Consider the following 121,896-nt stretch of genomic DNA (forward strand, 5'->3'; position numbering starts at 1 on the left):
ACCAGACAATCGTGTGATTGACATCATGAGCATCGATCTACGCAAATGGGATACGATGACATACATCAACCAAGTCGACGACCCTGACCACCCGATCCCGTTAGTCGACTCTTACGACAAGCATGGGTTGCAGAAGACCTATTCTAACCCGGATCTTCACGGGTCCACGGCTGCCGCAACAACAACTTCTACATCGCCGATGAAGAAGTCACACATCTATACCCTTTTGACCGTTATTCACCATCAACAATTAAACCCGCTGCTGTCGTCAATAACTCCACCTGTGCGTTTTGTCTCCCATCGGCCGAGCTTCCAGCCGAGGCACACGCATATCCTTGGATACCACTAACGCATGTATACACATTAAACATTTCTATACTCAAGCTCCTAACCACAATATTTTAGAGTTCATAAAGAAGTGAACCATTATTCCAAACAAAGCTTTTTGTGAAATAGGCAACTTTTCCTGTTTCTCTGTGTTTGTGACTCATTGTTTATGTGATATGAGAGAGAGAGAGAGAAATAGTTTATTTATGTGTCACGCGTTACATAGGCTGTGTATATACAATAAAATGGACATATAATTAAAAGTAACGCCCAACCACAAGGCTTATAGAGACACAATGTAACACTAAATACATGTGCGTATTAAACAGAAGAATGATACTGTTCGCATCCTGTACAAAACATTATACATGGTAATATTCATAATGTTCATGAATGAAATAATTGTTTACGTTTATACAATTTCTAAAGTGTGCTTGCTTATAGGAATTGTACATTTTCTGACTTTAAAATAAATATAAATATTTTTAAATCAGTCAGATTTGTAAAGTTAGGATTTAAAAACATGCAATATTTAATATGGACATGTTCTTAAGAAATGCAATCATCTTCAATAATTCTCTTATTAAACTGTTTAAAACATTGTGGACAAATGCTATCTATGCACCGTGAAATGCACCGTCATGCCTTTAAGATGCGATGCAGATAATTACAATTTATGATCTTGGTCTCGCTGTGAATGATCCCACCTGCTTGTACCATGCCTGTAAAACAATGGAGCCTGGGGCATTGTGGGAGTTTTTTAGTTCAGCTGTTGTCCTGATTTTCCTGTGACGTCACAGTTCGTAGTATTGTGTAAGTGAAAATATATCGCATCGCCGATGTCACATACATATATCATCTTCGTACATCCGCATGTTTTGGCAGTAACATTATGAACATGACACCGTTACTGTACAAACTGTTCTCCTAATGACGTCACGAACATTCCTTCCGTGTAAGTGTTATTTAGAACCATATACATTTTATTTTATTTATTTTTTTACATCATTTATTCATGTTAATTGTCCACGATTTTACATGGCCCTGTACATTGCCACGTTTACTGGCATACCAGGGTTTATATTTGGGTTTGAGTTGCTTAAAGCAATAATACTCATTTAATTATTCAGTACACATTTAATTTTTTCTGCAAGATTAACATTGTTATACTGTAGTACTTTGTATTGTATTTCTAGTTCTCTTTTAAATATTCTAAAAAGGCAGTCGGTTTCAGTTACTTTACAAGCAAGTATAAGCAACTGCATTTCAAAATTCTACACCCAATCATTCCTTGTAATCAGTTTTTAAATAGAATTAACATTAAAGAAAGTAATGTATGTGAACATTGTGGTAGTATAGATACTGTTAGACATGACATGTTTTACTGTTCAAATGTATTACCCCTTTTGGATAGAATTCTTTCAGTGGGTGAAGGGTAATGTACATAATCAGATTTATGATAATTACAGAGATATTGTATTGTATGGTATAGAAGGAGGCACAGAGGAGTGTACTTTTACTACTGCTAGCAAAGTATATTGTGTACAGAACCATATACATTGTGTATGCCTTCCATGGCAGTAGAGATCCTCGTCACCTAAAAACAAGAGTCAGTGGCAGTGCCTAAAGTTTGTTTTAGAATGAATAAGTGAATGTGTTTTCACGGTGTTTTTAACAATATTCCAGCAATGTCATGGCAGGGGCCCACCAGAAATGGACTTCACACATTGTATAGTACCTATGTGGGGAATCGAAGTCGGACCATGGGTGTGACGAGCGAACACTGCAACCTCTATAGGATAACCCACCGTCTCTCTTTACAATGAAATGAAATCAGTTCGATTTTAGTGATGGATCTTCACTTGTAATCCTCAGTCTATTGTGAAAGTGGAATAAATATTACAAATTCGATTTATTGATATAAAAAATAATAATAAGTGATATAAAAATTCAAGTGTAAGATATAAAAAAATAGTTATTGATATGAAACAATAATTCAGATTTTAAATATCACAAGTTCATTTCTCGATTTCATAATACATTATAATATAACTCAAAATATATTTCATTTATTGATGTCATAAATACAAATTTGTGATGTGAATAAGTGAATTATTGCTTTTATTAATTAACTGGAGTTTAATCAGGTCGGTACAGGTCGATCCAATTTCTAATACTTGTATACTTTTTTATTCCGATTCCCCCAAATTCGTTGTGTTTAGAAGTTTTTTAAGGCAACACTTTCAACAGCTTTTAATTATAGTACAATATATCATATATTTATAATAATAGCGACAGCAGAACTGAACACACACACACACACACACACACACACACACACACACACGATTGGTTTCCAGACACCGTACATCTAGTGCATTCTTGCGCCTCTGATTAGTGAATTCATTGACTGAGAAATCTACCTATCTCACTTTCAAGTATGCAGCAAAACCGTACCGTATGGCCAAATCAAAGTCGCCCGAAACTTACATTAGCTACAACTTCCAAGCTCTTTTAAGTCCCCTACACCAAGCACAAGCATGGTTTGTCAACACAGCCAGTTGAGCACATGCCACCCATTTACAAAACCAGGAACAATAAGCATGTCTTTAATGCCCTCCGATATAAGCCATACCAAGCCAGAGATCATAATACAGATATATGGCCTCTGACACAAATCAACATCCGAGGCCAGCTTCGTAGGAAATATTATGTAAGAATCGCCTGAAACAATGGGAGGATGGAGGGAACGCAGCATCACTCCCCTTCCCCTAACCGAGTCCCCAGTGTTGGTAGATGTAACAAGAGACGCTGGCTCTCTCTGTCCGGCATCAATTTCAACATGGAAATGGGGCGTTACCAGGTCATTGCTTGCATCGTTATTTCTCTGAGTCTACATTCTCAGTCGTTTATTCATTATAAGGATCTATTTGCCAAACCGCCGGATAAAGGGAAAGAAGCAGGTATGATTTTTAATTAATAATTAATAACTATACCAACAATATTTTGTGTGTTAAAACGTATTTACGATGTACCTTTTTCACAATACACATGTATGCGATAACGTAAGGTATCAGCTTGTATGAAATGATCTCCAGATTGACGGTTGCAGGATTCGAGGTTAAATCATTTTTTTTTAAACGAAATCCGTTATTGGTATCGTTTTAAATGTTGAACAGCGCGATTTTAGGGTGGGAATGATGGTGTATCCTTTAAATGGTCTGTTCTTCACTTATCTAACGAAAGCAATGAATCGTATTTCAGTGCATACGTGCCCCGTAATATCCTGTTCGCATGTGTTCACAACCGTCCACGTGGAGTTTTCTCATCAGGTCACGCTGACCTCATTCAGTTCAGTTTAACGGGACTTTAAGGAACTGATTTGTAAAGAGTAAGAAAAAGCACCGGGAACATTGTTCATAAACTAGAAACTGATGATAGAACTACACTTACGAATAATTTGATATCAATACATTACGTGATATTAGAAAAAAGAATCAAGTGGTTGACAACTGCCACAATGTTTCTGCTTAAAGCAGTCGTAAAATATCCACATACTGATGTATCACAGTGCCTGTTGCAGTCTTCATTGGTTGTGCGTGGTTGTTGGACGCCACATTCAACGACTGTCCAGATACATAAATCGGCCTATAAATTACTGAGTCAAATAAACAAACCAGTGATTGATAAAATCAGGAACGTCCAATGTTGATGCCACTATCAAAGCACTAAAGTGGCCTCCCGGTCCATTTTGTCGCCACTCTCAAGCATATGACAAGCCACGGAGCTAGTCTAACCCGGAATCCCATCGAGGAAGATCAGATTAAACCAGTAATACAAGTATTAAATAAATTCGGGTAATTTATGTAAAGATCGTAAAAACAACATGTCATTGAAGTTTCAAATCAAAGTTACCAGTACTCTCTCTCTCTCTCTCTCTCTCTCTCTCACTAACCCCCCTCCCTCCCATCTTGCCACCACCAACACTAGATCCACTTGAGTCGATGCTAGTATTTGATTCACCTTGATCTCCATTCTTTGAAAGACTATCTGCTCATGTTTCTCTGCAACAGAGATACATACCGGCTTTGCAGGGAACCTTACCCGGAATCACAACACACGCTTCAACGGAAATATGTCTATATAAGCTACGTATACGAAACAAAAAACATATTCTTACATAAGCTATGTAAGTGCGAACTTCTCCGAATCCCGAACCTTATCACCGTGACTCGACAAGACTATAATGTGTATCCGGGTGTGTTCGTAACGCTTTTCGATAGTCAATGGCAACTTAAAGTGATTGAATTTTGAAAACTTAACGCCACACTGAACAATAGTTACATAACGGCTTATCAGCGAGATATTCAGGTCTTATTTTTTTTCGTATTATTTGCTATTTTAATGAAACCCCGACCTTGGGACAAACTATAAGATCTATAATAATCTGGGATTCGAACCCACAACAAGAGGATCCTCGTATGACCAAGGGACGTAACTCCGCACAGGTACAATAGTAAGGGGGATACAGGTTTCGTTGAAGATTTTAAAAATTATAATATACTTTATTGTTCAACATTATTGTTTAGAAATGAATGAATAAATTTCTAGAGCAAGTGCACACTTTCTATAAATCCTCTACCCTACGCCGATTTCTTCAAAATGTTTTCGCTGTGAAACATCTTCCCGGGGCAAGAGAGTTAACTGACTTTTAAAGTCCAGTTTCCATCCTTGCCGAACTAGGCTGGAATTCCTTGGCTCGATCGTAGCGCCACCAGTGGATATTACGAGTTATGTCCCTACTAAGCTTCTCCGATTCCACCTCTCGTATCACTTGCATTTGTTTCAAACAAATTGGCGGCGCCGAGTCAGGACGATCTGATCGATAATCAGGATCTAGATTGTGATAAAACGGGTCTTACATCATTATACATATAACTTAGTTTATATTTTACCAATCTCGCTTACAGCAGATTCGTTCATCTGATTCCCATAAAAGTGACCAGTTCTCTTAACAAAAAAAATAACAATGCATGGTTGCTTCCCTTGGTCGTACAAGGATCCCCTGATCGAGGATTCGCTACCCAGATTCGTTCCTATGGTAATCCTGGTCAGTACGGAACCTAAGTATCGTATGCTTGTTGTAAACAGTAGTGAGGGTATGATTGTTACAATAACCTTCCCGGTGGGGATGAATGTTGTTCATGCTAACAACCACTGGATTGTCTGACCATGACTTGTTTGAGTGATTTTACAGGCCGTCATAGTGGTACACATCAACGACCTGAATCACTCACATATTAAGCTGACACGCCGTGATATAACTGAAATACTGTACAGTCACACTGAAACACAACTTTTGGGCCATTATGCGGCAATATATCATATATAGTTATATTTGAGTGAGTGAGTACGGTTTTATGCCACTTTTAGCAATATTCCAGCAATATCACGGTAGGGGAGACCGGTGTAACCATGTGAGGAATCGAACTCGGGTCTTCGGCGTGAGGAGCGAACGCTGTAACCACTAGGCTACCCCACGGCCCCTTTATTTGAGACGGCGTGCAATACGTCGAATCGAGCATACGCGCACAAAGAGGGGTCTGCTGCAATCGTTTTCATCCTGATATTCAGTTTCCTTGAGAAAAGTATTAAAACCTATTCACAATTTAACAATGTTATCGGTCCGGTCGGACCACATTAGGTGTCGAGGCCTCGGTTCCATGTTTTCGTATATTGACCTCGTCAAAAGTAATTATTTGTATAATATCACATGACAATTAGGACACCACATCTCACTCTTTCTTACTATCCGCGTCATACCAAAAGGCGTTTAAAGATGGTACTTGTTGTTACCCTGCCTAAGCATTAAGGGGATAAAACAAGGACTGGTCGACTTCAAGTATAGTGTGTATGGGTGGAGTATCCATCTTAAAAACTGCGGCATGTTTTCTCAGTAGGGTTAGCACTATAAACCCGAGGCACCTTTTCCATTGAGTAGTCTGGTCTATTTAACCTAGCTATGGATTAGGGGCGGTCGGGTAGCCTAGTAGTTAAAGCGTTCGCTCGCCACGCCGAAGACCCGGGTTCGATTCCCGACATGGGTACAATGTGTGAATCCCATTTCTGGTGTTTCCCGCCGTGATATTGCTGGAATATTGGTAAAAGTGGCTTAAAACCATACTCAATCACTCACTAGCTATGAGTTAACTTTTAACAGTATTTCAGTTAAATCACGCCTATTGTGTGAAGAACGATCCAAGTGACCCACGATAAGAGGATCCTCACACGGCTATGGGACGTAACTCGTGTGTACATATGAACTGGTAAAGTTGGTGCCATGCTACCAAGAACTTGATGACGATGATGATAATGAAGATGGTTTTTATTTATTATTATTAATTTGTTTTATACTTAGTCACCTAAAACATGCCAGGCGAGAGGGGAAGGGGCAGGGTTGCCTCATCTTTTCGCGAAAACCTGTTTCATCACTATTTGATAGTGTTTATGATATAGTCGGAATCGTACAGTGGGCTCACCTTAAGAGATTTCTCATGTATATGAAACGAGTTTTGTAGAAGCATGAGAGACCGGACCTCATGTTGTGTTGTCAATTGGGGGACAACAAGCGGAACCTCGTCCTGCTAGATTCCGATGCGTTCTAGCTGTCATGGCCTGCGGGCCAGTCGGTGGCCCGGATGGGGTGGGGGGTGATGTGTGTGTGTGTGTGTGTGGGGGGGGGGGGGGGTTGGTTGTTGTTGTTGTAATAACGTTTATGTACTCTTATGTTTATGTATGTCACTTATGTCAACAAGCCACTCCTCCCGACCCTAATCCGGATATCTAGTCTTTAAATAGAGATTTGCCACATATTGGGGACATTCAGAGCATACTTGATAGTTTATAAATACTAGGGAACGCCATAATACTATGATCGTGGGTTCGAATCTAGGTTGATCCCGATAATGTTTCCAGGTCTGTCGGGGAGTGGGGTAGCCTTGAGGTTCTATCCCCCACTTGGGTACAATGTAATGTGTGAAGCCCGTTTCTGGTGTTCCTCACTGTGATATTGCTGGAACATTGCTAAATGCGGCGCAAATCCTCACTCACTCACTCACTCACGCACCCAACCTCAAACCCACCCACTCGCTCACTTTCCACTTCGGGGTTTCCATCCACATTAGTCTGACACGCCGTGATATAACTGAAATACGGTTTAATGTGGCGTTAAACCAGTATACATATAATTACAGCCATATGATATATAACACGCCATTACAGACCAATAAATAACACGTCATTAAAGAACGTCTTTACAGATCTATAGTTTTTCAATGTGAAGATTACAAATTAACACGATATACCGCTTTTCCATCCGACGAGAGGTCGGTCACATGACCGCGAACCTGAAGTTCATAAGCGTATGAACGAAACATTTTAACTGTAATATTCTTGAAATGATGTAAATATTGACGGACAACTTCCACATTCCTGGGGAAACCCTGGGAATTCCTTTGCACAAAGACATACAGAAGCGTTTTTTCTGATCACTTGGACCCCTGAATCTCGAAGATTTGGGAAAAGGTCAGAGAGTCTGAATGCATGCCCTTTTAAGAAAAACTCGCAACGACCCATCCTAATGAATTAAACGAAGACATGCACATCCAAACTATCGAATCGACCCGTGTCTAGACACACAGTCACAGTCTACAGCAATCAATGCATTTACCTCAGAATCTATTTGACACCCTTCAGTGAATGATCAATTGATCAATGATGGCGGAACATTTGCAATTGCCACGGGTTCGTAACATTACTGAACACCAGCTAGCAATAGACCTTTTAAAGGTTCTTTCTTGAGTTATGAAGCATATCCTCGCCCTTATCATACACGAATGCACTAACGTTAAACTACACTCGTACCATTTTTTTTATCCTACTTCGCATGCCCACAGAGAAGAGATGGAAGAAGTGCGAACCACCAGGCCAGATCCGGAACGGACAAGTCGTGGTGTGGGGGGACGGGCTGCTCCTGGAATACATCTGTGACAAGAACTTCTTCGCTTACGGCCTCACCCACGGCGGGTGTGACCCAACAACAGGAAAATGGACGATTTTACCACCAGTTTGTGTCGGTAAGTCAGTATCGGGCTCTTAAACTAAGACTATAAATATAATGCTCTATGATGATGCCATGTTCTTTCTAGTTCTGGAGTTATAAGTTATTCCACACGTTTAAATGAGAAATTGTATCTCAGTAATTATTATAGTCATTAAACTATTAAAAATATATATGACATTTAAAAAAAGACGAGAAAGTGTTGTCTGAATGAGTGTATTTTCCCTTTGAAGAGTGTGAGTGACTTTGGTTTAACGCCACCTTGAACAGTATTTCTGTTATATCACAGCTGTCAGTTTTATGTGAGAGAAAGCTCGAAGTGATGAAGGCCTTAGGCGCTTACCACTTTGGTGAAAGCCACGAGCACGACACGGTACTACCAAACCTAGAAACGTAATCATGGCGAACCGGGATTCGAAACAAGATCATAGGTTTCTGATACGCTTAAGGGATGCAACTCTGCACAGTGAATTACTGAGCCTGGGGCGACTTGGCTACTCTGTCCGATCCCGTCCTAGAATGACGCTTACGTTTGGAACATGTGAGCTTGTCTCAATCTTATTCTCTACATACTCGTTGTTCACCGGTTCCACGGGTAACATGGGTGAAGTAGCTTCTATGTTAAACTGATATGAAGGGTGCACCAACCCGTGCACCCCTCCATGACGTATCTAGGTAAGGAAATAAGAATAAAGAATGTTTTTGGATTGATCCATTCCTTTATTAGGTGTGACCAGCATGCACAATGCAATTGAAATCACTCTCCGAAGTGCGTTTTGGGGAGTTCTGCGTTTAGAGGGGGTCTACGTTTAGGGAGGACTTAGATCCGGGTCTCGCTTTAGCATAGCAGTTAGTGTGAAACCAAGCGTCTCCAAGCGGAAGAACATTTCCTGTCTTACCAGTCATGAGTGAAGGTCAAGGTCACCATATAGTTGGACGAGAAAATATTGTGAATACGCAATGCCATTTAGAAAATGGTCAAATGCAACAAATGTTATATTTTGGGATAACACTTTCTTTGTACTTTACTAAGAAAGTGTTATCCCAAATAAAACATTTGTTACGGGAAAGTATTGTTCGACATCTTAGCCAAACAGACAGTTCTCTCTGAGGGTAGTTGAGGATAACGACAGTATACTGTGTCTGACTGGAATATTCATGTTGAATAGCGGCATTGTATCTTAAAGGGCTAGCACAAATATAATCGGCATTAGTCCGGACTAGTACATGCAGCCACGCACACACACATGGATGCACGTCGCTATAGAAGCGCAATAATTGTGGACGCGACACTAAACCCAATTTCACCTCACCTTCAAGTCGAATTTCGTATAATCCTCTGATAGAAGGTAAAACCGCTTACTAATGACATAGAGGCTGTGTAGGCAGCAGAAGATGGCCGACAAACCACGTGACATACCACGTGAAAGGTCATGGTATGTATACTAGGCACCAAAAGAAAGTAGGCATATGATAAAATCTTTTGGTGCCTAGTATGCTCTAACACATCAGTGGATCATTAACTGCGTACGACAATTTAAAGATTACTCACCATGCTGAAGTAAGGCATCACAAGTTTCGCCTAATTTAACACTGACATAGAGAACATGCATTAATGAGGAAATGGCTCAGGTCATATGAAAGTCGAAGTTTGTCCTTGGAAACCCACTTTGTAAAAGCCTGCTGAATTAAAGTTTATAAGGTTTGGATAATGTCTCATTTTTTCACATGGCTGTCATGATATTATCAGGGAGCCGTTGTACAAAACAACCTTAGCGATACGACTGTCGTAAGTCTATGTTAAGGTATGGGAGCTAGGATCACCTCAGAGCTAAGATCACTTTGTATAACGGCAGCCTGATGAGCTCCCCTTTAAGATCGCTGTGTGGGAAGGGGTTATTTCACTTACAGGTTCTTTATTGAGAGTATTGGTAATAGCAAAGACGTAGATATACGTCTTTGGTAATAGTCGGTATGGACACAATACGTCAACTGACAATTTGCCTTGCATTCCAGCCAGCGGTTGCCCAGATTTGCTCCCACCCCGTCACGGCGTGGTAAACATCGACAACAATGGCGGTGTCGCCACTTTTACATGCGAGGCCGGCTACTACGTCCTCGGGTCTGCCAAACTCTTCTGCGAAGAAGGACGCTGGAGGGGCAGGTTCCCCTTCTGTGCGGGTATGTTGGGGACAGGTCCTGTTCCGGTTACCTATGTGTGCCAAGGCTGCAAAAACACACACAAATGGCCAATCATGTCCATGCTACACCGCCAGGGGGAAGATCACCCACGCCACAAAGTTCGATCTGCCCCAAACAAAACTGCACACTCATTGTTGCCTTTGTTATTTTCCAATGCAATATTTTACGAGCCAGTTTCACTGTACAATTCCCAAACAAGTGAAAAGAAAATGTAATAATAATCAAATTCTGATGTATGTTAGTTAAACCATCAACGCGTGGTATACATTTCTTATTATTATTACTACCATAAAGTAGGATCTCAATCGTGGATCATCTTATTATACCAATCATCAGCATTTGAGTCACCCAGCATGGTTTGGGAATGTTGAATGGTTTGGAGACATGTTGAAGGGCATTGTTTTTAATACTATTTCCGTTCTGCAGTGAGCGCCAAATCGCGGCCCACCAGTGCGCCCCCTACCGGAGTACCCAACGCTGCCCTGCGTCACGCGGACGAGTCATGTTTCCAGTACCAGATCGACCCCCCGACGGTGGAGAAGGCCGTGTTCACTACGTCGTACGTCTTCAGCAAGTTCCGGGGTCGTTACATCATGATCGCCACGTACAGCTGTGTGGGTGGGTACAAGCTGTCCGACCCAAGCTCCACCAACCTCTACTGTCACAATTCACAGTGGGGTGCAAGAATCAGGCCCAAGTGTGTGCTAGGTAAGACAGCTTGCACAGTGAACTATATAAGTATATCATATACCGCACTGTGGACTATATAAGTATATCATTTACTGCACAGTGAACTATATAAGCACAGCATATGCTGCACAGTGAACTATATAAGCACAGCATATACTGCACAGTGAACTATGTAAGTATATCATATACCGCACTGTGGACTATATAAGTATATCATATACTGCACAGTGAACTATATAAGTATATCATATACTGCACAGTGAACTATATAAGTATATCATATACCGCACAGTGGACTATATAGGTATATCATATACCGCACAGTGGACTATATAAGTATATCATATACTGCACAGATGAACTATATAAGCATATAATATACTGTTAAATGAACTATATACGCATAGCATATACTGCACAGTGAACCAAATAAGCATATAATATACTGCACAGATGAACTATATAAGCATATAATATACTGTTAAATGAACTATATACGCATAGCATATACTGCACAGTGAACCAAATAAGCATATAATATACTGCACAGTGAACTATTTAAGCATTTAATATACTGCACAGTGAACTATATAAGCATAGCATTTACTGCACAGTGAACTATATAAGCACAGCATATGCTGCACAGTGAACTATATAAGCATAGCATTTGCTGCACAGTGAACTATGTAAGTATATCATATACCGCACAGTGGACTATATAAGTAAATCACATGCACTGTGATCTACATAAGCATAGCATATACTGCATAGTCCAATGCTACGTTGGTGACAAGGGAGATGTCATTTCCGAGACAAAGCTTTGGTGGCGAATGGGTTTGCATGTTTGTTTCTTGTTCAACGCCGCACTCAGCAATATTTCAGCTATTTGACTGCGGTCTGTAAATAATCGAGTCTGGACCAGACAATCCAGTGATTGACATCATGAGCATCGATCCGCGCAATTGGGATACGATGACATGCGCCAACTAAGTCAGCGAGCCTTACCACCCGATCTCGTTAGTCGCCATTTACGACAAACATAGTCGCCTTATATGGCAAGCATGGGTTGCTGAGGACCTATTCTACCCCGGATGTTAACGGGTCGGGTCAAGGGTAGTTATATTGTAATGAAGATATGATACACCGGATATTCTCTACATAACACGCAGTGTCAAGTATCATCGCCGGTGGCCCAGTCGTCTAAGGAATGCTCGTGGGTTTCACCGAAGTGGTAAACGTCTAAGATCTGCATCAATTCGGGCTTTCATCCCACGTTAAGCTGACACGCCGGAATACTGTTAAAAGCGGCTTTAAACCCAACTCACTCACTCATAAGTTCAACAGTTTGGTGCTTTATAAATGTAGGGACGCCATCTGTTTCCATGACAACAAACCCTCAAATTTGTTACAATAGTTTAACTTTATAATATGTTTTTGTCATTTCGATCTACTTATATATTGACATCTTTGAATTGTGTAGAAAATAATTTTTAAATATCTCCCAACAGAGGATGATCCGTGCCAAAACGGCAATGGAGGGTGCGCGCACATGTGCGTGTCTCGGGTTGGTCGATATTCCTGCACGTGCAGAGATGGGTATACCCTCGGATCTGATTTCCGGTCCTGTTTTGGTGAGTAGATTGCTTAAACAACTGAAAGCATGACGAAACAACCGTCATCATTCGGGTACATTCTGCATATTCCGGCAGTTCTCAGATCACGCCACACAAAGTTCTTACAAGGCGACAACCGAGTTTGACAAACGCATTTTTTATGTTCAATACAAATGTTACATAAAATCATATATTGGTTCGTTGGTTTGTTGTTTTACGCCGCACTCAGTAATATTCCAGCTATATGACGGCGGTCTGTAAATAATTGAGTCTGGACCAGACAATCCAGTGATTGCACACGCACACACACGGGCACAGGCAGACAGACAGATACACACACAGAGGCATACACACACACACACACACACACACACACACACACACACACACACACAGGTGGCCCAGTCGTCTAAGGCGCCGCAATATTCTGTGCAGAGTTGCGTCCCTTGGGCACGCCGGAAACCTTTGATTGCGGGTTCGAATCACGGTTCTCCCCGGTTATGTTTCTAGGTTTGTCAGCACCATACCCTTGCTCGTTGTTTTCACCAACGTGGTAAACGTCTAAGGCCTGCATCACTTCGGGCTTTCCTTCCACATCAAGCTGATACGCCGTGATAAAACTGGAACACTGTTATAAGCGGCGTTATATCAAGCCCACTCACTCACAGTCATTCTCATCAAGATGCTTTAGCATTTCAGAAAACTTATATGGATTTGTAAAAGTAGAGCTGTATATCGTCTTATAAAGTATGTTTGGTAATCTGACGTCTATGTATTCATTGGACTGTGCTCGCGGTATTTAATCAATTTTGTTCCATACGATCTTGAATAGATTTTGGAATTCAGCGGGATTCAAATCTGCATGTTAACGAGAGTTTGACAGGTCTGATTGGTAAGCTATGTAACGTAATTCGTGCCAAACATGTTACCTCATGAGTGGACCCTAGGTCATCAGCAAACATAGATAAATCGAAGACCAAGGGTACCCGGATGGTGTAGGAGGTGGCGCATACCTATTTATTCCAGTGTAACACCTGTGGCTTTTGGCCTTGGCAAATGTAAATAACGATATATATAGTACGACATATCAAGATTATGCAGCCTCTTAAGGATGTCAATAAGATGTGCAAGCTTGGGAAATATTTATCTGTAGTTAAATAATGATGACTCCCTAAATACAATCCGACCTCGGCAATGTCGGACAAGTCCATTTTGTGAACAGAGGGGTTAAGTTTTGCATTTTCCGAATATTGTCAAAACTTTTCTCGTCGATTACATGTACCTTTTCTCCCAAACCGATTGTTATATATGTCCCACTTCTGGACGCGATCGTTCGGCCACTGCCGAACTCACTAGACAATTCCCTCTCAAACATAACTTCGTCCAATTTCCAACCGCATCAATTTGCGAGCAATTTAGGCAATTGGGATACGATTGCATGCATCAACAAAGTCAGCGGCCCTGACCACCCGATCCCGTTCGTCGCCTCTTACGACGAATGTAGTCGCCTTTTACGGCAAACGTAGGTTTGTTGAAAATTTATTCTAATCCGGATCATCACGAGTAGTAATATACATATATATGTTCTACTGGTGCATTTGTGTAGAATATTAGACACATGGTCCTGTGATTAGCAGTAAGCGTGTGTAATAACTTTCCGATATGTGCCCATGTGCATGCATTTTAGCGATTCTCAATGCTGATTCGTCAATTGAATTACGTCATTCATTGCGTCATCTGAACACTAGGTTGCCGTCAGTGAAGTTACTCTCTAGGGTTGATATTTCATACGGTTTTTTTCATTATTTACTCTCTCAAAAATGTCAACAAGTAATACAAAATAATAACCTACTTGAAACTCGGTATTACGGATAATTTGTCCGTCGTGAATGAATGCTGTTAGTAATTCATGAAAAGCTCGGGATTGCCCACAAATGATGACGTTATCTTCAAAAAAAATTATTATTTAAAGTTTACCCGATATACGGCTTCTCCATTGGACGAGAGGTCGATCACGTGACCACGAAATTGACGTTCATATGTGTACGAACGACACAATTTTCACGAGACCATGTTCTTTTAATGACGTAAACACTGATGGACATTCCACATTGCTAGAACGAATAAATACAGAAGCGTTGTTTCTCATCACTTAGGCACTTTAATCTTGAACTTAGCGTTTTAGCATACATTGGGAAAGTTTGATTGCATGTCCGTTCAAGGATATCCTCGCTACCACCCATCCTAGAGAACAAAACGAAGAAAAACACATCCAAACTACCATATTATCAACGCATTGTGACTGACTTACTGAGTTTGTTCTTAACAAATCTTTCTCATCTAATGAAGATATTATTTGAGAACATTTGAGAACTGCAAAAGTTGTTCCTGTTGAGCATACATTAGCTCACGGCACCTCTCATTTTGAGGAACTATTTTATTCCGCGATACAGCTGGTTGTTGTATGGCTGTCAGTGTAAACATGAAGTCACACGTACTAAATATAATTGTGTATAGATCAAGGTCTACGTCCTTTCAGGTAAAGGTAGTGATATAACAAACTATACACAAAGTAAAAGTCAAATCTTCATCAGTTTGCGACAATGCTTCGATATGATGTCACGTGGCTTGTGGCCGCTTCTCAAACAATGAAAACGATGGAACGATTGTCGTGAACAACAACCAGACAACATTTTTTTTAAATGGATGAAAATAAAATATTTATATAATATTTTATACTTTACTATTCTCGTCAAATGATTTATTAAACTCATCGAGGGATATCATGAGGTGCCTAGTTTCATGAGTGGCACAGGAGTGAATATGCCAACTTTGTCAGGTCACTTGATGTCCGGTCAGGTCAAATCACGAGATCTCAGGTCAGGACAAGAGATAATAATCCTTTGACAAGAAAAGTTAATTTTATATTTATCATGTACTTTCTTATTTATGTATTTACTCATTTAGCTGGAATAATGCTGAGTGCGGCGTTAAACAACAAACAAACAAACAAACAACCAGAGTTAAGCAAACATTAAGTAGTACCGACATAATGTTACTTGCGTGAAATAGCGATTTCATAATTTCAGATAAATATAGCATTTTATCATGAAATACATATACTTTTATTATATAGTTCAGTGTGAAAGACTGAGTTTCCTGAAGTTGAGAAAAGTGATATTTTCATTGCAGTGAACATAACACGTTGACGGAACTATGTTGGCCTACACGAGACAACTCGTACACAAACTGTTGATTTACGTCAGTTCAACGTTGACAAGTCATATAATGACAGATGGTCATTTATGTAGTTCATACCGATTCTTACCGTTTGTTATTTTGTTGAAAATGATTTGTATTAAACTGTGAATTTCCCTTCTGATTTGTCACCCGATGTGACGTTAAATATTAACTCACTCACTCACTCACTCACTCACTCAGCGTGAAAGACTGAGTTTCTTGAAGGTGATATTTTCATTGCGGCAAACATAACACCTGATATTTCAACACACACTGTTGACGTCCTTTTTACGTTAATTCCACATTGTGAAGGCCAAATAATAGATGGCCATTAATGGAGTTAATATCACTATCGCTATAATCCCCCGTTACTCTAATGACATATGAAATATCTTCTATATACTCATTAATTGGTACTAGTATTACTTAAAGGGGCACGGGTATCGAGGCAGTGTGTTTGGTTAGCCAAGCTTGGAAATAAAATATATATCTGCCTATATGTCGAAAGTCACTCGCACAATTTTTTGGAACTTCGATCGGGACGTACAGTTCTCGTAACTCGAAAGTAAATTTCTCATATCATAAATTTTAAAATCACGGACCGTTTAACAACTTGTGCAGGTGTAACATACCCGGATGTACTAAGCTCCGTGTCTCCTGGACACGGATCTGCACGACCTCTGACCTCTCGACACGATATCTGTCTCGTGCTTCCTGTTCCTGTTCCAAGTCGCGTACAAATGCATGTCTTATTCTAGATCTGAGGACTGAAACATGACCGTTTACATGTACACCTGCCACCCTCATTAACAAAACCCACGCAGGGTCATTTAATTTAATCCCTTTTCTGGACCGGACACACATTCTCATGCATAAACAGTATGGCCGCCATTACCTCAAACATAAAGTTTACCTCTTTTATCCGGACGGTAATGTTCCGGTTGATCGTCCGGATTAGCAATGTTTCACTGAATATCATGTCAATGTCTGTTTCAGATTTGAATGAGTGTATTCTCAAGAATGGCGGATGTGCCCATGACTGCCACAACACGATCGGGTCGTTCTTCTGTTCGTGCGGTCCGGGGTTTCTTGTGAATGGAAAAGGCTGTGTAGGTAAGCATGGGTTGTTATAACTACACACTGTCAGTACCGGCTCTATCCATTTGTCACTGTCTACTCGCGGCCATATTATACCCTAGAAGTATTTTAAATATTCCCCCAAGGTGTTACGCAAGTAAATCAGATATTATATGCGCAATAAATCGTTCGTTCGTCTCCATATTTTCAGTTATGAAATGTACGGTTGAAAAAGCCCACAACAGAATTGTGTAAACGATACCAAAGTTAAACTTTAAAAAAAAACACTACGCGGTGCATCCGGAGCGAATATCCCCTCCCCCCTACTTTAAATTTACTACTCTAAGGCCAGATTTCTTAAAAACTTGGTTTACGAAACCGTTGAAATGTAAAAAAAAAGTGTTTTTTTATTCCGCCGACCGGAAATAAGCAAAACGTTAACAAAACAAAACTCATTACCATCAATTAAATAAACTATTTAAAATGCCATACTTAATATTGCATTAAACAGCCAAGCACGGCTATACATGTGTTGGTATATCTTTCCGTGTTCCTCCCACCAGACCCTTTTTCTCGACGTGATTTTTTTCTGAATAAAAACAATATATGTGAAATTGGAATTTTGTAAATTAAATTTTCTCAACCCACTGTCCAAAATTCCCTGACCAAAAAGAAAAATGTATTGCCTACGAGGATGTGTTCCATGACACCTCCTTACTTCTAACCACAGCAAATATATATTAAATTTGATTAAGCTTGTTGTGGTACTTGTAGTCCTATTTGCTTATATGTAGTATATTTGGAGGAATCGACTTAATGGTAGGTCTCGTATCTGTTGAACGTGACATGGATTTGAGTTTTACATTATATTTGGTAGGGAAACATCAATATATGGGGAAATAGGAATTCTGATAGTATAATGGAATGTTATGGAGTGTCTTACAATCAAGTGAGTGAGGTTTTACGCCCCTTTTAGCAATATTCCAGCAATATCACGGCGGGGGACACCACAAATGGGCTTCACACCCATTGTACCCCTGTCGGGAATCGAACCCGGGTCTTCGGCGTGACAGGCGAACGCTTTAACCACTAGGCTACCCGACCGCCCCTCTTACAATCAAACAGCTGCTAAAACACACCAGGAATGAAATGTGATCAACTAAAGTATGAACTCTACTCGCGTTTTATGTGTCCTGTTTTAGTGCGAAAAAATCAACAAGAAAAAACAAAAAACCCAACTCATTTGGAAATTACAGAGGGTACCAACCCCACGTCCAAAAATGAGGTTGGCAGCCTCATTATACAGTGATATGGATTCAGGCTTAGAAATCAACATTCCAATGACTTTTTTCAAATTTCACGGAAGGTAACAAATTGGGAGTTACCTCCCTTTTGTAATGATTGTTATATCTTTTGGCAAATAATTAGGCGATTAAAGTGTGTGTTGGCTGGGGGAGGGGGGCGGCTGCAGAGAAAGGTGTAGGAGAGGACACTACTGAATGGGGTTTCCTGACGATTGATGACTAAATATTGTACCCTTTGCGGCACATATGAAGGAACCTAACCTTGTTCATAAACACAAACACGTATTGGGGTGACACGGGTTACCTAGTGGTATGTAGCGCCGTTGCTCAGAGTTGTGTCCCTTTTCCATGCCATGTTCCGCTGGGTTCGAATCCTACATTTGCTTTCCTTATGATTATTGGTTTATAAGCAATAAGCAACATGCCCGTGCTCCTATGTTCCATTTAACAGAACATACAATTATTATTGATTTATTATTATATAATATTTAAATCAGGACTTCGGATCCCCATTACCGTCGTCGCTTCTTGTTTTCCTCTCACATTAAGCTCGCCTCTCCATAACGTAAACACTGGTCACAACTAACTGACCTTGTTTCTATAACCCAGAGTTTAGCGTCGGTGAAATGTATGGCCATAATGTGTGCACAATGTTTTAAAACAACGCATGACATGGAAGTTGAGCTTTTACTCATATAAATTTGGTGAAGTCATGATTATTGCACTTATAGATCGACGTGCGTGCGTGCGTGCGTGTGCGTTTGCGTTTGCGTGTACTAGTCCGAACTAATGTTGATTTTATAGTGATGGTCCTGCACCGTGACTGTGGAATTTATATTTTTAAGGTATTTTCTTTTCCTAAAAGCCTAGGCAAGTCTAGATCAAACTAACCACGTCTAGTTTGCTTGATTCCACAAAACAGCAGAAGAGGAAAGAATCTCAAGGTGGACACAATTTTATGGATAACGACTTCTTTAATGCTGTAAAAAGCGACGTTCCGGTATAGATCCTTATACCGTTGTCAAGCTATAAGGATCCTATAAGGATCTATACCGAAACGTCGCTTTTTACAGCATTAAAGAAGTTGTAATCCATAAAACTGTGTCCATCTTGTCATCCGTCAACTTCTAATTTATGCCTATCAAACAAGGAAAGGATCATTCGAGGAAAAATAAAAAATATATATTTTAAAGACATGATTTTATTGACTAAGTGTTCTCTATTATAGTGCTAGCCCACTGAGATACCATGCCGCAGTTTAACATAGATACACCACTCAGACGACCATTTCTAGTTTAATCCCCTCAATGTCGAGCGCATTTTAAGTGCCTCCTGGAACGGATAAATGTTCACATGAAGATTGTCTTAATTACCTCTTTAAATGACAGCCTCCGTGTTCTAGTGGTAGAGCGTCTGCCTTAGGTTCGGAAGGTCCGGGGTTCGATCCCCGGCCGCGTCAAACCAAAAGACGTTAAGAGACGGTACTTGTTGTTACCCTGCCTGACGCTCGGCATTAAGGTGATAAAACAAGGACTGGTCGGCTTTGAGTCAGTGTGCTGTGTCTGAGTTTGGTATTCATGTTATACTGCGGCATGTTATCTCAGTGGACAAGCAACAGAAAATCGGCATTAGTCCGGACTAGTACAAGAGGCCACACACACACGTGCATGCACGTCGCTATATAAACTATATAATCTTGAACGCGACGTTAAATCCCATTTCAACTCACAACCTTTTTAAAGTCAACGAAAATCCGGATCAGGCGCTTACAATATTAGACCCGAGTCCCGATTCACAAAACGTTCGTGGCGTTAAGAGACTTGTAACTATATATAGTTCATCATAGAATTACGAACATCGTAGTGCTACGAACGCTTTGTGAATCGGACCCTGGCTGGTTATGACGTCATTCCCCGACGGCGTGAATCGTTTCCCAAGCATCGATTCCTTACAGGCCGTTGAGTGACACAGGTGTGGGTGGGGGATTACGGTAGAGAATAGTAGGTCTTATGTGTCAATGAGTTTCTACTGAGTCAGCACCGAGAAACTGGCCTTGCGGCGTCAAATAACATTCATGCAATCGCTTCCTCGTAGTAAATAGGCTGTACGTTACCTGTATGTTCTGAGGAATTGATCTCTCTGTCAATTCGCACGAATCATTTACTTCACTTCCTTATTGCTGAGTAGGAGGTACTGCAATTCCCAGAACAAGATTTCCCGCGCTTCCCTAGACTTTATGTCATTACTTTTTTTCTTTATTCCTTTATATATTTTTTTTCATTTAACTGATAGATGCATCACTAAGTATGTTAAACGTTTAAATTTACGAAATGATACGTGCAGATTTTTTAAAATACGTGGAACAGTTTCACGCAAAGGAGCATTCAAAACATAAAATTGATTTTATGATTTTGAAAAATAATTCGAAATGGAGCCTGACAACATGCTATCAGACCACGTGAAATAGTTGCGCCGCACGTGCTCGTTAAGATTCACGTGAAGTTAGATTCTCAGAACAAACCTGTGGTATTCAAGTGACAATAATGAGGTATGCTTGTGTCATCAACGAGCATGGCTGTGTACTCCGGCGGTAGTTGAGAAGTCAGCATGCGTTCACTCTATCCGTTGATCCGTTGACCGGCAAAATAATATGTCTTGAGTGAAATCTGGCTTCTATGTAAGTCGGCTATATGTTAGTCATTATTATAATACCATGGTAGTGTAATTATTGTTTATTAAGCATAATCGTTATGTCAACAGTCGACACTTTATTATTTTGAAACCGCATTTGAACAGGCAGTGTGTGAAAACCCTATGTGAGAGAGAGTTTTGAACAGTATTCCTGTTATATCCCGGCGTGACAGCTTAGTGTGGGAGGAAAGCCCGAAAGGAAAGCACTTTCGTGAAACCCACGACAACGTTGAAAACATAACTGGGGCGAACCGGGATTCGAACCCACGATATGAAGTTTCTGATGCCAATGGGACGTAATCTGCACAGCACATCGCGGCGGCTTAGACGACTGGGCCACCCGTGCCCCCAAACCCTAAGTGACGTAAGTTGGGCATGGGTTTGGTGCCGGGACTCCAAGACTCATAATCACGGATAATTTAGGGCCCTGAACACCGAAGACGGGGTGAGAAATGGAAGCGTACAGCTGCCTTATCACTGATGCTGCGCTTTTCATTAAGAACTGACAAAATCTAGGCTACACAAACTAGTGGGTGACAGCATGAGCAATGACCCTCTTACATTGAGACAATCAACCAGTTCACACACTGTGGCCATTCAATCCCTATGAGGGTGGTGGGGTACCCTTGCGGTTACAGCGTTCGCTCGTCACGCCGAAGGTCCGAGTTCGATTCCCCCATATGGGTACAATGTGTGAAGCCCATTTCTGGTGTACCCAGGGGCACAGGTGGCCCAGTCGTCATAAGCGCCGCAATTCGCTGTGCAGAGTTGCGTCCCTTGGGCACGCCAGAAACCTATGATTGTGGGTTCGAATCCCGGTTCGCCCCGATTATGTTTCTAGGTTTGAAAGCACCATACCCGTGCTCGTAGGTTTCACCGAAGTAGTAAACGTCTGAGACCTCATCACTTCGGGCCTTCCTCCCACATTAAGCTGACACGCCGTGATATAACTGAATAATGTTAAAAGCAGCGTTAAACCCAACTCGCTCACTCTGTTGTACCCCGCCGTGATATTCCTGGAATATTGCTAAATGCGGCGTAAAACCATACTCACTCACTGCAATCCTTATGTCAGTCGGTTATCATTCCATAGTCGAGGCCTGTATACAGGGTTCAGTTTCATAAAGCGATCGTAGCGCTGGGATGAAGGTAATTCCCATACTTGACGTAGATTTACGACAGCCGTAGCGCTAGTATCGCTGTATCTGGGTTTGGATCCGGAATCCTCAGGGGGTCATTAGAGGGGCTCAACCCCGGGTAAATGAGTGAGTCAGTTGGGGTTAACGCCGCTTTAAACAGAATTTCAGTTACATAACGGCGTGTCAGCCTAATATGGGAGGAAGGTCCAAACAAGGAAACGGAACGCAGGCTCTGAAGATGCATCTTCCCGGGGCAAGGGAGTTAATTGACTGTTTCCACTACACTTTTAGAGTCAGTTAACTCCCTTGCAATAATTGTAACACCAACAACCAGGTGTATGGCAACGACAAACCGAAGGTCATAATCGAATCATAAACAATAGGTTATAAATAATAGACTTGAACACCTTAGCTACAAGGAAGAGAATAGTATTTGCTCAAGCGTTAGAGTTCCCGGTATTCTAATTGAACGTAATAGTGTTTGGATATTTTTCTTCCTTGTCAATATTACACAATTAGAGAGCTAATTAAAATCAAATTGTAAAAATAGTTGTCCTTTTTGGAATCAGAGACAGATGGGAGCAAGAACAAAATACTTCTAGTTAAAAAATCCCTCATATATTATCTTATAAACATCATGAAATATACATTATAACAAAATATCACTACACGACTCCAGAAGTACAAATGACAAATTTACACTTTAAGTGATCACTTTTCCTTATTACTTTAAATGAGTTTTCCTTCCTCAAACTACGTTGGTATTTCGTGAGTGACATGAAGAAAGTCGGAAATTGATTTAAAGCACACATATTTTTGTGTAATGCTTGATAAATTTCACTGTTAACATTTGTTTACCTTTACTACTTCCAATGGGAGTTTGTTTGACAGTTTTATTATCGTTTCAAGGTATATATAACTCGGGCAAAATGTTGATCGCCAACGAGAAGCTATCCTCTAAGGTATATCAATCGATTGTCACCTGTTGTCAAAAGCGGCGTTATTGATTTCGTCTCCAGTTGGACAACCTCAGTCGTTTGGAAATCTCACGGAATATCCCGAGCAATTCCGAAAAGCCTACACTGGGGTCCCTGTGAGCTTTAGATAAGCATACCACAGCCCGAGACATGAGCGCGTTCCGTTCGGCTATCAGTCGAGTCCGGAAATAACGGTCGCGTTCAAGAGGTCGACGGGTCCTCCTTTCCCGCTTTTCAATAGGCTTTTCCCGGATATAAAATCTAGCAGGCGAACCCACAGCTCATTCGACTGAAGGCAGCTGACGAAACAGTGACGGTAAGTAACGCTCCCTTCTTCTATATTTCCCACAACATTCTTGCTCAGGAATGCGTCCCAGCCTCACCACGTTCACGGATAAGCTATGATCCGTGGATCTCTCGTGCGTCTTACAGCGCCACAGGAGACCGCGTTTTATCCGAATTGTCAAACCCTCGCTGTAACGCATTCTGTTCAAATCGTGCTTGAATCTCCATTTTATGTACGTATGGCTTGTTTTTAGGATTTGTAAGTTTTTCACTGCACTTTTAGTTTTGGATATCGATGCATGTGTCGTTTCGCAGGGCGATTCACCTTTGTTGTTATCCCCAATCTCACCGCGTGCACACACAACTCTCACGGGTTGAAGTGAGGGCAGGAAACACAGGGTCACGTGACCTCATCAATTTCCAGGGCCGTGCAGATTAGAATTTCCGCTGGTCATGACAATTTTGTGTGCTATAGGAAAGGGTGGGTTTGCACAAGGCACTTACACACACATGTAGCGAAATGTCGCTGGAAAATTAATGTGGTATGAAACTGCAGTCTTTAACATGGATGTATAAAATATTTACACACGGATATGAAAATACCTGTTGATCAATCTGTTGCAATAAACTCGACACGGACGGGTTGTTTACAACTGTGTATCTGTTGTTGAGAGGCCAAGCGTGCAGCTGGGCCCTATTGCAAAGTTTCCGACAAATGATTTACAATTCCTTGAAATCTGTATAGTCTCAATATATATATATATATCCTCAGGTGGGGGGTGTTTTGCAATACGTGTTTGTTTAGGCAACCCTGATGTATGGGCGATACTATTTAAACTTCTTACTCAATTTTATTTTTTGATAATGGTATTTCCGAAATATTAAAACATGGTAGTGTAGGGGAAATGGAGATGGAGCGGGATTTTAGATGTGGAATTTGGGATGCATTGGGCAGTGACTCGAGGTTTCTCTCCGCACTTAATTCTGCTGTATAGCTGATGCGACTGTGTTACGCGAAACGTGCAACAGGCGTATATTATCGCCTGGTAGATTGATGCTGACCAAGCTGGTACTTCTGATATATTGACCACATCGCCAGCAGTCGTATGTCACTCATATTCCACGTGAAGAGGAAATGTATTAGCATTGAAATATGACTGTACCGCCACACTTCCTTCCCCAGTACGTCGGGCATATTGGCGGTTCACCCTCGACAGGAACTATATATAGTGTCGCAGAATTGTCGGCCTCTGGACTAAGTTAATGTGCAAATACACGAGTGAGTGAGTGATTTAGTTTTACGTTGCATTGCAATGTTGAAGTTGTGTTTCGAGACAGTTTGATATGACAAAGAATTGCTCCTATGGACCGTATATGCATCAATGTTATATCACATTAAAACATAAAATAGCCCGATCAATATTGACAGAGTAAACTCACTATACATGCAAAAATATAATCCAATTTCTAACGGTTATAGTATCTACACATTTACTTAATCACTTATGTTTGTTTGTTTGTTGTGTAACCGTACTCAAGTTTATGACAGCGGTCTGTAAATAATCGAGTCTGGACCAGACAATCCAGTGATTAATGTTGTAAGCAACAATCCACGTCGTCGGGGTTCCATGGGGAAATATTCTAACCAGGAATCCCCACGAGAGCAATCACTCATCTTACATCTGGTCCAGACCCGATTATTTACAGACCTCCGTCATATAGCTGGAATATTGCTCAGTGCGGCTTTACAAACCAAACAAACATATATCGCCTTGTGTGGATTCTGGGTTAGAATTGAGGCCCAACGACGCTGGTCGTAAGATTTGGTTGGTTGGTTTGTTGTTTAACGCCGCACTCAGCAATATTTCAGCTATATGACGGCGGACTGTAAATAATGGAGTCTGGACCAGACAATCCAGTGACTGATATCGATCCACGCAATTAAGATCGATGACATGCATCAACCAAGTCAGCGAGCCTGACCACCCGATCCCTTTAGTCGCCTCTTACGACAAGCTTAGTCGCCTTTTACGGCAAGCATGGTTTGCTGAAGACCTATTCTACCCCGGGTCTTCACGAGTCTGGTCGTGAGAGGCGAGCAAAGGTATCTGATAGTCTGGTTCGACGACTTGGTTGATTGCATGTCATCGAACCCGGCGGCGTGGATCGTTGCACAAAATATCAATCACCGGATTGTCTGGTCCAGACTGGATTATTTACAGACCAACGTCAAATAGCTGGAATATTGCTGAGTGCGGCGTTATAACAACAAACAAAAAGTACTACAAATCCACAAAACATCGAAGTAAGTGTATCAATGTTGAGTATCATTTCACGGTATCATTAACGTATTTCATTAATAACAATGTCAGCACAAGATTATATTATCACGTTTTTCTCGTGATATAAAGGTATGCTCTTGCATTTTTAAAACTTTAAATCTGTTATCAACCTTCGTGGATTTATCCTCACAACAAAGGAATCAATCTGTTGGCACGGAGCTCTCACGAAATCCTGGTGCCAAAGTGGTTGAACATCTATACTTGGAAACTAAATCTGCTGTTATCAGCGAGGGTATTTTCGCTCTAAGGCTTGACTTTCTAAACTCAGACAGTCGCATGTAGAGAAGGGAATGCATGTCGATTTACGCCGCAGTTACCAATATTCTAGCTGTATCACAGTTAAGGTACGATTTGGGGGTTTTCAGTGTGTGCTCACTCATTGCTGTTGGATGTGGGAGTCTGTGAATGTGCTAGTGGATGTTGTTTTAAGACGCAATATTATCACGTCAGAGTATACATAATCAGTCTGGACCACAAAACCCAGTGGTTGATAGCATGAGTATATGCATTTCTTATCGGGCTGTACCGACACAAATTCGCCCAGATCATGAGGTTGGTTTGTTTGTTGTTTAACGCCGTTATCTGCAATATTCCAGCTATGTGACGGCGGCCTGTAAATAATCGAGTCTGGACCAGACAATACAGTGATTGACATCATGAGCATCGATCCTCGCAACTAGGATACAATGACATACATCAAGCAAGTCAGCGAGCCTGACCTCCCGATCCCTTTAGTCGCCTTCGAAGTATACTACTCACATCATCAAATGCTATGTTGACCATTATTTTGTCATATAATTTTTGTGTAAAGTCTCAAGTGTAATAGTGATACCACAAGGACTTGTATCACAGGGGTTGGTAAGCAGTTCATAAACACTCATTTTAAGCATCAGACATAAATTGCAGGTGATTCCGTGGCATTTGATTGGCCAGTTAAGTAATGTTTCTGCGTTTTTGACGGGTGCCGCCGGCAGGACAGGATACGATGATCTTTTCGCGAACACCTGGTATCATCACTATTTGATATTGATTCATAAACACATGCTCCTGATATTCGAAATCGTACAATCGGCTCTGCTTTTAGCAGTTACTTCTTGTGGCTATGGAAACGGTTTTGTCGCTTTTAGTTATTTTTCCATTAACCGAAAAAAGCCACGCCCACTTACAGACTACTGTTTCTTGATTGGCTGATAATAGTCTGGGCGGGGCCTGTGTTGCGTTGGTAGGCTGAATGATGTCACCGATATCATACTGTAGTCATAATCATAGGTTTCTGGCGTGCCCAAGGGACGCAACTCTGCACAGTGAATCGCGGCGCCTTAGACGACTCAGCCACATGTGCCCCCCATATATTTTAAGAACTTATTTAAATACGTTTTGTGTTTATGGTGGTATAAACGAGATAAAACGTCGTGCACAATGGCGGATTTACACCGCATGCACTAAAAACGCGTAAACGCAAAAGTATTTCAAAAGTATTGAAGTCACTTCTTAAATTGAAGGGGCGGTCGGGTAGCCTAGTGGTTAAAGCGTTCGCTCGTCACGCCGAAGACCCGGGTTCGATTCCCGACATGGGTACAATGTTTGAAGCCCATTTTTGGTGTCCCCCGCCGTGATATTGCTGGAATATTGCTAAAAGCGGCGTAAAACCATACCAACTCACTTTTAAATTCAATATTCTAAAACGTGGAAGCACTGGGGCTAATAATGTTCCCAATGGGAAGCTGGATGCTTTAGACACTCAGAATTTAGTCTGATTTGTTACCATTATTAGCCAATAATGTTGACATCGCACTCATTGTGTTCAGAGAAACGGAAAGGGCGTATAGAAACATTACTTCCGGAATCCCTAAAATCACACCCGTATCTGGAAATACCACAATTACAAAGTAATATAAATACCTATGAAAATGAAATCAGGTTTTCCTACAGACTCCATGATTAGGCCTCATAATGTTTTGTTTTCTGGTTTACAGGGTTTTGCGATCCAATTAGCTTGAGTAGATCAATATTTTTGTTAATTGACATGGTAGGAAGTGGATTGGGTTTGTCGGTTTAGTGGGAATAGAATGCTTATGCTGTTTTATGCGCGGGCTGTTTACTATTTTCACATAATGTACATGCATTTACTTCTTGGGAGGCTTCTCATTGTGAGGTGTCTGCGTGCCCCGCAATATATATAATATACATTTAATCTATTGGTATTTATTTATTTTTAATACGGTGCTTTGTGAGATTTTGTTGTTGTTGTAGATTTTAAGTTTTCTTATCCATCAAAAATGTGGTCGGGCAAAAAAAGATATAGTATTTTTATGATATTGTTTATTACTTTTGGCTCTTGTCGGTCGGATCTGTTATCCGCAAAGAGTGGAATCTTACTTAATGTGAAACGATTAATTACGTTTCTTAATCTTGTGAAAGACATGTTTCCTCACGCTTTTCAGCTTAAGTGCTCATTCAAAAAGGATATATGGTTTTATCATAAACCGAAAATGACAGTAATGACTCTTGTTGCTTGACTCCTATAATAGAAAGTCCTGATCCTATAGAAAGTGAGAGCATTATATCAGGGCTATTGTCGTATAGAACAACAACAGCAACAGAAATTCATTTCCTGGCGACGGAAAATTTGTTACTGTGCTTTGTTGTTTTAAGTTGTATATTTTGGATTTGAATGTCTTCCTTCCCGTCGGGAGGATTTGTGAAGTTTTATTCCAGATTTTGGTGGTTATTACAGATTTTGATAAAAAGCCTATACATGTGCTTTGATATTTGTAGGAAAACTAAAATATTCATAAATCAAAAGGCATTACTGTTCTAAAATTATTATGGCGCCGTAATCTAAGGGAGATAACTATGCTACACACAGTTAAGGGGAGATAAATGCACTACATACTCTATCTAAGGGAGATATACTGTGCATCGTAGTTTGAAGGAGATAAGTATACGTCACTGCGAAATCTTAGGGAGATAACTATCCACCACGACGTAATCTAATGGCGACAACTACTTCTCATTGTAGTCTAAAGGACACTTGACCATTTCCTAAAAGGGATTACTATTCAAGTATTACCGTTCACATTTCCTTATGATTATGACAATGACATGATATCCGTGACAATTTATCAAAAACGTACTGGTTGATCTGGTGAGCGTGATTACGGGACCAGTGTTAATGTCTTTCGAAACCCGACACGACATCGTTTCGTAATCCGATACACGGACGTCTTGTAGGCCATCAGTTGCAAGCACAAACAGACTCATAGAATGTGTTCGTACATTTTCTACTGGCCCAGTCCATATGATCCACGGTCCTCTTATATTCTACCCAAATTTTGATTGGGACACTGGGACGTTGGTCAGGCTCGTTGACCTGGCTGATGCATGTCATCGTAACACAATTGCGTGGATCGATGTTCATAATGTCAATCACTGGATTGCCTGGTCCAGACTAGATTATGTACAGACCGCTGGCATATATCTGTAACAGTACGACGTAAAAAACAAACTGATTTATTTCGAGTGAGTGAGTATGGTTTTACGCCGTTTTTACCAGGGCGGGGGACACCAGAAATGGGCTTCACATATTGTACCCACGCGGGGAATCCAACCCAGGTCTTCGGCGTGACGAGCGAGCGAGCACGTAAACCGCTTGGCTTCCCCACCGCCCGGTATATTTCGAACTCAGATAACAAGATTGTATGGGTACAAAGAGAGCGGTAGTATAGTCAGGTGGAAACAAACCCGTGTTCGATTCCCAACGTAGACACATTGTGTGATTGGTGTACACGACAGCCGTTGTAATATGGCAAGAACACTTCAATAAGCCCGGATAAAAATGCGTCACTTTATTGATGCGAGCAAGGGACACTCGCATTTTGGCATTGCATTCTCGAATGTATTTCGTGATTGACAGTAATAGTTAAAGCGGCCTAAAACTCAGTTCACTAACCGTATATCCCTATCAAACGTTGAGTAGTGAGTAACCAATGGCAAAATCAGTTATATCGGCTTAGAGAGCAAGCTTTGACCACTGGACCATGAACAAGAATAATGCCTTGATCTGATATCGTTCAATAATGGTCGAATAGCCAATTCCCTTCCACTGATTTACCCACCTAAACTAGAAATGAAAGATGTCAACGAGACCGCTTCATCTGTATCATATTTAGATCTATGCATAAAGATTCAGAGTGACAAAAAGCACATTTACAAGACTGTATTGTCAAGAGGGGTAGCTTCAGCCTTCAACGGCCAACTATATCTTTGTGGCGAGCAATATTCCTACAAGCTCCAGCCTTTGATTTCTACATTGATGTTTTGAAGTGCAATGCTTTTTCTATGAAGACTTCTAAGAGCGTCATACGACTCTTGCTCAAACGTTGTTTGATCAGGATTACAACATTCAGGGCCTTTTTGAAGATTTTCATATGGCTGTATGGTAGACGTGTGGAGGACATTTCCAAATTTGACGCATCAATGACCAACCTGATGTCCGATGTAATTCCTTATTTTGACTGACACCTTATGTTTCTGTGCTTGTTCGGGTGAACAATTGTACTTGACTTGCCTTTTCATGTGTTTGTGACGGGTGCCACCGCCCACCTTTTCACAAACTCCTGCATGGTGTGTCATCGCTATTAAATAGTGATTCACAACCACATACTTATATTATTGTCGGAATCGTACTAAGGAAGGGTTGAGTCAAGTCATCGAAAGGAGTGCTTACAGAATTGCGTCCCTTGGGCACGCCAGAAACCTAAGATTGAGGGTTCGAATCGCGGTTTGCCTCGATTATGTTTAACCCGTGAAGGTCCGGGGTAGAATAGATCTATGCTTGTCGTAAGAGGCGACTAACGGGATCGGATGGTCAGGCTCGCCGACTTGGTTGAAGCATGTCAACGTATCCCAATTGCGTGGATCGATGCTCATGGTGTCAATCACTGGATTGTCTAGTCCAGGCTCGATTATCTTCAGACCACCGTCACATAGCTTGAATATTGCTGAGTGCGGCGTAAAACAACAAACCAACCAACCAACTGGTTAACAAAGTCGGCACTTTGACATGACTTACATGAGACTGAATAAGTATGGTTTTACGCCGCTGTTTACAATATTCAAACCATCCTACCTCGGGCGTCCAAGAATGGTCTCAACACACAGCATAGATACTCATTCTGGAAATAGATCCCTGTTCAAGGGCACATAGAGCATGTGAACGCTTTAACCAGTAGTCTAACATACGGGGTGGGCTCCAGCGATAAGTTTTAAGATCTCTTTGTAGCGTTTTGTTTGTTTGGGCTACGTAAAAATGTTGACTTGATTTGTATTTTTTAAACTTGGTTTACGAATCCGTCGACTCCCAGAAATTGAAATGTGAAAAATAAAAATAAATGAAAAGCAGTATTTTTGACCATGCATAATATTTGATTTAAACAGCTGGGAAACTGCATGGCCCGTTTCAATATACAGTAAACTACGGTTATAACGAACACGCTTATAACGAACTAACGGATATAACGAACTAACTTTTTAGCCCCGACTATATGCTTTAGTTATGCTGTATATATGCTTATAACGAATTACGGTTATAACGAACTAAAATTAGTAGTGCCTTTGAGTTCGTTATAACCGAAGTTTTCTGTACACACGTTTCACTGCACGACATGAAATGTGGGTGGTGTTGGTAAGAACGAATGCATTTGTTGGTAGCCTGAAGGGGAAGTTATAAACGAGGAAGCCATAGATATCCTGATCTAATTCGTGGTGAATCGTATACCTACAGTAACGTGTTCTACTTCAATATATATGCGGACGTATATTGCTTAATCATCACGGTGATGGGTTAGCATATTATATTATTGCTGACTATTACTCACGGGGCTGCTTCATACTTGGATGACAGTTTTAGTATTGTCACGTTTTGAGGGGCTTGCAAACAGGAATTCATGAGAGTATACTGGGATTTCCGAAACTCTCGCCTACACTGCTGGGACTATACTGAACAAAATAAGTTGGGGATCATGATATTTTGGGGATATTTTGTTATGATGAAAACTGAGCCCCAGTTTTATAACAGTATTCGGGGCGGTCGGGTAGCCAAGTGGTTAAAGCGTTCGCTCGTCACGCCGAAGACCCGGGTTCGAATCCCGACATGGGTACAATGTGTGAAGCCTATTTTTGGTGTCCCCCGCTGTGATATTGCTGGAATATTGCTAAAAGCGGCGTAAAACCAAACTCACTCACTATAACAGTATTCATGATCCCTCACTTTTTTGTTTAGTATATGTAAGAGATTACATGGACTATCCCGTCTTGAGAATCAACCACGTTCGAGCGAACACTGTTACCACTAGGCTACCCTGGCACCAGACACAGGTGGATCTTTGTTTGTTTGTTTGATGTTTAACTCCTCACTCTACAATACTATATATATATATGGCACCGGTCTGTAAATAATCGAGTCTGGACCAGACAACCCAGTGATTGACGTCATGAGTATTGATCAACGCAGATAGGATACAATGACATGCATCAACCAAATGAAGACCACCCGATCCCGTCAGGCATCGTCTTCGACAAGCATAGGTGGCTGAAGACCAATTCTTACCCGGATCTTCACGGGTACATTGGCGGATCTAGAGGTGCGAGCTAGGGGGTTGAGTGGGTGGCAGCGCTATAACCCACCCCCTGTCAGACACTGTGCATATCAACCAGTCATTCCCCTCATTCTTTACCTTCCGTTCATTTCGGGGCATGTACTCATCGACAAAAGAAACGCGAATATCATACATGTTAGGTTAATATGTGAAGAATTACTCATAATCAAGAGATATTTGATTGTTAGAAGCACAAACGAACACACTGGTATGTTGTGTGAATCGACGTACATGAACGCATCACATGTGACGTCATAAATTCCTGATTTGAGATGCACCATTTGTCTCGAGCAGGATTAACGCGTCAAGTTGGAAATCACGTGCAGTATATCGTGATAAGAGTTGACAATTGTTTTTTGGTCTCCCTGTTCGCGCTAAGACGGAACCCGGTCGCAAAAATGGCCACGAGATGGGCACGAGTCGCTATACGGCTTGTCCCGGAATAACACGGCTTGTCCCGGAGTTGGTCACGAATGCATTATCCAATGAAGTTAACATCATTTATCTGTATTAAAACATTTTGATTCGCCATCGATCGTTACTGAAATCGTTCAACAACAGATTCGGAGTCTATTTAAATTATTCGGGTTTCAGGAGTGTGATAGACAGGATGCAAATAAAATCGTATTTGGTAATCAGAATCAACATTAAAGTATGAATATTGATTCCGTAAAATGTCCTTTCATAAACTTTATTATTTCGATATTTTCCAAGTAATTCAACTTGAAATCGCACCCTTTTATGACCTAGGGACATGTTCTATAAGGTTCCGTCTATGGTCGATATTCTTCCATTTTAGAGTAAATTCTGACATGTGTTATTGAGATTTTTGTTAATTAGTATTCGGGATTTAGGGATGAACAAATGACCCTCAAGTGACCCCAATATATGGTATTCTGGATACAACAACTATTGGAAACAAATCGGCCTGACCCACAGACAAACTAGGGAGCGGTGTGCTCACACTTTCCGAAACATGACGAGGAAATCGATTTGTTTTCGCCCCTCCTGCCCAAAGTTGACCTGTCTCCCTCTGCGCGGAATGCTGGGATACACAAACACAGACTCCTAATTCATCCCGCTAAACTGGTTCGTTCGCACAGCCAAATTCGCGCTTTTCAGCCGAAAGGCGGTGGTCCAGATCTTTATAGTCAAGTATGGGAGTTAAGATAGGTGAGGTGAAATGGGGTTTAACGTCGCGTCCAAGATTATTGCACTTATATAGCGACGTGCATGTACGTGTGTGTGTTTGTGTGGCTGATTGTACTAGTCCGATTTATATTGCTAGCTCACTGAGATACCATGCCGCAGTTTAACATGAATACCCCACTCAGACACAGTATACTGACTCCGAGCCGACGAGTCCTTTTTTTAGCCCCTTAATGCCGAGCGCCAGACAGGGTAACAACAAGTACAATCTTTTAACGTCTTTTGGCATGACGCGGCCGGGGATCGAACCCCGGACCTCCCGGTCTCCGGGCGGACGCTCTACCACTAGACCACGGAGGCGGCCGGGAGTTAAGATAACACAATGATCGTGTTGTTGTGAACGAACGAGAATCAATCATTATCTGTACCTTATCGAGGAATAGTGGAGCGGCTGGGTGGCAAGAAAAGACCGCATTGTGCACTTTGAGTTAAAGTTGAGGTTAAATTGGGTTTAACGTCGCGTCCAAAATTATTGCACTTATATAGCGTCGCGTGCGTGCGTGCCACTCCTTGTTTTACCCCCTTAATGCCGAGCGCCAGACAGGGTAACAGCAAGTACCATCTTTGACGTCTTTTGGTATGACGCAGCCGGGGATCAAACCCCGACCTTCCGCTCTCCAGGCGGACGCTCTACCACTAGACCACGGAGGCGATCACTTTGACTTAAATGTATGAAACTTGAAACAATGAAAGTTTTAACCATGGTGATTAATTTTGGCTGTTTTAATGGCCGCCATTTTCGGCCTGAAATTTTGCCTGCTTCTTGGTCCTATAGCCATAAATGTTTGCACGGGGATGAAGAACCTTTGTATCACATGTCATGGTTTTAAGTGCACAATTTAGTCAATAAGCCGCTTCACTAGAAGGGCTGTCAGCATCATATCAGTGATATTTCCGGGTTCGATTCCCCACAAGGGCACAATGTGTGAAGCCCATTTCTTGAGTCCCCCACCGTGGTATTGCTGTAATATTGCAAAACGCGGCGTTAAACAATACTCACACTCCTTCCACATCCAGCTGACACCCACGCCCACATACAGACATTACATCACTTCCGTGTTCATACCATTGACCACTGGTTCTACTCATTTACAAGCTCTTCTGGTAAACCTGAAATGTACCTCAAATTCATAAAAAAAAAAAAATCACTCAAATCCTAATATACGATTTAAGCATATAAGAGGTATGTATCCTGTCTGTTTAGGAAAGTTACTTATTTTCGGATGACGTGCATGTAAAGTGTTGTAATGGGTTAATTCTTAGTAACATGTTTCGCAATGAACTGAAAGGCGTTAGTTGTATATGTTGAAATATCAAACAACCCCGGTTCCGGCTGTGGCGAGAGACGTCGCCCATATTTGATATGAATTGATAAAATACGGATGGATAAAATATATCCACATTAAGAGATAATTTAATACAACCCTTTGATATCAACACACGGATAATCGGACCCGTGATGATCCGGGTTAGAATACGTCTGCAGCAACCCATGCTTGTCGTAAAAGGCGACTATGCTTGTCGTAAGAGGCGACTGACGGGATCGGGTGGTCAGGCTCGCTGACTTGGTAAAGAAAAAACACCTTGCAACAATGCATTTTTTGTGGCTCGATATTTCTTTTGTAACAGTCTGAAGCATAATATGAAATCGTCAGTGCCTTGTGGCGTTACATCCTCTTATTCTGTGGTAGTGCAATACTGCCCAAATCCAACTCATCCTCTAGCTCAGGTCTTGTCGACCACAGCTTCCTATACAAGACACCCGTGAAGATCCGGGTTAGAATAGGTCTTCAGTAAACCAAGAGGCGACTAAGCTTGTAAGAGGCGACTAGCGGGATCGGGTGTCAGACTCGCTGATTTGGTTGATTGATGCATGTCATCGTATCCCAATTGCGTAGATCGATGCTCATGATATCATTAATTCAAAACAATTCTATACAAGTGTGATAGGATGAGTGTTTCTCCGCCGTTCGGTCTGCAATATCATGTACAGTAACGTTATGGGCCACTTTTAGCAATATTCCAGCAATATCATGTCGGGGGACACCTGAAATGGGCTTCACACATTGTACCCATGTGGGGAACCGAACCCGGGTTCTCGGGGTGACGAGCATATACTTCAACCACTCGGCTACCCCATGCCCCTTGGACCATACAAACCAGTTGTTGACAACCTGTGTAATGACCCACGCCTTCTGATTCCAATACACTCAGCACCGACCATACATATAAAACATCTTAATATATTGTTTTGGTCTTTGGATTATTATTTACGAAACTGTGGTAGGTTAATGTGGTATCTAAAAAATATTGTCACCTGAATAAAATATATAAAAAAAACAGAAAGAAAATAATTGGGAATGTCAGGTTAAACAAATTAAAGGGTTAATTCCATTCCCCTCTGTTGAATTTTTTTTGATTACTGAAATTGGATAACAGAATAAGCGGAAAAAAGAATGCCCTTCAAAAAGAAATTTCCACATTGGTGACACTGTGGGTCGGCAGATCCGTGAACTACGTTAACGGTAATACAAAAAAAACCGCCATAATCGATTTCTAGGAAACGTTTGTTTTATATGATGGTTGGCTTATGCAATTATAGGGGCGGTTGTTTTTGTTGTGGCAAATATGTTACTTTCTAATATAACCAACCCTTTCAGGTAAGTGAAACGAGATGTTCCAGTTTATTTTAACCACTGTCGTCATGGGGGGCAGCGGGGTAACCTAGTGGTCAAAGCGTTCGCTCGTCACGCCGACGGTCATGGTTCGACTCCCCATCTGGGAACAACGTGTGGATATTTACTGGTGTATCCCATCGTGATGTTGCTGGAATGTTGCTAAAAACGGGGTAAAACCAGATCCACTCAATCACCTAAACTTTCGTCATGTCGAAGACCTGGGTTCGATTCCTGACATCTGTCCACTTTGTGAAGCTAATTGGTTGTGCCCTCCGCATCGATATTTCTGCGGGTTGTTTTTAATAAAGCGGTGTTAAACCTAACTCACTCACTCTTCTTGTCGAAGGAATCAAGTTATCTGAGGAGCAAGTGAGTGAGTGAGTTTGGATTTACGCCACTTTTAGCAATATTCCCGCAGTATCACGGCGGGGGACACCAGGAATGGCCTAAGGAGCAAGATTCCAGAATACCCACGGTATTATATCTCCATCATGTCATGGTAAATATAAGGCTAAAACATCGAGCATCGGTGCGTCAGACATCTAATTGCCAATACATTTAAGATATTTTTCAAATTGACAGCGCCATATGAAGCGTACTCTCATGTCAATAACAAAATGCTTGACAACTGAGATTGTATTGAAGGGCCAAGTTCAGTGTGTGCCGAGATGTGCTGGTTGGTATTATTGGTGGGGGAAAATGTTTATAACAATGTTCCTCCCGTGTCACTTTTGTTTTCGATATAATTATATTTTTTTTAAATCCGACCACCCTCCTCACTTTTGTAGAAAAAATGTTCGAGAAACATTTATTTTTTATGCAGACTAATAGAATGCAGAAAAAATATTTTGGATAATTAAGGATGAGGTATGCGCGCGTGCTGTATGTGCGTGAGTACTGTGTGAGTGCGCGTTCTGTGTGTGTGTGTGTGTGTGTGTGTGTGTGTGCGTGCGCGCGCGTGCTTGCTTTCTTTTGCGCAGTTGCTACATTTTTGTTAAATAGCTGTTATATTTTGCTAAGAAGTTGCTACATTTTGCACATACAGCACGCACGCACACACACACCCAATGAGGACGCTCGCGCACATAGCCTGCACACACGAACGCACACACCCCATCACATACAGCACGCGGACACACAGAGAACAGGGGAGACAACAAGCACTGGAAGGAGATTAAGAATAAATTGATACCTCGATATAGGTTGGCATCTTGATAAATATTGACGTCATACATGACGATCCAGTGATAACATAATTGATAAAACTTAAGACCATGAAAGTATTTTCATGGCCAGGGCGTGGTCCGCGGCGGGGTGATGTCGTACCCCAAGTGTCTATATACTCCATCAACCGACCCGTGAAGATCCGGGTAGATGTTCAGCAACCCATGCTTGCCGTAAAAAGCGTCTATGCTTGTCGTAAAAGGCGACCAACGGGATCGGGTGTTTAGGCTCGCTGACTTGGTTGATGCATGTCATCGATCCCAATTGCGTTGATCGATGCTCATGATATCAATCATTGGATTGTCTGGTCCAGACTCGATTATTTTTCAGACCTCCGTCATATAGCTGGAATATTGCTGAGTGCGGCGTTAATCAACAAACCAACAAACTAACTCCATCAACCCGCTGATTACCTGGACCGACTCTCAACCCACCCGTGTGGTCGGGTAGCTTAGTGGTTAAAGCGTTCGCTCGTCAAGCCGAAGACCCGGGTTCGATTCCCGACATCGGTTCAATGTGTGAAGCCCATTAGTGGTGTCCCCCGCCGTGATATTGCTGGAATATTGCTAAAAGCGGCGTAAAATCATTCTCACTCACTCACTCAACCCACCCACTAATCCACTGCTAACTACTTCCATGACCACATGTACATATTCCCGCACGATACGTATATCATCTGTCAGACTGTGTATATCACGTCTGGAGGCGGGATAGGGTTCCTGGTTGAGTGGTCTGCCTGGTCACTATATGCCCGGTAATCACTGGGGCCAGGAAAACTTGCCTCACAGGAAAATGTAACCGAACTGTATGATTCGAATATCCTTCCGCGTGTGACACAGCCCAGCTATAATATACCACACCGACTGTTGCCCCAGTTTCGCAAATTTAAATATAGTGCCATGGTATTGTATTACATTTCTATCATTATAAATTGGAATCGTAGTGGAAGTTTATCATACGTTAATTTTCCGTGTTAGCGTCAGCTCGGACAACTGAAAACTATTGAATTGACAAGGCTATAGTCGATATCGTTGTTGAAAATCTGAAATGAACACCACATAGAGGAGCCACAGACTGCCATTTAGTCCCAGAAATTTATAAAAATATATAGTAATATATATCTACAAAATAAAAAATAAAATCCAAATGGAGCCCAGAACAATGCTTAATTAAACAGGAAATCTAGACTTGCCCAATAACTTAGATAGACTTGAGTTGGGCTCCTTTATTTATTTATTCTCTTGGATCTGGGCGACAGACTAGGGTGGGCTTGTGAATGTGGATACCCATTGTATCAGCATTTGTGCACTACAGTAAACTACGGTTATAACGAACACGCTTATAACGAACTGACGGATATAACGAACTTACTTTTTTGTCCCGACTATTTGCTGTATACATGCATATTACGAACCACGGTTACAACGAACTAAAATTAGTGGTCCCTTTGAGTTCGTTAAAACCGTAGTTTACCGTATCACCAAAGAGATTTAGGACATTTCGGGTAGTGGAGGGCGGGGATAAATTGGCCAGAGAGAAGTCAAGTAAGTGAGTGAGCTAACCAGTGATTAAGTCGAATAGTGGATGAGGTGAAAGGTGAATGAGTGTTGATTTGACCAGTGATTTTGTTGACAATTATAATGAGTATATATAGTGCGTTAGATTCCATACAGAGTGCAGAGTGCACTAAACCGCTACAACCCATGAAGAATTGGTCTTCAGAAACCCATGTCGTAACTTGGTTGATGCGTGTCATCGTATCCCAATTGCGTAGATCGATGCCCATGATCTCAGTCATGGGATTGTCTGGTCCGGACTCGATTATGTACAGACTGCCGTCATATAGCTCGATTATTGCTGAGTGCGGCGTTAAACAACGCTTAAAGTGCAACACCATTATAACCCCGATCAACGGATCAATGTGTTATCGAATGTCAATTTCAGTTCCCTGGGAATCATAGACAATACAGTGAAAGAGAGGAGACTAGTGACTGAGTTGACCAGTGAGTTGATTAGTAAACATGTAACTGGTAAGTGATTGAGATTGACTAGTGAGCGGGCGTACCAGTTGACTAGTGGATTGACAAGTAAGTCAGTGAGTTGACCAGTGAGTTGATTAGTAAACCTGTAACTGGTAAGTGATTGAGATGACTAGTGAGCGGGCTGACCAGTTGACTAGTGTATGGACAAGTAAGTCAGTGAGTTGACCAGTGAGTTGATTAGTAAACCTGTAACTGGTAAGTGATTGAGATGACTAGTGAGCGGGCTGACCAGTTGACTAGTGGATTGACAAGTAAGTCAGTGAGTTGACCAGTGAGTTGATTAGTAAACCTGTAACTGGTAAGTGATTGAGACGACTAGTGAGCGGGCTGACCAGTTGACTAGTGTATTGACAAGTAAGTCAGTGAGTTGACCAGTGAGTTGATTAGTAAACCTGTAACTGGTTAGTGATTGAGATGACTAGTGAGTGGGCGTACCAGTTGACTAGTGTATTGACAAGTAAGTCAGTGAGTTGACCAGTGAGTTGATTAGTAAACCTGTAACTGGTAAGTGATTGAGATTGACTAGTGAGTGGGCGTATCAGTTGACTAGTGGATTGACAAGTAAGTCAGTGAGTTGATTAGTAAACCTGTAACTGGTAAGTGATTGAGATGACTAGTGAGCGGGCTGACCAGTTGACTAGTGGATTGACAAGTAAGTAAGTGAGTTGACCAGTGAATGTGTTGGCAAGTTAATGAGTTGCCGAGAGAGAGGGAGATTTGTGCTTTGCGAGGGAGTTAACCGGCCAGATGAAGAGTGAATTGACTAGTGAGGCGACTTGTGAATGCGTTAGTTGACTAGTGAGTCAGTAAGTTGACAAGTGAATTGACAAGTTAGTGAGTTGACCTGTGCGTTGATTAGTATACCTGCGAATTGACTAATGAGTGAGTTTACTGGTTAGATGTCAAGTGAGTGAGTTAATTAATACGTTGGCCTGTAAGTCGACATTGCTAGCTGTAACATGAGTGTGTGGGTTACCGGTGAGTTGGCTAGAGAGTGAATGAGTACGTTAACTGGTTGGTGAGTTGAATAGCTCAGTGTGTGACTAGTGAGTAAGTGAGTTAACTAGTTTGTAACTTGACTGGTGAGTGAATTGACCAGTGTGTGACTTGACTAGTGAGTGTGTGACTTGGCTAGTGAGTGTGACTTGACTAGTGAGTGTGTGACTTGACTAGTGAGTGAGTGACTTGGCTAGTGAGTGTGACTTGACAAGTGAGTGTGTGACTTGACTAGTGAATGTGACTTGACTAGTGAGTGTGTGACTTGACTAGTGAATGTGACTTGGCTAGTGAATGTGACTTGGCTAGTGAGTGTGTGACTTGACTAGTGAATGTGACTTGACTAGTGAGTGTGTGACTTGACTAGTGAATGTGACTTGACTAGTGAGTGTGTGACTTGACTAGTGAATGTGACTTGACAAGTGAATGTAACTTGACTAGTGAGTGAGTGACTTGACTAGTGAATGTGACTTGACTAGTGAGTGTGTGACTTGACTAGTGAATGTGACTTGACTAGTGAGTGTGTGACTTGACTAGTGAATGTGACTTGACTAGTGAATGTGACTTGGCTAGTGAATGTGACTTGGCTAGTGAGTGTGTGACTTGACTAGTGAATGTGACTTGACTAGTGAGTGTGTGACTTGACTAGTGAATGTGACTTGACTAGTGAATGTGACTTGGCTAGTGAATGTGACTTGGCTAGTGAGTGTGTGACTTGACTAGTGAATGTGACTTGACTAGTGAGTGTGTGACTTGACTAGTGAATGTGACTTGACTAGTGAGTGTGTGACTTGACTAGTGAATGTGACTTGACAAGTGAATGTAACTTGACTAGTGAGTGAGTGACTTGACTAGTGAATGTGACTTGACTAGTGAGTGTGTGACTTGACTAGTGAATGTGACTTGACTAGTGAATGTGACTTGGCTAGTGAATGTGACTTGACTAGTGAATGCGACTTGACTAGTGAGTGTGACTTGGCTAGTGAATGTGACTTGGCTAGTGAATGTGACTTGACTAGTGAATGTGACTTGGCTAGTGAGTGTGTGACTTGACTAGTGAATGTGACTTGACTAGTGAGTGTGTGACTTGACTAGTGAATGTGACTTGACTAGTGAGTGTGTGACTTGACTAGTGAATGTGACTTGACAAGTGAATGTAACTTGACTAGTGAGTGAGTGACTTGACTAGTGAATGTGACTTGACTAGTGAGTGTGACTTGACTAGTGAGTGTGTGATTTGACTAGTGAATGTGACTTGACTAGTGAATGTGACTTGACTAGTGAGTGAGTGACTTGGCTAGTGAGTGTGACTTGACTAGTGAGTGTGTGACTTGACTAGTGAATGTGACTTGACTAGTGAGTGAGTGACTTGGCTAGTGAGTGTGACTTGGCTAGTGAGTGTGACTTGACTAGTGAGTGTGTGACTTGACTAGTGAGTGAGTGACTTGGCTAGTGAATGTGACTTGACTAGTGAGTGAGTGACTTGACTAGTGAATGTGACTTGACTAGTGAGTGTGTGACTTGGCTAGTGAATGTGACTTGACTAGTGAGTGAGTGACTTGGCTAGTGAGTGTGACTTGACTAGTGAGTGTGTGACTTGACTAGTGAGTGAGTGACTTGACTAGTGAATGTGACTTGACTAGTGAGTGAGTGACTTGGCTAGTGAGTGTGACTTGACTAGTGAGTGTTTGACTTGACTAGTGAGTGAGTGACTTGACTAGTGAGTGAGTGACTTGACTAGTGAGTGAGTGACTTGGCTAGTGAGTATGACTTGACTAGTGAGTGTGTGACTTGACTAGTGAGTGAGTGACTTGACTAGTGAATGTGACTTGACTAGTGAGTGTGTGACTTGGCTAGTGAATGTGACTTGACTAGTGAGTGTGTGACTTGACTAGTGAGTGAGTGATTTGGCTAGTGAGTGTGACTTGACTAGTGAGTGTGTGACTTGACTAGTGAATGTGACTTGACTAGTGAATGTGACTTGGCTAGTGAATGTGACTTGGCTAGTGAGTGAGTGACTTGGCTAGTGAGTGTGACTTGACAAGTGAGTGTGTGACTTGGCTAGTGAGTGAGTGACTTGACTAGTGAGTGTGACTTGGCTAGTGAGTGAGTGACTTCACTTGTGAGTGAGTGACTTGGCTAGTGAGTGTGACTTGACTAGTGAGTGTGTGACTTGGCTAGTGAGTGAGTGACTTGGCTAGTGAGTGTGACTTGACTAGTGAGTGTGTGACTTGACTAGTGAATGTGACTTGACTAGTGAGTGTGTGACTTGGCTAGTGAGTGTGACTTGACTAGTCTGCGCGTAACTTGACTAGTGAGTGTGTGACTTGGCTAGTGAGTGTGACTTGACTAGTCTGCGTGTAACTTGACTAGTGAGTGTGTGACTTGACTAGTGAGCGTGTAACTTGACTAGTGAGTGTGTGACTTGACTAGTGAGTGTGTGACTTGACTAGTGAGTGTGTGACTTGACTAGTGAGTGTGTGAGAGAGTTGCCCAGTGAGTGAGAGACTTGACAAGTGAGTGTGTGACTTGACTAGTGAGTGAGAGAGTTGCCCAGTGAGTGAGAGACTTGACTAGTGAGTGTGTGACTTGACTAGTGAGTGAGAGAGTTGCCCAGTGAGTAAGTTGCCTGAAGAGTCGACAAGTAAGTAAGTGATTTCCAGTGACAGCCATAAGGCGAGTATGTGGGGTGTTTCAGGATGAGTGTAATATGACGATTGCCGGATTTCGATATAACGTCATCGTATGGCTTCAGTTGCCTTGTTTGGGGATTTTATGTGTAATATTCTTAAAACCTAAATATATATCCTCAAATTGTTTTACAACGTCCGCATTTGTCATGTCACGCAGCGATAGTGTGTGGAATATTTTTTTTATAACGTACGGGAAAGTTCAATGATTCATGTCCTATACATAGTCCGAGTGAGGGGAGTTGTTTCCGCGTACGGCTTCTAACCCGGATGAGCGTAAAGAAAGCGGGAGGGCAAGTGCGCGTCTAGTAACTTGACTAGACTTGATTTTGTCGGCCTTGTGCTCATAGTCAGTGCTCCTCATCACACGCAGCGACATGCACGGGATGCGATGAAAACGATGCTGCTGGTGGTTTAAAGCATGTCTATGTACGGGGTACAATGATTGACAACCGACATCTTGTACACGAGGTATGTTTATGTCACCTGCATGGGCCCTGGCTTGGTAATGAATTGGACAGTCATTTGCTTAGTAAACTGGTCAGTCAACTGGTCAGTCAGCTGGTCAGTCAACTGGTCAGTCAACTGGTTAGTCAGCTAGTCAGTCATATGGAGCTAGTCAGTCAACGGTAGTATCACAATACTAAGTTTAGATCCGTTGTGTCGGTTTGTCGACTTGACCAAAACACGAATTGATTTCTTAAAAATTTGTCGACAACTAAATATTAATGTATCAAACTAATTATTTAAGAATTATACGTGTCCGCTTGGTCTGTTCGGCTTTGTGGTGAGTCATAGGAAATTACGACTTCGGAAAGTCATTAAGCTGTCCAGTCGCAAAGTCGCACAGGGTTAAATAACGGATATCCGACATGTTTCTACTGATTCCCGCCCAGCAGCACGAATACAGGATACACAGTGTATTACATATTGCACTAGTGCTTGTGCATGGTGTTAGCTGTGATGGCGCCTATGGTTTGTACGAAGTGGCATTCCGGGACAGGTTAGGTCGCACACCACACTAGTCTTCGGAATGATTTGTGCTTAATGTGTGGCATCGTGTCCTACGTGGATCTTTGATCATACTGTCGACCACTGCTTTCAATGCCAGTCAAATATTGGATCATATAGCGCCGCTGCGATGTCATGTAAATTTTAGTCACTGTTTCGTAAAAAAACACACGGTCACACTCACTCACTCACCTCACCTCACCTCACCTCACCTCACCTCGCCTCGCCTCGCCTCACCTCACCTCACCTCACCTCACCACGCCTCGCCTCACCTCACCTCACCTCGCCTCACCTCACCTCACCACACCTTGCCTCACCTCACCTCACCTCACTCACTCACGCACTGTTTATTGTCTTCTAAACACGAGAGAAAAATACGTATTTTCCTGTGTTAGAAGCATTTGACACCGTTGAGATTCAGGGTTAGAAAATGTCCCCTGTAACGTAATGTAATATGACGGCGCCTTGTTGGAGGAGGAAAGTATTGCAGGTCTTACACGTTTTCCACTCTGGTGAAACCGACGAGCAGGGGTATGACGCTGACAAACTTAGAAACATGTCATGGCAAACTGGTATTCAAACCCAGGATCACAGTTTCTGCCACGCCTAATGGTCGCAACTCTGCTCCACAAATTGTGGTCTGACCACCGGGCCAACTGTGTCCCCAGCGAGGTTGTAGGCAGATACCCCACAGTAGTGAGACGTGCTAATGTCAGAGTGTTTCACCTACCTAGCAAGGGAAACGTGGAACGAGACTGTTTCGCGAATTGTGTCCCTTTATATTTCCTGCATGATACCACAGAGGAACTATATCATAACCCTGCATAACGAACGAGATGTGAATATATGTTTAGTCAGTATTACCTATTTAAACAACTTCTTATATATGTTTTACTGATCCAGTGATTCATTACCTAATATTTCTTTTTTTCCTGTTTCAGCTTTCATTATGTAGTAACAAGAGTTACCCCCCTTACCTCAGTGCCTTGACGATGTCAGCCCAAGAGAGGGAGCTCCTCGTGAGGCTCTTGAAACAGTCAGTCCTCACGCTGTGCCGCGAGACAATCTCCTTCCAGGCCAAACTGGAAATAGACGGATTAATATGCATCACGGTAGAGGATAATGCACAGCCAATGGTCGTCAAAATACATGAATATGTACAGAAAAACTTACGTTCCTTTTCTTATGGCGACACCACTCTGGGAATGGAATTCCCGCCGTCGAAGAAGAGCAGACGAGATCTGTTTCATGATGCCCTTGTTGTGAATAGTCCCGCTGACTCGTCTGAGGGTCTGAACATGTCGGATGTGTCTGTGGACGAGTCTGGAGAGACGTCAGCGACCCCAGACGCTGCTGCGGGTGTTCAGTCTGGATCACGACCTTCCTCAGCCCCGTCCCCCGAGGAGAACCATAAATCGAATGAAGGTAAAAATACTCCTCGACTATCAAACAGCTTTGGTAGAGGGAAAGAGGATGGACGAGAAGAAAGCGAGAAGCACGACGACGACCCAAGAAGCGATAGTGCGGAAACAGACTCCAAAATGAGTTTATCGTCTGCCCCGAACACCAGTCTCATCCCAGCAAATATCCATGCTCACAGTTCGGCTATGTCCCACCCTCAGGGGCTTTTGTGTAAGCGTTGTTTCACCATTGTCCCTGATGCAACATCATTCGACAGCCACAACCTCCGAGAACACTCCCTCTTCACCTGTCGGATCTGCTTCAAAGGATTCACAGCCAGGAATAACCTGAAACGTCACTTCCGGCTGCACACCGGTGTACGGCCGTACAAGTGTACGATGTGTTCGCAGGGATTTACGAGGAAGGACGACCTGAAGGCCCATGTACTCCGCCATTCATACAACAAGCCATTCCGATGTGGACTCTGCGGAAAAGGCTACACAGATAGGTCCTGTGTGCGGAACCACATGGCCAAGGAGCACCACACCAGGCTGCTCCATGTCTGTCCACAGTGTGGCGAAGGCTTTAACGACACAGTGTTGTTCTCTAGACATAAAAAAGCTCATCCGGAGTTTCAGAACTTTCAATGCGACGGTTGCTCCTTCATTGGGATCAACTCGTTGGACCTAATGAAACATACCCTGACCCATTCTACCAAGTCGTACACGTGCAAGCCGTGCAAGCAACAGTTCCAAGATCCTTTTGACTACAGCTCGCATTTGAAGAAACACAAAACGGATGAGTCCTTCGCGAGTTATTGCTGTTGCTTCTGTAATACTGAGCTCAATACGTACGAACAATTTGTAAGACACGAGTACTCCCATGCTCAAAGTAGAACCCACTCGTGTCATTTCTGTTCCAAACAGTTCCGTTATCCCTCTGATCTGAAAGCCCACGTGGCTACTCACACGGAACCGGTGAACCTTGCTACTGCAGCTTCTCGAGATAAAAGCCCTGAACCAGAGCCTGAAGATAACAGCACGTCGTCTAGTCAATATTGGTGTACGGAGTGTCAAATAGGCTTCCCTTCCGAGGAAAGCCTCCATGGACATATATATGAGGCGCACGAGTCACAGAGACTCAGCAGGGAATCGGAACGACAGCCGGAGTCACCGACTACACCAGCAATGATTGAACTTCGCAAAGAAAACATTGATTTTCCTAATGATGTTGCTGCTATGAAAATGACACCCGATTCTGTGGAATCAAGATCTGAGGCTGGCGGTTCGGAGAAGCATACTCCTTCTGTCACAGACAACATCCCCATGGTCGATCTGTCGAAAACCAAGCTGCCTCATCTGTCGGCCTTTGACAGAGAACCGTCTTCAGAAGCCAGGACCAGATTGTTCATGGATCCGAGAGACATTGCTAATTCAGCAGAGACTGTGATACTGAATGGGGAACCCGTATCTATAAAAAGAGAGATTCCAAACCATGACGACGAATTAAGAGCTCTCCAAGACGACTTCATGCCCTCGAGCAGTGACTACCCCGGATCTCCTGGGAATGACTCAATCGCAAATTCATCGTTTGACGGAGAACAGCCAACAGGCGCAGGAGTAAAGGAAATTGTTTTGGAACGAATTCACATCCGGTCACCGGGGTTTGAAAGAGTTGTCACCCCTGAAGTGCTCTTCCGTTCCCAGTCGGCGTTCCAATGCCTAGTCTGCAAGGAGAACTTTGTGGACTTCTCCAACTTTGAATTTCACAGCAGCAACCTACACAGACGTTTTGTGTGTGAATATTGCGGGAAAGTGTTCACGGCGAAGCCTAACAGAGAACGCCACGTTCGTTACCACACCGGAGAGAGGCCTTACAAGTGCGACCTTTGCGATCAGACATTTTTCAGGGGAGACGACTTGAAGTATCACCGCACCACTCGGCATTCCGGCGTCAAGCCTTTTCGATGTAACGCTTGCGGGATGTCATTTGCATGGGCAAAGGACCTTGAGAGACATATGAAGCACTACTGTCATTGACGTGGGATGAATCTTAGTCGGCTCACGGGTGTCGGTCATTAGCTACGATTGAGCACAGGGTATGATTGTGTAATGAAGGTATTGGGGTTAAAACTGGTCGTGTGATTCACAGATGTGTAATTATTTGTGTAAGTTAGGTGAGTGAACATTAGTTTTCTTCTAACCTGAGCTAATTATATTTCACTGTTGCACGGGTTGCAGGTCCTGCAGTTTAACAAGGGTCTTATCTGCTGGTCGTTTTGAAAGATTGTTTCTATTTGTTGTGAAGTATTTCTTGTCCGAAGGTATCGAATGATCCAATGATTTCATATAGTAATGTATACTTTTCTTCTGAAAGTGGGGAAAAATGTTTTTAAAGAATAACGTAATTTTACTTTTATTCTCAGGCCCCCTTGTGGGGAAAGGGGTGTGGGGGGGGGGGGGGGGGGGGGGGGGAGGGAACTTCAACCGTTATCATGTTATGTGGGTTTTTTTAACAAAGGGTACTTTTTCCCCTGAAGGACACAGTATCATGCATGGATACAGAATATGTGACTATAATTTGATTGTTCGAACACTGTGGAACATCATACTGCCGTCTATTGCTGTGGACCCGTTACGGATATGGTCACTGATAAACCGTTGAAGTTCCTCGTGGAACCTGTGATGACGTCCAAGCTTTCATGTGCATTTGTGTTGGTGCTACTTGCTCAAACTAGATATGACTGTATTTTGAAGTTTTATATACTGCAAGGTGCGCGGATTATGCCAGTATTCCTTAAATATTGTGTTAACTGTTCATTGATATATTTAAGCTGTGTACTGTCAAAATTAGTTTTGAAAATTGCCAAAGCAAGCGGAGTGTCGACATATGTTGACTGTTTACTCTTAAAAATTCAATGCAGTGCAATTGTAAGGCAGGCTCACAATCAATGGGTGATACTTTTAACAAATCAATAGACCCGTGAAAGTCCGGGATAGAATAGGTTTTCGGCAACACATGCTTGCCGTAAAAGGCGACGATGCATGTCGTAAGCGGCTTACGGCTCGCGGATCGATGCTCATGATGTCAATCACTGGATTGTCTGGTCCAGATTCGATTATTTACAGACCGCCGTCATATAGCTGGAATATTGCTGAGTGTGGCGTATAACAACAAACAAATCAATAATGTTAAATTTAAACATGGTGTCGCAGCAAATGCTAAATTTGATTCTGAATTTTATATTTAATCAATTTGATTTCTGTTGAACGTTCTTTTCTATTTCAAACGAACAGATTAACGATCCTTAATTTTGTATTTAAACATGGTGTTGCATCAAATGTGCAGTTTCATTCAGAATTTGAAATGTAGGTTTAAATATAGATTTTAATGTATTTTTTATAATTTGAAATAGATTTTGAATACAGACGTTCTTTTTCTATTTCGAAGGAACAAACAACTGAACTTTATTTATTTTTCAAATGTCTATTACATGTTTCTCCCATGTGTTAAACTCGGGTATTTCAGAGATTGTGAATATAAAGAAATGTAATGAGTAGAAAGTGGGTGATTGTACTTTATTTTCATAGATTATTAAAAAATTTTTAAAATAAGCAACCACAATGATGTTTTTTCAGATACTTTTCCAAACAGTAATTCCAGGCCATGTAACTTTACCATGACAAAAGACGTTGGAATACCTTGTGTTCAGACATTTTCTCTATAAAATATGATAAACGTTGTTTGCTTTATTTATCAACAAATTGATAACATTTGAGTTAGCACACAGGCAAACACGATGCTTGGATGACTAAAACCAGGCTTGCTGGGACTGCCAGTTATCTAAAGCAAAGTCCCCTTGTAAGTCGCCGTGATATAGCTGAAGTTCTTTCAAAGCTGCGTTAAACCAAACTCACACACATTCCTACAACTGAGAAAAGTAGATGCTATACATTATAATACCTTATCCTTTGGAGGCAGTTATACAATCAACGACGTATTGCACCCTTTATCATATTCAGTGCAATGCAGAGTTGCGTCGCTATGGCGTGCTAGAATCTTATCATCGTGGGTTTGAATCCAAATTCGACCTGATTATTGATTGTCGGCACCATACCGTCTAAAACTAGCATCCTTCGGCCTATCATCATCCCATGCGGCGGTGGGTAGATTAGTAGTTAAAGCGTTCGCTCGTCACGCCGTGGGTCCGGGGTCGTTTTACCGCATGGGTACAATGAGAAGCGCAATCGTACTGTTGCTGGAATATTAGTAAAGGCGTAACACGATACTCATTCACTTCCAGGTAGTGCATGTTTTCAACTGTCAAATAAGTATTTAAATAACCCCTTTTATATTTACACACAGACTTATAGTTTTATGCTCTTAAGGTATGAAACACATAGTGTTATCGGAGAATCAATTGCCAAGTTTCTTACAATATTTTTATAAAAAAAAATCGTTTGATACATTTTACAGTTCACTGAAACAAGTGCCTATTGCAGATTGATATTTACATGCGACAAAACTGTGCCGTCAAGAGTGAATGTTTATTGACAAAGCTTGGTATTCGAGATACCCTATTAACGTGAGTATGGTAAATACCACTGCACTTGATTAAAAAGGGCTTCGTTTTAGCTGGCATTTCTTCTCTGTTATACGATATTGAATGTACATATGAGAATTCTTGTATGACGTAGTCCATGGCGTTCTGCTGTACCTGTTTTAATGTTTTGTGCTTATTCAGTGGTCAGCCCACGTTTAATGTCTTGTTTCCTGTTGATTTCCTTATGAAAGGAGTAAGGATGGGCGGTTACATTTAAGAAGCTATCTGTCGGATTCGGAGAAGAAAACGAAATCTGAGTAAAAAGGACGGGTTGGAAGGCTGGGGAAATATTTCGGAAACAAGCATTTTAACTGAATTGGCCTCATCTCCAGCTCATGTGTTATTTGTTAATATATGGTCAGGAAGGACATGGATTTGTAAAGGACGCGCGGTATTTTTACGTGGTGTTGACGTGTATATGGGTAAATACGGTTATTTTAGAGAAAGGATTATTGTTCGCATTGTATAGACCTGTTGGTTTCATTATCCATGAGGTAATGTGATTGGAAAAAAGAAACCACTGCACTATTTTGTGTTTTTAATATTCACGATTAAAGCTGAAAACACGTTTGTTCATGTAGTGATTCTTCTTTCGAGTTCAAGGGGCAGAGTTGCGTCCCTTGGGCCGCCGGAAACCTATGATCGAGTGTTTCGAATCCCGGTTCGACCCGATAATGTTTGTCAGTACCGTGCTCGTGGGTTTCACCAAAGTGGTAGACGTCTGAGATTTGCATCACTTCCTTCTTTCCTCCAAAGTTAAGCTGACACGCCGTGTGATAACTGCAATGCTGTCCAAAGCGGTGTTAAACCCATCGCTCTCACTCACTCTTTCGAGTTAACGAACTGTGTTTTTCTGTTCTGACAACATGCCCCCAGATATTCCGGAAATTAAAGGCCCACAGTACTACATGCGTGTCATGCCTGGGTTCGAATCCCTGTTCGCCCAGATTATGTCTTTTAGTTAACAGCACCATACCGTGCTCGTGGGTTTCGCACAAGTAGTAAACGTCTTAAGCCTGCGTCACATCGGGCGTTCCTCCTACATCCAGCTGACACGCCGTGACATAACTGAAATGAGTTATGAATCAGAGCAGGGTTAAACTTAGTCTGTCATACAAACCCTAAACAAATATATTAATACAGCTCTTGCACGTCTACACTCTTTGGCAAGTCTAGATTACTGCAGTATCAGGGTGAGTACAAATCTGCTGTTTAGAGGGGACGATTCCTAAAAGTTTTGCATTTCCGGGTTAAAATGAATAGGAACAATGATGAACTAATGTCTTCATCACTGATGAAACTATGGATACAGAGCATTAGTCTGAAAATGAAGAAAGTCTCTGGGCGCCTTTTTCTTATATACTGAACCGCAAAAGAAACGTCAACATGGATAGATATGTGAGAAACCAAACACTGTAAACATACTTTGAGACATATTAAAAAGTTGAAACTTGTCAAAACTGATCATCAAGGTTGAAATTAAAGTGTCAAATGTTCTTAAAGTGAAATTGTGCATTGATGACTGCCGTGCAACGTCGATACATTGAATAAATGAGGCGGTTGATGAAGGCCATAGGCACTTGAGCCCACACACTGAGGAACGCCTGACGCAGTTCAGCTGCAGTTGTCGGACGTCATTCAGCCGTCCCACAGGTGCTCAATGGGATTTAAATCGGGACTGAGGGCAGGCCACTGCATGGTTCTGATGCCATTCTGCTGGAGGAAGCCTTTTGTAGCTCTCACAGTGTGGGCACGGACGTCATCATGCTGGAACTCGTGGTTGCGGCGACGTGCCAAATGAGGTATGGCGTGTGGTATCAAGACTTGATCAATGTACCGAGCTGCTGTGACACTATTGCCTATCCCTGGACCGATGTTCTGGAAGACCACAGGGCCGACCCTCGTGCAAGACCAATTCCACCTCACACCATGATGCTCGGACCACCCCACGAGTCTCTCAACAACACAAGCATCCGAATAAGGTTCCTCAATGCGTCGCCAGACTCTCTCTCTGCCATCTGCTGCATGTTGAGATACAGTAACGGCTCTCGTCTGAGAAGAGGACTCATCTCCACTGCTGATGGCGCCAATACTGGGGCTGTGTTGCCCACTGAAGACGGTCCCGGCGATGACGTGGTGTCAGAATGGGTCCTCGGTGTGGCCTGTGACACTGGAGGTGTCTGCTCGTCAGTTCTCGACGCACGGTGTCCGCACTAATGTGTAGCTGGTTTGTCCCCATGGGCTGTCGAGAAGTTTCCGCAGCAGTAACAAAGTGATCTTGAAGATGCTGTCGCACATATGACGATCCTCACGTCGGGTGGCGACCCTTGGTCTTCCACTACGTGGTCGGTCATCTGTAGTGTCGGTGGTCTGGTACCGTTGCTGGAGCCTGTATATGGTCCTTACGTGGATTTGAAATGCATTGGCTACTTGCCGGGCGGTTTGTCCAGCTTGCAATCGTCCATGGGCTTGGTGTTGCTGATCTTGACACGGGTAGCAATTCAATAACGAATGAATGTTATCCGATCTGGGTGGACTTTTGTAGGGCAAGAAATAGGGGAACGCATGTGCATTTCAATTTGCATGGAACTCACATGCATCGGGATACCATGGCCGTTGTCGTGATGCGTTTGGGCGATCGGTTTTATTGTCATCTGCTTTGTTTTTTTATCATGAAATTTCATTTTTCCGGACAAGGTAATGTTAAACTTAAGAAACTTTGACAAAAATTACCCGGATATTTAAATGACAACTTTTCATGCAATATTACTTGGGGTGACGTTTCTTTTGCGGGTCGGTATATTTTACAACTATAATTTAACAACTGTTTTTTTTAGTCTAGGTTAAACTCAACTCACTCACTTCCTGCTTGTTACCCAAAAATCTTATCTATGTTTTTCTTCCACCAAATAACCACACTGGAAACACTGTCTTTCTTGATGTCCATACTGAAGGGGTAAGTTCCTTAGGTGTCTTTCATCACGTTTAATTGATACAGTTCATTCGTCCCGTAAACTTGTCCCGGAACGACACGAGTTGGTCCCGAATGAACTCGCGTTGACCCTGATGAAAACATGTACTACTCTCGACTTATTGGAGACATTTATGGCCGATGTTAGATACAAATATTCATTTCCGTTTTGTGATAAATGACAAAGTAATTAGAAACTGAAAACACAATATAAAGTAAATGTGATAATTGTTCTTTCTCGGTGTGTTCAGTTCGGTTTCGCAATCTTTGATGCGATGAACTTCCCACAGTTGAGAATAGCGACCAGTACATGACCGCAAGCACAAGGAAGTTTGTATTAACTACAAAACCCGCAACTACCTAGCATTAGGATTAAAACGAGGATGCGCTGATTCAAACATGTCCAATAGGTGAACTGTCGGAGTTTTCATGTTCATTTCGATTCTTTTCCAAATTTGTTGTTGTTTTTGTATCATGGAAGACACATTTGACAGTATTGTGTTTCCCCTATTCTGGAGAATGCATCGTCTCTAAAGGATAGGGAAACATTCATTTAGTCATGGTGTTTGGTTACCGTTGCTTTTATTTTTACCGTAAGTATACATTACAACACGCATGATATCGCTGTTTTAACAGTGATTCAGGCATATGGCGTATTAGCGGAGAGAAGAGCCGCGAGTGGGGCAGATCGTAGTCACGCTAAGGATCATATTCGGAGATTTGAACCAACAATTAGCGGATCTTTGTCGCAAAGGGACGCAACTCTGCACGGCATTTTGAGGCGCTCGTGATCACTGCATCACCACCACTTCTCTTCTGAACTATCTTAATGTCTGCGATCTATGAACTATCTGGACCTTCGTCACATTTGCGTGTGTTTTCCATGGATCATATGCTTTATACATATTCTAACAGAGAAGCAATTCATTTGCGCAAAATTTTTATTGTACAACTGCAAAATCTGTTAATTTGATTGCCAAGAACGCGAAGATTATTGCGAGGAAACGCTTAAATATATAATTTAGACAGAGACAATGTACCTGTGCAGTATCGTTAATTTATTACATTTATCTTACATCCCTTGGGAGTACATTCACTGTTTTATGTACTTAGATTCTGCCCTCAGATGTATACAGCGGTTTTTCTACTGAAGATTTTTTTGTATCGAGATTGAATATTTTTTCAGCTACAGCTAGAAAAACAAATACTTTTTTATCTAAACCTACGAGCCTGATTTTCTTTTAAGAAAAACTACCTTGCAACAATGTGATTTGTGGCAGGTAATTTCTTTCGTTTTTCAACAGTCTGAAGCATAATTATTTGTTTCAAGAATTTTCGGGGACAAGGTATTTTTTTAATATAATCCCAGTTACATGGCAATCTCAATTAGAAAATTCTGAGCATTACTCAAGTAGATATCAATCAAGGTGACTCAGTTCATTTGAACGCCAATGACATACATGTTTGTTTGTTTGTTGTTTAACGCCGCACTCAGCAATGTTCCAGCTATATGACGGCGGTCTGTAAATAATCGAGTCTGGACCAGACAATCCAGTGATTGACATCATGAGCATCAATCTTCGCAATTGGGATACGATGACATGCATCAACCATGTCAGCGAGCCTGACCACCCGATTCCGTTAGTCGCTTTTTACGGCAAACATCGTCCCCTCTTACGGGACATACATGTACGTAGTTTAGTCCTGAGGGCATCAGACTGACACCCAGAGGAATTAGAGCTGTATGTTTCCGTGCATATTCAACATTAGCCTTGTTCCAAGGCTGAACTGAATGATAAGTCTGAATATATAGCAATTCTAGCCTTGTAATATAGGCAAGTCGTGATATTGCTGGAATATTGCTAAAAGCGGCGTAAAACCTCACTCACTCACTCACTCACTCACTGATAAGCTAACAGTACAATGTGTTCACGTTATGTATATAACCTAGGAGTGAGTGAGTGAGTATGGTTTTAAGCCGTTTTTTTAGCAATATTCCAGCAATATCACGGCGGGGGACACGAGAAATAGACTTCACACATTGTACCCATGTCGGGAATCGAACCCGGGTCTTCGGCGTGACGAGCGAACGCTTCAACCACTAGGCTACCCGACCGCCCCTATATATAATCTAGGAACGAGGAACTAATAATTTATCATTTCCTTTGAGACATCGGAAGTTCAATATTTCTAACAGCTATAGGTCGGAAACTCGGCCAGATTTTGTTTGTTTGTTTATTGTTTAACACCGCAAAACTATATGACGGCGGTCTGTATATAATCGAGTCAGGGCCAGACAATCCACTAATTGGCGTCATGAGCATCGACCCACGTAATTGGGATACGATGGCATGCATCAACCAAGTCAGAGAGCCTGCCCACCCAATCTCGTTAGTCGCCTCTGAGGACAATCATACCTTGCTGAAGACCCATTCTAACTCGGGCCTGACCCGCAAAGATCCGGGGTAGAATATGTCTCCAGCAACCCATGCTTGCCGACTGGCGACTGTGCTTGTCGTAAGAGGCGACTAACGGGATCGGGTGGTTTGCCTCGCTGAAATGGTTGATGTAGGTCATCGTATCCCAATTGCGAAGATTGATGCTCATGATGTCAATCACTGGGTTGTCTGTCCCTGATTCGAGTATTTACAGGCCGCCGTCGTATAGGTTGAATATTGCTGAGTGCGGCGTTAAACAACAAACAAACACACTAACCTGGATCTTCACAGGATCTCAGAAGACTACACGTGGGGAGCATGACAAATGAGGTAGAGCCAGCATTGAGGATGAATCTTGTAGGCAACAAACGCTCAAAGACATTTGGAAAGAAGAATGGCCAGGGTGTTATATTGCTTGGTTTACGGATATATTGTAAATGGTTCAAAATCATGGTCGATAGGTGGGGACAAAATCAAAGACTTTTCAAAGTTCTTGTTTGTTGCTCTTCTGAGTACCGGGTTCAGGAAGCCACTAACTGGACCTGCAGTTTGAGATTTTCTGTGCACATTTGCACACCTAAAGTACACTCTATAATTACGTCATAATGGTCTAACGTCACGACGCTGTTCAATCAAAAAAAGGTAACCATTTAAAAATATATAAAAATATATAATTTGTCAATGGAAAGTATCGAACGTTTCGTGTGGAGTCGATATCAAATATTGATATTTTTACTTGAATTCGATTAATGAATTCGGAATATGAACGATTGCAATACGTCGATAGGTTGCTCAATGCTACACCCCTAACAATCTTCAATCGCGACCGCCCTCTTGGTCTAGTGGATATAGCGCTCTGCCCGGGGAGCGGAAGGTCGGTGGTTCGATGCCCTTTTGCGTCAAAAAAAAGAAGAAGAAAAAAAGTTGATACTTGTTAAGCAGTTTCCTGGCGATCGGCATTAAGGGGATAAAACAAGAATAGGTCGGCGACAGACAAAGATTTGACTGACTTAAACCAAACATGCCATGACTGATAATAAAAGTTCAACATATGTAGCCGCAGAGGTATTATGGGCTTCGGTATGCAATTAATACAGTAACTTAATAGTACCATAGCAATAACTCAAATCAGAGGTTTCAAATCGCAACAACAACCTCTGATTGAAACAGACAGCTGCGCGTTCGGTTCCAAAGTCAATTAACGTGTTAACAGGTAGCCTCGCTCTTCATGGAAGATTTATTACGTTTATTTTGCGATTAATGAGCCGAGTACAGAGTTTGACAGTTTGGTTTACACCTCTGTTCAGTATGACAGCCAGATCTCCTTGACTTGACATGCTGCGGCAACCGTGTCTCTGTGATGTATGTCCGCGGCTAGTCAATATCAAATCGTTCATAGGGACCAGCACACAGCTCCGGCTAGACCAAAGTAGTTCACCTTCATCCTGTTTCGGGGGGTGATTGTCCTCTTCTGAAAAAGACGGTTATGGATTAATATACAATGCGCGACACTTAAAAATATAAATCTTCATCACCTTCAACGTCTCACTTCAGTTCGCCTGCCTGTTTCAAAGGAAGGGGTCTTTGTCTGCATTGTCGACGCTATGTATGAGTGGTGTCGCTTTGTTTGAATTGTTTGTGCACAGATTCACCAGATGATATCTTCTGTTACAGCAGACATGTTATTCGATGCATGCATGTATTTTGAAATTTCAAATTTGAGGAATGGCATGCATATGTCTTTTAAAGTTATCGATGGTGAATGGGGCTGAGCATTCTTTAGCGCACGCTAAAGAGTCAGTGAGTGAGTGAGGTTTTACGCCGCTTTTATCAATATTCCAGCAATATCACTGCGGGGGATACCAGAAATGGGCTTCACACATTGTACCCATGTCGGGAATCGAACCCGGGTCTTCGACGTGACAAGCGAACGCTTTAACCTCTAGGCTACCCGACCGACCCCGCAGGCTAAAGAAAGAACGTGTCCTGTGCATATTGCAAAACTTTCAAAAAGCAGATTAAAATGCTGTATTTGATTTACAATATGGACTTTGTTATATTTTCTTTTATAGCTTTTTTAGCAATTGAAGATTTAATCATGCCTGAGATTATACATTACACAACATTCGATGGGCCGAAGTAGTCATCTTTCATGAAAGGCATGGTTCGGATTAAAATATGTTGAGTAGTATAAAAAATGATTTAGAACCTGCATCTGGTAAATTTCGCCAGGAAAAAGAAAGTAGTCTGCTCTAACTGTTTGTTGTTTAACACGACACTCAGCAATATTCCAGGTGTATGTACGGCGTCCTGTAAATAATCGAGTCTGGACCTGACAATCCAGTGATTAACATCATGAGTATTGATCTACCCAACTGGGATACAATGACATGCATGGACCAAATCAGCTAGTCTGACCACCCGATCCCGTCAGTCGCCTCTTAGGACAAGCATACGTTGCTGAAGACCAATTTTTTACCCGGGACTGACCTGCAAAGACCCTGGTCAGACTAGGTCGACCAGTACAGAAGGGTGCTGAAGACCTCTTCAAACCCGGATATTCGCGATGACGTGTAGTGTCTGGCCTAACTACGGGTGGAAAATATATACATATAGCTAGCTATATGTATATTTTAAGACATATTAAGATAATAATAATAATAATGATAGCGCATATTTCCACACAACTCAGGGGCATGCTCAAAGCGCTATTATTACCCCCGTCATTGTGCACTCAAGAATCATTCTCAGCTCCCTGGAGTGTATACAACCCAAGCTCCTGTTAGCTTTAGAAGGTTAACAACCAAATTGCCATCTCATCCTACCAATATGTGGTGCTGAAATGCTAAGTTGGATTTTTTGGTAATCTGAATTGGTCCCCTCGTTGAAGAACCGCCACATGAGAGTTCGAATCCCATATTCGCTCGATAATGATTCTTGGTTTGTCTGCACCATAAGTCTACATTTATGTTTTTACAATTACAATTAGTTCAAACTAATAATGTACACGCTATAGTCATGGTAGAATGTTTTTCCTGGTAGGCCATTGTCCCATGGACACGGTTGTTATATAACATTATATTGCAACTAGCCGGTAGATGATAATTAAGATACTAGCTGTCTAAAGTAAATTTACATATCAGAGATTCTTTAGTAAAATTTGCCTATGACACATCATTAGAAGTCAGTAGTTTATTTAATTTAAAATATATTTGATGAAACATCCGAATTTGGTATATACCTATTTCCTATACACGCTTACATATATAAACCATGCATAATACATGCACGCACGCACGCACGCACGCACGCACGCACGCACACATCCAAAACCGCTCTTATACAGGTTTACATCCGTTTAGACTTGAGACTATGCATGTACATCGTACTTGTGCAACATTAATAAAATAATGTGATACCATCTGTACTCAAAATGTTTTATTTCAGATATAGACGAATGTGCAGGGGCCATGCACACCTGTCCTGGCCCGTGCGTCAACCTACCCGGATCCTACAAGTGTGATTGTTCCATACCCGGATACCAGCCAAGCTCGGCTGACCACTTTTGTGAGGGTATGTGATTCTCATTCACTATAGTGACGTTTCATCTGGGAAGGCCAAAGATAACACATCCATAAATTGCTTTAGTATTTTTTTTTTATAAGATCGTGTTTACAAACCATCCCGTCGGATGCAAGTGGATAGGGAAAAAAGTCAGGAAAAGGTTCCGTTTCACAAGCTCTCCTTCAACACCCGGACGCCGATGTGGGGTAGCAAAAGCCCGTTGCTGTGTACAAAGACGTATCGAGTTTGTTTGGGCGGGGTTGTTTTTATCAAGAAATGCCTACTCGGACAATGCTCATTGAGGGTTTAGTTTGTTTGACGAGGCCCAGGATCCCAAACCACATGTCAGGGTATTCCATCGCGTTATAAATAAATCACTTTAACATTTTATTAAAATACACTTCAGAGCGGATTTAATTTCCATCTCGACAAAATCGAAATAGAACCAAGTTGCATTTGAAAAGTTACAATATCATAATTGATAGACATTTTTGCTTCAAATTTGAGTGAGTTTGGTTTAATGCTGATTTTAACACTATACCAGTTATATCACGGCGTATCAGCTTATAATGTGGGAGGAAATCCCGAAGTGATGTAGGTCTCGGGGGATTACAGCTTTGGTGAAACCTATGAGAACGGGTATGGTGCTGACAAACGTCGAGACATAATCGGTCCCGCTGAACAATCTTACAAAGAATCACCACCTGACAATTGAACCTATGGAAGTTTTACATATCAGGGGTCTATTTGGCGCATTTGACACTGACATAGCTCATACACTCCACGTGCACAGCACCATACTATGCTGCAGACCCCTTTTCAAAGGAAATGGATTCTTCCGTTCCACGTGGAACGCCTGTTGTCGCAGGATTCGCACCGAAGTTTCTTAAATTTGTGCAGCAGTGCCTTATTATTGCGATAATGTTCTGTAATTTGACCTCAAATATCATGAACAGGTAGAAGAAAACAATAAATGAAAATGTGTATCGGAGTAGAAATTCACAAATCAATGATATAAACATTGCTTATTAGAAATTAATAATATAAACACAAAGTTACAAAAACGTTCCTGTCCAACGCGTGGCTGCTCTGAGATCCAAGGCATTATATCAGCAACATTTATACCTTGCAGAGAACAACCGACCAGGCGATTGTTTTACCTCTTTGTGTTTCAGATTTTGACGAATGTTCATTCAATAATGGCGAGTGTGACGACATCTGCATCAACCGTCGCGGATCGTACGAGTGCCGCTGTGATCAGAAGGGTCTGAAATTGGCCGATGACCTACATTCGTGTGTGGGTGCGTACCAAACATACCATGTTTCTTTTCCGGTTCGTTTCAGCTCCACTGGTCGAAGACCATTTAAGTTAAGGGTGTCGTCCGTGAATTATGAGGGAGCAACTATTATATTCACAGGGGGTGGGAGGACTTTTGTTTGAGATCAGCATATTTATTTTTTATCTTAAGAAGCCCAAATATTTGTTCCAACTTAAACAGGGGCTCAGTTTTATATTTCTAAATATACAAAAAATAAATAAATGTATTCTTTTGATACTTGTCTGCCGGAATTGGGCAATTTGCTTCCTACAAAGACGACCCCGACAATCAAATGACCGTTTTGACCGGTCTCCTGACCGTTTTAATTAATTTTATTGAATGGTTCATAGAGAAATTCTTTATGCACGGCACGTCGGCTGTGTATGTTGAAAAGACTGTCCTATGTTTCCAAAGCAGAAGTATTGCTTTAAAATGCCGAACTAAAATCTGTTCCGATCAGTGTACTTCATACTTTCTGACTATGCAAACCCGACAGTTTTTGAGTGAGTGAGTTAGGTTTAACGCCGCCTTGAACAGTATTCCAGTCATGTTAGCTTAATGTGTGAGGAAAGCCCGAAGTAATGCAGGTCTCAGACGTTTATCACTTGGTGAAACCCACGAGCACGGGTATTGTGCTGACAAACCTAGAAACATAATCGGGGCGAATTGGGATTCGAACCCACGACCATAGGTTTCTGGCGTGCGCAAGGGGCGCAACTTTGTACAGTGAATTGCCGTGCCTTAAACGACTGGACCACCCGTCCCCCCTCTATAATTAGATAGTTCGTAAACATAAGAAGTTAAGGTGGATAACAAACTTGATAAGTGCAACAATATTTCAAAGTTGGCGGTGACCTGACAATAATATAAAGACCTGATGTTTCCAGAGTACATTTTGGGCTGATATCGGTGGATTTGTACATTTGGTGAATGAGTTGTCCCTCAATAAAAGTCACAATTCAGTTCTCCATAACCAGCCCAAACGGTCACTGATAATGAAAACTTGATATTACTTGGCTCCCAGTGAAAATTAAATTAATCTATCGATTTAACTAAAATTAAATACACGAAAACTCGTATGTCATGAGGTCACAGTTGATTATCAGGCCAATCAAACACAATAAGGTGAACGTTACCTGATGCTGACATAAAATATTGTTTAACAGTAAAGTCAATTTTAACTCTAAACTGACAGGACCCCCAACATAAACATGCCCCTCAGTCAAACCAATTTTTTAATTTGGACACTGCCATTTCATATTTACGAGGGTGGGGTAGTCTAGCGGTCACAGCGTTAGATCGTTACCTTGAAGACCGTTTTCGATCTCCACATGGGTACAATGTCTGAAGTCCATTTTTGGTGTCCCCCGCCGAGATATTACTGGAATATTGTCAAAGGCGGTGTGGGGCGGTCGGGTAGCCTAGTGGTTAAAGCGTTCGCTCGTCACGCCGAAGACTCGGGTTCGATTCCCGACATGGGTACAATGTGTGAAGCCCATTTCTGGTGTCCCCAGCCGTGATATTGCTGGAATATCGCTAAAAGCGGCGTAAAACAATAGTCACTCACTCACTGTCACCCATTCGTCACCACTCGCCCCTTTCCGTAACCTGCTATTCGGCTTGTCCCGGAATAACACGAGTTGGTCACGAATGACTGTCACCATGTTTCAGTATTAGTCATATCAACACGGTGCTGTTACGCCAGTTACAAAAATAGTTTTTTCTCTGCCAGCACTGTTGAGTTATTGGCGGAAAACAAATGAAGGAAATGTCGAGATAAATACGTCGCACACTTGACATTTAATTTCCCAGAAGTATCCACTATAACAATGACGAATTTCGAATGACTCTTTAACCCAACTGACAATGGTGTAATATGTCCGACGTCGCGGAAGTATAACCATCCCATCAGGAGACAGGATTCAGATACTGAAATTAATAAGGAAGTAGTGATTGTTCGTAGTATTTGTGGAGAGAACAGACGCAACCACGTGGAGTAGCGATCGTGATTAGCACTAGGAAAATTAACACTGATCGTGACTGTGTAAACAAGGACAAAGTAGACGCATCACGAGATTAGATGGGATTTTATCTTGTCAAGTGAGTGGGAGATGCAGGCCGTGTTTTACACATTCGAACCTACGATCATATCATAGTTTTCTGAAAAACATAGGGCGGTCGGGTAGCCTACTGGTTAAAGCGTTCGCTCGTCACCCGGGTTCGATTCCCGACATGGGTACAATATTTGAAGCCCATTTCTGGTGTCCACCGCCATAATATTACTGGGATATTGCTAAAAGCGGCGTAAAACCATACCCACACATCACACTCACTCTGATACGCCGACGGACCCAACTCTGTACAGCAAATTGCAGCGCCCGAGACCACTTAGTCCTGCACCATGACCGTGGAATATATTTATTTTATGAAAAAATAATAATCTAGAAATGCATACAAAAGCAAGTCTAGCCAGCTCAAGCTAGCTCTATTCAGCATAGTCCATGTTTAGACTCAAGAAGGATATTGTGTAATATAAGATTTCAGAGACTAAATGTTAGTCTAGAGACCACTGGGCCTTCCACCCTATAGATTGAATAAGTTTCGTGATCATATCTGTAGATAGACCGTTTATAACAGAAGCTTCTGGTTGTTTTGTAATACACGTTATTTCTGAAGATGATTTCCCCTTCTCAAGATGCGATTATCGTTACACCGATAAAATAGTTGAGCAAGACTGAGTAAGGTTTTACGCCGCTTTTACCAATATTCCAGCAATGTCGCGGCGAGGACACCGGGAATAGGCTTTACACATTGTACCCATGTCGGGAATCGAACCCGAGTCTTCGGCGTGACGAGCGAACACTTTAACCACTAGGCTACCTGGCCGCCCCTGGTTTTAGTGAACAAGTGTTGCTAGAATATAGTGAGTAAGTTCCAATGTAATGGTCAATCAGAAGGTTCAAATCACAATAACAATCACGGTAACCACCTGTGACCAAACAAGCTGATTTGACGGCCGCATCACCGCGGAAGCTTATGGTTTTAGAAATATACTTCTTTCTCAATCATTGTAGGTAGGCATTTCAAATAAGGGTTAGATCTGGGATAGAACCGGTCTTCAGCAACCCATGCTTGCCGTAAAAGGCGACTATGCTTGTCGTAAGATGCGACTAACCGGACCGGGTGGTCAGGCTCGCTGACTTGGATAATGCATGTCATCGATCCCAATTGCGTGGATCGATGCTCATGAGGTCAATCACTGGATAGTCTGGTCCAGACTCGATTATTTACAGACCGCGGTCATATAGCTGGAATATTGCCGAGAGCAACGTTAATCAACAACAACAACAACAAAATACTACAACAGATCCCGTCATCATTTTCTATCCTCGATGCGGGCCAGAGATGCGACGACACTTGAGTGGCATGTTGTGTCGCTATATACAACGTTCTCTTTATCCTGTATTGATGAATAGCCTTTGATCTCACCGTCGAGCAGACGATACAGGATGTATCATGATTTAGCCTCATATGTCGCCCTGAGTTAACAATATGGCTGAATAGCATGGTGCTGTGCCAGAGTTTGTTTGTTTTTCTGTTAAACACCGCACACTATTCCAGCTATATGACGGCGGTCTGTAAATAATCGAGTCTGGACCGGACAATCCAGTGATTGACATGAGCATCTATCCACGCAATTGGTATACGATGAAATGCATCAACCAAATCAGCGAGTCTGACCAGCCAATCCCGTTAGTCGCCCCTTACACCAAGCATAGTCGCCTTTTACGGCATGCATGGGTTGCGGAAGACCTATTCTACCCCTCTGTGCCATTGAGTGAGTGAGTCTGTGTTTGCGTGATGGGTGGGCGAATACGTGGGCAGGTTGGTGATGGGTGGGTGGGTAGACCGGTTGGTGACTGGGTGTTTAAGTGAGTGAGTTGTTGTCGGTTGAGTGAGTCGGTAGGTGTTTTATGAGTGAGTGAGCGAGGAAAAAGGTTAGTGAGAGGATATGTTTTATTTGTTTGTTGTCGCCTCACTCAGCAATATTGCAGCTATATCACAGCGGTCTATAAATAATCCATTGATTAATAATATGAGCGTCGATGCACGCAATTTGTCAGCGACCCTGACCACCGGACTCCCTTAGTCGGCTATTACGACAAGCACAATCGCCTTTTACGGCTAGCATGGGTTGCTGAAGACATATCTACCCCGTATCTTCACGGGTAAGTGGACATGTGAGTGAGTGAGTGAGTGAGTGAGTGGCTATGTGGATGTGTGAGTGAGTGAATGAGTGGATGTGTGAGTGAGTGAGTGAGTATGTTGAAGTCGTAGCTTATGTAGTTTCACACACATTGCAACAACTAAACGGAATTGTTTTTTTCTCGGGTTTTTTTTTTCGTTCGTCAAGTTAGATTTCAACGAGTGTGAGCGTTATGGCGAGAAGCTCTGTCGGCACGGGTACTGCGTCAACCTCGACGGTTCCTACCGCTGTGAATGCGAGAGCGGCTTTGAACCTGGCCAAGACGGAACCTACTGTGAAGGTAAGAAAATACAGAAAATAATCTGTCATCAATACTGCTCCTGCTATGCCGTATTTCCTCAATTATCACGTTCAGTTTACTTATAGATTCGGCCCTCATTACATTGTTAACCTTTCGTATCTGTGACGAGAGGGGACAGTTTCGAAAACTTGGTATTACAATGTTAATTTTGAAACTGCACTCTGAAGAGCTGAAACACGTACGTGAATTCGTAGCTGTACAAAAATAATAAATATGTATTTGGACCTAAATATTTAGGTCCGTGTTTGTATTTGCAACTTATCTCGAAGGATTAAAATATATAAAATATATAGGTAGGACAGATGGGTTATTATGTTTTATTTGTGTACAGCAACGAATTCCTGAGGTTGAAAAGGGGCAAAGAATGTCAATAGATGTAATATGACAACGAAGTATATGTGCGCTACCGACAATCCAAAGTGGGTCACCACAAATCTGATAGAGTGCTCTCCCTTGTTACACAGAGGTGAAATGCTTCGATTAAATTTCATTGCCAAGTTCATGAATGGGTGGTTTTGTGTTTTGCGCGTTCAGTTCCAGGTACAAATGATTGTAATATTTCTTTTTATTAGTTACTGTATTTTTTTAAATCCTTGTCTATTTACCAGTGTTGCCAATATGCCATATCTACATATCATGATCTAGGCCTAGTACTGACACTGGCAGTAGAAGAACTTCAAGAAGGCAGAATGTCAGTGAATCATATATCCAGAAAGGATGTTTAACAGTTTATGAAAATATTTTGTTTTAGTATGTTAAGTATTTTGCCAGAATATATTATCAAAGTCAAAATACTCATACTGATAAATGAAACCGGTGTTGTACTAAGAGCTTATTGTTTATCCACTTATGGCGCTATGAGACTTGCTGTCAGGCTGTGACTTGGCTGATTATGTGGTATATTGATGGATTGTGCTTCCATGCAGTCACTGGTTTGTCTGGTCCAGATTTGATTTTTATAGATACAGTCTCGTTAATCCGACAATCGGCTTTATCTGACACTATAATGATTGGGACCGATTAAATCAGTGCTATTTTGACCCATTAATGTGACAGTCTCGCATTCCGACTCCGACACACCTAATTTTCTTCGAATTACCAAAATCACTCATTAATCAGTCTCGTTAATCCGACACAGTGATCAGCATACGTCATCTGCCCGCGAGTACACAGCCTGTGTTTTGATGCGAGACGAGTCTTTAAGCTTTGCGGTACCAGTTTCAAACTTGCGACTTCCATTCAATACTATGCTTTTTAAAGTATTTTGAATAAGTCATACAGTCCATAATAGTTGTTTTGTGTTGAGCTTTAGAGGTTGCATGATTAGAAAACATATTCCGCTAACAATGTAACATAACAATATGTGTTTGTATTGTTATCTATCGTGTCCGATCACGAACATTGATACTGCTAAATTTCGTTAATCCGACATTCTCGTTAATCCGACATAATCATAGGCAACGAACCATGTTGGATTAACGGGACTTGACTGTAGTTGTGATAAAGCGGTAACATTGCTGAGTACACAGTTCAACAACAGTCATTCATTAATCCATGTCGTTACTTGTGTGCAATGTTTCTATTTCTTCAGATACAGACGAGTGTCTTAATAACAATGGCGGTTGCAATGATCGCTGCGAGAATCAGTTCGGCTACTTCAACTGCTACTGCGACATGGATGGGTTCCTCCTGGGGGAGGACGGCTTCACCTGTGCCGGTGCGTGCATTGTCATTGTAACATACAGACACCTACCACCACCCCCCCATTTTGTTTTTGGGTGACAATTTGTTTTTCTGTTTATAGATTTGACAGAACCAGAGGCAAAAAAAACACAATCAGAAACTGAATTAAAAAAGTTTAAATATGTTTTTTATTCGTCCGTTCACAGGAACCTGGGTGACGTTGTACAAAACAACCTTAGCGCTACGATTGTTGTAAGTCTGTGTTAGATATGGGAGTTGCTCCCGCCAACGCTATTTTCTAATATTTCTTATTTTTTCAAAATTGTCTGCAAAGAGCATTTAATTTGGAATCCTAGATAAATGCCTGCTTTTACAAGCAAGCACCAGGAGTTCGTGGTTATAGAGAAGGTGTTTGATAGTATAAGAAGTCATACAATTTTATTGAATCTTCAGATTCCTGTGGTCTGACTGCATGTGCTATCTTTGATGGATTAATATAGTTGAAAGCTAAATAAAGAAAACAAAGCCTTTTTTGACAGAAGTAAATGTGCGTACATGTTTCTGTAAAAATAGTACTAATTGGATTTTATTTTCCCCCACTAAACCAACTGACTTTTAACATATTAGCTAACACTAGTCTTGGGGGGGAGGCAGAAAATGTCATCAATACTAGTTCTTACGCTTCTGAATTCAAATGAAATTCATATTATGTTCTTGTCCTTATATACATATTACCATGACCTGTAAAGATCAGGGGTAGACTAGATTTTCAGGAATCCATGCTTGCCGTAAAAGGCGACTATGCTTGTTGTAAGAGGCAACTAACGGGATCGGGTGGTCAGGCTCGCTGACTTGGTTGATGCATGTCATCATATCCCAACTGTGTGGATCGATGCTCATGATGTCAATCACTGGATTGTCTGGTCCAGACTTGATTATTTACAGACCACTGTGATATGGTGGGAATATTGCTGAGTGCGGCGTTAAACAACAAACAAACAAACATGTTTCTTAGGAGTGACTTTTATTCAAACTTTACTCACTCAGCATGCTCAGAGAATAATGTGATCAGACAGTTACATTGTTGATGCATATCTATCAATATATTTAATCTTGTTGCGGAACTGTTCCTTTACTTAAAAACACGAGGAAGTTCTTGACAATAGTTCTATTCATTAATGCACTTCCTCATGGAATCATATTAGTTGATTATGGAGATGACAAATATTGACATATACCGATTGACTGGTACACTCTATCATGCAATAAGTAGAAGATATGATGATGACAGATACTGACAAGTGTCACATCCAGTAATTAATAGATATGGTGATGACAGATATTGACGAGTGTTGCATCCGGTAATTAATAGATACGATGATGACAGATATTGACGAGTGTTGCATCCAGTAATTAATAGATATGGTGATGACAGATATTGACGAGTGTTGCATCCAGTAATTAATAGATACGATGATGACAGATATTGACGAGTGTTGCATCCAGTAATTAATAGATATGGTGATGACAGATATTGACGAGTGTTGCATCCAGTAATTAATAGATATGGTGATGACAGATATTGACGAGTGTTGCATCCAGTAATTAATAGATATGGTGATGACAGATATTGACGAGTGTTGCATCCAGTAATTAATAGATACGGTGATGACAGATATTGACGAGTATTGCATCCAGTAATTAATAGATATGGTGATGACAGATATTGACGAGTGTTGCATCCAGTAATTAATAGATACGATGATGACAGATATTGATGAGTATTGCATCCAGTAATTAATAGATATGGTGATGACAGATATTGACGAGTGTCGCATCCAGTAATTAATAGATATGGTGATGACAGATATTGACGAGTGTTGCATCCAGTAATTAATAGATATGGTGATGACAGATATTGACGAGTGTCGCATCCAGTAATTAATAGATATGGTGATGACAGATATTGACGAGTGTTGCATCCAGTAATTAATAGATATGGTGATGACAGATATTGAGGAGTGTCGCATCCAGTAATTAATAGATATGGTGATGACAGATATTGACGAGTGTTGCATCCAGTAATTAATAGATATGGTGATGACAGATATTGAGGAGTGTCGCATCCAGTAATTAATAGATATGGTGATGACAGATATTGACGAGTGTTGCATCCAGTAATTAATAGATATGGTGATGACAGATATTGACGAGTGTCGCATCCAGTAATTAATAGATATGGTGATGACAGATATTGACGAGTGTTGCATCCAGTAATTAATAGATATGGTGATGACAGATATTGACGAGTGTTGCATCCAGTAATTAATAGATATGGTGATGACAGATATTGACGAGAGTCGCATCCAGTAATTAATAGATACGGTGATGACAGATATTGACGAGTGTTGCATCCAGTAATTAATAGATATGGTGATGACAGATATTGAGGAGCGTCGCATGCAGTAATTAATAGATACGGTGATGACAGATATTGACGAGTGTCGCATCCAGTAATTAATAGATACGGTGATGACAGATATTGATGAGTATCGCATCCAGTAATTAATAGATACGGTGATGACAGATATTGAGGAGTGTCGCATCCAGTAATTAATAGATACGGTGATGACAGATATTGACGAGTGTTGCATCCAGTAATTAATAGATACGGTGATGACACATATTGACGAGTGTCGCATCCAGTAATTAATAGATACGGTGATGACAAGTATTGACGAGTGTCGCATCCAGTAATTAATAGATACGATGATGACAGATATTGACGAGTATGGCATCCAGTAATTAATAGATACGGTGATGACAGATATTGACGAGTGTTGCATCCAGTAATTAATAGATATAGATACGGTGATGACAGATATTGACGAGTATCGCATCCAGTAATTAATAGATACGGTGATGACAGATATTGACGAGTATCGCATCCAGTAATTAATAGATACGGTGATGACAAGTATTGACGAGTGTCGCATGCAGTAATTAATAGATACGGTGATGACAAGTATTGAGGAGTGTCGCATGCAGTAATTAATAGATACGTGATGACAGATATTGACGAGTGTGCGATCGAGGCCGACCAATGTGAGGACCAGTGTGTCAACGTACCAGGATACTACAGTTGTGAATGCCTGCAGGATGGCTTTGTGGTTGCCAAGGACAACATAACCTGCACAGGTAAAACCCACTTGTTATTTACTCTCAACGAAATTTTCGTTCATATTCATAATAATTCTGGGGCGGTCGGGTAGCCTAGTGGTTAAAGCGTTCGCTCGTCATGCTGAAGACCCGGGTCCGATTCCCGACATGGGTACAATATGTGAAGCCCATTTCTGGTGTCCCCCGCGATGATATTGCTGGAATATTGCTAAGAGCGGCGTAAAACCATACTCACTCACTCATGATAATTCTATAGTTTTATATATCCAATTTCTTTGTAGCAAGTACAATTGAAAGATCTATTACCAACAGGCATTTGAATCAAATCTTGAAATTCGTACACCCTTATGCCAGTGGGCATTCCAATTTAGAGTTGCTCCTCAGGATCCTATGCAGGCCGTAGGAGGAAACTGACTGGAGTGGGCAGTCAGACTCAAGCTCTTGTCACTAATGTTTGAGTTTTTTCCCTTGTCCAAGATAAACACTGTATATTTGTTTTCACCTCCTAAATCTTGGCATGGCATATTAAGAAAGTGCACAGAACAAGAATTCAGTTCATGAACCATGTATCCTCAATGTAACAATGAGTTGTAAAGACTGATCAACCTATCAATGCATTGCAATTGTCAAAGGCCCCAAGGCAATATATCAATGACATATTCAAATAATTATACTGACATGGGTAGAACATTTTCTGTCCACTGGTCCTTACAATGATGACATAAAGCAAAACTCTTAAAAATGGCAAAGTTCAGCTAAAGTGCCCTTATGATGCCCTAACTGTTGGGCAGACTGGCAAGGACTACAGGACTAAAGTACTCACAGAAATGAAAAAAAACTGTTTTTTGACCTCAGATCTTAAATAAATGCAGTTAATATACAAAATATGTAAATATTCAAACAACTCAATTAGTACTAATTGGGCCTTGGCACAAATACAGCGTATCAAAGGTTTTTATGCCTTTTTACAAGTAAAAGTGTGTAAAAATGTGAATAAAACAGAGTATTGTGAAACAGGGCATAACCAGGTGTAAGTAGATCAAGGTGAATGTCCATGACCTATGACACCTTGACGACAGGTGAGAACAGGTGCATAATGCCTATAGTCTGTTTCTGCTATGTCAATTTGGACTTAGTTTTATTTTTGAATGTTGAAAGTGACGACAAATTACCTCCTGTAAAGTACATTTTGTATTGTTCACTGAGATCAAACTAGCAAATCCAGACTAGTACTTTTCGAGTTGTTTTGTTATTTCGTATTAACAGCGACGTAACACTTTGTGTCAATTTTTAAATTGAGAAAAACAGTTTTTTTCCAATTCCTTGAGTACTTTAGTGCCAATTTCTGATGCTGATATGAGTGGTATCAATAGTTGTAATAAAATGGAAAAAGAAATCATATACTCATAAGACCTCTAGCTGAAGGGCCACATTGGTATCCATTCTCATAGTTTTATATCATCTAATTTCACATTACTATAGAATTGTTGTACGTGTAACAGTGTTGATGTAGCGATCAACATGTGCACCTGTCCATCTGTTCTCCTCTGTCGGTGCCTTTTGATGATTTGGGATTTTTTTTTTATGTTTTCATGACTACTAGTTGGTCTTTACCAAACAAGGGGGTAGTGCTCTTAAGACCAGAGCTCCCAAACCGTTGAATATTTCTAGATGAAACATGCTGTACAGATCGGTCGAGCGGTGAGCAGTTGTGGAGAGTAAAAATGCCTTCAAGAGTTCTTGTCAAGGGAAGGTAACTCTTCACTTGCATGCATTCCTGAATGACGGTGTAGGAGTCTTACTCAAAGGCTACCATGAGAAAATTGCTTGTCCACTGTGAAGATCCAGGTTAGAATTGGTCTCCAGCAACCCATGCTTGTCCCCTGTGAAGATCCATGTTAGAATTGGTCTCCAGCAACCCATGCTTGTCCCCTGTGAAGATCCATGTTAGAATTGGTCTCCAGCAACCCATGCTTGTCCCCTGTGAAGATCCATGTTAGAATTGGTCTCCAGCAACCTATGCTTGTCCCCTGTGAAGATCCATGTTAGAATTGGTCACCAGCAACCCATGCTTGTCCCCTGTGAAGATCCATGTTAGAATTGGTCACCAGCAACCCATGCTTGTCCCCTGTGAAGATCCAGGTTAGAATTGGTCTCCAGCAACCCATGCTTGTCCCCTGTGAAGATCCAGGTTAGAATTGGTCACCAGCAACCCATGCTTGTCCCCTGTGAAGATCCAGGTTAGAATTGGTCTCCAGCAACCCATGCTTGTCCCCTGTGAAGAACCATGTTAGAATTGGTGTCCAGCAACCCATGCATGTCCCCTGTGAAGATCCATGTTAGAATTGGTCTCCAGCAACCTATGCTTGTCCCCTGTGAAGATCCATGTTAGAATTGGTCACCAGCAACCCATGCTTGTCCCCTGTGAAGATCCATGTTAGAATTGGTCTCCAGCAACCCATGCTTGTCCCCTGTGAAGATCCATGTTAGAATTGGTCTCCAGCAACCCATGCTTGTCCCCTGTGAAGATCCATGTTAGAATTGGTCTCCAGCAACCCATGCTTGTCCCCTGTGAAGATCCATGTTAGAATTGGTCACCAGCAACCTATGCTTGTCCCCTGTGAAGATCCATGTTAGAATTGGTCTCCAGCAACCCATGCTTGTCCCCTGTGAAGATCCATGTTAGAATTGGTCTCCAGCAACCCATGCTTGTTGTAAGAGGCGACTATACTTGTGGTAAGAGATGACTAACAGGATCTGGTGGTCAGGTTTGCCGACTTGGTTGATGCATGTCATCATATCTCAATTACATAGATCAATGCTCATGAAGTACATCACTGGATTGTCTGGTCCATACAGGTGCCATCATATTAGCTGGAATATTGGTGAGTGCGGCCTTAAACAACAGACAAACAAACCTTACTCAAAAGAGGTTCTGGAAGCAAGCGGCACCTGCATGAGATTTACTCACAATTTGAAACGATGTTATGTGTCCTTGTTTCATGTTTGCGTGTGTGTGAGTAACCTGAGTTGTTGCTTGTGTCAGAGTGTGAGCAGGATGAGTACTACAGCCGGGCTGATGGAGCATGTCACCCTTGCCCAGCCAACTCCATCGTCTCGTCGCAACTCCGCTCACGCTTCGCCCAGTCTCACGCTGACTGCGCGTGTCGGCCGGGGTTTGAAGGAGACCCCCCATACAACATACCCTGTATAGGTACGTCACAAACAACACATTTCACTTGTAAGAGCTTGGATTGATAATATGGAAATTTTGATATTTCGATACTGATGTTGTACCAGTAAACAAAGAGAATATCAATACAAATATTGTTATTACACTACAGAAGGACATGCCTATACTGCATCATGTGACATCGCAGTGCCCCACTAATATTTCATAATTGGGGAATTGGGGGACGGTGAGATTGGAGATGGTTATGAAAACGTGATGCAGGAGAAAGAGGGGGGCATTAAAATTTATCACCAATGGTGAGGGGAGGGACCATAAAAAATGTCACAGTTCTATATTTTCAAATAACTAAGGTTTAAATTTGAACATTGGGGACTTGGGGGGGTAATGAAAAAAATTAGGAGAGTTATGAAAATATGATACATCAAATGGATAGGGTTGGGAGCAGATAAATATGATACATTCCTAGGACCAATCTCACTGCTCTTCCTATAAATGAGATGACCCTTATGTGGTATTCCGAGAGGCAGCTGGTAGAAACTGTTTCACTGTAACCCATGCTGTGTTGCAGATCGTGATGAGTGTTCTCTGGGGGAGATCTACTGTGAGTATGGCTGTATCAATCAGCCAGGCAGCGCCCAGTGCGACTGCCCGCCGGGATACACATCAGAAGCAGACAAAGTCAACTGTGTTGGTATGTGCTCGATTCAGGAGATATGTACACCAGGGCTTTAGTTTTTCACAGATCTGCCCTAAGTTTCATAAATGTGGAAAAAGTTGAAGATTTAAGATTTGTTAAGTCATTTCTTATTCCTGTTGAGTCAAATAACCAAAAATAATATTGTCTCTCAGGCCTAAATCCATCTCAGCCCATCTCCGAGAACTACCCATCTCCGAGAACTACCCATCTCTGAGAAATACCCATCTCTAAGTACTACCCATCTCTAAGTACTGTCTATCTCTGAGTACTACCCATCTCTAAGTACTACCCATCTCTAAGTACTGTCTATCTCTGAGTACTACCCATCTCTAAGTACTGTCTATCTCTGAATACTGTCTATCTCTAAGTACTGTCTATCTCTGAGTACTACCCATCTCTAAGTACTGTCTATCTCTGAGTACTACCCATCTCTAAGTACTGTCTATCTCTGAGTACTGTCTATCTCTAAGTACTGTCTATCTCTGAGTACTACCCATCTCTAAGTACTGTCTATCTCTGAGTACTACCCATCTCTAAGTACTGTCTATCTCTGAGTACTACCCATCTCTAAGTACTACCCATCTCTAAGTACTACCCATCTCTAGGTACTGTCTATCTCTGAGTACTACCCATCTCCGAGAAGTACCCATCTCCGAGTACTGCCCATCTCTGAGTACACATGCTGGATTTGAAAACTCCAGCTGACCAATCAGTATTGTCCAAAGTCATGATAGAATATCATATACAGTCAAACACCATTGTGTCAAAGTTTGATGTGTCAAACTTTGTCTCAAAGTAAAAGCTTTTATCTTGCATGTTCCTTCTTTATTTATCATTTTCAGCTGTGTCAAACCTCGGGAAACTCGAAGTATTTACGTAGGTCCCTTCAACTTCAACACATCGGTGTTTGACTGTGTACTACTCACAATAAGTTAAAGAAGACCAACTTTTTCATATGGCTATTGTTAATCTGTCATGGCCACAAAAAATTTACTATAGTCATATGAAAAAAAGAGATGTTCTTAAACTTCTTCTGATTAGTATATATATATTGTGGACCCGTGAAGATCCGGGGTAGAATAGGTCTTCAGCAACCCATGCTTGCCGTAAAAGGCGACTATGCTTGTCGTAAAAGGCGACTAAGGGGATCGGGTTGTCAGGCTCGCTGACTTGGTTGATGCATGTCATCGATCCCAATTGCGTGTGTAGCCGGGTGGTGGTACTAACTCTGAATGAGTTATAGCCACATAAGTACCACCCACTTATAACCCCCTGTAGCTAGTATTCATTATATACATATATACATTTTCATCTATCACTTCATTCAGTGTTCATTATATGTTGTCCTTGTCTGTAGTTGAATGTCAGCCAACTAACATCAACCTTGATACCCTTTTGCAGCCTCTGTAATTTCTCCAGCTGGACTTCCCCCAAACTATTTTCAGATATGTCCACCACTTCATGTGATTGTGATGCATCTTGACTTCCTTTAATACCTGTCAGATGCTACCTTTCTTCTGATTGGCCCTTTGTCCACTTCTTTAAACTTCCTTTCTCACCTGCCCTCCTCATGCATTCTGCATGAACTCTTTATGGAGGGAGGGCTCTTCTTTCCAGGTGAGAAACATTTCAATATTCTTATCTCTTTCCATCCTGCTTTGGAAACAAATATTTTCATAGAAAGGGTATCACAGCTTTTCATTAAAGTAAAATATATTTAATTGCATTATTATTTAATTTGTCTAAATATTTGCCAGTTCACACATTTTGTGTTACATTAATTAAGCACATGGTCTTCAACCATGTGCTTGAACCATTTGCTACCCCACTTATCCATATAAATTAATCTTTTTCCTTTTTGGCTTAAGTTAAATTATAACAATTCTGCATGAACTCTTTATGGAGGGAGGACTCTTCTTTACAGCTTCCCTCCCACCATCTGCTACACAGAAATAAATATCATCATCATCCAAGAACTGCCTCATGTTTTGACTAGCAGTCCAGTGGCTGGACAACAAAATACCACGTTCGGCTACACGTGGATTGATGTTCATGATGTAAATCACTGGATTGTCTGGTCCAGATTCGATTATTTACAGACCGCCGTCATATAGCTGGAATATTGCTGAGTGCAGCATTAAACAACAAACCAAAACATATATATTGTGCCTGTAGATATTGATGAATGTGCGGTGAACCAAGGTGGCTGCAACCACATCTGCATCAACACCGACAGCTCCTACAACTGCGAATGTGATGGAGATGGCTACATCATGATGGAGGACCAGCACACTTGTCAAGGTAAGACTAGCTACAGGTGTGACGAAAGAGGCTGTATCAGTTTGTCAAGGTACATCTTAAGTCATACATGAAATTGAAGTGTTTTGAGACAACTTTTTACCATTAGTTGACCAGAACTATTGGCGCCTACAGCTTGCCTGGCATGTTCCAGACATCAACGAGTGTGAGGACCCCCGGTACTGCTCCCATGGGTGCGAGAACGTTGAGGGAAGTGTTGTGTGTCTGTGTCCTCAAGGCTACCAGCTTGACCTTGACCTCAGGACGTGTGTAGGTAAGCGGTGACAGACACAGTAAAGGTACCTCCGCATAATACAAATATTATAATGACAAAACCCCATAGGGACAGACTAGTTTTATGTTTTGTTTTATTCATTCAATGAAATAGAAAAATGGTGATTTTAGGTTCAATTTCTATATGAATAAAGATCAAACAATATTACATGCAAAAAGATGTTAAAAATAAGAATACTTTTAATCAAACACAGCATTTAACCTTTACTGAAGTATATTTTGGGTACCCCCACAAGAAGAAGTTGATAGCTATTTCCCCATTGTAAACAATCTGATAATCACAATGTCATGCCCAAAACATGACAAAATATTTGCAGTTTACTACCACTACCACTACCACTACCAATACTTACTACCGACCCATGAAGATACGGGTTGGAATAAGTCTTCAGCAACCCATGCTTGTCGTAAAAGGCGACTATGCTTGACGTAAGAGGCGACTAAGGGGATCGGGTGGTCAGGCTCGCTGACTTGGTTGATGCATGTCATCGTATCCCAACTGCGTGGATCGATGCTCCTGATGTCAATCATGGATTGTCTTGTCCAGACTTGATTATTTACAGACCGCTGTCACATAGCTGGAATATTGTGGCGTTAAACAACAAACAAACGAACAAACAAACAAACAAAACTACTAACTACCACTACCACTACCACTACCACTACCACTACCACTGCTGCTACTACAACTACTACTACTCTAATTTCATTATCAGCTCCCTGGGGAGTATGCAACCCAAGCTGCTTCAGGAGGTGCTAGTTTAACAGTGAGATACACACCACACCATAAACACCATCTCCCATCCAATCCTTCATTGCTGGGTGAACAGGGGCATGCTTCAAGCTCTTTCCAAATGAGACACAACATGTGTTACATGTGTTTCCGTGTTGGGAAGGCTCTTAGCTCGAGAAACTCTCAGGGAGTCCAGCTGCCAAATATGGTAACCCATCCAACTGATGTCATAGCGTAACTTTGCCTGTGGTGTGTGCACTGTCCACAGACCACAGGCCACCACAGCTGAACATGACAAAACTAATTATAAATAAACAAGTCGGGGTTTTTCATATGAGATATCAACATTACGTACAGCCTCTTGAAGGATATTGATGTAATGTACAAGCTTTAAAAATATTTACACAAATTTGATTAATGATGACTCATTGAATGGAACCCGACCTCGAAAATGCCGGAAAAGTTCATTTTACGAACAGGTGGGTTAAGTTTGTAATATTCTCACAATCCTCATGTCGATCATCTATACTCTTTCTCCTAATACCAATTGTCATATCTCTCCCACTTTTGGATGCGATCGTTCGTCAATCGTGTTTTTTTGTCCAGCCCAGCTACATCTATGGGGAACAACTCACTGGACACTTCCCTCTGAAAAGTAACGTCGTTCAATATATGACGTCATCAGGTTGAGAGCGCATGTTTGAATCTCCAGAAACGACGTCATGTTAGAACAATGTTTTATTGTAATATAAACCAAGCTTCGTTCTTCATTGTTTTTTGCGATTTATCGCGTAGCTATCTTACATTCAGTAATAAATGTGTTACCATATTTGACGTAATAAGCGCCCCTCTCTAATAAGCGCCCAAGGCGACATTTGCTAATATATTGGTTAGTGAAAATCCCAATTAGCACCCTTCGTGTGTTATATGCACCCTTAATTACGGGAAATTAAATTCTGGAAAAATATATCTGGCGTGTCTAATACGCACACTTTTCTTTTGTATCATTTCAGGCTGTCAGCCTAAACCACAAATTTACGATCTATCAACGCTTTCAACAAAATTATATTCTAATAAGAACCCTCTCTATCTAATTTTGAGAGCACCCTTGGTGCTTATTACGTCGAATACAGTAATGTGTTTATAGCTTTTGTCATGACTTTATCATCTTTTTGTGTGTCAGATTTTGATGAATGCTCAGCCTTTGATCCGCCGTGTGACCAGATCTGCATCAACTCACTCGCATCCTTTGAGTGTGGATGCCGGTATGGATATAAACTGTCCTGGAACAAGACCTCCTGCATAGGTGAGTTGGAAAATGTCATGCTTGTTCAGGGGCAGCTACCGTAGATCATGAAATTCGGGTAAGGATGAAATAAATGAGAAAAATGAAGGTCTCTCGTAAATAAAGTGACACATTTTTTTTGACAGATTGGAGTATATTGTCATGTCAGGTTCACTGCGCGTGGCAGAAACAATGAGGTGAGGTGAAATGGCGACGTACATGTACGTGTGTGTGTTTGTGTGGCTGCACATACTAGTTGGGACTGATGCCGATTTATAGTGCTAGCTCACTGAGATTGGCGCAGTTTAACATGAATACCCCACTCAGACACAGTATACTGACTCCGAGCTGACCAGTCCTTTTAGCCCCTTAATGCCGAGCGCCAGACAGGGTAACAACAAGAACCATCTTTAAATGTCTTTTGGTATGACGCGGCCGGGGATCGAACCCCGGACCTTCCGCTCTCTGGTCGGACGCTCTACCACTAGACCACGGGGGCGGTCGGCAGAAACAATGACATGCGTAACAAACTCCAATATGTTATCACTGCTAAAAGGAATGCAAACCACGGAAACATATAGAGACGTATGTACGGTAAGAAGAGATGTTACCAATGTGTACCAGTTAATGACAAAGCTAACAATCAGTCAAGTGTTACCACAGTGTCTTTATTCTTATCAGGATATGTTGCACCTGATTTCCAAACTATACATGCTTATCTTGCACAAGACAAATAGTGAATCTCGAATCGTGGATCTGTGACATCACATGTGATGCGTTCATGAGCGTCCGTTCACACATCATACCATTATGTTTGTTTGCGATAAGAACCAATCTAAAATCTCTAGAATATGAGTAAGTCTTCACATATTAACCAACATGTATGGGTAATTTCGTTTCTTTTGGAAGTGAGTATATAGGCTGAGGGCAAGATGTAGTGTTTCTCACAAAATACCATATCAAGTGTGGTCAGTTTGTTGACACAAATTGCATATGAATGGTATATTCAAGTTGTGTACGAATTAGATTAAGTTAAGAATTTGTATAGCACATTTTCCAATTAACAACTGCTCAAATGCGCTAAGACCATGATTGATCTAGTCAAAGGCTTTCTAGAAGAAACAGGTTTTCAGTGTCTTATTTAAGTTTGTAAGTTTTTCTGTTTCTCGGATTTCTTGTAACGGATTGTTCCATAGCAACGGGCCAGCATGTTGAAATGACCTACCGCCATGTGTTTTGCTGTGTGACTTTGGCACAACCTGTAGATGTTGATCTTTTGATCTGAGAGAACGTGCAGGCAACTTTGTTCTATTATATGGTCTCTGGTTCTTGGCAGTCGTATAATTAGAAGCAAAACATAACAGCAGTCATTGGGAATACACAGCAGGAAACATATTACGGTGGGGCAATTCATTCATATCATGATTTACAGTATTAAGGATACAGATAAACTAGCAACATGTCTTCTGATAGGAAAACACTTTTCTTAGTTTTATTGGATTTAAGATTCCTGTATATTCCTCATTCTAGAAAATTGTGACTCTTCCTACCACTCTCAATTGTCTGGATTAAAAAAATAAATCTGGATCAACCTAACATTGACACTGAGTAATATCTCAATAAATAAATTGTTTCTATTATGTGACCCTCTTGCACAATACAAAATGTTATATTTAAAGGTGAGGTGAGGTGAAATTGGGTTTAGCATCGCGTCCAAGATTATTGCACTTATATAGCGACGTGCATGCACGTGTATGTATGTGTGTAGCTGCTTGTTATAGTCTGGACTGATGCCGATTTATAGTGCTAGCACACTGAGATACCATGCCGCAGTTTAACATGAATACCCCACTCAGACACAGTATACTGACTCCGAGCCGACCAGTCCTTGTTTTAGCCTCTTAATGCCGAGCGCCAGACAGGGTAACAACAAGTACAATCTTTTAACGTCTTTTGGTATGACGCGGCCGGGGATTGAACCCCGGACCTTCCACTCTCCGAGCGGACGCTCTACCACAAGACCACGGAGGCGGTCCGTTATATTTAAATTCTATGTTCACATCACTATCAGTGAATTAAGAGGCCACCTGCAGTTTTAACTCTATAGCAGAATGACTCATTCATAAATAAAAGAGTACATTTTTTTTTTATTTTCATTTTTATTTCAACGGACCTTGTGCGGAAAAAAGCCAGAATAAATCTGTGAAACATAAAATTAACAAAGTGTGGCCTCAGTGTTGGGGAGGCAGGGTCTGGACTAACATGGTTTCGCTTCATCCGACATTACAGAGTAAAACTCTGTCAATGCCTCCCTGGCTTCTGTTGCAGATGTGAATGAGTGTATGGAGGGGGAGAGTGTCTGTCAGGAGGGCTGCATCAACACTATCGGATCCTTCAAGTGCGTGTGTAACACCCAGGGGTACGTCTCCGCGGATGATGGAGCTGCCTGCGTCGGTACGTACTTGCATGTCACTAGACTTTAAGACTCTACTGTTCCAAATATTCACAGATGTCGAATAAAATTATAATTTTGTGCCAGTAGATCTTTTTTCTTTTTCTTCCATTCAATAATTTTAGGTCAAAAACAAATATGTAATTTACCCTGTGGGGATTCCAGGTTAGAGTTGGTCCCCAGCAACCTGTGCTGGTTGTTAGAGGCGACTTCATTGATCCAGAGGTCATCCTTTGTGATTTTATTGTGGATTGCATGTCATCGCATCCCTGCGGCATGGGGCTTTGCTCATTATATCAATCACTGGTTTGTCTGGTTGAGATTTGGTTGTTCACTGGCCACACAGTCGTTGAGCTGAATATTGCCAAACAAACAAACAATCAAACAAGGGTAAACAAATGTAAGTAATGAAATATGTTTCAATACAGGTCATCATTGGAAGGGAAGTAACTCTTCTACTGTTTATTCAAATGGACACTTCTACATTTCTGAACATTTGTTAGTTTAGTACTACGGTTATGGAAATAAAATCTGTAAAACATTTTTTGAAAAGGAATCAGCTGTTGCATGTCCTCTATGAAATTCTTCAAATTCCATGGTAGATTTTAGTAGCTTGTGTTTCCATTAAGAAAAAGATAAATTTGTTTTTGGAAAAAGAAACTTTTTCCGATGTTTCCAATTCAGAATCCATTTTCATTAAATATGTCATATATTTTTGTGTGTCTGAAGTGGACCTTCAAACCAAATTTGAGGATCTTATTGGGCCATAAAATATATGTTTACTGCAGTATGAGATAGGGCTGGGACGAGTCCAAATTTACTACCCGGGTACCCACCTCCCTATTACCCGACCCTACCCGGGTACCCACTGTATGTATCAGGAGATGTCTCAAAATGTTCGATTGGAAACATTTTTAGCATAGTTCTGGCATAACGTATGTAGATACATGTATTAAACAATCTGGTCATTCATACACTGAAGTTGGCTTAAGTTATATCTTTATTCAACCATATGAAAAATCAGAAGTCGTGCAGATGGGTGCATAGTCAGGAAGAAATGAGAACATTAGTGACTTGTAGTGTAACCATAGAGTTCTAGATAATTTTTGTCGTTATACAATATATCATGTGACTAACCCGGGGTCCGGGTAGTACTGTGGGTACCCCGGTCCTACTCAGTACCCACCCGACCCGGGTACCCAAGTTACCCATCCCAGCCCTAGTATGATCGGTTTTGTTTTGTTTGTTTGTTGTTTAACGCCTCACTCAGCAATATTCCAGCTATATGACGACGGTCTGTAAATAATCGAGTCTGGACCAGACGATCCAGTGATTGACATCACGAGCATCGATCCACGCAATTGGGATCGATGACATGCATCAACCAAGTCAGCGAGCCTGTTGTATGAGAATACTGCTATGCTGGTCCACATTATCTCGACTTGTTCCAGATGTTAACGAATGCAGCCTAAACACGACCAAAAGCCTGTGTCAGCAAGAATGTATAAATCTGCCCGGCACCTATCGATGTGGCTGTCATGCTGGTTACCGGAAGGCTGGGGCGACCAAGTGCGCTGGTGAGTACTTCGTTATGTTGGCCACCTTGGCTCACCCCACATAGACCTGGAGTAGAATGTGTCCCCAGCACCCCAGGCTATGAAACCAGTGTGGACAAATACAATAAACTTGCATGCAAGTCACTCTATAAGTACAATAATCTTGAACATGACATTGAACCCCATCACCTATCACTTCAAGGTTGGGTAGGGTGCTGACCATGTTGCTGTAACCATGGTGTTTGATGTAACCATGGTGTTTGATGTAACCATGGTGTTAAGTGTAACCATGGTGTTTGTTGCTGTAACCATGGTGTTTGATGTAACCATGGTGTTTGGTGTAACCATGGTGTTTGGTGTAACCATGGTGTTTGTTGCTGTAACCATGGTGTTTGATGTCACCATTGTGTTTAGTGTAACCATGGTGTTTGTTGCTGTAACCATGGTGTTTGATGTAACCATGGTGCTTTTTGCTGTAACCATGGTGTTTGATGCTGTAACCATGGTGTTTGATGCTGTAAGCATGGTGTTTGATGCTGTAATCATGATGTTTGTTGCTGTAACCATGGTGTTTGATGCTGTAACCATGGTGTTTGATGCTGTAACCATGGTGTTTGATGCAGCATGCCTCAGGGGATACTACCGAGACAGGACAGACAAGGGCTGTCAGCGTTGCCCCCCTCGCTCTTCCACCAAGAGCGGCGCTAGCACCTCCATCGCCAGTTGTCTGTGCCGCACCGGCTACGTGGGAGACCCCAGCAACAACATCCCCTGCACAGGTACACTTACCCACAATGCTCCTTGTTTATTGCCTGGACGTTTGCTATGCAGTTTATTGCAACATGTAGGACTACATTGTGATACGTATTGCAACATATGAGATAACTGGACGATAGGTCGCAACAAACAACAAAGAATGAGCTGTTTATTTCATGGTAAGTTATTTTTTCTGTCATGACTTGATTTAGAATGGCGATTCGAACATGTGCGCACAATTTGATGATGTCAAAGTTGGTCGAAGTTGGACGAAGCTATTTTTGAAAGGGTAGAGAGTTGTTCCCCTTAGATGTAGCTGTGCAATGCAGATAAACGCAATGGCTGAACGATTGCACCAACATGTGGGCAGGTTATGGCAATCTGTAATGGGAGAAAAGGTACAAGCAATGGCCGTCCATTTGTGTTTGTGAGAATATTCAGGAAATATCAAACTTAAGCAACCTGTTCATAAAATGGATATTGTCACAATTGGATTGTATTCAAGGAATCATCATTATGTAAATATGGGTAAATCTTTTTAAAGCTTGTTAAATTTTATTAACATCCTTAAAGAGGCTGGACATAATATAGATATCTCATGTAAGAACTAAACGATGATGGGAGTTGTTTGTCGTACAATAAAACACTGCCGGGAGAATAAACCAATTGGGGCTGCACCCCTCTTTGTTTATTCTCCCTGCAGTGTTTTATTGTATGATAAACAACTACCTCTCGATGTTATCCCCCGCCCCAACAAAGTTGGAAGGGGATATTGAAATGGGTTCCGTCCGTGGGTCTGTGTGTGCATGTGTGCCATAACGGTTTGGGACCATAACGTGTTAAAATGGGCGGGGGGATATAGATGACTTCGTCGACTATACGCTTGTTTACTTTTGGTATTGCCATTTACATATTTATTACTTATGTAACTTGAAGACAAGTATGAGCTATTGTTGGCAGTGATGATGTGCAGTCATTAACAAGTCTTTGGGTAGCTGTTACTGGCGACAATAACTGTATTGGTGGAAGTATACTTATGGAAACGAATAAGGGAACAATAAAAAATATAGCGAAATAAGTTTTACTGTCAGTGCATTTGAACTAGCGCGCATACAAATTCAACACCTCAGAATCAAATGTAGAGATGTGTTTGTGTGCTTTGTTTCCAACGTGTGGTAGACAAGGCTGGGAACCCATGATAGCATATCATGTTACTGTGTCTAAAACTGAGTGTTCCCTTATTTATTTCCCTCAGTATATTTTTGGGTGGAGCAGGCACACTGCGTTGTTCGTCTTAACAGCATCAACATACTGCTGTGGTTTCTTCCACTTTCGAAACAACTGTCCTTTTTTTTTCAAAAGATTAGTGCCACACGTTTTCCCCTTTTTAAATAAACAATGGTGGTGGAGAAGCTTGACCGGTGTTTGTAACCACAGAACACTTAACCAGGGAAGTACAAGGGTTGATAAGAGAGTTTGAGTCTCACATGGAAGGAATTGCAAATCTTCAGTTGGGGACATTACATGATGTAATAGAGTTAAATCTACAAGGTTGTAGACCTGCGAAGATCCTGGGAAGAAGAGGTCTTCAGCTACCCATGCTTGCTGTAAAAGGCGACTATGCTTGTTGTAAAAGGCAACTAACATTTCGGGTGATTTGCCTCGCTGACTTGGTTCACCCCGTGGGAACGCGGAGTAGAATGAGTCCCCAGCACCCCCGGCTCTCTGGTCATACCAAAAGGACCCGTGAAGATCTGTGTAGAGAATCGGTCTTCAGCAACCAATTCTTGACTAAGAGGTGACTATGCTTGCAGTAAGAGGTGAATAACTGTATCAGATGGTCATGCTCGCTGACTCGGTTGATACATGTCATCGTAACCTGATTGCTTAGATTGATGCTCATGATGTCAATCACTGGATTGTCTGGTCCAGACTCGATTATTTACAGACTGCCGTCATATAGCTGGAATATTGCTGAGTGCGGCATTTAACAACAAACAAACAAACACAAGGTTGTATGTTTAGGTTGCTAGCATCAGAATGACTGTTGTAATTGTTACTTTACAATCTTTCATGTTCCAATCCTTTGTGGTGGAAAATTTACAACAGCTGAAGTTGGTTTTAGTGAGTGAGTGAGGATAGTGTTACGCCACTTTTAGCAAAATTACAGCAATATCACGGCGGGGGACACGAGAAATGGGCTTCACACATTGTACCCACATCAGGAATTGAACCCAGGTCTTCAGCGTGAAGACTGAACGCTTTAACCACTAGGCTACCTGACCTCCCCAGGTTTTAGTGAACAAGTGTTGCTATGATGTTCATCTTCATGGAGAGCTACAATGCAGTGCTCAGCTGGAATGATGTTTTTCAGACTTTGACGAGTGTAGCAGCAACACCCTTGGATGTAGTCACATTTGTATGAACACTGATGGAAGTGCCTACTGTACATGTCCAGGGGGCTACAGGCTGACTCCAGACAGGAAGACTTGTCAGGGTAAGTGAGGGAGTGAAGACTTGTCAGGGTGAGTGAGGGAGTGAGGGAGTGAAGACTTGTCAGGGTAAGTGAGGGAGTGAGTGAAGACTTGTCAGGGTGAGTGAGGGAGTGAGTGAAGACTTTTCAGGGTATGTCAGTAGAGAGTGAGTGAGTGAGTGAGTGAAGACTTGTCAGGTTATGTCAGTAGAGAGTGAGTGAGTGAGTGAAGACTTGTCAGGTTATGTCAGTAGAGACTGAGGGGGTGAGTGAAGACTTGTCAGGGTATGTCAGTAGAGTGAGTGAGTGAGTGAGCGAAGATTTGTCAGGGTATGTCAGTAGAGAGTGAGGGGTGAGTGAAGACCTGTCAGGGTATGTCAGTAGAGAGTGAGTGAGTGAGTGAAGACTTGTCAGGGTATGTCAGTAGAGTGAGTGAGTGAGTGTGTGAAGACTTGTCAGGGTATGTCAGTAGAGAGTGAGGGGTGAGTGAAGACTTGTCAGGGTATGTCAGTAGAGAGTGAGGGGTGAGTGAGTGAGTGAAGACCTGTCAGGGTATGTCAGTAGAGAGTGAGGGGGTGAGTGAAGACTTGTCAGGGTATGTCAGTAGAGAGTGAGTGAGTGAAGACTTGTCAGGTTATGTCAGTAGAGAGTGAGTGAGTGAAGACTTGTCAGGTTATGTCAGTAGAGAGTGAGGGGGTGAGTGAAGACCTGTCAAGGTATGTCAGTAGAGAGTGAGTGAGTGAGTGAAGACTTGTCAGGGTATGTCAGTAGAGAGTGAGGGGTGAGTGAGTGAGTGAAGACCTGTCAGGGTATGTCAGTAGAGAGTGAGGGGGTGAGTGAAGACTTGTCAGGGTATGTCAGTAGAGAGTGAGTGAGTGAAGACTTGTCAGGTTATGTCAGTAGAGAGTGAGTGAGTGAAGACTTGTCAGGTTATGTCAGTAGAGAGTGAGGGGGTGAGTGAAGACCTGTCAAGGTATGTCAGTAGCGAGTGAGTGAGTGAGTGAAGACTTGTCAGGTTATGTCAGTAGAGAGTGAGGGGGTGAGTGAAGACCTGTCAAGGTATGTCAGTAGAGAGTGAGTGAGTGAGTGAGTGAAGACTTGTCAGGGTATGTCAGTAGAGAGTGAGTGAGTGAGTGAAGACTTGTCAGGTTATGTCAGTAGAGAGTGAGGGGGTGAGTGAAGACCTGTCAAGGTATGTCAGTAGCGAGTGAGTGAGTGAGTGAAGACTTGTCAGGGTACGTCAGTAGAGAGTGAGTGAGTGAGTGAAGACCTGTCAAGGTATGTCAGTAGAGAGTGAGTGAGTGAGTGAAGACCTGTCAAGGTATGTCAGTAGAGAGTGAGGGGGTGAGTGAAGACCTGTCAAGGTATGTCAGTAGAGAGTGAGTGAGTGAGTGAAGACTTGTCAGGTTATGTCAGTAGAGAGTGAGTGAGTGAGTGAAGACTTGTCAGGGTATGTCAGTAGAGAGTGAATGAGTGTGTGAATAAGCGAGTATTTTAGACCAAAAATGAATCTGATTGTTGATGTTTACCACTTCTATAAAACTTACAAGCATGGAGGTGAGTTGCTGACAGATCAATTATCATAATCAGGACACGTCTAGAATTCAAACTCCTGGCATGACAAAGGGAGATAACTCTGCATAACCAGTTGTGACATCTTGTGAAATATTTCATTTCATTAAATGTATATTCTTATGTTGATGATTTTCCAGACAAGTATGGCAAAAAGCAAGAGGTCTTAATGGGACTAATGAGTTATGGAGTTGACAAGAGGTCTATTTTAAAAATAAATATTATTTTGATCATACAGGTATTATTCTAGACTGAGCCATGATGAATTTGCTAGTATAAGAAATTAACACACAATTGATTATAATAACTGTAATAACTTGATGAGTTTACGGTACTGTATTCTGCCTGCAGATGTTGATGAGTGTGTACAGTGCTGTATTCTGACTGCAGATGTTGATGAGTGTGTACGGTGCTGTATTCTGACTGCAGATGTTAATGAGTGTGTACGGTGCTGTATTCTGACTGCAGATGTTGATGGGTGTGTACGATGCTGTATTCTGACTGCAGATGTTGATGAGTGTGTAGGGTGCTGTATTCTGACTGCAGATGTTGATGGGTGTGTACGGTGCTGTATTCTGACTGCAGATGTTGATGAGTGTGTACAGTGCTGTATTCTGACTGCAGATGTTGATGAGTCTGTATAGTGCTGTATTCTGACTGCAGATGTTGATGAGTGTGTACGGTGCTGTATTCTGACTGCAGATGTTGATGAGTCTGTACAGTGCTGTATTCTGACTGCAGATGTTGAATAGAGTATACAGTGCTGTATTCTGACTGCAGATGTTGATGAGTGTGTACGGTGCTGTATTCTGACTGCAGATGTTGAATAGAGTATACAGTGCTGTATTCTGACTGCAGATGTTGATGAGTGTGTAGGGTGCTGTATTCTGACTGCAGATGTTGATGAGTGTGTACAGTGCTGTATTCTGACTGCAGATGTTGATGAGTGTGTACGGTGCTATATTCTGACTGCAGATGTTGATGAGTGTGTATGGTGCTGTATTCTGACTGCAGATGTTGATGAGTGTGTACGGTGCTGTATTCTGACTGCAGATGTTGATGAGTGTGTACAGTGCTGTATTCTGACTGCAGATGTTGATGAGTGTGTACGGTGCTGTATTCTGACTGCAGATGTTGATGAGTGTGTACGGTGCTGTATTCTGACTGCAGATGTTGATGAGTGTGTACAGTGCTGTATTCTGACTGCAGATGTTGAATAGAGTATACAGTGCTGTATTCTGACTGCAGATGTTGATGAGTGTGTAGGGTGCTGTATTCTGACTGCAGATGTTGATGAGTGTGTACAGTGCTGTATTCTGACTGCAGATGTTGATGAGTGTGTACGGTGCTATATTCTGACTGCAGATGTTGATGAGTGTGTATGGTGCTGTATTCTGACTGCAGATGTTGATGAGTGTGTACGGTGCTGTATTCTGACTGCAGATGTTGATGAGTGTGTACAGTGCTGTATTCTGACTGCAGATGTTGATGAGTGTGTACGGTGCTGTATTCTGACTGCAGATGTTGATGAGTGTGTACGGTGCTGTATTCTGACTGCAGATGTTGATGAGTGTGTACAGTGCTGTATTCTGACTGCAGATGTTGATGAGTCTGTACAGTGCTATATTCTGACTGCAGATGTTGATGAGTGTGTACGGTGCTGTATTCTGACTGCAGATGTTGATGAGTGTGTACAGTGCTGTATTCTGACTGCAGATGTTGATGAGTGTGTATAGTGCTGTATTCTGACTGCATATGTTGATGAGTGTGTACAGTGCTGTATTCTGACTGCAGATGTTGATGAGTCTGTACAGTGCTATATTCTGACTGCAGATGTTGATGAGTGTGTACAGTGCTGTATTCTGACTGCAGATGTTGAATAGAGTATACAGTGCTGTATTCTGACTGCAGATGTTGATGAGTGTGTACAGTGCTGTGTTCTGACTGCAGATGTTGATGAGTGTGTACAGTGCTGTATTCTGACTGCAGATGTTGATGAGTGTGTACAGTGCTGTATTCTGACTGCAGATGTTGATGAGTGTGTACAGTGCTGTATTCTGACTGCAGATGTTGTTGAGTGTGTACGGTGCTGTGTTCTGACTGCAGATGTTGATGAGTGTGTACAGTGCTGTATTCTGACTGCAGATGTTGATGAGTCTGTACAGTGCTGTATTCTGACTGAAGATGTTGATGAGTGTGTACAGTGCTGTATTCTGACTGCAGATGTTGATGAGTGTGTACAGTGCTGTATTCTGACTGCAGATGTTGATGAGTGTGTACAGTGTTGTATTCTGACTGCAGATGTTGATGAGTGTGTACAGTGCTGTATTCTGACTGCAGATGTTGATGAGTGTGCCACCTCAAGCAATGTCTGTGACCAGAACTGTGTCAACACTATCGGCAGCTACCAGTGCGGGTGTGACCTCCGATACTTCACCACCTCCAATGACAGGACATGTATCGGTGAGATTCAGGTTTATGTATTTATCTGACATTCACCAGTATTACATCATGTTGGTGGGATTCCCATTTATGTATTTATATTCTTCACCGTTAAGAGTGAGTTAGCTGGGTTTTACACCACTTTTAGCAATATTCCAGCAATATCACGCCGGGGCACACCAGAAATAGGCCTCACACTTTGTCCTCATGTGGGGAATCGAACCCGTGCCTTTGGCATAACGAGCAAACGCTTTAACCACCTCTCCAGGGGCATGGGGGGCCCAGTCGTCTAAGGCGCTGCGATTCGCTGTGCAGAGTTGTGTCCCTTGGGCACACCAGAAACCTATGATTGTGGGTTCGAATCCCGGTTTGTCCCGATTATGTTTCTAGGTTTGTCAGCACCATACCCGTGCTCGTGGGTTTCACCGAAAGGTAAACATCAGAGACCTGCATCACTTCGGGCTTTCCTCCCACATTATGCTGACACGCCGTGATATAACTGGAATATTGTTAAAAGCGACATTAAACCCAACACACTCACTCACATTAACCACCTCTCCACTGATATGGTTTGTATGAAGCAGAAATGACTAGTGATTAGTTATGATTCCATGGGAATGTGGTATAAGAATATGTCCCCAGCAGCCTTTCCTTGTCACATGAGACTAACATAATTTTGAAGATTTCTTTTATGATCCAGTTTCTTGCAAAAAGTGCCAATCCTAGTTACGAAAGATGTTGATGTTGATGCCACATATATTATCCAATACATAGGTTTATCTGAACCAATGATAAATGTTGCAGACATCAACGAATGTGATGACAACAACTACGGCTGTGCGCACCAGTGCGTCAACACCAACGGCGGGGCTCACTGCACATGCCCTGCGGGTTATGTCATCATCGAGGGAGGCAAGGAATGCACTGGTAGGACTCACACACAAGTCCACACTTTTTTTTGTGGGAAAGATAATTGTAGCCCTAAAATTCAGTGCAGTAGGTCGAAAAAATAAAAAAATGAAAAATAAAATTTCAATTTCAAATACCGAATTCCACATGATAAGCACCCCGCTCTAATAAACACCGACATCGATATTTGCTAATATATTGGTTGGTGAACAATCCAATTTAGCACTCCATCTGATTGATCAATGTACACAAGACTTATTTATTCGCATATAATACGCACTCATGTGTTATATGCATTCTTAATTATGGGCAATTAAATTCTGGAAAAATGTATCTGTCACATTTCAGTGTGTCAGCAGAAACCACGAAATTTATCTTTCAACTCTCTTTTCCACCAAAATAATATTCTAATAAGAGCCCCCTATTTCTAATTTTGATAGTGCCCTGGGTGCTTATGACGTCGAATACGGTATATGTTTTACCTGATGCTACAGACTGCTGCAGCTTCCCTACCTTTATAAACAGACAGTACTGTAACGGTGAGACAGTTGAAACAGACAAAAGCCTGTGCCCTGATCCACCTTGGCTCATATCCATCATATTCTTCTCTGTCTGCCTGCACGAGAGTCGTGCTTATGATGTACATGTTTATGTTTTGGTCATCTATGCAGATAAACGTAGACATTTGTTTACTTTTTTTGCCGAATGTTGTGAAATGTATAACAGACTGAGGAAGTTGGGGAAAGACCCCCATCAATGTTGTCTGACCACTCTGACTACACCCGCAAGCGCTATTGCCTGAAGTCGCCTGACAGTCTCCAGAACACCCCCTTGACAACTGGCCAAGGTAGCAAGTGCCAAGACGAGTCGCCTGACCAGCATCACACCTCCTCCACCTCCAGCACCATGGCGCCTTGTACCATTGGGACCTGAGATGTGCCATGCTTTTCCTGAGACCAGCAACAGAATAAGACCTTGACACTAGTCAAGCGACCCCTCAGTGATGCCCTGAGATCGCTGCCACTCAGATGATGAATGGGTCTTCATCCCTGGCTATGTTGAACTGTCACCAGATCGGCAACTGACCCCAGTGGGCATGCCAACCTGGCTTGTTGACCATCTACCCTGCACTTCGCCAGGACAAGGCACCTCCATGCAGGTGGAGCATAAGGTCACTGACTCCACAGACATTCTCCTGCCCCGCGACCAGTTGGTCTTTTGCTGAACCTCCTGTTAAGTCATCCATCCAACTGCTCCTCTTACAGAAGGAGCATCACCCATATATTTTAGGGACTTCGCTGACACCTCTCCATCTGTGGACGAGGATGTGCGCTTGCTAGTGGAGACTTCAAAGCTGAGTTTGTTTATCCCAGTGTCAGACCCTCAACTACCCTGCTTGGACTCTGCTCTCCACCACTCCCTCTACCCGTTGTCAACAGAGGCCTCTGCCAACCCGGCTATCCAGGACTGCCTGGACAAGAATCCTTCAAACACCAAACTGCAGCTCCTCTGTCCAGGATTGGCAGCAGTGCCAGTTGATACACCTGTCCAGCTACTTCCAGTACTGCCATGGCTCCATCACGATAGTCTACTGTTCTGCTTTGCTTGACCAATCTTAATGGGACCCATCATTTCAGACACAACTGATGCCCCAGATCCTTCACATCACCAAGGACACCAAGAGTTGGGAGGCAAATCAGTGGCAGTTTTGTCTCCTCAAGTATATGGAGAAACTCCTTTTATCAGCACTCTCCCAGCACCGTCCCCTTGCTGGTTCCACCATTGCAACTTACCTTGCGGCCCTCAACTCCATCTTGATGTAAGCCCAAGGAACCAGGCTTGCCTCTGTGCCAGAACTCTTCGCCATCATCTGGGGTTTCATGCTGGAATTTCAGCACACCAGCTTGCGACCTCAACGTTGTTCAATGGGATCTCCATCAAGCACCCTATGAACCACTTGAGTCTGCCTCCTTCGAGGACCTCACCATCAAAACCTGCTTCCTCCTGGCCCTGCCAGAGTATCTATCCAGTCTGACAACTGGATGGAACCTTGCCTGACACTGTTGCGGTGTCTCCTCAGTGTGACTGGCGCTTATCACACTAAGCCCTCCTTACATGTCAGTCAAATAAAGCACTTTGTAGCATCAGGTAAGGTAAGCCATTAATGCAATGCTTTTATGTTCTCGTGATGCTACACCTTTAACCCCACCCGGACTTCATCCGCCTCCTCCGCCTCCTCCGCCTTACCGTTCTGGCACCACTGTCTAAACTGTGCCTGCTGCCATACAGTGAAGAAAATGAGGTGATACGGGCCAAGGTGGATAACTCCAGGGTATCAGGCACGGGCTATAGTCTGTTTCAACTGTCTCTCTGTTCCAGTACTGTCTGTGTGTTAAGGTAGAGAAGCTAATGCACTGTGTAGCTAAATATAAAAACATTCCATTTATTCCAAAATACTCATTTTATATTTCCTCAAAATGTTAAGTAGGGAGTTGCGGCAGGAGGAATATTGAAAGAAACAACAAAATATCTCTTTGTTGGACTGGCTGTTTAATGCAGTAATATATTCTTGAATGTACACCTTCCAAAATCTACTGATTCCTCTCCTTCCAAACTGTTTGCATGCATATTGTTTTACAATTTACTTTTGCCTCGCCAAAAATTGGAAGTGGGATATAGGAATGGGTGATGTCAGTCTGTCACAGTTCGTTTCCGGAGCAGAACTAAAAAAACATGAGAGATAACTTAACCAAACTTGGCACATAGATAGGTCTAGTGGTGAACTGTTGCCTTTTGCATTTTTCTAGTTTCTATGGCAACGACTTCAACTATTCGGTAGTGCTCCTTCCCGGAACAGATCTTGAAAGTTTTATAATATTCCTTGCCTTGCACAAAACCGTAAATGTCATACTGGCAGGGATTATTCATGCTTGTTTCTTGTTGGTGGAATAAAAAATTGTCAGAATGAAGCTCAATGGAAGATTTATGAGCTGATGTGTTTTCTGCAGATTTGGACGAGTGTGCCACGGACAATGGCGGCTGTGATGATGTGTGCATCAACACCATCGGCTCCTTCAACTGTGAATGTCGAAAAGCTGGATTTGAACAATATCACTACAACACAAAGAAATGTGTTGGTAAGTATCGACTAAAGCAGGTCACATTCTCCTCTAGTTCTACACCACTTTTATCAATATTCTGCCCTCCACAGCAGGGGAGACACACATTATACGCACATAGGCCAAGAGCATTAGATATAACCTTCGCCCAAACATTAAATATATATCGTAATCATTGCACATTGGTGACCAATTATTTTTGGAAAGATCATAAAAGAGATTTCTTTTGATATATTGCATGATATCATGAATATAAATCACACATTGCTTCATTTTCAAGAGTAATGGCCATCTTGGAAATGGCGGCCATATTGAAAATGCCACCAGGGGGACCTTGGGAAACTTTGTGCCAGGGACATCAATACGACTTTCTGAAGGTCCCAGAAAAATTGAACTTTCTTTTATATTTTCCAGGTTATTTTTTGTCTAATGCTCTTGGCGTACACATAGGGAATCAAACACAGTCCTTCAGTGTGAAGAGTTAACGCTTTAACCCCTGTGTTACCCCACCACCCCTTTGCAACCCAAAAGAGACAAGTCTGCAGTGGCAAACAAGCTCAGGGTCATATGGGAGCAGTGTTGTTCATGTTGGCACAGTCAAATTCCAAGGAGCACCTAAACTTCTCCATGAGTACCCTGTGACACTGTTGAAATGTAATACATTCTTAGCTCTGGGTTTTTTTGTTAATGAAAAAGTAATTTTCAGGGCTATACATTCACTTCCGTGAAGTGTTACATTGTTCCTTGTGTGAATGTGTATGTCAAGATACTCATAGTTCTGTGTAATGTTTCAGATGTCAACGAGTGTACCCGAGATTCACTTTGTCAAGATCCTCATAGTTCTGTGTAATGTTTCAGATGTGAACAAGTGTATCCAAGATTCACCTTGTCAAGATACTGATAGATCTGTGTAATGTTTCAGATGTGATCGAGTGTAGCAAAGATTCACCGAGTCAAGATACTGATAGTTCTGTGTAATGTTTCTGATGTGATCGAGTGTAGCAAAGATTCACCTCGTCAAGATACTGATAGTTCTGTGTAATGTTTCAGATGTCAATGAGTATAGCAAAGATTCACCTTGTCAAGATACTGATAGTTCTGTGTAATGTTTCAGATGTCAATGAGTGTAGCAAAGATTCACCTTGTCAGGATACTGATAGTTCTGTGTGATGTTTCAGATGTGAACGAGTGTAGCAAAGATTCACCTTGTCAAGATACTGATAGTTCTGTGTAATGTTTCAGATGTGATCGAGTGTAGCAAAGATTCACCTTGTCAAGATACTGATAGTTCTGTGTAATGTTTCAGATGTGATCGAGTGTAGCAAAGATTCACCTTGTCAAGATACTGATAGTTCTGTGTAATGTTTCAGATGTGATCGAGTGTAGCAAAGATTCACCTTGTCAAGATACTGATAGTTCTGTGTAATGTTTCAGATGTCAACGAGTGTAGCAAAGATTCACCTCGTCAAGATACTGATAGTTCTGTGTAATGTTTCAGATGTGATCGAGTGTAGCAAAGATTCACCTTGTCAAGATACTGATAGATCTGTGTAATGTTTCAGATGTCAACAAGTGTATGCGAGATTCACCTTGTCAAGATACTGATAGATATGTGTAATGTTTCAGATGTCAATGAGTGTATCCAAGATTCACCTTGTCAAGATACTGATAGATCTGTGTAATGTTTCAGATGTCAACGAGTGTATCCAAGATTCACCTTGTCAAGATGTAATATTTCAGATGTCAACGAGTGTATCCGAGATTCACCTCATCAAGATACTGATAGTTCTGTGCAATGTTTCAGATGTCAACGAGTGTATGCGAGATTCACCATGTCAAGATTTATGTAAAAACACTTACGGTTCCTACAAGTGTCGCTGTCGAGGAACTGGACTGTTACTGTCTGACAATGGTCGGGACTGTTACGGTAAGTAGAAGGGCTGGACTGACAGACCTGGATTGTCTGGTCCAGACTTGATTATTTACAGACCTCCATTGTTTAACTGGAATATGTTATGTATAGCTGAGGGCAATGTTAAACAACAAACAAACAACCAACATTCTGTTGTTTCTGATGCTGTTGCCTGATGTCTGATGTTGTTGTCTGATGGTGTTGTCTGACGATGTCTGATATTGTCTGATCCTGATGCTGTTGCCTGATGTCTGATGATGTTTGATGGTGTTGTCTAATGTTGTTGTCTGATGCTGTTGTCTGATGATTATGGGGGGCACAGGTGGCCCAGTCGTCTAAGGCGCCGCAATTCGATGTGCAGAGATGCGTCCCCTGGGCACGCCAGAAACCTATGATTGTGGGTTCGAATCCCGGTTTCGCCCCAATTATGTTTCTAGGTTTGTCAGCACCATACCCCTGCTCGTGGGTTTCACCAAAGTAGTAAACGTCTGAGACCTGCATCACCTCGGGCTTTCCTCGCACATTAAGCTGACACGCCGTGATATAACTGGAATAATGTTAAAAGCGGTGTTAAACCCAACTCAATCACTCACTCACTCACTCTGATGATGTTTGATGGTGTTGTCTGATGATAATGTCTGATGCTGTTGTCTGATGATGTCTGATGCTGTGTCTGATGCTGTTGCCTGATGATGTCTGATGCTGTGTCTGATGCTGTTGTCTGATGCTGTTGTCTGATGTCTTGAGAGGATTAGTTGTTTTCAGGATCTACTGTCACCTATGCTTACACTAAACATTGCCTCCTGGTTTCCAGATATCAACGAGTGTCTAGTCCCGAACATCTGCGACCACAAGTGCGTGAACCTACGAGGCACCTATCGCTGTGAATGTAGACCCGGCTTCTACTATGACGGAGCACACTGCAAATGTAAAACTGTTTCTTGATTGCACATACATGTTTACCTTACTGATTAATACCCCCTTGCGGCTTAGTGGATAGAGCATCTGCCCGGAAAGGTTGTTGATTTGATCCAAAGCCGCATCATACCAACAGACATTCGGTAGGATTAGATAACAGTAAAACCGATATTAGACTAGTACAATCAGACACACACACACACTCACACCCTCACTCACTCACTCACACTCACATAGACTCACACTCACACTCACACTCAGGCTTAGATAACAGTAAAACCGACATTAGACTAGTACAATCAGACACACACACACACTCACACCCTCACTCACTCACTCACTCACTCACACTCACAGAGACTCACACTCACACTCACACTCAGGCTTAGATAACAGTAAAACTGACATTAGACTAGTACAATCAGACATACACACACACACACCCTCACTCACTCACTCACACTCACAGAGACTCACTCACACTCAGAGAGACTCACACTCACACTCACACTCAGGCTTAGACAATAGTAAAACCGACATTAGACTAGTACAAGCAGACACACACACACACACACACTCACACTCACACACACACACACACACACACACACACACACACACACACACACACACACACACACACACACACACACACACACAGAGACTCCCTCACTCACATGCATGTCGTTACATTAGTGCAGTGCTAATCTTGAGCACAACGTAAAACCCCATTCCTTCTCATCTCACTTATTGTGACCTATATTATCTGATGTTGCAAATATTCCAGGAACATTGAGTTGAGTTTCAGAACTCTGTTGTTTGGTTGTAAAATTTAGAAATCAGAGATGACAGAGGTGACTTGATTGAGGATCATTTGGTTCAGGATACTGCTGTTTGGTATAGGATACATGTACTGCTATTTGGTTCAGGATACTGCTATTTGGTACAGGATACTGCTATTTGGTTCAGGATACTGCTATTTGGTACCTTATACTGCTATTTGGTTCAGGATACTGCTATTTGGTTCAGGATACTGCTGTTTGGTACCTGATACTGCTATTTGGTTCAGGATACTGCTATTTGGTACCTGATACTGCTATTTGGTTCAGGATACTGCTATTTGGTACCTGATACTGCTATTTGGTACAGGATACTGCTATTTGGTTCAGGATACTGCTATTTGGTTCAGGATACTGCTATTTGGTACAGGATACTGCTATTTGGTTCAGGATACTGCTATTTGGTACCTGATACTGCTATTTGGTACCTGATACTGCTGTTTGGTACCTGATACTGCTATTTGGTACAGGATACTGCTATTTGGTACAGGATACTGCTGTTTGGTACCTGATACTGCTATTTGGTTCAGGATACTGCTATTTGGTACAGGATACTGCTATTTGGTTCAGGATACTGCTATTTGGTACAGGATACTGCTATTTGGTTCAGGATACTGCTATTTGGTACAGGATACTGCTATTTGGTACCTGATACTGCTGTTTGGTACCTGATACTGCTATTTGGTACAGGATACTGCTATTTGGTACCTGATACTGCCAATTGGTACCTGATACTGCTATTTGGTTCAGGATACTGCTATTTGGTACCTGATACTGCTATTTGGTACCTGATACTGCTATTTGGTACAGGATACTGCTGTTTGGTACCTGATACTGCTATTTGGTTCAGGATAATGCTATTTGGTACCTGATACTGCTATTTGGTACCTGATACTGCTATTTGGTACCTGATACTGCTGTTTGGTACCTGATACTGCTATTTGGTACCTGATACTGCTATTTGGTTCAGGATACTGCTATTTGGTACAGGATACTGCTATTTGGTACCTGATACTGCTGTTTGGTACCTGATACTGCTGTTTGGTACCTGATACTGCTATTTGGTTCAGGATACTGCTATTTGGTACAGGATACTGCTATTTGGTACAGGATACTGCTGTTTGGTACCTGATACTGCTATTTGGTACCTGATACTGCTATTTGGTTCAGGATACTGCTATTTGGTACAGGATACTGCTATTTGGTACCTGATACTGCTGTTTGGTACCTGATACTGCTATTTGGTACAGGATACTGCTATTTGGTACCTGATACTGCTGTTTGGTACCTGATACTGCTATTTGGTACAGGATACTGCTATTTGGTACCTGATACTGCTGTTTGGTACCTGATACTGCTATTTGGTACAGGATACTGCTATTTGGTACCTGATACTGCTATTTGGTACCTGATACTGCTATTTGGTACAGGATACTGCTATTTGGTTCAGGATACTGCTATTTGCTACAGGATACTGCTGTTTGGTACAGGATACTGCTGTTTGGTACCTGATACTGCTATTTGGTACCTGATACTGCTGTTTGGTACCTGATACTGCTATTTGGTACAGGATACTGCTATTTGGTTCAGGATACTGCTGTTTGGTACAGGATACTGCTATTTGGTACAGGATACTGCTGTTTGCTACAGGATACTGCTGTTTTTGGTACCTGATACTGCTATTTGGTTCAGGATACTGCTATTTGGTACCCGATACTGCTATTTGGTACCTGATACTGCTGTTTGGTACCTGATACTGCTATTTGGTTCAGGATACTGCTATTTGGTTCAGGATACTGCCATTTGGTACAGGATACTGCTATTTGGTACCTGATACTTCTGTTTGGTACCTGATACTGCTATTTGGTACAGGATACTGCTATTTGGTTCAGGATACTGCTATTTGGTACAGGATACTGCTATTTGGTACAGGATACTGCTGTTTGGTACCTGATACTGCTGTTTGGTACCTGATACTGCTATTTGGTTCAGGATACTGCTATTTGGTACAGGATACTGCTATTTGGTACAGGATACTGCTGTTTGGTACCTGATACTGCTGTTTGGTACCTGATACTGCTATTTGGTTCAGGATACTGCTATTTGGTACAGGATACTGCTGTTTGGTACCTGATACTGCTGTTTGGTACCTGATACTGCTGTTTGGTACCTGATACTGCTGTTTGGTACCTGATACTGCTATTTGGTACAGGATACTGCTGTTTGGTACAGGATACTGCTATTTGCTACAGCATACTGCTGTTTGGTACAGGATACTGCTATTTGCTACAGCATACTGCTGTTTGGTACAGGATACTGCTATTTGGTACAGGATACTGCTGTTTGGTACCTGATACTGCTATTTGCTACAGCATACTGCTGTTTGGTACAGGATACTGCTATTTGGTACAGGATACTGCTGTTTGGTACCTGATACTGCTATTTGCTACAGCATACTGCTGTTTGGTACAGGATACTGCTATTTGGTACAGGATACTGCTATTTGCTACAGGATACTGTTATTTGCTACAGGATACTGCTATTTGGTACAGGATACTGCTATTTGGTACCTGATACTGCTATTTGGTACAGGATACTGCTATTTGGTACAGGATACTGCTATTTGGTACCTGATACTGCTATTTGGTTCAGGATACTGCTATTTGGTACAGGATACTGCTGTTTGGTACAGGATACTGCTATTTGGTACAGGATACTGCTATTTGGTACAGCATACTGCTGTTTGGTACAGGATACTGCTATTTGGTACAGCATACTGCTGTTTGGTACAGGATACTGCTATTTGCTACAGGATACTGCTGTTTGGTACAGGATACTGCTATTTGGTACAGGATACTGCTATTTGCTACAGGATACTGCTATTTGCTACAGGATACTGCTATTTGGTACAGGATACTGCTATTTGGTACAGGATACTGCTGTTTGATACAGGAAACTGCTGTTTGGTACCTGATACTGCTATTTGGTATTGGATAATGCTATTTGGTGCCTGATACTGCTATTTGCTACAGGATACTGCTATTTGCTACAGGATACTGCTATTTGCTACAGGATACTGCTATTTGCTACAGGATACTGCTGTTTGGTACAGGATACTGCTGTTTGGTACAGGATGATGCTATTTGGTACCTGATACTGCTATTTGCTACAGGATACTGCTATTTGCTACAGGATACTGCTATTTGCTACTGGATACTACTATTTGGTACCGGATACTGCTATTTTGCTAGAAGGCAGCAGCATTCATTCTCAGCTCCCATGGTCTATGTGTTGTTTCAGTGTGCCCCCTGGGGACGTACAGCCCCAAGTTCTCAAACAGACGAGCCTGTGTCAACTGCCCCGCCAAGTCCCTGACGCTACAGAAAGGCAGTACCTCCATCACCAAGTGTGTCTGTGCACAGGGGTTTGCAGGGACACCGTCAGACGGGGTCACATGCATGGGTCAGTGCTGTTATCTCTCTAAATCTTTTTCCGGTCCCCAGAAGCTTTGCTGATCGTAAGAGGCGACTTATTATAATGGACCAGTGGTCATTTTCATTGACTTGGTGATTGCGTGTCATCGCACCCGACGGTTTGGAACATTCCTCAAAATATAAATCACTGATTATTTGCTGTCCGCCCTCATATAGCTGGAATATTGTTGTATGCCGCATTAAACAACAAACATAAACACTTAGGGCAGAATAGGTCCCCCACAACCCCACGCTTGTCATCAGAGACCACTAACGATCACTCTGGACCTGAACTTATTTGGTGTAATAATGAGTTTTAAACTTCTATTCACTCGTGTTGATGTATTTGATATTAATAGAAACTCGGCTGAGACTCTCTGTGTATACAGACCGGTGAAGTAGTGATGATTCCTAAATGTACAGTAAACTACGTTTATGACGAACACGCTTATAAAAATCGGACGGAAATAACAAACATTTGTTTGGGGCGCTGGCATTTGCTGTTTATTAGCTGTACCTATGCTTATAACAGTGGTTATAATAAACACTGGTTCTAATGAACACTGGTTATAATGAACAGTGGTTGTAATGAACACTGGTTATAAAGAACACTGGTTATAATGAACTGTGGTTGTACTGAACACTGGTTATAATGAACTGTGGTTGTAAAGAAGACTGGTTATAATGAACACTGGTTATAATGAACAGTGGTTATAATGAACAATGGTTTTAATGAACTGTGGTTGTAATGAACGGTGGTTGTAATGAACACTGGTTATAATGAACTGTGGTTGTAAAGAAGACTGGTTGTAATGAACACTGGTTATAATGAACACTGGTTGTAATGAACTGTGGTTGTAATGAACACTGGTTGTAATGAACACTGGTTGTAATGAACAGTGGTTATAATGAACACTGGTTATAATGAACTGTGGTTGTAAAGAAGACTGGTTGTAATGAACACTGGTTATAATGAACAGTGGTTATAATGAACACTGGTTTTAATGAACTGTGGTTTTAATGAACTGTGGTTTTAATGAACGGTGGTTGTAATGAACAGTGGTTATAATGAACACTAGTTATAATGAACACTGGTTGTAATGAACAGTGGTTATAATGAACACTGGTTATAATGAACTGTGGTTGTAAAGAAGACTGGTTGTAATGAACACTGGTTATAATGAACACTAGTTGTAATGAACACTAGTTGTAATGAACACTGGTTGTAATGGACACTGGTTATAATGAACACTGGTTATAATAAACACTGGTTATTTTTAAAAGTGGTTATAATGAACAGTGATTATAATGAACTAATATTAGTGGTCCCTTTGAGTTTGTTTTAACTCTAGTTTACTGTATGCCATCATGAGACAGGACCCGGGTACCCACAGGACTACCTGGACCCGTGGTTAGTCACGTGATACATTGTTTAATGAAAAAAAAATATATGGAACTCTATGGTTACACTACAAGTCACTAATGTTCGCATTTCTTTCTGACTATGCACCCATTCCTTCTGACTTTTCATATGGCTGAATAAAGATATAACTGAAGTACGTTTTGCAAGTGCTGTGGTAAAAAAATTCCCAATCGGACATTTGTATCTCTTGAGACCTACAGCGGGTATCCGAGTAGGGTCGGATAATAGGGGGTGGGTACCTGGGTAGGGTCGGGTAATAAGGGGTTGGTACCCGGGTAGGGTCGGGTAACAGGGGGTGGGTACCCAGGTAGTAAATTTGGACTCGTCCCAGTTTGTCTGTCAGAGTTCATCGTTCACACAGAACCTGGGTTTAGTTCCCTTGTACATCATTGCATACAGTTTCTTCCACAAACCTGCAAAACTTGGGGTGGGCTAGTGTTTGGTGATGCTACAGTAAGCTGAGAGTAATGATTCAACTTTGTAATGCATAAAGCTGGTCTTGTTTTGTTTGTAGACATCAACGAATGTGACGTGGAGAATGGACAGTGTGAACATCGGTGTATCAACTCACCTGGCAGCTTCTCCTGCACCTGTCGCCTGTCTTACACACTGCAGGATGACATGAAGTCCTGTAGACGTATGTAGCCATCACTGTCATGTAGTACCAATGTTATCACACACTGCAGGATGACAACAAGTCCTGTGGACGTATGAAGCCATCACTGTCATGTAGTACCAATGTTATCACACACTGCAGGATGACAACAAGTCCTGTAAACGTATGTAGCCATCACTGTCATGTAGTACCAATGTTATCACACACTGCAGGATGACAAGAAGTCCTGTAAACGTATGAAGCCATCACTGTCATGTAGTACCAATGTTATCACACACTGCAGGATGACAAGAAGTCCTGTAGACGTATGAAGCCATCACTGTCATGTAGTACCAATGTTATCACACACTGCAGGATGACAAGAAGTCCTGTAAACGTATGTAGCCATCACTGTCATGTAGTACCAATGTTATCACACACTGCAGGATGTTTAAGATGTGTATTAGAAAACGTGTATGAATACAGTTTGGGCCTAATTTATCATAATATAGATTATAGAACTAAATAACGTGCAGCCATTTCTGTCGCCATGTTTCGGTGGCACCCTGGCAAACCCTTATCTAAAGATATGAACATTAGTCAATAGTTAATTGAGAAAGAAGACATCGCATTGATATAAGGAGCTAGAAAATTGTTTCTGCGAGGCAACCTCATTTGCATATTGATCGGATAATAATACCAAGCTTATCGGTTGGTTTATCACACTGATAACAAACCTTTATATGATATATGGATGTATCAGGTAATGTAGGACTCCCTACATAGTGACTCCCTACATAGTGACTCCCTTACCGGTGGGTAATTCGGGATTGGGTGGTCAGGCTCGCTGACTTGGTTGATTACATGTCATCGTATCTGAATTGGGTGGATCGATTGTCATGATGTCAATCAATGGATTGTCTTGTCAAGACTTGATTATTACAGACAGCTGTCATATAGCTGGAACATTGCTGAGTGCGGTGTAACACAACAGTCAGTGACTACTCTATGTATTCACGTATGATGGGGTAATGTTGTGTATATGTAAACGATGATCAGTTCTACAGAGAATTAAGTCCATGCAGGAATAGTTCTAATTTGTAGTGACCACCTCCGTGGTCTAGTGGTAGAGCGTCCGCCCGGAGAGCGGAAGGTCCAGGGTTCGATTCCCGGCCGCGTCATACCAAAAGACTTTAAAAGATGGTACTTGTTGTTACCCTGTCTGGCGCTCGACATTAAGGGGCTAAAACAAGGACTGGCTCGGAGTCAGTATACTGTGTCTGAGTGGGGTATTCATGTTAAACTGCGGCATGCTATCTCAGTGAGCAAGCACTATAAATCGGCATCAGTCCGGACTAGTACAAGCAGCCACACAAACATAACACGTGCATGCATGTCGCTATATAAGTGCAATAATCTTGCGGCCAATTTAAACCCAATTTCACCTCACCTCTAATTTGTAGTCGACAAGAATGGAAACATTTCTCTGGTACAATTAGCTCTTGTAGAAAAACTTCCTAGAGATAAAGCTCTGGAGGAACCAATTTTCATGAGGTATGAAAACTATATTACACATATACTGATAAAAAAAAGTAAGGGATCATGAACATATTTCAGGATTTTGTTTGTAGTGAAGACTGAGCACACAAATTATTTCTTATCCTGCAATTTCCTATTTATTCTACTTGTCCCTGAACTACTTGTTTCCTTAACTCAGTGGTAACCCCCCCCCCCCCCCCCACCACCAAATGTCACCACTACGCATGCTCCCATCATGCCATGCAACTTCCTCTTCCTACTTTTCACTCAGACTGGGCGGTCTGGGTATGGTTTGCTCCTCAGAATCCTTTTTTGTGCCTTCTTTTCTTTTCGGCAGGGTGATTTGTCTTGCGATACAGCGCAGGCTGTGGTTTTCAGCACTTTTCAGGTCCACTAGGTCTCTAGATGATTAAGAAGTGGGACTCGCCTGTGTCTTCTGCAGGATAAAGGGGGTTTTAACCTTAAACAGCCTCATATCATCGCTAATACCTCTTTAATCTTCATCAGCTTCAGAAGTTAAAGGGATACTATCGTTCTTGATGTTGAGACAATTACTTGAGGGTTCAAAGCCTCTAAGGCTCCTGCAGTGTTCCTGGTACCAGGAATTGCTACACTTGTTAAGGGCTTTTCTTTTACCATGAGGACCACATACTGAAGTTACGCCCTCCTGCTTGTCACTCAGGTGTCGTTTTTCGTCATATCGTCACTACGCATTGTGGGCCTCTACAATGGGCTAGTCTGCAACATCTGCAGACGTTGGCTTTTCTGGTTGCCTAGGTTACAGCAGCATCTGTCAGTGACATTCATGCCTTCGATGTGGACCACCTCCGTGGTCTAGTGGTAGAGAGTCCGCCTGGAGAGTAGAAGGCTCGGGGTTCGATCCCTGGCCGTGTCATACCATAAGATGTTAAAAGATGGTACTTGTTGTTACCCTGTCTGGCGTTTGACATAAAGGGGCTAAAACAAGGACTGGTTGGCTCCGAGTATACTGTGTCTAAGTGGGGTATTCATGTTAAACTATGGCATGGTATCTCAGTGAGCTAGCACTATAAATCGGCATCAGTCCGGACAAGTACAAGCGGCCACACCCACCCACACACGTGCATGCACGTCGCTATATAAGGGCAATAATCTTGGATATGACGTTAAACCCCATTTCACCTCACCTCACCCAAAGACGTATATAGACGTATTGTATGTACGTCCGTGCCTCACCTCATGCTTCGATGTGTCTCCAATCAAGTCTGAGAGATATAAACTTGGCAATGTGCTTGTGGGATTAAGATGGAACTTGCTACGAATCAGCAGTTTGGCCAGGACAGATGTTTCACCATTGCATCGTTATCTTCAGTTCTCAGGGAAGAGAATTTAGAAGGTTTATCACTGTGACCTGTTAGAGCGCTTCAGCTATTTATTACGGTCAGTCATCCGTTTCAGCAACAAAGAAAGCAGTTTCTCCTCACATCATGGTCGTCTGTTGTTGAGGCTGCAAGATAACTTTGGATTCCTGGTTAAGAATTCCTATTCCAGAAGCATATGAACATGCTTGAACTGCCACCTCAAGATCACAACTCTCTTGGTTTAAGAGCGTTGACTTCGACATTGGCTCTGCACGCCATCTGTTAGGTAACGAATACAGTCCCAGGTTGATACTTGGCTACGGGTCTTACCTTCGCTAGCCCATAATCTGGGCCAGAACGTTGAAGACGTCAGTGGTATGTACACCGGTTCGGACCTCTTGTGTTAAGGCAACAACTCACCAATCCTCAATGGAGTTGATAGGTACGTGTTACCATCTCTCTCTGCACTCTGTTTATACCTTTCATTGCTTGCCTTGACGAGTTGATGGGGTTATTTACTGGGTGAGGGCCATGAGCGTACTCAGTAACGAACATGTAGTCTCACAGCAGTGCCTTCCACTTGTTACTGCTTTACTCCCCAGTGATGGGAGTTCAGATGGAGACTTGTGAAGAGTGCCTTGGAGCCAGGAAGAAGATAGTCTAGTCTATTACATCAGGCAGAGGCCCCCTAGGCTTCAGTTTGCAGTGTGGCGGTCGGGTAGTTAAAGTGGTTAAAGCGTTCGCTCGTCACGCAGCAGACCCGCGTTCGATTCCCGACATGGTTACAATGTGTGAAGCCAATTTCTGGTGTTCCCCGCCGTGATATTGCTGTTATATTGCTAAAAGCAGCGTAAAACCATACTCACTCAACCATTCAGTTTGCAGTTTCGACAGTTGCCACCTCCTTCTGTGTGATAGTTCCCGACAGTCTTCACAGGATAAGAAATAATATACAGTTCTCTACTATTAATGATATTAGATACTCCTCCAGTCTCCAGGACCCACCAATCCATCCCCACTTCTGCGACCTGCTTTGTGTGGTGCTTCAAGTAAGAAGGGGACGTTGCATGGCGTAAGGGGAGCACGTGCTGTGGTGGCTTCTGGTGGGGGAGTGTTTTGGCGCTGTGTTTCGGGATTCGTGAACAAGTAGAACAAGTAGGAAATTAAGTCTTAGCAGGATAAGTATCTGATATCATTAGATAACTGATAAAATATCTAAAAAATATTCATGATCCCTAACTCGTTTTCTTCAGTACACAAAGCCATGAAGTTGTGCTGATGGACAATATGTTGATATCTCCAGGTGTGACTTGTCCCACGCTGGACCACTTCCCAAACGGCCGCATATGGCCCCCTGCCTGCACATCCCCACTGTCGCTCAGCAAGCTGAAGAAGGGAACGATTTGCTCCTTCCGATGCTCACGTGGATATGAGTTGAACGGCGAGCGTTATCGGAGCTGTCTCGCCAACAGCTCGTGGTCGGGCTCCCAGCCTTTCTGTGAAGGTATGCGTACATTTACCGGTAGTGTATAAACATTCCATGTTTCTTGCTTGCAAGGTGTCTTGAGAGTTGTGACATGAATAGGAGAGTGTGCTGCAATCTGACTGATTAATAACAACAGATGTTACAAAACTGAGTCTGTATTCCCGAAATCATTTGGACTTTTTACTGCTTAGGAAGATTTACTTTGATAAGTATAATTTTTCTTGAACCCAAATTTGAACAGAATATGCCAATCTGCTTGGTGAAACCAAAGATGTATTGTACGAAATGGAGATATTACATTTGATCAGTGTTTGTGAACTACAATCTATTTTATTTCTTTCACATTCTGCTTAGTGAAACAGGTTTTCAAATGTGCCAGTAGGTGTGTCTGGTCTAAATAATGAAGTTCATGCAGATAAATGTATGATTTGATAATACTTACGACCAAACAAAAATATCAAGGTATTCTTTTCATAATGTTTCAAAAATATATATACAAATATATATTTACAGTCTATTTACACTTATCTTGAAAGCTGGATATATAGAGGTTATCAACCTTGTGTGTTTGGGGATGGTAAATATCCTGCATTAGGAATAAACATTGTATCTAGCGGTCGCAAAAAATTCCCTGTTTACAGTAATTAAAATCAATGTTTATATTTAGAACAGGCAAATAAAATGTGTGTTGGCTGGATTAAATATATGCAGCTATCTAAAATTATCTGAATTTCTCATATTTAACAAAGAAAAAACCCCAAAATTTTCATGTCTTTATTTCTCACAATATAAGCTTGTTTATCATCCACTTCAGTTATTCAGACTTTTCAAAACTTAACATGGCCCGGGCATCTTTGTCAGTCAAATGCACCTAATTAAATTCCAGGAAAAATTAAATTTTCTTGCTTGTAAACAAATTGTACAATGTGTTTTTTTAGAATAGTTTTATTGAAACATCATGAGTCGGATAGATATTGGCCATGTTGTTGAGTGAGTGAATAAGGCTTTTCACTTCCTGGTCCTATATAAGTGAAATGTAATAGGAAGCACATTTGTTGAGTGAGTGAATAAGGCTTTTCACTTCCTGGTCCTATTTAAGTGAAATGTAATTGGAAGCACATTTGTTGAGTGAGTGAATAAGGCTTTTCACTTCCTCATCCTATTTAAGTGAAATGTGACTGGAAGCACATTTGTTGAGTGAGTGAATAAGGCTTTTCACTTCCTCATCCTATTTAAGTGAAATGTAATTGGAAGCACATTTGTTGAGTGAGTGAATAAGGCTTTTCACTTCCTCATCCTATTTAAGTGAAATGTGACTGGAAGCACATTTGTTGAGTGAGTGAATAAGGCTTTTCACTTCCTCATCCTATTTAAGTGAAATGTAATTGGAAGCACATTTGTTGAGTGAGTGAATAAGGCTTTTCACTTCCTCATCCTATTTAAGTGAAATGTGACTGGAAGCACATTTGTTGAGTGAGTGAATAAGGCTTTTCACCTCCTCATCCTATTTAAGTGAAATGTGACTGGAAGCACATTTGTTGAGTGAGTGAATAAGGCTTTTCACTTCCTCGTCCTATTTAAGTGAAATGTAACTGAAAACACATTGTAACCAGTGTGTTACTGAAAGCTCTCCAGACATCCATCACCGGATACTTCATTTTGTTGACTCTCTGGACTCAAACCCTGAAATATAAAATTCAATAGCATTGTAAAAATATCTGTAGTATAGGCCATAAAAGGCGACTATGCTTGCCATAAAAGGTGACTATGCTTGTTGTAAGAGGCGAGTAGCGGGATCAGGTGGTCAGGCTTGCTGACTGGCTGATTGATGCTCATGATGTGAATCACTGGATTGTCTGGTCCAGGCTTGAATATTTACAGACAGCCGTCATAGCTAGAATATTGCTGAGTGTGGCGTTAAACAACAAACAAACCAAACCATTAAGCTGGCTTGCTGTGATATAACTGAAATACTTTCAAATCAGCATTGATCTCAACCCACTCCAGTAACCAGTGTTTGCAGTTAGGAGGGATCCTAGGGTTAGCTGTAATTAAATCCAGGAACCCCTTAATTTTTAAGGATATAATGATAAGAGCCTGGAGTTCATGACAGACCCAATTATATTTTCCAGGCAAATACTGCACTGCTTTAACAGAGCCTAAAAATGGCAGTGTCCGGCCCCGGGTGTGCCTGGCGGACTCGATACCCTTCAAACAGCGTTGTATGTTCATTTGTAACAAAGGCTATACCATGATAGGGAAGCCGGCAACCAAATGTAAGGCCAATCAGCGCTGGAGCAATTCGAAAAAACCCAAATGTGTACCAGGTAATTAAAATGAAAATATTTTACTGATGTGACCACACAGTGCCATTTAGAAAGTGGTCAAATGTAACAAATGTTATATATTGGATAACACTTTCTTAGGAAAGTACGGATTCAAGTACTTTTGTGGGGTTGAGTCCCATCCGGGATTGGAGCCCACCCTGCCAGAGTGAGGCACGTAATCGCCAGCACACAAAGTCAGCGATCTGACCCACTCAGCCTGCGAGGCTTCCACAAAAGATCACGTACTTTGTGTACTAAAATCTTTACTACGAAAGTGTTATCTCAAATATGACATTTGTTACATTTTACTGATGGTTTTAATGGTGGATAAGCTGCCCAATAATATGATACAAGGTACTCAACTTGGAGGCTACACTTTTGATGGCAATTTATCTGTGAAAACTCCCTGAAGCCCATCTTCCCGAGGCAAGCGTGTCCACTAGCCTATATCAACGCCTAGTTTCTACGCTTGCCACATCAATGCCACTTTTCTTGGCTCGACCCTGGCACTAATTCGCGTAGATAACGAGTTGTGCCCCTTGTAATGAAAACATGATATCCAATCAGATCGCTGTTATCTCTGTTAGCTTCACAAGGATGGTGACTACTATACGCAGTGACCTAGTCGACCAGATAACGAAAACATTCACGATGTCATCCCTGACAAAAACATAGGCAGTCGTTGGGGGTTTAAAAGATGAAAAGATATATTCGTGTCAACAGACAAGCAGCAGTAAGTCACTTTCATAGGAAGGTGTACCAGTCGTGGATGTTGATTTTGTGATCATTCTCTGATTGGACTATAGATATGTGTGATAGTCCAATCATATTTAGCACAGGGAAGTGGGTTTGATGTGGCAAGGGTGGAAACAAGACTATGATGAAAAGGCTAGTGGACGTTCATGCCTTGGGTAGATCTTATAAAAAAACATAACTTAAAACGGTGACTAAACTCAGCAAACTTGACTCCTTAGAATATTTGGGGTTTGACATGTGAAACAGTGGTATTGATTTAGGTGGTGTCTCCTTTGTAAAATTCAACTTTGTGTTAGTTCTGTTTTGGCAGTTAAAAACTTTTACTCTTTCCTCTTTTCAAAACTGACTGGTTAAAGATCACTTTGACAATAAAAATAATCCAAGGGATTTTTATATGGCTGAAAAAGTTTTTTTTATACAATACATTGTCATTACAAGTCAGATTTCAGATTTATCTTCATAAGGACCCAAACCAGGCTAAGAATTATTTATATCACCTTCCGATCCAAATCAAACTTCAAGATGATTAAAACAATCCTGTACAATGCATTTTATTATATTTATTTTCCACCTACCATCCAAATGTTTCACTATAAAAATCTGTAAGCCCAAAAATAGTCTGGCCTAAGTTTTCAGGTTTCATGTCCCGACATTCCAAATAATATTTTTTGTGTAAAATGCACATTTAATAAAATGAACTTTCTTTTGCTGTTGTTTACAGTATATTTCTCATTTGCAATTAATTTTTCAGAAAAACGCAAGAAAAGGACAGAAAATGATGTATGATGCTCATCTGAATGGGATACTTATCAACAAGACATGTCATCACTTTCATACATCTTAGCAAGAGAGGATTTTATTTTGACCAGTGAAGAATTGCTGTTAATTTAGCACTTAGATTTTGCTTGCAAACTTTAAAATCAAAGATTTTACTCTGATATAATACTTCTCAGCATGAAGATCTGAGTACATGTCCACAGGAGGTAAACTTAATCAGCATCAAGGCTTCTAAATGCTCAGAATAAACAAGCCAAGCCCTCAGGTTGGCATATCTGATTTCTGTATCTTGAAAATGAAGTTAATCAGCGTCTTTGGAATGTCAACAATATAGGCTGCACCATGATTCTGTTGTGGATATTTGATACATACACCCTGTCCTATCTGAGCACTTTTCTTATCAAAATTTCTGAATCAAGGTTGTAAAGATATGAAGCCGAATATTTTGGCTGACATGCTCCAGCACCTACGCATCCTTCATGTAGATGTGGGGCGGTCGGGTAGTGGGTAAAGCGTTCGCTCGTCACGCCGAAGACCCGGGTTCAATTCCCGACATGGGTACAATGTGTGAAGCCCATTTCTGGTGACCCCTGCCGTGATATTGCTGGAATATTGCTAAAAACGGCATAAAACCATACTCACTCACTCATGTAGATGTGAGGTCAGAGTTCACTTAGGTTCCCCTGACACATCCTTCCTGTAGATGTGGGGGACACGGGTGGCCCAGGTGTCTAAAAGTTGCATCCCCTGGTCCCGCCAGAAACCTGTGATTGTGGGTTCGAATCCTGGTTCACCCCGATTGTGTTTCTAGGTTTGTCAGCACCATACCCTTGCTCGTGGGTTTAACCGAAGTGGTAAATGTCTGAGACCTGCATCAGTTCGGGCTTTCCTCCCACAATAAGCTGACACGCCATGATATAACTAGAATATTGTTATAAGCGGCACTGAAGCAAACTCACTCATTCACTCACTCATGTAGATGTGAGGTCAGAGTTCACTGAGGTTCCTCTGACACATCCTTCTGGAGATGTCCTCAGATCTTCACCCACAGTGGTCCCGATAGGAGTAGGTCGGATTTAGAAGAGATTGTTTTTTACTTGTGGGTTAAGATAATGCTTAGGGACTGGTCATTTATTATAGGGGGTGGAAGCAGGGAGATTATGGGGGAGGTCATGACTGACAGAGCAATTGAGGGGAGTCGTGAAAATTTATCACAACTTGGGGGAGGGGGAATGGAAGTTCTATTTTCTTCAAATAATCTATTTTATAAATTTGATCAATGTTTATGGACTGGTCATTTAATAGGGGATACAGGGGCATCATGAATAAATGATACATGTTTTTTTTTGCTTTTTATTTTTTGGGGGTGGGGGCTTGAAAAATGTTAGATAAAATGGTGGTGGGCAGCAAAATATGACACAGTCCTGTTTCACACAGTTTTGTGTGGGTGATGAACCTACATATGACACCTACTTGTCCGGGCTATATTTAAGTAGATGTTAGGTGTTACGAACTGTTCTTTCTGAAAATTGGGACGGGAAAGATACAAATACACACATCTAAATAGCACTGTACATAGTTTTAGGTCAGTGATTATAGTAAACTTTTGTATGAACATCTCCAATATGTAGATACAACCAATCAGTAAGCTGTATTTGTATAGGCTCTAGTGTCAGTGATGACAACATTAGACTTGGATTTCAGCTTCTTTTGTTCTTATGTGTCGGTACAGGTACCTCTATCAAACAAGTGATGTTTCGGTACAGATGTTGGTAGCTTTATCAAACAAGTGGTGTTTCGGTACAGGTGCGGGTAGCTTTATCAAACAAGTGATGTTTCGGTACAGGTGCTGGTAGCTTTATCAAACAAGTGATGTTTCGGTACAGGTGCTGGTAGCTTTATCAAACAAGTGATGTTTCGGTACAGGTGCTGGTAGCTTTATCAAACAAGTGGTGTTTCGGTACAGATGTTGGTAGCTTTATCAAACAAGTGATGTTTCGGTACAGGTGCTGGTAGCTTTATCAAACAAGTGATGTTTCGGTACAGGTGCTGGTAACTTTATCAAACAAGTGGTGTTTCGGTACAGGTGCGGGTAGCTTTATCAAACAAGTGATGTTTCGGTACAGATGTTGGTAGCTTTATCAAACAAGTGATGTTTCGGTACAGGTGCTGGTAGCTTTATCAAACAAGTGATGTTTCGGTACAGGTGCGGGTAGCTTTATCAAACAAGTGATGTTTCGGTACAGGTGCTGGTAGCTTTATCAAACAAGTGGTGTTTCGGTACAGGTGCTGGTAGCTTTATCAAACAAGTGGTGTTTCGGTACAGGTGCGGGTAGCTTTATCAAACAAGTGATGTTTCGGTACAGGTGCTGGTAGCTTTATCAAACAAGTGATGTTTCGGTACAGGTGTTGGTAGCTTTATCAAACAAGTGATGTTTCGGTACAGGTGCTGGTAGCTTTATCAAACAAGTGGTGTTTCGGTACAGGTGCTGGTAGCTTTATCAAACAAGTGATGTTTCGGTACAGGTGTTGGTAGCTTTATCAAACAAGTGGTGTTTCGGTACAGGTGCTGGTAGCTTTATCAAACAAGTGATGTTTCGGTACAGGTGCGGGTAGCTTTATCAAACAAGTGATGTTTCGGTACAGGTGCTGGTAGCTTTATCAAACAAGTGATGTTTCGGTACAGGTGCGGGTAGCTTTATCAAACAAGTGATGTTTCGGTACAGATGTTGGTAGCTTTATCAAACAAGTGATGTTTCGGTACAGGTGCTGGTAGCTTTATCAAACAAGTGATGTTTCGGTACAGGTGCGGGTAGCTTTATCAAACAAGTGATGTTTCGGTACAGGTGCTGGTAGCTTTATCAAACAAGTGGTGTTTCGGTACAGGTGCTGGTAGCTTTATCAAACAAGTGATGTTTCGGTACAGGTGCTGGTAGCTTTATCAAACAAGTGATGTTTCGGTACAGGTGCTGGTAGCTTTATCAAACAAGTGATGTTTCGGTACAGGTGCTGGTAGCTTTATCAAACAAGTGATGTTTCGGTACAGGTGCTGGTAGCTTTATCAAACAAGTGATGTTTCGGTACAGGTGCTGGTAGCTTTATCAAACAAGTGATGTTTCGGGACAGGTGCTGGTAGCTTTATCAAACAAGTGATGTTTCGGTACAGGTGCTGGTAGCTTTATCAAACAAGTGATGTTTCGGTACAGGTGCTGGTAGCTTTATCAAACAAGTGATGTTTCGGTACAGGTGCTGGTAGCTTTATCAAACAAGTGATGTTTCGGTACAGGTGCTGGTAGCTTTATCAAACAAGTGATGTTTCGGTACAGGTGCTGGTAGCTTTATCAAACAAGTGATGTTTCGGGACAGGTGCTGGTAGCTTTATCAAACAAGTGATGTTTCGGTACAGGTGCTGGTAACTTTATTAAACAAGTGGTGTTTCGGTACAGGTGCCGGTAGCTTTATCAAACAAGTGGTGTTTCGGTACAGGTGCTGGTAGCTTTATCAAACAAGTGGTGTTTCGGTACAGGTGCTGGTAACTTTATCAAACAAGTGGTGTTTCGGTACAGGTGCTGGTAGCTTTATCAAACAAGTGGTGTTTCGGTACAGATGTTGGTAGCTTTATCAAACAAGTGATGTTTCGGTACAGGTGCTGGTAACTTTATCAAACAAGTGGTGTTTCGGTACAGGTGCTGGTAGCTTTATCAAACAAGTGGTGTTTCGGTACAGGTGCTGGTAGCTTTATCAAACAAGTGATGTTTCGGTACAGGTGCTGGTAACTTTATCAAACAAGTGATGTTTCGGTACAGGTGCTGGTAGCTTTATCAAACAAGTGATGTTTCGGGACAGGTGCTGGTAGCTTTATCAAACAAGTGATGTTTCGGTACAGGTGCTGGTAGCTTTATCAAACAAGTGATGTTTCGGTACAGATGTTGGTACCTTTATCAAACAAGTGGTGTTTTGGTACAGATGTTGGTACCTTTATCAAACAAGTGGTGTTTTGGTTCAGATGTTGGTACTTTTATCAAACAAGTGGTGTTTCGGTTCAGATGTTGGTACTTTTATCAAACAAGTGGTGTTTCGGTACAGATGTTGGTACCTTTATCAAACAAGTGATGTTTTGGTACAGATGTTGGTAACTTTATCAAACAAGTCATGTTTCGGTTCAGATGTTGGTACTTTTATCAAACAAGTCATGTTTTGGTACAGATGTTGGTACCTTTATCAAACAAGTGATGTTTTGGTACAGACATTAGTACCTTTATCAAACAAGTGGTGTTTCGGTACAGGTGCTGGTAGCTTTATCAAACAAGTGGTGTTTCGGTACAGATGTTGGTACCTTTATCAAACAAGTGGTGTTTCGGTACAGATGTTGGTAACTTGTTTCAGTACAGATGTTGGTACCTTTATCAAACAAGTGGTGTTTCAGTACAGATGTTGGTACCTTTATCAAACAAGTGATTTTTCAGTACAGATGTTGGTAACTTGTTTCAGTACAGATGTTGGTACCTTTATCAAACAAGTGATGTTTCAGTACAAACAAGTGATCCACAAATCAGTAGGACATGGTTATAGTGCCAACAATTACATGCACAGAGATTAACAGAAACAAAACAAAACAAACAAGGGTGACAAAGTGTAAAGCTGTAAACTTTTATCGACTCGTGTTGATATATTTGATATAAAAAAACACTCAGGTGAGTATTATCTCTTTATCATCCAACTAGCTTCCACAGGAGATATCGCTTGGGTGATATCAAGCAAGGTCCATCTGTATAATGATATCGCTATACATTGGAAACCATTGTGACATCATCAGTTACAATGACGTCACAATCAATTAAATCTCTCTGCCCATGAAGCTGGTAAGCTGTAAATTTTACTGGTAGTGGTTATTCCTGTTTTCAAACCGAAAAAGTTTGAGGAATGATTTTGGATGATAAATTAAATCTCACCCTCATCGATGGAAGTTTACAAACATTTATTGACCTAATTCCACACACACACATCAATATATAATTCTTATTGCACGTACATGTATATGGAAAGGAGGCTGTTTTCTTTTAATAAGCCATTCACATATAGATTGTTTCTATTTAACTGACCTAAATGTCATTGGATTGCAAGTATATTATTTATTATGAAAGGATTTCTTTTGATTTATGTAATTTCCTTGTATTATCAAAAAAAATCTAATTTTAGATACATTATTTTACTGTATATAGAATTTCATTTAAAACTTTATGTAAAGGCTTGGCAGAATTTGAAACATTTTCCTCATTTTTAGTAAATAATTCCACTCAAATCTTCATTTACAGATTAAGAAATTTCTTTTTCTCATAGCTGGAGAGGTTAATCTGTCATGATATTGACTATTTTCTATAATGAAGGGTATATATGTCGATACTTTTTACTGTGAGGTTACATATTGATGCTTTCATTGAATAAAATGTTGACATTATATGGTGGGGTCATGTGTTGTTTTTAAAAGAATACTGTACGTCTGCATAATGAACAGAAAGTGACAAGACAGCTTTTGTGTTAAGGTCAATAAAACGCAATATGAACAGGCTCACACCATGTAGATGACAAGTGTTATAATTATATTATTGTAACCTTAGGTTCCGGGTACTTTACCCTTCTACCTTTGGTCACTTGTACTTATCAACCACTCCTTGGTTCTAGGGATGATGTAGCTCTCTCAAAATCACAAGTCAGTTGGTTTGCTCCAGTCCTTTTTATTAATGATATAATTAATCATAAATATACACACATGGTCCTCAGATAAGTTCTTGTTGTTGCCTGAATTACTGAATTAAGTACAACACATACCTAGATGATGCGTTGAGGAGCCTGATGGTTTTTCGGATGAACGTTTAACTCTACTTCTTTTCTGATCCGGGATCCCAAACTACTGAGAACCTCTGTTCAGCTGTATGCTCCCGACTCCCCGCACCACTCTCGGACAACTAACAAAATACTATCGATGATAATTTTAGCTCCTCCCACCAAAAGCATATTTGACATCATGAGAAATGAGTCACAATGCACAAGACTAACAATTTTGTTCCATCCATTCATTTCCCTTGTGACATTTATATTGCAAGACCAGATTCTACCAATTTCATTTTACTAATGAAAAGTTATTTCAATCACTAAGAGAAGCAAAATCAATAATCATTTGCCCTGGGGGTGATGCCCTCACCCTGTACAGTCACTTCTCTCATATGCGTCTATATTTTACCCAAAAGCTTAATTTAGTAAACCCTTTTTCCAAAATACCCTAGTTATATTATGTTACTTATAATTAATACATGTACAACATTTCAAAGATGCTGATACCGAATAGAAACACGTTTGTCCTGATTCAGAATAAAACCCAATTAGCAAATGACCAAAATTCAATATCTAATTTTTATAACGCATATACTCAACCTCAACGAGGCCTCTTAATAGAAACATGCAGCGGATTGAGGGGCTTTCGTTTTTGTTTTTTTCGTGGGTGGGGGGAGGGGTGTCACAGAAACTCTAAGAGAACAATTTTAATATTTGACATTCCACCTTTTTATAAATCATGGATCGCCTGGTTCTGTACTTATGGATAGATCGATCTATAGATCTACAATAAAATTGTACTTTGTCATATCCAAGTTAATTATTAATTGTATTTTTCTTTTATGAGTTAATTTGGACTTGCGTGATATACGTTACGTTAATGGTGTATTTTGGCTCAGTAGGTTATTGTTTGCTTTCTGCTGTGTGAGCGTCTCTAATATTCCACATTGGTGGCAACCAAACGACTATAAATACATAACCAAGGCCGTAGTTAACTTTTTTTGACGGGGGGGGGGCAAATATGTTTGTACTAGTATCACTTGTCCCCAACTTGTATTTTCATGATTCAAATAAAACTGTTTTCTATTAAAAAAAATCAGGGAGGGCGAACTGCCCTCCCTGGCCCCCCGGCTGGCTACGGTATTGATAACGCGTCGTCCAGGGTAAACTGAATTTCGTCACCACAAGCCTGTATCCTGCAGTCCGTTATCTCGGCTCGACACAGATATCGAATGTTCCGGAAGGCTGACTGATCGGAGTTTTCCGCTTGGCCTCATGAAACATTCGAGACCAACTCGGAAGGTAGCGGAAAGGGACGAGTGCTGACGAATGAGGCTGTCAATACTCTCGGAAACATCCGAATTGTCAAATATGGGCATTGAGAGTTGCCTCCCTTGGGGAATTCCTGATTTATTTCTGACGTCACAAGAAACTAAAAATACATAGTAAACATGACGCCATGTGCTTTCTAGAAGCTCCTGCGTGTTTCGAGTCTTTTCTGATCGGCTATATAACCAGGAACGTCCTGACTACCGCACATTCAACACACAGACAGCAGAGAGTACACAGAAAACGCCGTTAAAGCTCAAAAGAGATTGTCAACGTACCTTCATTGAATAATTCTCTTTTTGACACTCACAATGACAGGCGGCAAGGCTCCAGCTATTGGAATCGACTTGGGGACAACATACTCCTGTGTTGGGGTGTTTCAGCATGGGAAAGTGGAGATTATTGCCAACGATCAGGGAAACAGAACTACCCCGAGCTACGTCGCATTCACGGAGAGTGAACGGCTGTTAGGAGATGCGGCCAAGAACCAAGTGGCTCTCAATCCCCAAAACACAGTGTTCGACGCGAAGCGACTCGTCGGGCGAGACTTTAAGGACTCTACCGTTCAGGCGGACATGAAGCACTGGCCTTTCAAAGTCGTCGATCATGGCGGTAAACCTCGCGTTAGGGTGGAATACAAGAATGAAGATAAGACATTTGCACCTGAGGAGCTAAGCTCGATGGTTCTCATCAAGATGAAAGAAACTGCCGAGGCATACCTGGGCGGCAGGGTAACGGACGCTGTGATCACTGTACCTGCATACTTCAACGACGGACAGCGGCAGGCGACAAAAGATGCCGGGACAATTGCCGGTCTGAACGTGCTGAGAATTATCAACGAACCTACAGCGGCTGCTCTGGCATATGGACTTGATAAGAATCTCAAAGGTGAGAAAAATGTGCTCATTTTCGATCTTGGAGGAGGCACATTTGATGTATCTATTTTGACAATTGACGAGGGGTCTCTGTTTGAGGTGAGATCGACAGCAGGGGATACGCATTTGGGGGGTGAAGATTTTGACAACAGGTTGGTCAGTCACTTTGTGGAGGAATTCAGGAGAAAACATAAGAAGGATATGAGTGCGAGTCCTCGAGCCATGCGTAGACTTCGCACAGCATGTGAGCGTGCAAAGAGAACCCTATCAGGCAGCTCTGAGGCGGGAATAGAGATTGACTCCCTGTTCGAGGGGGCCGACTTCTACAGCAAGATAACCCGAGCAAGATTTGAAGAATTGTGTTCCGACCTATTCCGGGGTACTTTGGAGCCAGTAGAGAAGGCACTTTGTGACGCAAAGATGGACAAGTCGAGCATCCACGAGGTTGTTCTTGTTGGAGGATCCACCCGAATTCCAAAGATCCAGAAACTTCTGCAAGATTTCATGAACGGGAAGGAATTAAATAAATCCATCAACCCAGACGAGGCCGTCGCATATGGCGCTGCTGTCCAAGCTGCCGTCTTGACCGGTGACACAAGCGACGCGATCAAGGACGTGCTACTAGTCGACCTTGCTCCTCTGTCCCTAGGGATCGAGACAGCAGGGGGCGTTATGACCAAACTAGTGCAGAGGAATACCACCATCCCGACAAAGACGACACAGACTTTCACCACCTATTCTGACAACCAACCTGCAGTCTCCATACAAATATACGAGGGAGAGAGAACAATGACGAAAGACAATCACTTGATGGGCAAGTTTGACTTGACAGGAATCCCCCCAGCCCCACGTGGTATTCCACAGATCGAGGTGACGTTTGACATCGACGCCAACGGCATCCTCAACGTCACGGCAGTGGAGAAGGGCACGGGGAAATCCAACAAGATCACCATCACCAACGACAGTGGGCGTCTTAGTGCAGAGGAGATAAAGAAAATGGTGGACGAAGCGGAGACGTACAAGGAGGAAGATGAAAAACAGAAGGACAGGGTCAACAGTCGGAACAAACTCGAGACGTACATCTTCAGCGTTAAAGGTGCCGTGGAGGACGCAGGGGACAAACTGGGGGAGGGGGACAAGGAGATGGTGAAGCAGTCCTGTAGTGAAACACTTACCTGGCTGGACAATAACATGCTCGCTGAATGTGAGGAATACGAACATCAGTACACTGAACTGCAGAAGACCTGCAGCCCTATCATGGCCAAGCTGCATGAGGCGGGGCAGAGTGGGCGTGGTCAGGAATCCCAACCCCAGGGTGGGGCAACGGAAGATATCGACATCGATTAACTGGACTCTGAATGTGTTCTCGCAGAAGTAAATGTGTTTTTCTTTGTTTTCTTTATAATGCGAAGTATTGTGATTATTGTGGACATCATTGATTAATACGGGACACCGGGATTTCAATTTTCTCTCAGAATATGTAAGTACTGACGATGATCATGACGAGTACATAGCTATAATGACTTAGTTTACAGATAAAAGTCACATTTACTCTTGTTTATTGCAACGGACGATGTTAACTATTTAAGTAATGAATGAATTTTCAAAATAAACGGGTACAGGATGATAAATAAAATCTTTATCTTTCCGTTGTACTTTATTTCACCGGACCCAGAATTCTGTAGAGAAATGTGTTTTAAAATATTGGGATTTTTTTCACATTTTTGTTTGTGTATATACTTCTACATATGTTATCGAACAGAAATCACTGAACAAAGTTATCTGTGCAAAAACTCGCGTTTCAGTTGCTTCCGGAGACAAAGTTTACCATGTCATATCACCCGTGATTCATATGTCATATTCCAAATAACAAACATGAGATTTTTTCTGTTATATATGGTCACGCCCAATTACATGCTTGGTGTCTTAACTCTACAGATTGTTGCAATACCGAATATTTTTGGCTCGACTTATTCCATATTTTCAGGTCAAGATGTTTTTTGTCATATGTTTATCATGTGTATGAAATAAATATTTCTTTCAATTACCTATGAGTTGCCTTATGCCTGTGATGAGTTTATTAACGTTTTGTTTATTACACGAATTGTTGTGAACACTTTCTGAACAAAACAATTCGATATACATGTATGTGCTTAGGATGCGACCGCCTCAGTGATGTAGTGGATAGAGCGTCTGTCCCGAGAGTGGAAGGTCGCTGAATCGACCCCCTGGTCGCGTCATACCAAAAGACGTTAAAAGATGGCACTTGATATTCCCCATGCCTGGCAATAAAACAATTACTGGTCGGCTTGGTGTCCGTGTGTAGAGTGTCTAACAGACCCAACTCGAACTGTGACGTGGTATCTCGGAGGGTCAGCACTATAAAGCGGACTAGTAGAAGCAGCTGCACTGCAGCTGCAAGTCGATATATATATATATATATATATATATATA

At 41.8% G+C, this 121,896-nt stretch overlaps 3 protein-coding genes across 3 annotated transcripts; all 3 read left to right on the plus strand.

Moving 5' to 3' along the window:
- The first annotated feature begins 3,067 nt into the window (after nucleotides 1-3,067).
- Nucleotides 3,068-112,547, plus strand: LOC139449622 (fibrillin-1-like). Its single transcript, XM_071231098.1, has 30 exons — nucleotides 3,068-3,290; nucleotides 8,283-8,462; nucleotides 10,463-10,627; nucleotides 11,075-11,356; nucleotides 12,847-12,969; nucleotides 17,188-17,304; nucleotides 59,376-59,501; nucleotides 60,668-60,793; nucleotides 65,230-65,358; nucleotides 66,971-67,096; nucleotides 70,135-70,260; nucleotides 73,289-73,456; nucleotides 74,004-74,126; nucleotides 76,308-76,433; nucleotides 76,585-76,704; nucleotides 78,641-78,763; nucleotides 81,071-81,196; nucleotides 82,646-82,771; nucleotides 83,374-83,529; nucleotides 85,881-86,003; nucleotides 89,892-90,014; nucleotides 90,798-90,920; nucleotides 93,911-94,039; nucleotides 95,826-95,948; nucleotides 96,748-96,861; nucleotides 100,991-101,152; nucleotides 103,101-103,223; nucleotides 107,364-107,564; nucleotides 109,679-109,873; nucleotides 111,381-112,547. Exons 1-30 carry the CDS (start codon nucleotides 3,068-3,070, stop codon nucleotides 111,413-111,415), a joined length of 4,242 nt encoding a protein of 1,413 aa, XP_071087199.1. The 3' UTR covers nucleotides 111,416-112,547.
- Nucleotides 45,465-48,335, plus strand: LOC139449621 (zinc finger protein 271-like). Its single transcript, XM_071231097.1, has one exon. The coding sequence runs from the start codon at nucleotides 45,508-45,510 to the stop codon at nucleotides 47,953-47,955; it is 2,448 nt and encodes an 815-aa protein (XP_071087198.1). The 5' UTR covers nucleotides 45,465-45,507; the 3' UTR covers nucleotides 47,956-48,335.
- A 6,215-nt stretch (nucleotides 112,548-118,762) lies between the features above and the next one.
- LOC139450003 (heat shock 70 kDa protein 1-like) lies at nucleotides 118,763-121,489 on the plus strand. The gene has a single exon (XM_071231614.1). The coding sequence runs from the start codon at nucleotides 118,879-118,881 to the stop codon at nucleotides 120,787-120,789; it is 1,911 nt and encodes a 636-aa protein (XP_071087715.1). The 5' UTR covers nucleotides 118,763-118,878; the 3' UTR covers nucleotides 120,790-121,489.
- The last annotated feature ends 407 nt before the right edge of the window (nucleotides 121,490-121,896 follow it).

This window comes from Haliotis cracherodii, unplaced genomic scaffold, assembly GCF_022045235.1.
Source record: "Haliotis cracherodii isolate W230 unplaced genomic scaffold, xgHalCrac1.p SCAF_8, whole genome shotgun sequence".
Lineage (NCBI taxonomy): Eukaryota > Metazoa > Mollusca > Gastropoda > Lepetellida > Haliotidae > Haliotis > Haliotis cracherodii.

Excerpts from the sequence above, each read along its gene's own strand:
- LOC139449622 (XM_071231098.1), top strand. The coding sequence starts at position 3,068 with ATGGAGGGAACGCAGCATCACTCCCCTTCCCCTAACCGAGTCCCCAGT. Across the intron at positions 83,530-85,880 it reads CAACAACATCCCCTGCACAG|ACTTTGACGAGTGTAGCAGC; the intron begins GTACACTTACCC and ends GATGTTTTTCAG. Across the intron at positions 94,040-95,825 it reads CAACACAAAGAAATGTGTTG|ATGTCAACGAGTGTATGCGA; the intron begins GTAAGTATCGAC and ends GCAATGTTTCAG.
- LOC139449621 (XM_071231097.1), top strand. The coding sequence starts at position 45,508 with ATGTCAGCCCAAGAGAGGGAGCTCCTCGTGAGGCTCTTGAAACAGTCA.
- LOC139450003 (XM_071231614.1), top strand. The coding sequence starts at position 118,879 with ATGACAGGCGGCAAGGCTCCAGCTATTGGAATCGACTTGGGGACAACA.